The following is a 144,179-nucleotide window of genomic DNA, read 5'->3' as shown; positions in this document are numbered from 1 at the left end:
GGGTGGGGGGGTCTTACACAAGTTCCGGTATGCGGCATCGGCTGAGGGCATCTGTGTTGGTGATACTTTTGCCTGAGTGGTGTATTAGCTTGTAGTTGTATCCTGTTAAGAATATGGACCACCTTGTCAGTCTGGGTGACATGAATGCTGGGGTTTGCTGGTCTCCTGTGATGAGGCCCAGGAGAGGTTTTTGATCAGTGATGAGTTTGAATCTCCAGCTGTAGAGATATTCGTGGAAGCATTTTATTCCCACCACAGCAGCTAAGGCTTCCTTATCGAGTTGGCTGTAATTCCTCTCTGATGGGGACAATATCTTTGAATAATAAGCTGTGGGAGCCTCTGCCCCATCTGGAAGTCTGTGACTTAGGACGGTTCCAACTCTGAAGGGGGAAGCATCACAGGTCAGCAATTGTGGCAGGGTTCCAGTTTATTGTATGAGGACGCTGTTGGATGTCAGGAGGTTTTTCACTGGGGTGAAGGCATCGTTCTCCTTCTGTCCCCATGTCCACACTGCTGTCTTCCCCAGGAGTCAATGGAGTGGTTCAGCAATGGTAGCCTTTTGTTTTAAAAAGATGCCATAAAAGTTCAATAGTCCCCAAAAGGCTTGCAATTCAGCTTTATTCCTAGGGGTTGGGGCCTCTTTGATGGCTTTTATTTTCGAATTGGTAGGATGAATTCCTGACCCGTCAATGTGGTATCCCAGGAATTCCACTTGTGTGACCTCAATTTTACATTTTTCTTTTTTAACCTTGAGGCCTCTCTTTTGGAACCTCCCCAGTATTTCTCTTAATCTGGCCATTAGTTGTGCCATTGATTCTCCAGATATAAGGACGTTATCTAAATAAGGGATGACTCCTGGAATGCCCTGCAGCAGTCTTTCCATCATGCTTTGGAATAGACCCGGGGGCACACTCACTTCAAATTGCAGCCATTTGCATTTGGGTTACATGGTGGGTTACAATTGTTTGGGCCTCTGCGGTGGCCTCATCCATTGGCAATTGTTGGTATGCTTGTGCCAGGTCCAATTTGGGAATATCTTGCCCTTCCCTAGGAAATGCAGCAGATGCTGTACTACTGGCACTGGATATGCATGTTGTTGAAGGGCCTTATTAATTGTGCATTTATCGTTTGCACACACTCTGATTGACCCATCCGGCTTCATTGGGGTGACTATTGGGGTCTCCCACGTGGCGTGGTCAATTGGTTTCAAGATCTCCTAAGCAATTAGCTTGTCTAATTGCTCATTAACTTTGGGCTGCAGAGCAAATGGAATCCTGTGAGGCTTGAGTCTTATTGGGGTAATTTGGGGGTCTAGGTTAAATGATATGGATTTCCCCGTATATTTACCTAGGCTTCCATTGAATACATCGCCAAATTTGGCCAGCAGCTGGTCCAATCCAGTCCCTCAGACCTGGTGCAATGCCTAGCCCCAGCGGTTTGAACCCCTCCACCCCTAGCAATGTGGGGCGATTGCTGGAAATGACTGTTAAGGGTAGATGGCCATTGAATTCTTTGAACTGGACTCTGACTTCTGTTCTGCCCAGCACGCTGATGGGATTGCCTTGGAAATCATTCAATCTTATTTTCTGTGGTTTCAGTTGTGTCTTTGATAGTCTTAGGTTTAGTCGCTGTAGAATTTTCCAGGAAGCGATGGTGAAGAATGACCCAGTGTCTAATTTCATTTGGCAAGGGCTCCCCTCAAAAGAGATAGTTAATTGGAATTTATCCCCATCACAGGCATTGGAGTGCCCCACGGTCGTTCGATATATTTCTCAGTGGTACGGGTAGGAGTCTTCTCAGCATCAGCCTGGCTGGCCCCTGTCTTCTGGGCACTGCTGGTGGTCTGCTAGTGGGTGGGATGGGTTGAGTTGCCCAGCAAGCCTCGACAATGTGGCCTTTTCACTGGCAGCGGCAGCAAATCGCCTCTTTAAACCAGCAAGCCGATCTTGTGTGGAATCCCAGGCATCCCGAGCAACAGGGTTGTTGGGTGTCCCCGTTTCTATGGCTTCCTTTTCTGTCTGGGTACACATGATGTACGGTGTTGTTGTCGACCCTCTCGTCCTCTTTCTCTGAAACTTTGAGCAGGGCTTCGGGCTCTCGGTAGCTCCAGGGGACTCCGCTGGCCCTTTTGGTGTCCACCAGCCGAGGCATCTGAGGTTTTGGCTACTTTTGCCTCCTCTACAGCATCCTTGAAGGAGACCCCTCGTCTCACCATCAGCTTCTTTTGGAGGGTTAGGTCTCTCATGCCCAGGAGGATGCAGTCTTTCATCATCTCTTCTGGGTTTATGAATTCGCACTTCAAAGTGATTTCATGCAGGTCTGCCACGAAGTCATTGATTGTTTCCCCCTCTCATTGGCATCACTGGTAAAACTCACGTTTGCTGACTATGGGGGTCTCAGCTGGTGTTTAGTGGTTCTGCAACTTGCCCTGCAGCATTGACCACAAGATGGATTCAATGTCGACGGGTGAGACTAAGGTCTGTGCCATCTTATAGAGTTTCGGACCGCAGTAGGTTAGGAAAATGGCTCATTTGCGGTCATCGGGTAGATCTTGGTAGTTGTTTGCTTGCAGGAACATCCTGAAGCAGCTCATGTAGGTGTGCCATTCTTTTGTCCATGGATTGTAGGTTGCCAGGGTGGGTGCAGTCTGGGCAGCCATTGTACGTTGGCCAATTGAGGTTTTTCCAAGCAATAAGATGGCCGTGGCTGCCATGAGGTGTTGGTCAATTCCTTTGTCCTTCCTGAGATCCCACTTTTGTCCCCAGTGTTAGATTGAGGCAAGGAAGAGACGACAGGAACCTTCAACTCTTTATTAGCTCTGCAAAATACCAATACGAACTGTGCAGCAGCCACTGAGCCTCACTCTTTAAAGAGTTCCGGCATGCAAGCTGGCCACTGACAGCACTTTAAATTTCCTGCCGCTGAATCGACCAATCAGCGGCAGCTATGTAAATTACTCAAGTATGTTTGCATGTAACACATAAAGATATGTTTTATTTTATTTTATTACTGGACAAAATTTAATGAGGTTTTTTTTTTAAATCTCTCTTCCATTTCTCTTCCTTTTTTCTCACCCTTATGACATTGACATGAATTCCATTCTAAATTTTATTTATTATTCAACAATTTCTGTCTCATCCATTAGTTTTGGTATTTAAACATGTTAACATGATTAATTTTTTAAAAAAATTTAAAAAAAGGGTATTCTTATGTTGGTATGTGATTGTTTTTTCCTTTCCTCTCCAGTCAGATTATATTTTCACTAGAAATACAATGAATATTATGCTTCGACTGTTATTTTGGAGTTCAGCCCTAAAAACAGGCAGAATCTAGATACTATATTTCGCTCTATCTGCCTGCATCACCTCATTTGGATAATTTCTTTGAGAATTTCCAGCAATTTTCAATGATCTTTTCCTTCCCAGCCATCCTGCAATGTTGGCCTGAAATGCAATTTACTTCTACATAATTGCAGATATTTCAAAATAAATTTCAAAGCTGCTTGGTTTTGAACTTGGAAATGTTTTAGTTATTCTGAGTTATAAACCTGTGTTCTGGTAGTTATATTCTAGTGCAGAAGAAAACTTAATTATTTTGAAAAGTATGTTAAATGTTCCATGCTGTTCTAAGAAATGTGATTAGATTTTTGCTTTCTGCTTAAGTGGTGTTTTTTTTTAAATTACAGTTAAAAATGTTGTAATCTGTTTGACTAACGGTGTTTGAACTAAAGAGTTTCTGCTGCTGAAGCTTTGCTGATACTTTGTTTTTGTTTGCTGGGTGAGTTTTCGGTATGTATTTATGCACTCTGAATGTATCCTTCATTCCTTCATAGAATAGAATAGAATAGAATAGAATAGAATAGAATAGAATAGAATAGAATAGAATAGATTTTTTTATTGGCCAAGTGTGATTGGACACAAAAGGAATTTTTCTTGGTGCATATGCTCTCAGTGTACATAAAAGAAAAGATACGTTCATCAAGGTATAACATTTACAACACAACAGATGGTCAATATATCAATATAAATCATAAGGATTGCCAGCAACAAAGTTATAGTCATACAGTCATAAGTGGAAAGAGATTGGTGATGGGAACGATGAGAAGATTGATAGTAGTGCAGATTCAGTAAATAGTCTGACAGTGTTGAGGGAATTATTTGTTTAGCAGAGTGATGGCCTTCAGTAAAAAACTGTTCTTGTGTCTTGTTGTTCTGATGTGCAGTGCTCTACATGCATGCATGTATTTATTTATTTATTGCCAAGTGTGATTAGACACACAAGGAATTTGTCTCCGGAGCATACATTTTGTTCAACTTGAGCTTCAGAGTGTATTTACATATAGGAAGATTTCTATGTAGGTTTGCTTCAGTTAAACGTTCACTCTAGTATGCACTTAAATTTTTAAAGATATTGAAATTTTACTGTAAATTTCTGAATGAAAATTATATAGTTGAAATTGAGAATGTTGAGATTTCATAGTGCATTTTTGTTTTAAAATATGGTGATTAAAATGCAATAATAATGATTATGTTACAATATTATTCATATCGTGTCAAATGGTCAGGCAGACTGCTAAATGGCATTCCATGCTTAACTGCTATTTTCCATCAAGATATAGAATGATTAGACAAAAGGATGAATGCCCTGATTTATGTATCCAGTTACTGAACCCTTATTTATCAGAAGGCAAGCAAGTTCCTAGAAATTTTTCTTGTCCTTCAGGATGCTACACCAACCCAACTTAGTTTTTTCTTGCTTCTCATGAAACAGGACAAATATTTCTACTGTGAATTTTAAGCAATGAGTCTTACATATGAGAGATGAATCAAATTTTATTCTTTCTGCTTTTTATAAGCACTTAAGTTAGTAGAAGGCAAACAGTCTTCCAAGAAAGGAATCTTTTAAAAGTTCTTGTGTGTATCCGCATATATGTGTACTTTGATGTCCTAATTTTTTTCATATAAATGTAAAGTTCCTTCATATAAATATTCTCTTATACATACATACACACACACACACACACACACACACACACACACACACACACACATTACACACATATAAAAATGTGTATACTCCTGCTCACAGGAAGGAAAGTGCAAAACAATTATTTTCATGAGAAAGAAAACTGGGAAGCGATAGCCACAGGGTAACTGTCTATGGGGAAATGTGGTTGCTGGCAGTCCAGATTGAATAACTTGCAAGCTGTTACCAAAATGTCTCAATCTGAACGTAAGTGCATGTCAGAGTGAACACTTATTCAAGCAAATCTATATAGAAACCTTTGTGTTTGTGTCAGGGTGTACTTACAAACCTGTACTTCAGGTTTGTAAGTACACCCTGAAACTCTGGATGAACAAGATGTAAGGATACATTCAGAGTGCTCAGTCATTTCTTTTTATTCATTCTATTAGAAGAACTGGCAGAAAAAGTCTGAAATGAAAACAAATAGGTGGGAGATTGTAACTCCAGACTTGCAAGGTTTTGTTAATATAGCCTTATGATATAGGCTATATATAATATAGCCTTATCTTGTCATATGTAGCAAATTTCAAAAACCGCTACAGAAATATATGCAACCAAATAAAAACTGAATGCACAAATTACCACACTAAGCAGGAAGAGGACCTTCTGCACACAAATTCCAATTGTGCCTTTTATAATTTTTGAACAATAAACTTAAAGACTCAAGATCCATCCCACCATTAAAAGATTTTAATGGCAAAGAATGCAATGATGAAACAGTTAAAGCAAACCTCTTTAACACATTCTTTGGCTCAGTCTTTGTTAACAGTGATGACACATATGTGACATTCCCAAATCGTACCAGCAATGAGTATGACGACTTAATACATATAGATTTCACAGAAGATAATGTTTGAAAAGCTCTTCATAACATGAAACCATCTCTATCTATTGGACCTGGTGGACTATGTGCATACTTCTTAAAAAAACTTTCCACTAATATAGCAGAACCCCTAAGCATAATCTTTGATAAAGCTTTCACGACCAGTTCCCTTCCCAAACTTTGGTCACTAGCCACAGTCATCCCAATCTTCAAAAAAGGAGACCCCAGCTTAGTTGAAAATTACAGACCAATCTCTCTATGCTGCGTCACCTGCAAAGTAATGGAATCAATCATCCACCAATCCATTACTTTCCACTTAGAAATAAACAACCTACTCTCTAATAAACAATCTGGTTTCAGAAAAAAATTATCATGTAACTTACAACTTCTCCACTGCAAAAACATATGGACTACAAATCTTGATCAAGGCAAAGCAATAGATGCAATCTACATTGACTTCTGCAAAGCTTTTGACTCAGTAGTACATGATAAACTTCTCCTAAAACTAAAATCCTATGGCATTTCAGGACCCCTTCACAATTGGATAACTGCTTTTCTGTCTAACAAACAAGAAGTGGTCAAAATTGGCAATGCTCTATCAAATCCTGTTCCTGTCAAGGGTGGCGTTCCTCAAGGTAGCGTTCTTGGACCAACACTCTTCATACTATACATAAATGATCTTTGTGACCATATCCTAAGTAATTGTTTTCTTTTTGCTGATGATGTCAAATTATTTAACACCACCGACAATACATCTACCATTCAAAAAGACCTTGATCTTCTAACTGCTTGGTCTAAAATTTGGCAACTCCAAATCTCAACCAGCAAATGCTCAGTCTTACATATTGGAAAAAAGAACCTAAACACTAAATACATGCTTGATGGACGTTACCTTACAGATGACCCCCACCCAGTTAAAGACCTTGGAGTTTTCATATCAAATGATCTAAGTGCCAAAGCCCACTGCAACTACATAGCAAAAAAGGCTCTAAAAGTTGTAAATCTAATCTTGCATAGCTTCTTTTCCAGAAACACTACACTGCTAACCAGAGCATATAAAACATTTGCTAGGGCAATTCTTGAATACAGCTCACCTGTCTGGAACCCACACCACATTTCTGACATCAATACAATTGAACGTATCCAGAAATATTTTACAAGAAGAGTTCTCCACTCCTCTGAAAACAACAAAATACCTTATCCCACCAGACTTGAAATCCTAGGTTTAGAAAAATTAGAACTCTGCCGCCTTCGACAAGACCTAAGTTTAACTCATAGAATCATCTATTGTAATGTCCTTCCTGTTAAAGACTACTTCAGCTTCAATTGCAATAATACTAGAGCAACTAATAGATTTAAACTTAATGTTAACCGCTTCAATCTAGATTGCAGAAAATATGACTTCTGTAACAGATTTATCAGTGCTTGGAACACATTACCTGACTCTGTGGTCTCTTCTCATAATCCCAAAAGCTTTAACCAAAAACTACTATTGACCTCATCCCATTCCTAAGAGGACTATAAGGGGCATGCATAAGAGCACAAACGTGCCTACCGTTCCTGTCCTATTGTTTTTTTCATATATATATACTTATACTTCCTCATATTTCCTCATATATATGTTTATATGCTATATAATCATTTTGTGTGATGCTTGTGTATATTGTTGTGACAAAAATAAATAAATAAAATAAAATAAAAATAAATTAATATTTACTGCCTGGTCTACTTAGGAGGGTGACAATTTTGGATACAAAATCAATGTTCCATCAATAGACATTGATATGAATAGATATTGAGATTGTGAAAGATGGAGGAACATGTTATTTCGGTAGGACCAATTGTAATCCTAAAATGCATGTATTACCCAAAAAAACCTATTTATTCAAATAGTTCTAATCAGAATTTATGAGAGTGCAAGACACTATTAGTAAAAATTATAAGGTCAAACAAAAAAAATCCTATGAAGACTCCAAAGAGAGAAGTGGTTTTGCCTTTCCAAATTTTTAATTGTAATATGAAGGAAGTTGCCTGCCATAGATAACACAATGGATAATATTCCAGAATAGTAGAATTGCAATTTTGGAAATAACAGGCTTAGCCAATGAACTTCATAGACACTTCATGATATAACAAGGAAGATAACATCTAAAAGATTTTACATATTATTAGGCAAAGTTTGATAGAAACATGGGATTCTACAAAGGAACTAATAAGCTGAATAATTTTACCTTTAGTTTCTCCCTCAAATGCTTTTCATTATAGCCAATTACAGAAAGGAAAATGTAATTATATGCAGATATGGTTCATTCAGATTCTATGAACAGATTAAAAACACAGCATGAAGCCAGACTACATCAGTATTGATGTACTTACAAATCACTGAAAGAAAAATCAGACCTTAAAAGGGAAAGAAGAATATTAAGGAAAAATACACTGACATCATCTATAATTGTTCATATATAAACTTTTATTTAGATATGACACAAAGACAAAACAAATTCAGATTTTTAAGACACAGCCATAGAACAAGAATGGGAAGAATTATGAACTAAATATAGAATTTACATAAAGGAAAACTGTTACAATGTATTCTTCCAATACTGAATAATTCCTCCAATAATCTCCAGGATATATAAATCATAAAGTAATAAAAATTGGAAAAGCCACTAAGCACAAGGAATGTTCTATCATATACGGTGGTCATGTAACAATATATATATACGGTGGTCATGGAACAATATATATAGTACAATGCAGATATTTCTATAATTAAAATTTGAAATGAAAGCACATCCTTTTGTTAAGCATAATCTCGGGAAAAAAATTAACTAGAAACATTATAATTTAATGAGATACTTGCATATATATATAAAATCACAAAACACAGAAAGCCTAATCACGTTGCACTTCAGCGCTTACGAGGATTAATTGTCTACAATATGGTAAATTAACAGGTATTAAAAAGGAGTGAGTGAGTTAGAAACCTAATAATTTCTTTTCTTTTTCTTCCTTCTTTTTTCCCTTCCTTTTTTAAAAAATCATTTTGGTACTTTAACTCTCAATAAATTGATTTTGTTTTTTCTTATTCTTTTTTTTTGTTTATTAACAAGTACACACACACATACACTAATACTAATATTAAGCAATTATATAAATTATATTAATTATATAAAGCAATTATATAAATAACCAGCTTAGTACTAAACTTCTATTATACAAATATGCAGTTGTTTTTTCTTCTTAATATTATATTCAGTCTTGTATGAAAAAAACCCATATAATTTTATGATAGTAGTATATTCTAAACTGTAATTTAGAATACAGTTTAGAATACATTTAGAATATCTCTAAACTGAGATATTTTCTTTATTTTCAATACCTTGAATTATCCAATCAATAGAATGTCAAGAACATTAACTAATGCTGTATAAAGGTAACTACCATGTTTTCCCCAAAATAAGATCCCCTGATAATAAGACCAATTGGACTTTTGAGTGCATGGAAATAAATCCAAGCACTTATTTCAGGGTTCAAAAAAATATAAGACAGGGTCTTATTTTCGGGAAAAAATGGTATATTGAAACAATAGAATAAAATAGCATTAAAATTTATAATATAAGGAAAGAGATAAAATAGTTAGGAACATGCTGAATTTCTTTGAAATATTCTAACTTGAGTAGAAAATGAGAGAAAGCACTACAGAAATGTGTAAGACAGGAATGACTGTGCAGCTGTTGGAAGAAATAAGACTTAAATGGAGTATGTATATAAGCCATTTACAAAAATAGCCTGGCCCTTGGGATAACAAAATATTTTGCAACATTGTGTTCTTGAATAGAGCCCATCTGGTGTTTTTGTAATGTTCCATAATTAAAAATCATGTATAATTCAAAGAGTTTTGTACTGTTGTACAGTAATTAGTTTTCAGTATCAGCAAAATAATATTGTTATCCCCAACTATTTAGTTATATGAAAAGAATGTTAAAGCCTTTCTGAGTAATGAATGAAACTCTTTATTTTAGGAAGGGTTTTCTATTATTGTGTAAATCTTCTACATGAAGTTTCTGGAAAAAGTTATCTATTAAAAGCAGTGAAACTCCCACAGTGGAAAAGAAGCTAGCATACAGTGTATTAAATCATTCACAATCTTTATTATACCATTAAAAAAACATAGCTAGATGCATCTGTTTGAAAATGATACTCTTTTAGCCAAATCTGGAGTTGAACTGGGCCATGAGACCACATTTCACCCTATCATCTTATTTACAGCACTCTTTTTTCAAGTAAATTGAGAAATTATGTCTCAAGTTTTGGAAGGTAAATTGCATTACACCCAGAATTTCAAACTTTGCAACAGACTTTAGCCTGAGAGGGGGGGAAAAAAGGATTACAATATAATTGTGAGGGAAAAGATAAAGCAATCCTTCCCTAAAAAACACAATTCATACTTTGAAACTTAGGGATGTTTTTTTTTCTTTCCAACAGAAAGAAAAAGATTTTCTATAAAGTGACTCAGCATTCTGCTTGTATGTGTCAACATAATAATTTAAACAACTGAACAGAATGGGGACCAAATTTAAAATAAAAAGAAACTGTTGTAAGTCTAGATTCAGAATATTGCCTAACCTTTTCTAAAGCCATCTAAATCTCTGGTTATTAATGACTAAATAGAAAATTCACAATAGGTGATATCCAGAGGTGGGTTTCAGCAGGTTCTGACCAGTTCTGGAGAACCGGTAGCAGAAATTTTGAGTAGTTTGGAGAACCGGTAGTAAAAATTCTGACTGGCTCCACCTCCACCTATTCTCTGCCTCCCAGGTCCCAGCTGATTGGGAGGAAATGAGGATTTTGTAGTAATCTTCTTCTGAATTGGGGGGGGGGACTGGAGATTTTACAGTATCCTTCCCCTGCCATGCCCACCAAGCCACACCCAGGAAGCCATGTCATGCCCACTAAGCCACGCCCACAGAACTGGTAGTAAAAATTTTGAAACCCATCACTGGTGATATCAGAAAATATTGGGTATTTTTTTCCATGAAGAGACAAGCTTGGCAACAAAGATGGACTGGTATACAGATCGTTCCCCAAATTAATTTTAGGCAGTATTTCAATTGATATATCTGATTCAGGTCTTTGTTAATATGCAATTTAGCTGCTGACTCAAACTTGTATTTAGTATGCAGCAAGGGATTTGAAACTTTATTCTTAAGAACTAGGGCTGAATTATCTCCATATTTTTTACCTCTTTATATTCACAGATTTATGTACTATAAAATATTAAACTCAGCAATTTGAATTACAAATTACAAAATCTGTTTTGCAGCAAAACATATTTATTTCTACAATAGTTAGCAAATTTGGTTATACCCAGTGGTGGGTTTCAAATTTTTTTACTACCGGTTCTGTGGGTGTGGATTAGTGGGCATAGCATGGCTTGGTAGGTGTGGCAGGAGAAGGTTACTGCAAAATCCCCATTTCCTCCCTGTTGTCAGGCCTGGAACCCATACTAGGCCTTAGGGTTCCTGACGCTGCCACATTTTTCCCCTGAGGGGAAGAAGTGAGGTTGAGGGGTATGGTAACATTCTTCAAGCGGTCAAGGTCGGATGGTGTTCACATCTGCAGGAGGAATGGCGGGAAGATATTCAAATGAACTGGGAGAACGTGGGACCATGTGACCAGCAAAGGGGTTAGGGGGTGGGACTCTTGGGGTTTGTATAACTGGGAAAAGAATCCGGAAGTTCAGTTTTGGAATTTCACTCATCGTGTGCCAGTTTCCTTATGCTAGTAAAGAACTCTGAAAGACAATGGCTTCTGAGTTTTTTTTATGCAGAAGAGGTTTTTTTGGAACCTTGACACCTGTCAGCTGGTACTCGGGAGGCAGAGAATAGATGGGGGCAGTACCAGTCAGAATTTTTACTACCAGTTCGCCAAATTACTCAAAATTTCCACTACCAGTTTTCCAGAACTGGTCAGAACCTGCTGAAACCCACCTCTGGTTATACCACTGAAGAATTTTTTGAACAGAAAATGAAATACAGCAGGATTTCTTTTTTTCTTTTTTCTATAAAAGGAGCAAAGCAAGACCATTGTCAGAAAGTTCAGAACTTTTTCAGGACCCAACGAACATCCGGCCTACGTGGCAAGGCATTCAGCCCATTACAGACTGTCAGGTGGCTCCATCATGTTGTAAGGATGACACAGACTTTTAAAATGAGCTGAACACATTTTTGGGAAATTTGAGGCATCAAATAGCACTCCTGAGAGGGAAGCTGTGCCCCATTCTGATGAGCAAATACTTAGTTTGATGTTACCTCTGTTCAGAGGACACTACGGAAAGTTACCATTCAGAAAGCAGCAGGCCTGAATAATATCCCTGGGCATGTTCTTAGAGAATGTGCAGATTAGTTGGCTTGTGTTCTTACAGATATTTTCAATCTTTCATTGCAGCAGTCAGTGGTCCCATCATGTTTTAAGACTGCCATTATTTTGCCAGTGCCAAGAAAGTCTACAATTATGGGTCTAAATGATTACCATCCGGTTGCACTTACATCCATCATTATGAAATGTTTTGAGAGCCTGATAAAGGACATTATTGTATCCAGCCTCCCTCCAGCATTCAACTTGTTTCAGTTTGCTTACCATCTAAATTGCTGTACAGAGAATGCTATTTCTTCTGTTCTCCATCTGAGCTTGGCACACTTGAGGAAAAGAAATACTCATGTGCGAATGATGTTTGCTAAGTTCAGTTCAGCATTTAATGCAATCCTTCCTCAGCCTCTAGCAGACAAACAGGTCCTTTTAGACTTTAGACTTTAATACCTACCGTTCCTGTCCTATTGTTTCCTTTCATTATATCCAATTAATATAGTCATTACATACTTATACTCATATATATGCTTATATATTGTACAATTATTTCATGCTTATGCTTATATATACTGTGTGACTAAATAAATAAATAAATAAATAAATAAATAAGTAAATAAGTAAATAAATAAATAAATAAATAAATAAATATAAATGCCTGTGATGGGTAAGTTGCGGTGGGGTTCTGCGATGAAGTGTGTAGATCCATATACCTGTGATTAATTGTCCTAGACCCACTCTAAGTATAATTACATTCTGATATATTATTCCTGGTCAGAAAGCAATCAGGTATGTTTTTCTCTAAAACATGTATTTTTTTTTAGTTTATTATATGTTTATTGTGGATAAGAATTTTGATTTATGACTGTAAATAACGTTTGATTGATTGGCACACATACATAACCATCATGAGTTTTCCTAAGTAATATAATACATAGTGTAAGAAGTTAAAGGCATAAAGAAGTAAAATAAATCAGTAAATGTAATTTACCATGACAACATTCTTTATATGTTTTTTATATTTCTATATTTTAAACCTTGGTTATTTTTCACTACTTTCATATGCTTGCATCATATATTTCATTTGTTTTTTTTATACTTCTCACTTTATTTTGACAATCTCACCATTTGCAATAGGTCATATTTTGGAGTTCTACCATCTCTAACAAAAACACACTAATAAAAATAATCCTTCCTTTTAATGACTTCTCTAGATTTAAGCAAGATTTTGACTCAATTTGATTCAATTTTCAAAAATTGCCTCCTATTTCTGATACTGAAATTACATTCCCACAACACCTTAAAAATAGGGTAGTCCCCAAGAGTCCATCTCTGGACAGTTATGTGTTCAGAAACGAATGTAAAAGAGTGTTGCCCCTTCTATTTTTAATGTATATGCAAATTCAATAGAGTGCCTTCCTCATGACTTAGACTTCCATGCTCCTAAACTAACAATGTATCCTTATGCTCCTCTCTATGCTGCTACTTCCACCACAATTTCAGAAACCCTATACGGCTGAAAAGATCAATTTTCTACATGATTCCTAATTTCCTTAGGGTATTGTCAAAAAACTGGTCACCCAGATCAAAGTTAATAAGTTGCCTAACATGACAAAAATTGGATGAATAAGGATGCCTAGGAACCAACAAAATATTTATAAAAGCTAACTTCTTCCAGATGAGAATAACATTTTTCAAACCCATTTTACCATCTCCTCTGCAGATATTCCAAAGCCCTATTAACTGTCAAGGAGATTGAATCCATTGTTTTTATGTATTATTGCTCTGTAAATTCTACATGCATATTAGGTCTTCTTACATTCTGCTCTTAATATGTAAATTCCCAAAAAGGCCAGACAATTTCTATGTGAACCATGTTCTAAAAGATTCAAAACTCTTCATTACTTGGTGGCAGGTGGCACACTGGTTAGAATGCAATATTGCAGGCTAATTCTGCTGACTGCCAGTAGTTCGATTCTCACCAACTCAAAGTTGACTCTGCCTTCCATCCTTCTGAAGTGGGCAAAATGAGAACCCAGATTGTTGGGGGCAACATGCTGACTCTGTAAACTGCTTAGAGAGGAATGTAAAGCACTATGAAGCGGTATATAAGTCTAAGTGTTATTGCTACTTGCACAGTGACAACTTCTGTGTTGCTGCAATGAAAATGCTGTAAGACATAGGTTATTCACAAACACTTCTTATTCATGGTTTCAGGTTTATTATATATTCGTTTTTTTTGTTTTAGATTCATATTTTACTTCTTATACAATAGTATTTGACTTACAAACAAAATTGAGCCCAAAATTTCCATTGCTAAGCAAGATGGTTGTAAGTGCATTTTGACCCATTTTAGACCTTTCTTGCGACAGTTGTTGTTAGCAATGTGGGTACTAAGTGAATCTGGCCTCCCCATTGACTTTGCTTATCAGACCATTGCAAAAGGTGGTCACATGTCTCCAGGACATGGTAATCAACATAAATACACAGCAGTTGCCAAGCATCTGAATTTTGATCACATGATCATAGGAATACTGCAATAGTGAAAAATAGCAATAGCACTTAGACTTATATACCATTTCACAGTGCTTTACAGCCCTCTCTAAGCAGTTTACAGAGTCAGCATATTGCCTCCAAAAATCTGGGTCCTCATTTTACTAACCTCGGAAGGATGGAAGGCTGAGTCAGTCTTGAACTGGTGAGACTCGAACTGCCGGCAGTTGGCAGTCAACAGAATTAGCCTTCAATACTGCATTCTAACCACTGCGCCACCATGGCTCTTAAATAGATAAATAAAAAATCACTTTTTTCGGTGCAATTGTAACACCAAACAGTCACTAAACAATTGCTTATAAGTTGAGGACTACCTATATTGTAATACTTAGATTTATACCTCTACAGTTAATTAACATATGGTCATAGTAGACTATTTTAGTTTTATTATGTACTCTTTATTTATTTATTTTATTTGTCACAACAGTATATATAAGCATAAGCATGAAATAATTATACGATATATAAGAATATATATAAGCTTAAGTATAAAATAACCATACGAATTGGATACAATCAAAGGGGACATTGGGACAGGAATGGTAGGCATGTTGATGCTCTTATGCACACCCCTTACAGACCTTTTAGGAATGGGCTGAGGTCAATAGTAGATAGTTTTTGGTTAAAGCTTTGGGGATTTTGGGAAGAGACCAGGCATTAACAACTCTGTTACGGAAGTCATATTTTCTACAGTCAAGATTGGAGTGGTTCACATTAAGCTTAAATCTATTGTGTGCTCGTGTATTGTTGTGACTGAAGCTGAAGTAGTCATCAACAGGAAGGACATTGTAACATATGATTCTATGAGTTAAACTCAGGTCATGTCGAAGGCGGCGGAGTTCTAAATTTTCTAAACCCAAGATTTCAAGTCTGGTGGCATCAGGTATTTTGTTGTAATCAGAGGAGTGAATATTTCTGGAAACGCTCAATTGCATTAATGTCCAAAATGAGGTGCAGGGTCCAGACAGGTGAGCTGTATTCAAGAAGTGGTCTAGCAAATGTTTTGTATGCTCTGGTTAGTAGTGTAATGTTTCTGGAGAAGAAGCTACACAAGATTAAGTTTACAACTCTTAAAGCCTTTCTGGCGATGTAGTTGCAGTGGGCTTTGGCATTTAGATCATTTGATATGAAAACTCCAAGGTCTTTAACGGGGTGGGGGTCTACAAGGTAATGTCCATCTTGTTTGTATTTAGTGTTCTGATTCTTTTTTCCAATGTGTAAGACAAAGCATTTACTGCTTGAGATTTGGAGTTGCCAGATTTTTTGACCATTCTGACACAAAGTCAAGGTCTTTTTGAAGGGTAGCCGTATTGTTGGTAGTGTTAAATGGTTTAACATCGGCAGCGAAGAGGACACAATTACTTATAATATGGTCACAGAGGTCATGAATGTATAATATGAAGAGTGTTGGTTCTAGAACGCTGCCTTGGGGGACGCCGCTATTGACAGGAGCAGGATTTGATAGGGCATTGCCTATTTTGACCACTTGTCTGTTTCACAGGAACGCTGTTATCCAGTTATGGAGGGATCTGGAGATGCCGTAGGGTTTTAGTTTTAGGAGAAGTTTGCCATGTACCACTGAGTCAAAAGCTTTACAGTAAATTGCATCTAATGGTATGACTGGGGGATATTGGGTATGAGCCATTATTGTTAACAAAGACTGAACCGAAGAATGTGTTAAAGAGGTTTGCTTTAACTGTTTCATCATTATATTCTTTACCGTTAGATCCTTTTAGGGTTGGGATGGATCTTGAGTCTTTAAGTTTGTTGTTCACAAAATTATAAAAAGCCCAATTGGATTTTGTGCGCAGAAGGTCTTCTTCTTGTTTGATGTGGTATTTGGTTTATTCGATCTTTATTTGGTTGCATATATTTTTGTAGCGGTTTCTGTTACATAGCCAGTTTTGTTTTTTTCGCCAGAGGGATTTTTTTTGATTGGAGCTTTTTTATTGATATGGGTAATTTGTTTTTTCTGATTTTGGTGGTTGTCTTTGGTATGTATAGTTTAATGATTCTATTGACTTCAAGTAGGAAAACTCTATAGTGGTCTTCAGCAGTGATACAGTTTGAGAATAGATTTTGCCAGTCAATAGATGAGAAGTCGGTGTTTATAAGGTCATAGTTGGTTTTTTTGAAACTGTATTTTGGAATACCATTATTATGGAGATTATTGTAAAGGTGTATATTGAGACAAAAGTCTATCATGCTGTGGTCACTGTTGGAAAAAGGTTCTTTTATTTGTAGTCCATAAATTAAGTTTGCGTTGTTGCAGAAGATAAGATCAAGGCAGTTGTTGAGTCTTGTATTGTTGGTTACTAGTTGATCAAGACCTAGATTTGTAACAGCATTGTACAGGGTAGTATGGATAAGTTCAGTTGTACATTGTTTGTTATCCAGTTAATAAGAGGTAGGTTGAGGTCACCCAGGAAGATAATAGGATAAGGGCAAGAGGTAGCCCATGTTAGTAGTGTGGTTAACATGTTTGCATGTGCAACTTGAATATTTATTAGATTCAGTGACTTTTTTTAAAAGATAGCCACTCCACCTCCTCTGCAGGTTTTGCTATCGGACCAGTAAACATGATACTCTTTGTCGGAAATAATGGAGTCAGGGAGGGATGAGTCCAGCCATGTTTTGCATACAAATATAATGTACCAGTATTTAACAAGAGGAGAAATTCAGGCAATTTGTTTACAATGCTTCTTGCATTTATCAGTTTGCATTTAAGATCTGCAGTGGTTGGTGTAGAGGAAATAAGGGGCGTGCATACCTAGTTTTGGATGATGGTTGGTTGAAGGTTCTGTATGACAGATGGTTGGAAGTTCTGTACGACGGATGGTTGGATGTTTTGGGTGATGGGGGGTGGGGTTGGATGTTGGGCAACTGACTGTAGGTTTTTCTTTTTATGCAGTCAGCACGGTAGTCACTGTATAGGTTGGTTTCGCCTTCGTCTTGCCATCGTTTGAATTCTGTGCGGAGTTCATAGGAGCGAATCCGTTGCAGAAATGATAGATTAGGCCGTGCTTTAAGTTTGTTGTGGCTGGGGATAGTTTTGGCAATTGAGTTTATAGCATGAATGAACTTTCATTTGCTGGACTCATTTATGCAGATGACTCTACAGAATTTTTTAAAAAAATTCTTTTATTTAATATTGTTAACTAAATTAACAATTAACAAACGAAATTATTATTAACTAAATAATAATTTAGTTAAAAATTTTCTTATTTTTAACTGTTTATCTCACCCATTATATTTTATTTTTATGATGCATATTTTTAAATTTTGCTGATCTTTGACCAAATAAGCTTATACCACTATTTGCATCCAACAGAGATTTTCTTAAATTTCCCCTTTCCCTTTACCCTTACTATTCCTTTATGTATTTGCTTTGCAATCTAATACTCATTGTGTTTCTGTGACAAATCCAGCCCAACTTAATTTTTTTCACACAGATAATTTGTATTCACACAAATTCATTTAGCATTTAGCATACCTGAAACAGACATATGTTACCCAATATTTGTGTATTTTAAATTTTCCCATCTGTAGTAAACATTCAATACTGCATAAATATTCAGCTTTTATTATTCATGTATAACTTGTGATAATTTGTTTACTTTTCCTGAAAATTCATACTTCATGTATGAATTTTCAGGACAAATCATCAAATCAAATCTTTATTGCAGTTACAGATCAGCAAAAACAAAATTACACGCATATTTCCACCCCAGAACAACACATTTCAGTTACCACAAGCAGTCTTTATGCATTAATCTAACGAACAATCAAGTAAGTTCAGACATTAATTCACTGCTCCATATTTAACCATTCACAGAGCATTCAGTTTGAATGCTTTATATTTAAATTCAGTTGTTTACTTCTATCTATATTGCTATTATCTCATTCCACAACCAATATTCAATTCAATATTCACACAAAATCTTACACAATTCAAACTTCTTTAAATTTGAATTATTTGAATCAACAAACATACAATAAAATTTCTCATATTCAAACATCTCAGTAACCTGTAGGAGATCAAAAAGCTGGTGTATATAATGGCAATCCAGATCAAAAGCCACTTATACTTCCCAAATTTTGCTAATTGACACTTCATTTCTTGTATGGTTTTATTCAGAATTCTGGCAACAGCTTCTAAAATAGAAACAAATTCCCTGATAGATGTTGCATTTACTCTTGCTACTTTTTTCTTTTAATTAGAAAACAATGATGGCTTGTTTCCAATCATCAAGCATTAATGCTTTAACTACATGTGAAACAAATGGCATTTTCATTGCATTTATGACTTCCTTCCTTCCTTCTTGGACATTGACAGTTACAATATTCATCTTCTTAATTATATAAATGCTGAATACATTATAGCTTCATTTCACTCTGACATATCACTGATAATCTTCTGAAATTTTTTGAATTATTCCTTAACATTTTCACCTTCACAATTATTTTTAATTCTATAGGTTGTGCTATGACTTCTTAGTTTAATTATTTTCACCAACTTTCAAAATAAATTTTTATTTCTATATAAATCACTGTGCATTTTCTTTGCCTCTTTTAATCTCAATCTTTTAAAGTTAAGACTATAAGTCTTTGTAAATAAAATTTTATATGCACATTAATGCAATTTTTCTTATCCTTATCCATGCCCCTTATCCAGAAACTTTTTCTTTTTGCCATGCCACCAAGCATGATATTTGATTATATAAGGCAATCCCAATTTTAAATAGTTGACCACCAGTAATTTAAAATGAATGAATCTGTTCAGATATTGATCTAACTCTCTGCAGCTATTTGAATAATTTATAGTATGTTCTATCAATAGGTATCCATGGTAACCATCAATTGGAAACCAAGTAATTAGAATGTATCTCAAATCTAGAAAGCAAATCTATAAAATAAACAAAAATCAATCCTGATGGAAATGATCTAAACAATCTAAAAGTTGCCTCAGTTGGACATGGAAAGGATTGACAGATCAATAGCTCTTTCTCGATTCTGTGGATGGTGGTACGTGGCTGTTCATAGTTGGTGGAGTGATTTGTAATTCTGATAACGAACGAGACTTTGGCACGCTAACTAGTTATGCGACCCCTGAGTGGTTGGCATCCAACGTCTTAGAGGGACAAGTGGTGTTCAGCCATTCAAGATTGAACAATAACAGGTCTTTGATGCCCTCAGAAGTCCGGGGCTGCACGTGTGCTGCACTGACTGGCTCAGTGTGTGTCTGTCCTCCCTATTTCTGATGGGGATCAGTGATTGCAATTATTCCCCAAGAACGAGGAATTTCCAGTAAGTGCAGGTCATAAGCTTGCCTTTATTAATTTCCTGCCCTTTGTACACACCGCCTGTCGCTACTACTGTTTGGATGGTTTAATGAGGTCTCGGATCGGCCCTGCCGGGATTGGCCTCAGCCCTGGCAGAGCACCGAGAAGATGGTCGCATTTGACTATCTAGGGCAAGTAAAAGTCGTAACAAGGTTTCCGTAGGTGAACCTGCAGAAAGATCAATATGTAAAAAAAAAGTTGCCTCAGATAGCACAAAACTATCCTCACATTAAATTTGCTGTCATCATTAACTGATCCCTAACCAGTTCTGAAGTCTGTGAATTAACTCACTGCCATACATCATTATTCTGAATATCCTTGTTAGAGCAAATAATGATAGATTCTCTGTTGCTTTCATTACACTGAATGCACATCTTTTTATTTATTCTTTATTTTACAAGACCTCCACTACATAAGTTGCTACTTGTCATCTGCCCTCTTCCTTTACCCAACCTACCTTAGAACATATACAAAAAATGGCTAAATGTAGGCCCTTTATGAATAGAAGTGAATGATAATATCAGAGGGCTTCTGCTGCTGGCTTTTCTCACCCTCCATCCTCAGGCAAAACTTTCATCCTTTGAATCCCTGTGTCACTTCTTTGTGGACCAGAAGGACAATTTGAAGACTGGCATCTTCAAATTCAGTCATCATCAGATAAACAGCTCCTATTATACCCGTTAGAATGTCAAAGCTGGTAGAGAAAGGTGGGTCCTCTACAGTGGTGGGATTCAGCCAGTTCGCACCACTTCGGGAGAACCGGTTGTTAACTTTCTGAACAGTTTGGTAAACTGATTTTTGGAAGAAATCATTAGGGCAGAGAATCGGTTGTTAAATTACTTGAATCCCACCACTGGTCCTCTCTATATATACCAAGCCATCCTTTCTCTCCCAGATCTATAATTAGAGGATTGTTTTTAACAATGCATTTTTTTCTACAGAGAGGACAGTGGGCAGAAAGGTCCGTAGGAAAATGGAATAATTTTTCTTAGACTAGTAGTAGATGGAGGAGTGACAGTGGGAGCTACAGGCATGTTTTTTCCCCTTAGGTTCCTGAACTAATGATTAGTTTTACTGTATGTATACCCCATGTGTTCTATCTATATTGTTCTGTAAATTGTTCCCTAATATTTGACATTGCTGAACCTTTCAAAAAATGATTCAAATATGTTGTCTTCCGGTACTAGTTCTCTATATACCTGTTGTGCTTGAGACTATACAGTAGACATGGAATACTCACATTAGAGCTATAGTACACTTTCTCAGGGATGGTTCTATGGTTAGAAGACAGGTGTTTGAGCATCCCTAACAATTTCCGTCTTTGTTTTTAATATGAAAATACCTCTGCAGTGGATAATATCTCACCTGGAATGATTTATAATGTGAGGCCCAATGTTAGGGTGATAATTCAACAGACCATTCCATTGGCTATACAACCTTTTTTTGCAATGGGGTATTGAACAATATTATTCTTACTTCCTTTTGCTTCCTATATGTTTGCTTTGGAATGTAGAGCTGATGTTGGGAGACATGACACTGTGAACTGAAGAAGCAAAGATAAACTTTCATTGTCCCTGGGTAAATAGCACTGAATTTTAAATGTGTTAATAAATATTTTCTCATAGCATGCAGTGACATTTTCCTTCTCTTCTATTTCACTTAATTTATTGGTATTGCTTTTGAAAGTGGATTATACTGGGTAAGGCCAGGGAGGGAAAGAGGAGCAGACGATGAGAATCTGACCCTCTGAATGTTTTCCTTTTTTGGAATGTGCTAACAAATTTCAGTGATGAAAGTGCCCATCTCATAGCATTATACAAATTTATGTGTTGAATCATAGAATCATAGGGCTGAAAGGGACCTTGTAGGCATTCTAGTCCAACCCCCCCTGCTCAACGCAGAATACCTTATACCATCCTGGATGAACTGTTATGCAATCTTTTCTTGAAAATTTCCAATGATGGAGCACCTACAACACTGGGAGGAAAGCTGTTCCATTGATTAATTGTTCTCTCTGTCAGGAAATTTCTTCTTAGTTCCAGATAGGATTTCTTTTTTATGAACTTCCATTCATTACTTTTTGTCCTATTCTCAAGTTGTTTGGAGAATAGATCAACCCCCTCTTCTCTGTGACTGTGCTCAAGTATCTGAAGACAGCTATCATGTCATCTCTAATCTTTCTCTTCGTTAGACTAAACATACATAGATGATAGATCCTTAACTATTTGTCATACAATTTAGCCTCCAGATCCCTTATAATCTTTGTTACTCTTCTCTGCACTCTTTTTAGAATCTCAGAATCTTTTTATACCTTAGTGACCAGAATTATAAACAGGCTAAGGGGTACAGTTTCTGTGTTTTTCACACACAATTCCAGAGTGAAATTGAAGAGACTTCCACTTTGTCACTTGCAAGCATAAAAAAATCTTCCATTGTAGGAATGCAGCAATGATCCTGAACATAGAAATTGAAACTGAATCTGCAAAAGCTACAGTGGAGTAGATCCCACAGTATGATGAAGATGCCTGCTCCTTCACTGCCAAACCAGGAAGCACAGTAAAAGATAAAAGTTAATCCTGAATTTTAAATTAGTATTCATTCCTGGTATTCTTGATGTCTGCTCAAGGCAGACATTTTTAGAGAAAGAGCACTGCTTCAATGTTTGAGGTTGTAAGACCATTGTAGACAAGTAATTAGTTGAGAGAGCTGCATAGCAGAACTAAGTTTCTCCTAGAGCTATCCTATCACTTGTGCAATATAACAAGTGCACATAGGTACTCTGTATGATTGTATTCCTAAAGTATCCATCTTCCAGTTTCTCAAAGTGCTATGAGGGAAAGGAAAACCACAGCTGAAATGGCAATGGGTTACCCAAACTGACTAATTAGGAATGGGGTGTTGCCATTCTCCTGAACTAGCAGCCAATGACAACACAGTTCCTTCTGCACCCTAGATTCACAAGAATCAAAATAGGATGGAAAAACATATTCAATTGGTTATTAGCTATAGCTATCTTTCTCCAAAATTTTTATGGAGGACAAAATGGTGAAATAGGCGAAGGAGTTTAAAATTACACCATCTGTTGCCAGCACCTGATATTAAAAGGAACATTTCAATTATAATGGAATTATTCTTGAGCAATAACAAAATATGAAAATCATTGTATGCTGGTCACAGACTTCCAGATTGTTACCCAAGCAAGCCTGGACCAAAGAAATGGTACCATCATTGTTATTTTGAAGCAGCACCGTCTGTTCCGTAGGGCTTCAAAAAGCTAGGTTACATTTCAAATGTTTTTTCAGGAGGGGAATGAAATGAGACTAGTTTGGAGAAAAACTATTATATTATTAGACTGGGAGCTGTACTTGTGCCTTGGTTTTCAACACAACTGAATGTGTATCAATGGTAACTATGAGCTTTAGAAACTGCTATTTTCTTCAATATATTGATGTTCCAATGGCTCAGCTCCAGCTTTTGTTGAATCTTCATTTCACTCTAGATTTCAAGATGGGTAATAATCCTGCAACTTTCTATATGGTCCCTCTTTAGCACTTGGCTTACTGTTTCCTCTGCTGTTTCATTCCCCCCCCCCCCATATTTGCTCACACAGAGTACTGATGATAAAAAAATAAGGCAGTGCTGCTGGCAGGCAAATAATAAGAGTCACACCTGCGCAGAAGAATTACTCAGCCCAGAACATTCAAATAGGAGGCAGTACTGATGTAGTGCTGTGGCTCATGACTGGATACCACTGAGATAGACATTCTAAAAGTAATTGCTATATTAATAGTGGGTAGGTTAGCCTAGTGGTCTGGTATAACTCAGTTATACCAGAATTTAAATTTAGCAAACAGTGCTACATCAGGTGAATAGTCATTGTATGTACTACTGTATCTTAGGACAATGTGTTTGTTTTGAAGCAGGAATGAGCTAAACACTGCCTCAACATGATAGCATTTATTATTTATTTATTTATTATTTAGACTTTTATACCGCCCTTCTTCCGAAGGACTCAGGGCGGTGTACAGCCAAATTAAAATATACAATCTACAATATTAAAACAACAAATTAAAATAACATATTATATAACGGCCGAAAAATTTAAAAGTTTAAATGTAAAACCGTCCAATTGACCCCAATAAAACGCAGTACCCCAATTTAAAATTATTAAAATTCAGATTTCAGAGTTTAAAAATTAAAAGTTAAAAATTAAGCCAGTCCCGCTTGGATGAACAAATAGGTTTTCAATTCACGGCGAAAGGTCCGAAGGTTAGGTAGTTGACGCAAACCAGGGGGAAGTTCGTTCCAGAGGGTAGGTGCTCCTACAGAGAATGCCCTTCCCCTGGGGGCCGCCAGCCGACACTGCTTGGCGGACGGCACCCTGAGAAGACCCTCTCTGTGTGAGTGTACGGGCCGGTGGGAGGCATAGGGTAACAGCAGGCGGTCCCGTAAGTACCCGGGCCCTAAGCCATGGAGTGCTTTAAAGGTGGTAACCAACACCTTGAAGCGCACCCGAAAGACCACAGGTAGCCAGTGCAAACTGCGCAGGAGCGGTGTTACCCAGGAGCAACGTGTGGCTCCCTCGATCACCCGCGCAGCTGCATTCTGGACTAACTGAAGCCTCCGAGTGCACTTCAGGGGTAGCCCCATGTAGAGAGCATTACAATAACCCAGAAGGGAAGTGACTAAAGCGTGAGTGACCGTGCATAAGGCATCCCGGTCAAGAAAGGGGCGCAACTGGCGAACCAGGCGAACCTGGTAAAAAGCTCTCCTGGAGACGGCCGCCAATGATCTTCAAACGACAGCCGTCCATCCAGGAGAATGCCCAAGTTGCGCACCCTTTCTGTTGGGGCCAGTGACTCGCCCCCAACAGTCAGCTGCGGTTGCAGCTGACTGTACCGGGGTGCCGGCATCCACAGCCACTCCGTCTTGGATGGATTGAGCCTGAGTCTGTTTCTCCCCATCCAGACCCGTACGGCTTCCAGGCACCGGGACAGCACTTCAAGAGCTTCGCTGGGGTGGCCCGGGGTGGAAAAGTACAGCTGAGTGTCATCAGCGTACAGCTGGTAACTCACCCCAAAGCCACTGATGACCTCGCCCAACGGCTTCATATAGATGTTGAACAGGAGAGACGAGAGAATCGACCCCTGAGGCACCCCACAAGTGAGGGGCCTCGCAGTTGATCTCTGCCTTCCTGTCAACACCGTCTGCGACCGGTCAGAGAGATAGGAGGAGAACCACCGATAAACGGTGCCTCCCACTCCCAAACTCTCCAACTGGTGCAGCAGGATACCATGGTCGATGGTATCAAAAGCCGCTGAGAGATCTAACAGGACCAGGGCAGAGGAACAACCCCTATCCCTGGCCCTCCAGAGGTCATCCACCAACGCGACCAAAGCTGTCTCAGTGCTATATCCGGACCGGAAGCCGGACTGGAATGGGTCCAGATAGACAGCTTCATCCAGGTACCGGGGAAGCTGCCATGCCACCACACTCTCTACAACCTTCGCCAAAAAACGAAGGTTGGAGACTGGACGATAATTACCCAAAACAGCTGGGTCCAGGGAAGGCTTCTTGAGGAGGGTCTCACCACTGCCTCTTTCAAGGCGGCGGGGAAAACCGCTTCCAACAATGAAGCATTTATAATTTCCTGGAGCCAGCCTCGTGTCACCTCCTGCGTGGCCAGCACCAGCCAGGAGGTACACGGGTCCAGTAAACATGTAGTGGCATGTAATCTCCCCAGCAACCTGTCCACGTCCTCGGGAGCCACAGAATCAAACTCATCCCAAACAACATCAACAAGACGTGCCTCCGTCATCCCATCTGGATCATCGCAATTTTGGTCCAAACTATCTTGAAGCTGAGCGATTTTATCGTATAGATAACCACTAAACTCCTCGGCACATCCCTGCAAGAATCATCCCGCTCCTCCTGGTGTAGGAGAGAGCGGGTCACCCAAAACAGGGCGGCCGGGTGGTTATCTGCCGATGCAATGAGGGTGGAAATGTAAAAACGTTTTGCATCCCTCAGTGCCACTAGGTAGGTCTTCGAAAAAGACCTAACTAGTGTCCGAACAGCCTCGGAACGGCTGGACTTCCAGGTACTCTCTAGGCGTCTTCTCCGTGTTTCATCTCTCTCAGCTCCTCAGAAAACCAAGGAACCAATTGAGATCTGCGCCGGGTCAGAGGCTGCAAAGGCACGACACAGTCCAAAGCCCCAGCCGCAGCCTGTTCCCAGGCCGCAACTAGTTCTTCGGTCGTGCCGTGGGCAAGATCTTCAGGAAACGGCCCAAGCTCCATCAGGAACCTCGCGGGGTCCATCAGTTGCCTGGGACAGAACCAACGCATTGGTTCCATCTCCCTGCGGTGGTGAGCAGCGGTCTGAAAGTCTAGGCAAAGGAGAAAATGATCTGTCCATGACACAGGTACCGTCACTAACTCTCGTAATATCAGATCATTAAACCACTGTCCAGAGATATAAATCAAGTCCAGTGTGGACCCCCCTATGTGTGTAGGGCCATCAATTACTTGAATCAGGTCCAAGGCCGTCATGGAAGCCTGGAACTCCTGGACCACCATTGATGACAAGCCGGCCGATGGCAAGTTGAAATCCCCCATGACCAGAAGTCTGGGAATCTCAACCGCCACCCCAGCAAGCACCTCCAGTAGCTCAGGCAGGGCTGCAGTCACGTAGCAAGGAGCCAGGTACGCGATCAACAAACCCATCTGATTCCTATGGCCCCACTTCACAAGGAGGGATTCACAACCGGCTATCTGAGGCACAGTGGACTCTCTCGGCTCCAGACTTTCCCTCATCACAACCGCCACCCCTCCACCCATATCCTGGGCCCTCGGTTGATGGAATGCTCGGAAACCCGGAGGGCACAGTTCAACCAGGAGTACACCCCCTTCTGTGCCCAACCAGGTCTCCGTAATGCCCATGAAGTCCGTGCTCCCCCTGGATGTGATCGAAGATCAGGGGGGCCTTATTGGCCATGGACCGGGCATTGCACAACATCAACCAGAGGCCCAAGCTCTGAGGATCTTGACCTTCCGGGGAACGGGTAAGGACTAAGGGGCCGGAGCACATGATCGCTTTTAAACAGCGAGCACGTGCTCCCACAAACTGATACGGCCCCTTGCTTCCGCCATATCTGCCCCTCACACTTACCGTACAGATGGAACGACCCTCAACACCTGGAACACACCCCTCCCCCCTGCCCTCGGACCAAATAAAGAAACGCTGTCAACTGACCCCGGGACTAGACATTCCCTCTCCGACGGGTTTTTCCCCCCACCCGTCACATCCCTCCCCCCCTTCCCAACCCTTAAAATCGCCATTAAAACTCCCTTTAAAAAATCTATTAAAACAACTAATTAAAAAACCCCTAAGCCTCCTAATTTTAGCATGCCACCTCTCGGGGCTCCAAAGCCCGTCCTCAAGGTAGGCCCTCAATAATATGGAGGGCCAAACCCGCGAGAGAGGGGCATCTCTCAGGGCAAGAAGGTCAGCCGCTGTAAACGTTCGCATCGCAGAGAAAGTCCGGCAAGAAGGCCCATCCTGGGCTGGTCAAGATGATAAAAGATGATAAAGTGACCACGACCAGTCTGTCCTGATGGGGAACAATTAATGGTAATCCATGTGCGGTAGATGACCAAACCGCTAACTCAGTCAGTTCACCACCCCATATATACATTCAGGGGTGGACTATGGAAGAAGAAAGGGGGAGGAACGATGGTAGAGATGTTAAAATGTTAGATGATAAAAGGGGTGTCCGCTGGACCCGTGGGCATTCCTCAAGGCAACCAGCACGTATCCACCGGGCTAGTTGGCGACCGCTAGCCCAGCTGCCAGGCCGCCAAGCTACCCGGCCTCTAGACCGCGTGTTCGCCCACCAGACCAGGCTGCATAGAAGAACCACCATATAATTGTTGTTGTTTTAACCATTTAGTGTGTCTGACTCTTGGCAACTTTGTAGGCAAGTGCTATCCATGCTACCCTACTAATTACAGCTTCTTTCAATTGTTGGATGTTCAACTTTGTATCAGATTTGATGTTATCAAGCCAGCATGTTCTTTGCTTGGTATACGCAAAAAATTATGCCAACAGTACAGTTCAAAAGCATCAATTCTTCAATTAGCCATTCTTAGTGCTCAACTGTCAAACCATGGTGAAATGCTACTGGTTCGGACCAAACCAGTAAAAACTACCAGTTCCTCCAAACCGGTATTTTGGATGATCAGCTGTGCCGTGCGATTTAAAATAGCTAGAAAGCAGAAAATCTTGCTTTCTAGTGAATCTAAATTGCACGGCACAGCTGATCCCCCCCTCGCTGTTCTTCTGTTACCTTCCCAAGCCTCCTTTTCCCGCCGTTTGGCGCGCACCGTGCATGCGCGCACAGTGAAACTGATTCAGATTTCACCACTGTCTCAAACCCCTACATCATCATAGGGGAACCTTTTAGTCTAATTAGCCTGCTCTTTGTATTTATATCAGTATCTCTACATTTTCAGATCTTATTCATGTTAATCATTTCAGGGGTAGAATTGCCATCATGAACAATTTTGGATTCAAGGAAAAGAAATTCTTGAACTAATTCAATTTCTTATTTTAAATGTTTCATATCCATCTGCTGTTATTGTTAATAACTTTGTTTTTCTGATGTTAAGACTCAGTCCTATTTCATTATGTATACTTAAATTACTTATAATTTTACTCAGAATTACTGGCCATATGAAAACTATTACATGCATAGTTACATGCAATTATTTGGGGGGAAATAGTACAAACTGCCTCAAACAATTTGACTACAATTCATTGTATCAACAAATGTGATGTGAGAAATCCCCTCCCCCCACTTTGTGAAATACTTCCCAGCAGGATTCAGAAAGCAGAAAGCGGCTAGAATGGAGTTGGCTGCTAGAAAAAGGCCAATGATTCATTGTGACTGCAGCTGATAAAGAGGGCTGTGCCAAGGCTAGGGAACAATCTTGAACGGCAGGAAAGAAAGGGGTAGGTGGATGACAGTTCTGCGGATGTTAGAAAATAAAGTCATCCAACAAACAAAGGTTGCTGGAAAAAGAAATCATTTTGGATTGATTCACAAGATACACAACAGCTATTTGATAGAAGTGCTCTTAGCAAGGGCCCTCAACTTTATAATTCTTAAAAGCTTTTTGGTTGACTCTAGCACTCTTGAAATTTAGGAGAAGGACTCTCAGATAAACTGATTCATAACATGCTATTATCAGTATTTTTCTCTTTCCTGAATATGCCAGCCAATTAAACTCCAGCATTCCCATAAACTATTTATTAAACCTGATATAAGATTGAAAAGTATCTAAGATAGCAAATTGGTGTTTGGTGTGATAGCACATACACTAAAATTGAGATAGTAAATCAATAAATCCCAGTCCTACATCTCATGAAAGATGGATATCTCTCCTTGCCTAAGGGCATATTGTAAAAAGAAAAAAAGGAGGGTTATAAATGTATCCACCTTCTCTCTGATGCCATTTTGCAACTGACAATCAAACTATGGAACTACAGTATAATGATGAAATAAACTTATTGTATTTGGTAAAATCAGCTAATATCTAAAGGATCCACAAATGGATGCTCTGATGAGAAACAATGCAATACCGTTAAAGCACTGGGAAGAATTGCCAGAGTCATCTCAGTCACTTCCAATGGTAGTCATTCTGCAGCACGGTGGGTCATAATCTCAACTATTGGGAAACTGATTTTGATACAGATGGATAGATAAGTTCTTCTATGCCATCTCACCCTTCCATGCATAATAGATGTCTTATACAGACTATTATCTGGGTCAACATATCATTATGATCATCCCATAGAGCAGGGGCCTGCAACCTTAAGCACTCAAGAGCCATTTGGACCCATTTCCCACATAAAAAACCCACAGGGAGCCACAAAACCTGGGTGGGAATGGTCAACTTGATGTCACTCACTCCCACCCAGTGACATGACCCCCTAGCCATGTCTACCCAGCCACAAAACCATTCTACCTATGTTCTCTCTCTCCCATTCTCCTCCTCTGTATCTCTCTGCCCCCTCCCTCCCTCTCTCTCTATATCTGTTTCTCTCCCCTCTCTCTGTATCTCTCTCTCTGTGCATCTCTCTCCTCCTCTCCTCTCCTCTCCTCCTCTCTTCCCCTCTCCCTCTCTTCCCCCTCTTCCCCTCTCTCCCCTTTGTGTATTTCTCTGTATCTCTCTGTATCTCTCTGTTTGTCCCTCTCCCTATCTTCCCCTCTCTCTATCTCTCCCCCCCTCTCTGTGTGTTTCTCTCTCTCCCTCCTCCCTATCTTCCCTTCTCTTCACCTTTCTCTGTGTATCACTCTCACTCTCTGTCTCTGTCTCTGTCTCTCTCTCTGAAAGTGAAGGCTGACTTATGTGCAAATGTGGTTCGAAGGCAGGTACAGGGCTGCTTCATTCCTGTGCTAAGGCTCCAGCGATCCTTCTCCTTCTCCTTCTCTCACGACTCCCTGGTGGGGCCAGGAAGGTGTGCATGTGTGGGAAGACCCTCCTAAAGTGAGCACCAAGGCGGGATGGCCCTGCCACAGCCAGCCAGGGAGTCACGAGAAGAGAAGGAGGAGGCCCTGTACCTGCCTTTGTGCCACATTTGCGCATAACGCAGCCTTTGCTTCCTGCTGCTTTGGTCTGGAGCTCGCGCCCTCTGTGCTTTGCCGAAGAACTGCTGGGAGGTGGGGGGGATGACATGGCAAGGTGAAGGGCAAAGCCTTAGTGCAGCAGAGAAGCTGCATCTGTTGCAAGAGGAGAAGGAGGGGGGAGGAGGAGGAGAGTTACCCTATGGAGAAGCCTCTGCCACAGCTGGTTATTGTTTTATTTATTTATTTATTTATTTATTTATTTGTTTATTTATTTATTTATTTTTGTCATAAAAATATATGTAGGTATCGTACAAAAAGATTATATAATATATAAACACACATATGAGTAAATATAAGGAGGTATAAGCATATATATATACAGGAAGAAGAAAAGAAAAACAATAGGACAGGAACGGTAGGCACGTTTGTGCACTTATGCACGCCCCTTATGATCCTCTTAGGAATGGGGTGAGGTCAATAGTAGAAAGTTTTTGGTTAAAGCTGTTAGGATTATGGGAAGAGACCACAGAGTCAGGTAAAGTATTCCAAGCACTGATGATTCTGTTACAGAAGTCATATTTTCTGCAATCTAGATTAAAGCGGTTGACATTAAGTTTAAATCTATTGGTTGCTCTAGTATTATTAATACCATTATTAATAATAATATAATTATTAATTATAATAATTAATAATTATAATAATATAGTAATTAGTAATTAGTAATATATTATTGTTCATCTGCCAGCCCAAATTTCCAAAAAGAACAAATAAAAGGAGAGCTTGCTGGCTTGGTCCAGCCACAGCTTTCTGAGAGAGAGAGACAGAGAGAGACAGAGACAGAGACAGATACACACACAGAGAGGGAGGGAGATTGGCTGATGGGCGACCGTCTTTGGCAAGGGTTTTCTCCAAACCTGACCACCAGGATGGGTCGCATGCCCACCTTGAATGTGGTTTGGCTGGGCCAGTTCCCTTTTCCCACTGCCCTGAACCTCTTAAAGCCGTGGTTGAGTGCTGCTGGCCTGTTCCTTTTCTGATGCCCTATCCTCCCGGATCCCATTCCCACTCCACCAGCCCTCATGTTAGCAAGGCCGGCATCCATCATGGCTGGGCCTGCCCAGTGTCTTGGGCAGGAGAGCAGGTTGTGTGTCTCCCCAAGCGACCGAGGCATGTCCAGCACCAGCAAGAGCTGAAAGAAGCTCCACAAGAGTGAGGCGTCGGAGAATCAGTCCTGGCTTCTTCTCCATCCCCTGCCGTCACCCTTACCTTCACAGGCCAGGTGAGGAAGGGGAGGGCAAAGGGCAGGGCCAGCCAGTGATGAAACAGGGAGCTGCAGCAGGGGGCCCATGTCACTCCAGAGCTGCGGGTTGCCAATAGCCACCATAGAGACTCAGATAACTTTCATTTACAGGTAATCCTTGACTTAAGACCACACTTGAGCTTGGAATTTTGGTGGTAAATCATTACAGTTGTATATTGTGTCACCATTTGACTGGACTTGATTTTACAACCATTTTTATGACAATTGTTAACCAAGCCACCACAATCATTAGGTGAATCATGTTGTTATTTAATGAGTCAAATGGTTGTAAGCCTGAAACTTGATTGTCCAAGTTGCTGGAAAACAAAACAAAAAACAAATAGCAAAATACAACCATATGGTTGGGGGATGTTGCAATCAGTTATAAATTTAGCCAGCTACCAAGCACCAAAATGCAATCATATAAATATGGGGATGGTGCAGTTGTTATCAGTTTGAGTATAGGTAATAAACAACTTTTTTTCAACTAGGTTATAACTTCTACTGGTTATTAAACAACCAGTCATAAGTTGAGGGATCTTCATGCATTAAGAGGTACCAGTGCCTTTGTTAATTGAGTAACCTCTTAACACATGAACAATGTTAGTTCCTATATCTGAATATTGACTCCCCTGTTTCATGGAGTTTCTTGTACAGAGCAGCCCTCTACAAAGGATAAAACAACAAGTGAAATTATCAGATGCCTATCAACAAGAAAATGATCTCAAATTGCAGCCATACATACCATATTCCTCTTTAAAGTTTCCTCTCTTCTTTAAAGGTCAAGGTTTTCACTCTATTTTTCATTTATAAATTTTGACAAAACACATTGTCCAATTTTCTACTCCTTGATGAATAAGTTCCCAATGGATTGCCAAACTTTTTAAATAGAGTCTTCCGGTCATACTATCCAGCCTGCTCACAAACTACTGAAATCATTGGCAAAATTGATAAATGTCTTTTACCTTTGATAATTGTATTCTTGATAGGTGTTATATTAGCCAGAATGGGAGACAGTTATGTGTACCTACCTAATTTTTTCAAGACAAAGTGATTCTGTAATCAGATGTACTGTGCTTTCTCACAAAGGTCTTTGCAGAATTTTAAGAGGCCCAGTCTTTTAATCTTATACTCAGTTTTACTTCACTATTTTCATATGTAGATACAGTAAATTCACTGAATATATGGAGGATTCTGAAATTCTGTATTGATCATATGAAGCCAGATTGTTAGAAGTAGTCCTTGACTTACAATTGAGCCCAAAATTTCTGTTGTTAAGTGAGACATTTGTTAAGTGAGTTTTGCCCCATTTTACAATCTTTCTTGCCATAGTTGTTAAGTGAATCTCTGCAGTGGATGAGTTAGTAACATAGTTGTTAAATGAATCTGTCTTCCCCATTGATTTTGCTTGTCAAAAGGTGATCACATGACCTTGGGACACATCATCAGTCATAAGTACGAAACACTTTCCTAGCATCTGAATTTTGATCACATGACCATGGGGATGCTACAAAGGTTGTAAGTGGGAAAAATGGTCACAAGTCACTTTTTTCAGTGTCATTGTAACTTTGAACTGTATAAATGAACTGTTCTGGACAGCTGCAGATAGAAAAATATTACAGAGGATGGTGAGCACAGCACAAAACATTATGGGCTGTCCCCTGATACCACTAGATGAGATCGCTGGGGCTCGCTGCCTTAGAAGAGTGAGGAAAATCCTCAGGGATGACACTCACCCTGGTCATGACTTCTTTAATCTCCTACCATCGGGAAGGAGATATAGAAGCATAGCCAGCTGCACAAAGGAGGTTGAAGAACAGTTTTTATCCGTGGGCTGTCAGACTCCTGAATGCAAAATAACATCATAACTAGGTAGTATGATAGACTTGCGGGCCGGTGCAATGTGTAACGTGTTCACACTGGTGTAGTAGGACTGGGTGTTTGTTAATATGATTTATTGGGTTAGGGATTTTCCACTGTGAGTTGTATTGTGTTGGGGAATACACCAAGGAGGAAGCTCCACCAATCTCATTGTACATATGTTGTGCAGTGACAATAAAGGTTATTATAGTTATTATTATTATATTGTAAGTCAAGAACTACCTGAATGTTCATGGCTTTGTGGTTTGTTATGCAGCATCAAGAAAATGTATGTCTGTTTCTATTACAAGTTTAGTTAACTAAGTTAAGGAAATTATTAGATTGGCCAATTATTAGATTATTAGGTTGGTCATCTTTTTCCTCCAAATTCTAGCCAAGAAAAGAAATCTTTCCTTTAGCAGCATTGTTCAAAGGGTGGCTCTTTGGAAATTCTGCAAGACAGCTTCTTGACATAATCAATTAATATTTATGCAGAACTGGAAACTACATGCTTTGGATTGCTTCTTTTGACCAAATTTTTAATCTTCCTTTTTCAATTAATAATGTACCTGTCAGGGGTGAAATTCTCCTGGTTAGGACCAGATTGGTCAATCCAGTAGCGATGGCGGTGGGTGGTTCGGAGAACCAGTAGCAAAAATCCCTGGCCTCTCCACCCATTCCCAGCTTAGCCGCACGATCATTAGAGCCTTTTTTTTTACTTTAAAAAAAACATTTTTTTAAAAAAAACCTCTTAGGTTGTAAAAAAAATGCTTTTAAAAGTAAAAAAAAAAGATTGTGTGCCACAATTGATCCCCCCCACTGTGTGCTGTTCTATTTACCCCATGCCCCCTTTTGGCTTGCACCACGCACGCACAGCCAGCAAACTGGTAGTAAACCAGTTCAGATTTAACCACTGGTACCTGTCCATCACCAAATGATATAAGTTTACTATTCATCTTTAAATGTGATACGTAGACATTATGAGGAAATAATAACTTGCTTTCCTGTAACTACACTAACAAAACCCAACATTTATTTTATATTTAATGACATTTCAGTTTGTGCTGAAATGTATCTTGGTATAAAAATCTAATTATACATCATGTTTCAGATTTGGTCATTTTCAATATCAGTTTTGATTTCAGAGGTTAAGAAGCTAATTTTCACTAAATATTGATTTTCAAATTTACATCATGTGAAGTTGGATTCCTCTTAAAGTCAAAGGCCGACAAAAAGTATCCAATTATGTTTGGGTAGTGAACAATTATAAAACAATTACAAATAATTATGTTAGAGTATAACATTAAATATATAAAGCAGTTGACAAAAATGCTCATAATAGATTTCAGTACAGCCATTAAATTAAATAAATTTAATTTATGAATCTTTTATGAATAGCCAACAGCGATAGAGCCATCCTCAACTCTGGAGGAAGAATGTCCAGAGATACTATAGGAAAGAAAGTGTGTCTCCTGCCAGCCAATATTCCTTCAATTATCAGAGATATACAGTAGTTATCAAAATGCAGTTTTACAATGGCCAAAAGCCATGGATATTATTTTAATCTAGACTGGTGCTTTGTGAGGAGTGTTTCCTAAGGGCTAGAGAAGCATTTTCCTTAATGTACCACTTACATTTCATAAAAATGTAAGTGGTACATTACTTGGTACCAAGTAATGGTACATTGGAGGATTGGAAGAACTTTTTGAGGACTAGAATGAGGATTTGAGGGAAACAGATAATTTTTCTCAGCAGCCTCTTTCTTTTAGCAGAAAACCTATGCTTGGTCCCAGTTCTTTCTATAGGAAGTCTTCCATTTTTGCTTGTACTGCTGGTAATGTAAGATTTGGTTTTAGAATGGAATGCCCTGAGCATTTTACATTTCAACTAGAAAATATTCACTGTTTTAAAAAGTGACCTACACACTGAGCAGGTGTTGTGAGAAAGATCTGCAGCTGAATAATCAGATTTAATGTATTTCAACTATGGATATAAATTTAGAGGCTACAGCTACATTATCTGTAGTTTTAGCATCTATATTGTCATATATTTATGTTCTGATAAATACAGATACAGGGTAGACTTTAAACTCATCATTTTGTAAGCATGAAAATCATTTGGGATTTTTCAAAGTAAACCAAAGGTTTATTTTAGCAACTGTAAATCACTAGTATTTACGGCAGATTATTGAGACAAATTGAAATTGCTACATGTGTTGAGCCTGAAAAGAGTAGGGATTTGATGTGAAATAAATTGAAATATGAAAGACTTATTCCTTCGAGCACCAATATAGAATTTTTTTTTTTATTGGCCAAGTGTGATTGGACACACAAGGAATTTGTCTTGGTGCATATGCTCTCTGTGTACATAAAAGAAAAGATACATTCATCAAGAATCATAAGGTACAACACTTAATGATAGTCATAGCATACAAATAAGCAATCAGGAAACAATATCAATATAAATCGTAAGGATACAAGCAACAAGGTTACACTCATACAGTTGTAAGTGGAAGGAGATGGGTGACGGGAACGATCAGAAGATTAATAGTAGTGCAGATTTAGTAAATAGTTTGACAGTGTTGAGGGAATTATTTGTTTAGCAGAGGGATGGCGTTCAGGAAAAAAACTGTTCTTGTGTCTAGTTCTGGTGTGCAGTGCTCTAAAACACTGTAATTTAATATTGAACAAATATGAAAAAGTGTGATTACAAGATCAATAATTTAAAATTACACAAAAGTAATAGACATCTCTCTGAAATTAAGGGCAGCAATTTTTTTTTATTTGCATTTATATCCCGCCCTTCTCCGAAGACTCAGGGCGGCTTACACTATGTTAAGCAATAGTCTTCATCCATCTGTATATTACATACAAAGTCAACTTATTGCCCACAACAATCTGGGTCCTCATTTTACCTACCTTATAAAGGATGGAAGGCTGAGTCAACCTTGGGCCTGGTGGGACATGAATTTGCAGTAATTTCAAGCAGCTGTGTTAATAACAGACTGTCTTAGTCTGTTGAGCCACCAGAGGCCCAATTTAGCTTACATGAAACAGTCTTGAAACAGTTTTCTGCAGCATTTGATGAGACCATATTGCAGAATCACTCACCTAGGTTACCAGAAAACCAAAGTCCTTTGGGAAAAACAGGAAAGATTCCTAGGAAAAGCTGTTTGCAGAACTCCATGGGATAAGATTATTTCCATTGTTTAGACAGTGTCTGAAAATAGGAATTGCTTGGAATTATTTGATGTTTACATTTTCACATCTATATTCTTTTATCTTACATTTAATAAGGTATTTTAGCTTTCAATGTTTAAATTTGAAACCCCAAATATACATTTTCCATTAAAAATAGAAATGTGTGATTTAAGAAAATTCTTGTAATTAAGATATACCTCCGAAAATAAATGATACTTTATCAAATAAATAAACCACGGTTATAAATTAAAAACATTTATCCAACACCCTAACGTTTATCCCCAAACTGACACTCTTTATTTTTGCCTTGTAACCATTATAGCAAAATTATAACTTTACCCCTTCAAATATAATTATGTACTCATTTGTTTTATTAAGCAATTCAAATGCTAAATTATTATTTTATAAAAAATAAAAGACAATAATGTGTAAGAAAGTTAGCACCCACCCATCTCCTAGAAGAATGAAATATTCTAGGAAATATTAGAAAGGCAGAATATTATACCTCCCTGGATGAGAAGAGGAGAAACATACTCTTGGAAAGCAGCCCCCACCTTTGTTAATAGCCCCAGAAAGACTGCTGCCAGTCTTTTATCTACAAGACAAAAGACTGGGCCTCTTATCTACAAAAGACCTTCACCTCCAGTTCCCACTTGGAACAGAATCTTCAATTCCTACTTGGAACTTGGAATTAGGGGCTGTAATAGCTCAGGCTGTAAGAAGCCTGTTATTAGAACACAGCAGCCTGCAATTACTGCAGGTTCAAGCCCGGCCCAAGGTTGACTCAGCCTTCCATCCTTTATAAGGTAGGTAAAATGAGGACCCAGATTGTTGGGGGGGCAATAAGTTGACTTTGTAAATATACAAATAGAATGAGACTATTGCCTTATACACTGTAAGCCGCCCTGAGTCTTCGGAGAAGGGCGGGATATAAATATAAATTAAAAAAAAAACTGAACACAGATGGACATTTCTTCCAACACATGCAAATAATTAAAATTTCAAAGGCAACAAAATAATAAACATTTTGTACCCATTACCTAAAATGAGTTAGAAGAGCAAGCAAGCTTTTAAGACCCTTCCAACCTATTAAGTAATTTATGACTTGGTCTACTTTATAATGTGTGATTTGCTCTCACAATTAACTAACAACCATGCAATATCTTAAAACCTTTCAAATTACCTTTATGGACAAATAGTCAACTCAAATAAACTTGTAGAACTTCTTTCTACATTTATTAGGTTACTTAGGGAACCAACAAATCAGAAATGAGAGATTCTACTTTGTGGTTGTTCAATTATTTCTTCCCAAGCCATTATTACTTTTTATTTGAAGGAATACATTAGTTTACAAAAAATACTGGTTGGATAAGTAGCTGTTTGGGTTTTTTTTTGTTTTTTTTTACTTTTGTATGTTATTAAAGAAAGATAATTGAAGGAGGCTCCAGTGACGTCACCCTCCTGCTGGGTGCTCTAACAGAGCACTCCGTGTTAGAAGATTGTAAAAGTCAGTGAAACAGAAAATAAATCACTGTTCACTGAGCTTAGCATAATCTCTGGGTGAAAGAGGTTATCAGAGTTGTGGAAGAGTGGCAGGTCTGACAGGGGGTTTGCTCTCAAGAGCGAATTTTCCTGGATTTATGACCCCACCGAATTCCACTCCCTCCAACTTCAGCACGCTCCTGTTTTTATCAGGAAAAAGGAGAGGAATGTCGCTTCTGCTCTAGAGGACTTATTAAATTGATTGATATTCCAAGCAGACGGGAATTTCACAAGCGTTCGATCTTTGATGCAGAATCAGCACGGCAAGTACCGACTCCCTTTTTGAAACTTGAAAGCTTTCTTTGTCTTTGATTAATTGACTTTTAAAATGGCGTCTAAAAGTGAAAGTAAAATTTTTTTAGTACGATGAAGCAGCGTTACTTGTGGATTGTTACAAACGGAGTTTTTTTATACTGAAAGGAGGGAAGGAGAGTTATTAAGTTTGAATTCCTGATTCTTTTGAAGACAGAATGGCAGCTAAACCTTTAAAGCCTTCTGGAAGAAGGGATCTGAACCAAGTCTTGAGGAAATATTGAAAGAACAATTAAAACTTTCTGAAGATAGGCAAAAGAGATGATGGAGAATTTTAATGCAAAAATAAGAAGATATTCTTATGGCAGTTCAAGGACTGAGTAAAAAAATTGAAGGATTGGAAGTGGAAATGCAACAGATCTCTCAGTCAAATAAGCATTTAGAAGACGAAATGAAAGGTGTTCAGAAAAAAGTGGATCAAAATGAAGATCAGGTTGTGATATTACAATATAAACTTATGGAAGGAGCTCTTAGAATTCGTGGTATGCAAGAAGAGCGTGGAAGACTTAAGAAAAATTATATCAGAAGCATTGGCTGAATTTATTGAAGTGGACCCCAAGAGGTAGCTTACCAAATTGATAAAATATATAGAGTTAATTCTTGGATTGCAAGACAGAGAAAGCTTCCTCGGGACATTGTGGTTTATTTTGTGAAAAGGACTATGAGAAATCAAATTCTGCAAGTTTCATATCAGACAACTTTAAAAATTGGAGAACAGGAGTTGAAGGTGTTGAAGAGATTCCTTCAAAGATGTTAAGAGACAGGAAGGAATTTGCTTTTTACACAAGAACTTAAAAAACATCAGATTCAATTCAGATGGGAGGTGCCAGTTGGACTGACACTATTCTATCAAGGAAGGAGATATAGAATTGACACTGTTTTAAAGGCAAAGGATTTTCTTTCTACAGTTTTGAAAGTCGAAATAGAAGTGATAGAAAAACTTCAAGAGACTCAAGAAGGCGTGGTGATCCAAGAGCCTTTATTGCTGCCAGTATTAGAGGAACCACAAGAGCAAAGGGTGACAAGAGGAGCCCTTAAGCGTAAAGAAGAGCAACAGTCTCAAAGTAAAAGTCAGGATCCCATTATGGAAGCTGTGGGAGGAGCTAGACGGAAGATACCGGAGGAGGAGCTTCCGTTGTCTGCTTCAAAGCTTCAGGAGGCCAATAATGGCAAATAGAATCTTGTCATGGAATGTTAATGGCTTGAATTCAGCTCAGAAAAGAAGGAAAATATTTCACTACTTGAAACAATTAAAGAATGATGTGATTTGTTTGCAAGAGACACATATAAAATTATCAGACCAAAAATATAAAATTAATTCAAAATTGGGTAACCATTTTGTTGCATCAGGTTTGGAAAAGAAGCATGGAATTGTTGTATATATCAGGAAGGATATACCAGCTAAGCTAATTGAGGCAGATATTCAAGGAAGATTTATTGCTATTGAACTGGTGATAGATGCAAAAAAGACTTTGTTGATAGGTATTTATGCACCTAATCAGCAACAAGAAAAGTTTTACAAAATGTTACATGAGAGGTTGACCCTCTGGGATTATAGTTCGTTTATTTTATTAGGAGACTGGAATGGAGTAATTGATACAAGAAGGATAAGAGAACCTCCTCCAAGAAGATACCTATACATGCAAAATTACCAAAATCCTTTTTGAAATGATGGAAGACTTTGAGTTTAGAGATATATGGAGGTTCGGAATCCAGATGAGAGAGATTTTACTTTTTTTCTGATAGGCATCAATCTTTTCACGCATTGATTTTATTTTAATTTCTAATGACTTGCTTTCTAGGGTGAAGAAAACGAAGATATTTCGAGGTGTTTAACTGACCATAGCCCAGTATGGATGGAATTATTACAAGGGAAAAAGGTGGTAGAACATGGAGGTTGAATGAAAATCTGTTTAGATATGAGGATAATGTAACTTATTGTAAGAAACAGTTAAAAGAATTTTTGATTTTAATATGTACAAAGGGACACCTATAGGAACTGTGTGGGAGGCGAGCAAAGCGTTTATTAGAGGATATTGATTTACTTGGACAACAGGCAAAGGAATTATAAACAAAGGCAGCGTAGATATTTGGAAGAAGAAATTCAAAGGAAGCAACAGTTATTAATTCAAAACCCACAAGATCACAAACTTAAAGAGGCTATAAAAATATTACAGAGTCAATTTAATATGTTAATGGCAGACCAGGTGGCAACGAATATACAATATGCTAAACATAATACCTTTTGTAATGCAAATAAACCTGGGAGATGGTTGGCATATAATTTAAGGAAGAAACAGAAAGCACGTGTTATACAAAAATAGAATATAAAGGTAAAGAGATATACCAACAGGATAAAATTAAAAGGCATTCTCAGAATTTTATACTGCACTATATGCAAAAGACAAAATATTGGATAGGGACATTTATGATTATTTGAAAGATTATAAGGTTAATATTCTAACATTAGAACAGAGGGAGGAGCTGAATTGGCCGATAGCTACTGGAGAAATAGTGGAGACAATTAAACAATTAAAAATGGGGAAAACCCCTGGTACAGATGGTCTTACAGCAACTTATTATAAAAAAACACAGCATGAAATATTAGGCCCACTTAAAGAATTATTTAATCAGATACAATTAGAGTGGAATACCCCGTCATGGAAAACATCTTTTATTTCACTGATACCGAAAGAGGAGCAAGACTGCTCTAAACCTGGTAACTACAGGCCGATTTCACTTTTAAATAATGATTATAAGATTTTTGTAAAAATAATAGCAAATAGATTAATGTTAGTTTTACAACAAAGAATTCATACTGATCAATCTGGTTTTATAAAAGGGAGGCAGATGAGGAATAATGTTAGACAGATTATTAATATATTGGAATATTTGGAAAAGAAGAATACTTCAGCGGCATTTATTTTTTGGATGCAGAAAGCCTTTGATCGATTGCATTGGGATTTTTATTTAAATTAATAGAGAAAATGCAATTTGGAGACTGTTTTATTAGAATAATTAAAGCGATTTATGGAGAGCAAACAGCACAGATTATAGTAAATGGTAGTTTGACAGAAGTTATTAAGATTATGAAGGAACGAGACAGGATGTCCCTTATCACCATTATTGTTTGTTTTGACTCTGGAACCATTATTAGATAAAATACGAGAATTAATGAAAATAGAGAATTAAGATTAGACAATATGAGTATAAAGTTAGAGCTTTCGCAGATGATGTAGTGATTACGTTAACGAATCCTATAAATTCAAGTAGATTTTTGTTGGAAGTAATTGATAAATATGGAAAGGTATCAGGATTTAAAATAAATCAGAATAAAACAAAAGTGATAATTAAAAATATGTCTATACAACAGAAACAAAAACTAGAGGAAATGACAGGATTTGAGGTAGTAAAAGGTTAATATTTAGGGGTCTATATTAGCTCATCGAACAAGAAACTTTATAAGAATAATTATGACTTGCTATGGCAAAAAGTTCAGAATGATATGAGTGGCTGGAAGAAATTGCAGTTATCCCTATTGGGAAGGATTGCGGCTATTAAAATGAATGTGTTACCTAGATTTTTGTTTCTGTTCCAGATGATACCAATAATTAAAAAGGATAAAAATTTGGAAGATTGGCAGATTGGGATTAATAAATTTATATGGCAGGGTAAAAGGCGAGGTTAAAATGAAAATAATACAGGACTCACGGGAAAGAGGTGGTTTAAGAATGCCTAACTTTAAATTATATTATGAAGCAGTAGCCCTTTCAGTAATAAGTGACTGGTTTAACTTAACAGAGGAAAGAATTTTGAATATAGAAGGTTATGACTTGTTATATGGATGGCATGCGTACTTATTTTATGAAAAAAGTGGATAGGGCTTTTAAGAATCATGTGTTGAGAAGTGCTCTTTTGGTCTGGAAAAATATTCCTATAAATTAGAATACAAGATTCCTATATGGGCGAGCCCTAGACATGCAATAGAGAATATAAATATAGAACAGAAACAGGAAATGATTACTTATAAAGAACTTTTGTATGCTGAAGGAGGTAGATTGCAATTAAAATCATTACAGGTATTAAATGAAGAAGGGAGGAATTATACTTGGTTTCAATATGGGCAAATAAGTGCTAGATGGAAAGAAGATCAAAAAATTGGTATAATGCAAAGGGAGGAAAATTTAATAAAGCAAATTAGAAATCAGACCCAGGAGCATATAAAGAGATTGTATAATGTGTTGCTTGAAATAGATTCGGAAAAGGATTTGGTAAAGGATTGTATGATAAAATGGGCACAGAATATTCAGGAACCAATAATGTTGGAAACATGGGAGAAAATTTGGGTTAGAAATGTTAAGTTTACACAAGCACAGAATTTAAGGGAAAATTTTTATAAGATGTTTTATAGATGGCACTTAGATCCCAAAAAATTATCATGTATGTATCCTAATATCCAAGCGAAATGTTAGAGGTGTGATTGTGATGATGCTACATATTTTCATATTTGGTGGACTTGCAAGAAAATTAAGGTCTTTTGGATAAGAATTTGGCGGATTATTCAAAATGTACTGAAGAAGAAGATAAAGTTCCTGCCACAATTTTTCCTTTTGGGAATTATAATGGATTGTACAGGGATTGAGATTAAATTGATTCTGAACTTAATAACAGCAGCAAGACTGTTGATTGGACAATACTGGAAGAAAGAAGAGATACCTACAATAGAAGAATGGATATTGAAAGTTATTAATTTGGCTGAGATGGCTAAAATCTCAGCCTTTCTGAAAGACAATATGCAGGAAAGATATTTAATTGAATGGAAAAAATGGATTGATTATCTACAAAACAGATATCAGATTAAGAAATATCAGATTGCCTTTGAATAATTAGAAAGTTATTTTATGTAATGGGGAGGGGGTTGGGAGACGAAAAGCTTTGGATGTGGTTATTTGGATTGGAAGGGAAAATTTTATTCTATGTTTGGTTTATGTATAACTTTACCTTGTGATTGACCCGGGAAGCCGGGGGGTGGGGGAGGGAGGGGGTTTTTTTTTTTTTTTTGGGAGGGAGGGGGGGAAAAAGGGGGAAAAATGTTTTTGTTTTTTTAAAACTCTTTCAATAAAAAATAAAAATAAAAAATTGAACAAGGTAACTATGACATAAATTAATGCTATAGAGGTTTAAATGACCCAATATAATTAGGATTATTTTTCAAAGTTAACTGAGACTAACTTTTTCAGGTAAAATTTCTGAAAAAAATATGTTAGGATCTAAAACTAAATTTGCTGGTACATAGAAGTTGCTTCCTGAAATAACTAGCCAATACTCCCAATCAGTTGGACTGTTGGAAATGACTTCAAAAAACTGAAATTACTAATATTGCCTTGTATTTGAGATGTATGTGCCACACAGCCTTGATATCATTTGGGGACATCCTCATCAGGGGTGAAATTAACTTACCTTCCCTATTGGTTTGCAAATGTGTATGCGCCATCGTCCGCACATGTGCAAAGCCTTCTGCGAAAAGACTGAAAATGTTGCAAAAAAAGGACATCATGACATCTGTGTAAGTGGGTGGCGCTTCGCACAGTTGATCCTACCATTTCGCACAATCTGGTAGGAACTGGATGAATTTCACTCCTGATCCTCATAATTGCAAGTAGGAATTATGAGTTTGAAAAATTAATTTAGAATGCACATTAAATTCAGGGAGAAAAACCATCAAAGACACAGACTTTTATATTTGATTCAGCAGAACTTTGACAAATAATCAGAGATTAACTGACTCAGCTGAGTTTTTAAAAATGTTTTCAGTATTTCAGATTACACTTGATGAAGTATGATGGAGAAGGAGGATGAAAGGGCCTCTGGTGACTCAGACTGCTAAGACAGTCTGTTATTAACACAGCTGCTTGCAATTACTGCAGGTTCAAGTCCCACCAGGCCCAAGGTTGACTCAGCCTTCCATCCTTTATAAGGTAGGTAAAATGAGGATCCAGATTGTTGGGGGGCAATAAATTGACTTTGTATATAATTTACAAATGGATGAAGACTATTGCTTGACATAGTGTAAGCCGCCCTGAGTCCTCGGAGAAGGGCGGGATATAAATGCAAATAAAAAAAAACACATGAGAAATACCTTTCTTTCCATACTACACAATTACAATCATTGAATTCAGGATGTGCAGCTTCTATTGTGTTCCTGAACTTTGGTGAGGGATGAGGGGGGAAATTTAAGCACTGCTCATAGCCAGAATAAATTCTTAGAATGAATCTTGTTTTCTCCCCTGTACTAGCTTTACATCATAACATGCCATATTGCAAGAGCATAAGGCCAAAATTCTGTTTAACATTTATTCCTAGTAATAATTTAAAAGATGTCAATAGATCAGCAAATGGGCAAAAAAAATGATTTTAAAAAACAAGTTGTCTCTATTCAATTAAAAACATTTAGTTTTCATACCTTTGATGTCATTTCATTGGCGTCTAAATCCAATAAAGAATCTAGATCTAGAGTCTGCTTAGAATCTAAGTTAGTATCTAGAGCATTAGGATTTATATTTCTTGCTATTTATTCTGCAAATATGTTAATTATTTACTCAAGTTAACTAGAAACACCGGAATGAAGCTTCACCTGACATGATAAAACAATCTGGGGGAAAAAGTATGTTAACCCTAGTGTAATTTAGAAATAATTTCTGAACTATCTTGCATCTATATCTTCTGTATAATACCATAGAATGCATACATCAGAGAAAAGAGAACAGTTTGGTTAGATCTGTAAGGACACATGGATATTTTAAATGAAAAGTGTACTTAGTTAATGGAATCTTGGTTGTGGGTTCTGTCCTATCTACTGTGATAGGACTATCTACTGTGAGCAAAAAGATAATGTAAACATGGAAACATTCTGCAAATGCAGGACAATCCTATACAACAAAGATTTTTTTTGTCTTGGGGAGACTTTATAAAACTACTTTGTCTGCTGTAACTTGTTAAGCCCTTTCTCTTTTGCTCTGTTCAATTTTGAAGCACCATTTTTATATGAAATTGATTTTTGCTTTTGACCTGGAATGAACAAACTTCTTTGCTACAATTTCTGAATTACCAATGTAATTCCAGATATGTTCCCACTACTTAATAGCAGAGAGCCCTGTGTCAGCAATCACAGTTCCATTTCAGAAAAGCAAATGCAGTTCATTGACATAAATTGTGTGAACCGAGAAATGACAGTACATTAAGGAAAAGCTTTTTTGATATTATATAAATCACATAGAAAATAGGCATTCCAGAAGCAGTAGAGGTAAGGGTCTCAGAGATTTTTTGGAAGTTTCACAATCCTCATATTTTGAGTATTGTACAGGTTTTCCTGGGATTTGCCTTTATGTTTTCCCAGTAAAAAATTGCATTTAAGATAAAAAAACAATTAAGCAATTGTTTTCATAATAATAGGGGGAGGGGGGGAAGGAGGGGGGATATTTGTTAAAATTTTGTAAAACTTTTTCAATTAAAAAAAAAAATACTTTCCCCCAATTAAAATGAAAAAGGTTGAGCCAGTATCTAAAATGATAGCAACATTGGGTACAAAAGAAGATGGGCTTTCATCTCCTTTTTAATGTGAAAAATAAAACTCAGTATTTATTGGGAATAAATATTAATGTTAAAATAATTTTTGCATAAATGGAATGGTAATTTTTTAAACAAATGAGTATTCAAATTAATAAGTAATTGTTAAAATTTAGCATGCCAAAAACTCAGTCTGAAAGTGTAGTCTAAAACTTTACTAGACATAGCTTCACATCTGTTCAGGAAGGAAATTCAGCTTCTCTTTGCCTATTCATAGCAGATAAATTCAACTGCAGGCATAAAATATTCAATGTCTGTGGGAGAAAATGTCTCTGGTCAATTCACCAGCTACAGTTCATAAGAGTCTCTTATGAACGCCATTTGTTCATGCCATTGTAAAACCTGGCTTTTTTCCTGTTATTTCTTTCAATTATTCACAGATCCAGTGGATTGTGATGTGGCAGAACATAAAGGATTCATATGCATTGTGCTTTGTCCCAGTTTCTTCCTACAGGAATAGCAAGCTTTTATGCAATACTTGTCATTACGAGGTGTGAGAAGCCCCCCACCCCAAGAATGAAATATTTTGGGAAATATTAAAAAGGCAGAATATTATATTTCCGTAAAGGAGAAAGGGAGAAAAAAGACAGAAAGCATCCCCCGAATCTTTCCTAATAGCCCACAATAGATGCCAGCACTTAAGAGCTTATTGAAAGAGGAAGACAAGTATCTATATAGCTCTATTCATAAGCAAAGCAAATACTGCAAGAAGAAATCCATTCAAGACAGGATATTTTGAAACTCCTTGGCGGAATGGTAGGATTAGAAAGCAGCCCCTCACCCAAGATCCAATACAGGATGAAAGCCATTAACCACAATAGGAGTTGCCCCAAACTCTTTCAGAACACAAGCCAGTTCATTGCACTACTCCCAGAGCAGTCCAAACTTCAAAGTCAAAGAAACCTGGAAGCTCAGATAAACAATAAGCCAGAGGTTGACCAGATCAGCTCAGATAAGTGCCTAGGATTTACGTTTTCTCTTTTGCCTATAGAACCAGTTATGACCTCTACATAACCCCTACATGACCTCATAGGAGGTCATGTAGGAATCTGACAACGGCCAGCAGAATATTAAAGGACATGTTCTTGCACAGGAACAGGAAGCTCAAATACAAAGCCCAAAGAAGGTATAGAAACCCACCCACTCTCACCTCCATTTTGTCAGCTGCCTGGAATCACATGTGGTTGGGGGTTCTGCTTCATCAATAAACCTCTCTTTCCAATCAGCCTCCATGTTGTTTCCAGCATCTTTCTGCCAGCTTGGAACTGAGCCAGATGGATTTTCTTTCCAAGAAAGGGAAGCCAGTTCATGCCGTAATGAGAAGTTCTCAGCTATTATTTAACTGCTCACTAGATGACTCAATTGTTTCTCAGGTGGATCTGAACTTTACCTACACTGAATCAGGACAAGTAAAACAAAAAAAAAAAAGATGGTGGCATTTATGAGACTTTCTACAGCCTTCCATGTCTTTACTATCTTAGCAATAAGCAAAACAAGAAAATTTGGTTTCAGTCCATCATGATCTGAGTTTTCTGTGCTGCAGTCCCTTCATTTTTGAAGATAGCCAGATTCCGATACATTAGGTAACCATAGTTGTGTATGAGATCCACCATAACAGTAATTCTAAATTGTATTTGGTGACTTATAAAACAAAAGAAATTTTTAAGTGGCAAGGAAGCTGAATAAATTCTGTGTACCACAGCCATCATTTTTATCATGTGCTTTGTCCTGTCATTTTTCCTCGATGGATGTGACGTCAGTAATGATGAATTATTCCTGATGGGATAAGTTAATTTATAATCTTGATAGAATCCTGTGAGTTCAAATGATATATATTCTTTCATCCTTGCTATGCAGTATTTTTTAATCAGTTTCCAAATGGCTATCATGCAACCAAAGAGAATTATTGTGTTTTTATTATGCATAGATTATTTTCCTCCAGGTAAACATTTTTATTATTATCTTTTAAATTTATTTTAACATAATCTATCAGAGATAAGCCATGTGTCATAATAAGTGAACAAATATCTGAATTAATACAACCTCTCTGATTTTCTAAAAAGTGGTCTAAATCTTTGAATAAAAACTCAGAAGCTTTCACAAATTGCTTTTTCAATTTATTTTTGGGCTTCTCCATTAGATGCAGTAACATTATTATATTGATGATTTTTCAATTTATTACATTAGGGGACAGCAGAGAATGAGGTGACTGGATGGAGTCACTGAAGCAGTTGGCATGATCTTAAATTGTTTCCGGGGGATGGTAGAGGACAGGAAGGCCTGGAGGAAAGTTATCCATGGGGTTGCGATGGATCGGACACGACTTCGCAACGAACAACAACAACACAACTGTACTTACAACTGTAAGTATAAGTTAGAATGTTGGTGGCTACTGACCCTATAACTATTTGGAGAATTCCAGAAGAACATGCCTACCGTTCCTGTCCTAATGTTCCCTTTGATTGTATCCAATTCCTTATAGTTATTACATACTTACGCTTACATACTTATCGTATAGCTATTTCATGCTTATGTTTATATATACTGTTGTGACAAATAAATAAATGCTAGGTCTTTTGCTATAGTATTAGGCAATCCTTACTTTAAGATTACTTAGAGGGGAGTCTCTGTGATTCCATCTATGGAAATAGCTCAAAGTATATAGATATGCAATATTGGCTTCTTGATGGTAATGCGTAAATTCCTTCCATAGGAAGTATAGTTTGCTCCATGCTCTTGAATTTAAACAATACATAAAATTTTATTTAAATATAATGGTTTTGTCTCAATAATATTCATGTGGTTTGAATGGCTCATATTTGCAGATGCTTTCTCTGTCCAATATCAATGTTTTATTGATTGGGAAGTTAATCTACTCTGTTAATCAGGAGCTGCTCTTGAAGAATTTGGATATTTCATCTGGTCCAGAATTCAGCAACTCATGCATTAGTGAGTGCACCCTGCTATGCCCACATAAAACTTGCTATGTTTGGTGTACTGTCTTCTAATAGGTTTCCATTCAAGAAGCTGATTGTCATCATTAAAGCATGGTGCCAGGTTACTTTTGGGACTCCCTATTCCCAATTGTTTCTGCCTGACTTAACAGATCTGGGAGAGTGGGCATGCTTCAGGCCCTTTTGGTTGCAGTAGGGTCACCTGGCACAAACTCCACAGCCTGTTTTATGGCACCTGTCTTATGGAGTAGCCTCCTCATGGAGATATGGATGATCTTGACTCTCTAGCCTTCCAAAGGCTAAGAAGTTCTGTTTTCCCCAAAATTACTGGAGCCATATATGAATGGAATTGTGGTGTGTTGTGTGGATATTGCTGTAATGTAAAACTTTCCTTTATTTTTTTAAAAAAGTATTTTAACTAGCTTTCTACTAGTTGAATGGGCAACCACATACATTTGTGAATGAATGAACAAATGAACAAACAAAGAAACAAATGAATATCATCTTGAGGCAACAGATTGTAGAATTTGATTTACCTCAATCATAATGTCTAATAAATAATCAGGTTTCTGTGATCCTTCTGTGAATCAAATTTGATTCCAATCATGTTCATTTGATAGTCTCAGGAAAATTGCAGTTACAGTACTATTATCACAGCAATATATAATGATTTCTTATTTGTGCATACACTCTGTGACAGTGTGTCTTTTTATGGGAGTGTTGGATTTTTAAAATCTATCTAAAACACCATATTCCTAAGCAGTTCATGACAGCAGCAGGTAAATGCAGAAGAATACCCAGCAATCAAACAGAAAGAAACTGCAAAATCCATTATAGTTTTGCATATGCTTAAAGCCTCTGCCCCCCATCCCCAGTTCAAAAGGTAAATCTGCAGTTTTGAAGCTAAGATGTAAGATACCCATAGAATCAACATGCACTGATAATTTTAAAAATCCAAGCATATGTATCTTATAACTCTAATCTTACCAGTCCTTGCAAAAAAACCCATAATCATTTGTAAACTATGTGGAAAAAACTGTTGGAAGAAATATCCTTCCAGGTTCAGTTCCAAGTGGGAAAAAGACTCTGGATTTATGGAATTTGCTTGGAAAGAAGGTTTATTGATGAACAGGATCACATGGCTTGAGTTCCTGAGCAGAAAAGGGATGCTGAGAGTGCCTGGGTTTTATACCCTCTGTTGGGCTTTGAATTTGAGCTTGTGTTCTGATTGGTTGTCAGACTCCCATGGGGCCATGCAGGGGTTACTTTGTGGGTTGTCTTTTGAGTCCCAGGCTTGGTTGACTCTTGCTGGGTGATGATGTAATGAAAGGGGAATTCCTTTGGGGAATTCCTACTATGGCTCTGCCTGAAGGAGGTAGATCTTTGTTATGTAGAATAGATGGCCCAGGCCTTAATGGCCCATTGACAAAGGTGGGGGGCTCAGTTTCTGCCCCCCTTTTAGGGGAAATATTCTGTCCTTTTAACATTTCCTAAAATATCTCATTTTCCTAGCAGAGTGGTGGGTGCTAATTTCCTACAAAATATTGGAATAAATATTTTTAGTCTTTATCTATATACTGCTGTATATTCTTACTTGGAAAATGTTGCATTGTATTCAGTGGGACTTAATTTCTTAGAATTATGAGGCTAGACATGGATCATGTGATTGGCTATAGATTATTACCTGTAGGCAGATATTTGTGCATTTTCAATACAGAAATGGAACTCACGGAAGGGCTATGGCATCTGAATTAGAAATAAAAGACATACATATTGAAGATATGTATCTTCAATTAGAATTTAAGAATTAAATTTATATAGCCACCCATCTCACAAAAAATGACTCTGGGCCCATACAACTATCAAATAAAACAAAAATGTAAAAATCATTATTATAAAAATGTCGACAAATATTGACATATATTTAAAAAAATCTAAAATTAGAGTATACAAACCACAAAAGGAGAGAGTAAATATATCAATCGCATATCAATCACAATAGGGGAGCCACTTCAAAATGCTAGTTCTCTGCGATCCTCAAACCTGGTGGGATAACCAAGTCTTGAGGGTCTTCCTGAACATTAATAGAGAGACTATAGAACCCAGATTACAATTACTGTAGATGGCATCAAAGAAAAGAGATACAGAAATCTCAACTATTTCCTGCCATTTGTGGCTATCTGGATTTTTTCAGCACTTAGTGAAAGCTCTACCTAATGAAAGGAGACACTATATCCATGATGGCGAACCTATGGCATGTGTGCCACAGGTGGCATGCAGAGCCCGCTTTGTGGGCACATGTGCCATTGCCAGCTGTTCTTCCGGGTTCTGTCATGTGCATGTGCACTGGCCACCTGGTCTCTTCCAGGTTCGGGTGCTCTAATGCACACATGTGTGCACATGCGCACACTGCAGTTTCAGCACTTGATGCTGAAAAGGTTAGCCACCACTGCAGTATATAATGCATAAACTTTTCTTTTCTTTTTTTTTTTGAACAAGTTTTTATTGGTTTTTTAGTTCCCCCCCTACACACATACATGATGTATGAAAAGAGTATTGGCCATATCGTATCTTATACAATTCAATATATTCAAATATATTTTATTTAGTTGCAGTTTTTGCTGAAATATTCTTTTTTCATAGTTTTTATTAATTTCCCAACATTTCCTTGCTCATTTTATTAAGTCACATCTTCTTTCTCCATTTTTATTCGTATTTATTCCCATTCATTCTTTTTTTTTTTAACTATTTCGATTTTTATCCTAATATATTCAAATATATTCGAGGTTGTCTTTCTTCCATTTCATCTTTTCCTTTTCACAGCAGTCCTTTCTTCTCCTCTCGCTTCTTTCCCTCCCTCCTTTCTTCTTACCTCCTTTCTTCTCTCCTCTCCTCCTCCTTCTCTATTTCCCCTTCCTTTCTCCCCCTCCATCCTACTTCCTCCCTATCTAACCTTCTCTCCTACTCTTATTTCCCTGCCATTCCTCCTTTCCTTTTCCCTTTCTTCTTTCTCTCTCCCTCCTTCTCCCTTTCCGTCACCCTCCTTCTTATCTCTCTCCATTGCTGTATTTATTTTCAATATTTCTGGTGTCCAGACAACCCCGATTTTCTCATTTATTATGCATATTTCTCAAACCTCCCCTCCTATATTTTAGTTATTAACATTGTCTTATTAACATTTTAGTTATTAACATTGTATCACACAATCAATTAATGCAACTTGCCACCTCTTATTTTCTTAATGTTTTTGTTCACAATTCAATACTTATTATTTTCTTCCAATAATGTACATCATTTACTAACATTTCAATTTTATTCAGTTTTACATCTTATATTTCAATCATTTTCACTTATAAACCATGCTATCTTTCACATTTCATCTAGTGGATTTTCCATTATTTTATATATTTAAAATTTATTTCCTTACCATCAACTTTAATTCTCTCTCATTCCAAGTATTCTCAGACACAAATAGAAAAAGAAAACATATATCCCATTATATGTTCCACATTTAATTTACTTCTCCTTCTCTTTTTTTTAATTTCCTTCATTCATTTCAACCTTTTTTTACTACCTTTTTACAATAATCCATATATTTCTTCTAATTTCCATTATTTCAGAAAGAAAAAAAAGAAAGTTTCTACCACTATTTTAGTTTCTTTTCTACTATTCATTTTTCTCCTTCTTTTAACCATTTTTTTTTCAAATTCTCCCAGATCTCATCTCTTGATATTTTTCTCCCTTTCTCCCATTTTTTCATCTTCTTCTTTCTCCCTTTCTTGCATCCTCTTTTCCACCTTTCTCTGACTTTTACTCTTTTAATTTTCTCCCTCAATTTTTCTCTATTTCCTCCTCTGCTCTTTATTGTGTCACTGTTAATCCCAGTGTAATCACCTATTTTTTTCACTCTTTTAATTTCCCCCCTCAATCTTTTTTTTTTCCCTTTCTTTTTTAAAATATTTTTCCCTCTCTCCATTTTTATTTTTTCACTATCAATCCCAATATCATGGATGTGCACCGACCACCTGCTCTCTTCCAGGTCCCAGTGCTCTAGCGCACGCATGTGCGCACATGCTCACACAGCAGTTTCAGCACTCGATGCTGAAAAGGTTAGCCATCACTGCAGTATATAATGCATAAACTTTTCTTTATGCCATTTTATAGTTCATGTTTATCCTAGTAGTTACAGCAACTACTTCCGTTACAGCCTAAGCTTGAAGTTAAAATCTTCTTCACTAACAGTTCTACATACAATTGGCACATTAATGAGACGGGGAAGCCAAAGCACTAGTTGTACTTCTTTGACTACAGGGAATCATTATTTAACTTTTCTTGGCACAATTTCAAAATTACTTCTAATGCCATCAACCAGGCAGCTGGTTGATGGTATTAGATAATGCACTTTGCAATACATGTTATTCAATAAATTCCTTGCTGACAGACTTATATGAATTTACTTTATAGGAAGAAACATTTAAACAATTTCTTGAGTTGGATACTCTTTAGCAAATCCACTGCAAAATATTACAGGTTGAACTAAACTAAATGCTCAGATTCATACAACTTTCTAAGCCTAGCATAGTGCGAGTTTTTTAAAAAATTTTTTGACAGTATTACACAAGCTTAAGACTGGCGAACCAATGTTTCACAGCTATAAGGGCATGCGGGAAGAATCTTGTAAAATGGATGGAGTGAGGTGGATGGGAAGCAATGCTACCTTGGGAATGATCATAGGGGGCGTGTACAGAATAATGTGCAGATAAAGAAACTCAGGAAGAATTCTAATTTATCAAACTAAAAAGAAGTAGCAGGAGATTTGTATTTTCAGACTTGCAAAATTTTGTTAATATAGTCTTAGAATAAAAATCATCTGGTCTGTTTCCTGCCGGGCCTACCTGGAAAGGCAGACAATAGCTCAACGTAATTTTGTACATATAATCCTATGGTTTAATCAATAAATATGGGCTAGGCAAAGTATGTTTTAGCATAATTTATATTCTGGCAATTTGGGATAATTATAACTTCACTAGGAACTGAAACAGGATCTATTTGAAGAGACACATGGGGATAAATATTCCTATTCCATTTCCTGCATTTTGTTTTTGCTATTCTCATGAATATATTTTACAATGGAAAAGCTCACTTTAAAATTACTTGCAGAGATGGTATCACTCCTTATCTAGGGAGAAGGATATTGACAAACCTGTATACTTTTTTTTTATCCAGGAAGATGTTTTTGGGAATTAGAATTGTTGGAAATAAAATCCAGTTCGGTTCCAAGCTGGTAGAAAGATGCAGGAGCCAATGAATTTGGAAGCAGGCTAGAGGAAAGGAAATCTCCATTTATTTTGGAATCAGAAGCAAAGTGACTCAGCATCCATTCTGGGACAGCTGAACAGCCTGGCATGGGGAACAGAGTGATTTTAATACCTTTTTGGACTTTTGAGATTGAAATACCTGGTGGGGGTTATTTGATTAGATCAATAATGTGCCTTTCTGTATTCTAATGGTCTCTATTTGGTGTCCAGGATGGTGGTCAAGGTCAAGGCTAGCCTTGAGAAAGTTGGGGAAAGTGAATTCTGTGTGGTTTATTGTTTTCTGACTTAATCCTTAATCCTGTCAATTCGGCCTGCCACAGTCTTCTAACGGGATTCTTTGAGACCATTCTGGCTGGGAGAAGGGCAGGGATTGCTTTAGCCTCTATGGATAGTTCTTTGTCTTTCCTGGGGGCATTGAAATAAAAGTGGGGGGAGCATCTTATGATTTTTCCCAGAGAGTATAATGGAGAATAGGATTGCATCAAAATGGTTACAATAAAAACCATATCTGATCTTAACAGCATACAAACAATTTTGCTTATTTTATTGGGCAGTTCATAACATAAAATCCATCCAAATGTGCTTGTGGTATTGATGATAAGATATGTGCACACATAGGAGTGTTAGAAATGTTCTCCAGTTCTGGGTAAAATCAAAGGCATTTTGAGACAATTCAAAATGTACTTTTAGGTATTTGAAGTATGGCAAGCATCCAATTCTGATTCTAAAACTTAACTAAAGCACAGATCCTGAACTATCTTTCTGGAGCTCTGTAAATGGTATCACCATTCAGCTGCCTCCCAAGGAAAAAGTAAATATGGTGATAGCTTAAAATGCCATGTTGGGAAAGAAAGAAAGAAACTGAATTCCGTGAGCAACAGATCTAACTTCAGATCAGAATAATCTTTGCAATCAATTTTTATTGATTCCCATTCATAGCATCTTGGATAAGATGAGATAATGGATAGAATGGTTTGTTCTGTATATAGATCCCACCCAGGGCAGACTGCAGATTTGGAGCACACAACTAAGCCCCAAGGACCTAATTCTACCATTATGAACTAATAACTGTGATTAGCTGCAAGAACAGCAATCCAATCTTGGATTGATTTGTTCAAAGATCCATTTATTTCTTTTCTTAGATGTACATGGTGTTCTCAGGACTCTTTTCCAATGCCAGACTTCAAAAGCTTGAATAAGATTTCTATCCTGAGATGAAGGAAAAAAGGGAAGATAGAAAGAAGGAAGGAAGGAGAAAGAAAAAAGGAAAAGAAATCTAAAAAGTCAGCTGAACAGAGAACCAAGGCAGCTATCAGAAAGCAAACTGGTACCTCAAATCATCACATTATCTATATATGATTTAATATTATTATATGATTTAATCAATTTCAATATTTTCTTTTGAAAAATAAATGACTCATTTTCAATCTTTTCTTCTAACACTTGGGTCATTTTATTTAATTACTTCTCAGTGACTGTAAAGTGTTTGAATTGATAATATTTGTCTTTAGATAATATTTATCTTTCTTTATTTTGAGGATATAAAAAACAACAAAGTAAAAATATATGTAGAAAACACCAGAGCTGAAGAAGCTTCTTGGATGAGAAGCGAAATGTCTTCAAAGAAAAACAAGAAAGTCTAGTTGCCTCTTGAAAAAGCACCTTTGGGACAATTATTACTTGGATGACTGAGAATCTCCATAGACATAAAAAAAATTTAAACAAAGAAGCTGGAAGGGATCTTGGAGGTCTTCTAATCCAACCCCCTGCTCAAGCAGAAAACCCTATACCATTTCAGTTAGGTGGCTGTCAAGTCTTTTCTTAAAGACATCTAGTGATGAAACACCTACAACTTCTGAAGGCAAGCTGCCTCACCGATTAATTGTCCTCACTGTTAGGAAATTGGGCTACAGTTTCTTTTTGTGTGAAGACTGATGCAAAGAATGAGTTAAGTAACTCTGCTTTCTCTCTACTGCCTGTTACTTTTTCATTATCTTTGACTTTTGTTGCAAGTCTTTGTTCATTCTGAGCCTTTGCTTTCCTGACTTCTTTGCTGATTTGGGCTATCTGCTGATATTCTGCCTTAGTTATGTGTCCCTATTTTCATTTTTTTTACTTTTTGTACTTATCCTTTTTGTTTTTCAGTTTATCAGACAGATTTTTGTGGAACCATGTTGGTTTCTTCCTGGGTTTCTTGTTATTCTTTTTCAGTGGTATTATGTTGAACTGGGCTTTGATTATCATATTTTTCAGTATTTCCTATGCTTCTTCAGTTATTTTCCCCTTTAGAATTTTTATCCATTTTCTTAGGCTGTTAAAATCAGCTCTTTTAAAGTTCAAGACACTGGCTGGATTATGTTCTATTGCCTGTGTTTGCATTATATTGAATTCCAATATGATGTAGTCATTCTCACTCAAGGTTCTAGCATCTTCAACTACCTCTATCATTTCTTTTCTAATAGAAGAATTAGGTCCAGTGTAACTTTTCTTGTAGTTCCCTCCTCTACCTTTTGGATGATAAAGCCCAGTTCCTGCAACTGTTCTTCATATGTTTTGCCTCTAGTCCCCTAATCATCTTCGTTGCTCTTCTCTGTGGTCTTTCTAGAGTCTCAACATCTTTTTTATAATGTGGTTGCCAAAACTAAAATCACCTATAAAAAAAAATCTATTTTTTTCCTGAAAAGAATAACATATACTGACATGTAATCAAGACAGGAAGAGACTGAAAATAATACAAGCAAATTTGGACTGTTTAATATAACATGGTTTTGAAGGTTCAGTTCCTTTCCCTAGAGAATTTAAGCAGAGTAGTCTCTGAGAAGGTCTAAACTGGACTGTATAATGTTTAGTTTAATGTAGTAGAAGATCTCAGACATTACAAACGTTACAATTTTCTTACAAAGAAAACTGCTCTTAGCTTAGATACAGTATATGGTTTCACTATTATAACATTGTAAGTAAGCAACAGAAATTAAGAATATGTGATTAACTTTGCTAGAACTTCTTTATGTCTTACCTTTTTATTGTAAGTAAAATCGAACAATTTCAATGCTAATTCTTAATTTTTCATAATTCAGAGTGAGTCACTTCACTGCAATGATAAGTGGTATTGACAAAGCTTAAAGAAATAAAATAATTACATAAAATCATGGGAACTAAACATGGCAATCTAATTTTCTCAGTTTTCCCTCTCAAGGCCAGCCAAGTGTCAAGACATTCAAACATGTTTAAATGTCAAATTCTTCTAAACAAGCATAAGTATACAGGATAAGTTTTCTTTAAATAGCGCAGTTATATTTAATATAGAATAAAACAGACAATTAATTATTTCTTATTATTTCTGAAAACACTTTTTTCTGAATTTGTATTATAAATTTAGGCTTTAAATCTTCTATAATAGCGAAAGTTCAGATAACTACAGTGACTTGCAGTCTAAGTCAAATAAAATAATAACTTTGGTCTAAATAATGATTATAAAGAATTCTAATGAAATTAAAATCCCAAAATGATATCTTAGTAGGCTTTATCTAAACATGTTTGTTTTTAGCATGAGTCTGCTTGGCTGCTAGAGAGATAGACTATTTGAAAGCTATCTTTTCTCTTGCTTTTTTCTTTCACTTTATGTTCGTTTAAGGATGACAGTAGCTAATAGAAACACTAGCACATTTTAATTTCAATATTTAGACTAGATGATAGGCTTTCATTCCTTATCGTATAAGGCTTTGAAAGAATTAAACCACATTTTTAATTAGATAAACATATCTTTTAAAAATTATATCAAAGGCATGGTAAATAAGCATGGGAGTTAAGATTGAGGATGAAGCACAGAAAATTTCAAAACTGAAGACTGAAGGCAGTCATTAGTTCGGCACACACACACATTGTTAGCAACACTATTCCCACTTCCATTTTGTCTTATATATGAACTCAAAGAAAACAAAATACAAATTGATTGAAACCAGGAAAGAAAAATAGGCAAGTTTTCAGATCATGGAAATAGTGTGTATAAATAGATCTGTTGTGTCTTGCCCGCTCTCACAGCAGCCGGGGCCTTCTTATCTGCTCCCAAACACGGAGGAATGTATGCCTCCCGGCCCCAGTCCTGGCTCCATGCCCAGACAAGCTGAAGAGGAGGGGGCACCTCCCGGTCCCAGCCCTGGCTCCATGCCCAAGCAGGCTGCAGAGGAGGGAGCACCCCCCAGCCCCAGCCCTGGCTCCATGCCCAGGCAAATGGAGCAGCTAGACCCCTCCCCCTCCTCCACAGCATGTGAGCCTGAGGAAAGTTTATTTCCAACAGCTGCTGATTGGAGTGACCCTCACATCAGAAGACTGGATAGGCGGAGGCAACAGAAGGAAGGGAGGGGCAGGCCTTAATGAGTGCTGAGTCATGGAGCCACACCCCATGGCCTATATAAAGGATCTGCTTTCTGGCAGTCTCTGAGTCAGGCAAAGTCGAACTTAACTTGCTGAAGTCACTTTCTGGTCTCCTGCCTGCTCTGAGGACTTTGCTAGGACTTTGGGCAGAGCTGCAGAGGCAAGCCTGATTCGGATTTCCCTGACCCGGCCGTCAGCGGAGGAGTGGGACACGACAAGATCTATATATAGCAGTCATTTTTCCAAAATATACATGGGAATAAAGGACACCCATGTACTTACTTGGAGCAAAGCCTTCAAGCATAGGGCACTTTTATTATATTTCAACTTTCATGGAGTTGTATTTTTAACAATGGATACGACGGAAATGTCTACTTTGCTGATCTGATTCAAGGATGTTAAATAACTCCTTGAAAATTCAGGCTTGCATTTTACGTTTACTTAGCTATCTATTTTAATCCACCAAGAAGTTCTTATAAACTGTAATAATAAAACAAACCCTGAATTACAAGTTCCAGAGCTTCTAAACAAATATGTAAGAATAGCATGTTAAAACATTAAAATTAGATCAGTTTATATGTGAACTGTAAAAAAAATACTATTTGTGAGCTTCATGAAATAATAATTTTGTTCCATGTAGGGGCAAGTTCTTTTGCTTCTAGCTTTGCAGTTACAAGCCTCCTTTTGCGCCATAGAAGAGTTAGACAACTTTGCAATTTCTAACTTAGTTTAATTTTCATCACAGTTCTGATGATTATACCATCTGAAAAACCTAGCAAAACTAGATTTATGTTCCAAAATGCCAATGATTTACATTGAATTCTGAAGCTTTTACAAGTTTAAGATTTACTACTTGGAATATAGATGTGCTGAAGGGAGACATGGCTTAAAATGGCCAGGGAATAAAGTGATCTAATTTTATTTGATTCCATTTCAGGCATATTTCATGGTGATATACAGATTATCCAGAAATATATATCTGAAATCTGGACAGCTACAATTTATACAATCTGTATAATCCCATGGAATTATAGAAACAGAAGTGAACACCAGTGTGGAATTCAAATGTATTCTTAATTTTTCACAAATGTATTGCTATTTGTTTTTTTAGGTTAGACTTTAGGTAAATGCATTAAATTCTGGAGGGAAGAAGGGGGCCATTTGATTCTTGCTTTCTCACAGTTTCTCCAGATTCTGGGTAAATCTGGATTTTTCAGATGAATCAATTTTCCAATTGCTATAGATGATACACTGCACCGTTCTATTAGACTCTCTAGACTGGAGAAATCTGCAAAACATGGAACCTATGGAATTAAACAAGTCACTGCTATTTTGTGGTTAGAGTCAAGATTAAAGTTAAGGAGCACAGCAAACAGAAAACAAGGGAGGGAAGAGACTTTGGAGATCTTCTAGTCCAAACCTCTGCCCAAGCATAAAACCCCTATAACATTCCTGACAAATGTCTGTCCAATTGTTTCTTAAAAACCCTCCAGTGATGTAGCATACACAACTTCTGAAGGCAAGCCATTCCACTAATAAATTGTTCTCACTGTCAGGTAATTTCTAATTAGTTCTATGTTACTTTTCTTCTTGATTAATTTCCATCTATTGCTTCTTGTTCTGCCTTATTGGAGAATAAGTAGATTCCCTCTTCTTTGTGGCAGCCCATAAAATATGGAACATTGTTATCATGTCACCCCTAGTTTTCATTAAATTAGATATACCCAATTCCTGAAACCATTCTTCATATGTTTTAGCTTCTACCCCTCTAATCTTCTTTGTTGCTTTTCTGTACATTCTTTCTAGAATCTCAGCATCTTTTTTACATTGTGATTACCAAAACTGGATGCAATATTCCACATGCGATCTTACTAAGTCATTATAAAGCAATACTAATACTTCACATGATCTTGATTCTAACCCTCTGTTAATTTAGCCTAGGGATTCTGTTGGCTTTTTTCGCAATTCCAGCACATTGCTGCCTCATACTTAAGTAATTATCCACTAGGACTCCAAGATCCTTCTCAATTACTACTATTGAGTTAGGTGTCATCTATTAGGTTTTATTGTCCTTAAAATATAGCTTGAACCTAAAATATTAATCTATTTCTTAAAAATAATTTGACTCCTGCAGCAAAGGGCTCTGCTTTTTTTTTCTTGCCTTTCTGATGGCTTCTTAGGGTAAACCCACCATTTATCCCAGCTGTTGTGAAAATGATGCAGCCAATTCAGTTCCTTCTGCAATTTATTGGAGTTCAGTCCCTGATTTTAATAGAACAAAGCTTTTTCTATCTAGTGAAGGATGAACTGAGGCTTTCCCCTCTGCTGTATATTATGGAAGTCATCTCTTCCCCATAGTTGATCTTGTTTGAGATAAAGGCATGTATATTTCTAGTATTTTAGGCTAGCTGTTGTTCTGGATGATAAAATGCAGAATACTGTATATGTGCATCAAATGAATGAGTGTAAAAGTGACAATTCTGAATGTGTTTTTATTGTATTCTATCTTAAAAATTTATGCTATATGGTGATTAATACATTTGCAAAGAAATATTTGCAAATAATTTTAATAGGAAGAAAAATCCCAGATAATGTTTACTATAAAGAGGAATCCTGAAAACAACAAAACAAAATAATTTAATTTTCACAGTATATTGTGGGTAAAATAAGGAAAGGGAAAGGAAAGGAGTTCATGCAAATTTTACTTTGCTAGTCATTGCTGACTATAGGGAACAGCACGGCCATGAAATATAGGTAAAGGTTGCTTTTACTCTATAGTTGCTTTTACATTCATTCATTGATAAGCACTTCTCATAGCAATGCCATTTTAATATTGAGATGTTTCCAACAACTGTACAACTAAATCGGATTTTGTGGAGTCCTGAAGTCTTTATTTGTCACATTCCAAGTCCCGTGCCATATATGAGTGACACTATCTATAGTTTTTGTCTGTATCACCTTCTCTCCATCCTCAAGACTTGGATGTAGCATTCAAAGCTCATTGAAAAATTGACACTGAACTTTGGTTTTCATGTGTCAGAATGAAATAACCATAGCTCTCCAGTTTTAATGGCCTCTGATGTCTTTTGGCATAAGGTATTACTTTAGTAATTGAAAGTTGCTTCAAATCTAATTGCATGCATATCTGCAAAGCTATTTGCCCATCAAAATATGACTTAGTGTTTTTACCTAAATAGACTTTTCAGAGTTTTTATGTACACCCTTTTTGTTCTTTTTATTAATAAATATTCTTCCAAATTTATATTTCCTTTGAGATTAAAGGACTTAATTTTTATTAAAAGAGAAGAAGTGATAGAAGGAGTTGAAATTACAGGAACTTTGGATGAGAAGGACCATGTCATCTTGGAATTTAACATAACGTAAACACAAGCAGTAAAACATAATTATACCAGACTTTTAAAAGAGCTGATTTTAGTAAACTCAGAGAGAGCTTGGGAAAGGTTCCTGGATGAAAATCCTAAACAGGAAACAACCCAAGAAGCTTGGGAAACTTTGAAAATATGATCATAAAAGTCCAGTCCAGCACAATACCACTGAAAAAGAAAAGCACATGACAAACTTCTTCTAAAACTAAAATCCTACGGCATCTCCAGACCCCCCATAATTGGATAACAGCATTCCTGTCAAACAGACAACAAGTGGTCAAAATAGGCAGTGCCCTATCAAATCCTGCTCCTGTCAATAGCAGTGTCCCCCAAGGCAGTGTTCTAGGACCAACACTCCTCATATTATACATTAACGACCTCTGTGACCATATTATAAGTAATTGTGTTCTCTTTGCTGATAATATTAAACTATTTAACACTACCAACAATGTGGCTACCCTTCAAAAAGACCTTGACTTTGTATCGGAATGATCAAAAATTTGGCGACTCCAAATCTCAACCAGCAAATGCTCTGTCTTACACATTGGAAAAAAGAATCAGAACACTAAATACAAGCTTGATGGACATTACCTTGTAAATGACCCTCACTCTGTCAAAGATCTTGGAGTTTTCATATCAAATGATCGAAGTGCCAAAGCCCACTGCAACTACATCGCCAAAAAGGCTTTAAGAGTTGTAAACTTAATCTTGCGTAGCTTCTTGTCCAGAAAGATTACACTACTAACCAGAGTATACAAAACATATCCTAGACCAATTCTCGAATACAGCTCGCCTGTCTGGAACCCACACCTCATTTCGGAAATTAATACAATTGAGCGTGTCCAGAAATATTTTACAAGAAAAGTTCTCCACTCCTCTGATCGCAACAAAATACTTTATTCCACCATTTCTAAACCCAGGACTTGAAACCCTGGGTTTAGAAAATTTAGAATTCCGCTGCCTTCAGCATGACCTGAGTATAACTCATAAAAATCATCTGCTACAATGTCCTTCCTATTGAAGACTACTTCAGCTTCAATCGTAACAATACATGAGCGCACAATAAATTTAAACTTAATGTGAACCGCTGCAATCTTGATTGTAGAAAATATGACTTCAGTAACAGAGTTGTTAATGCCTGGAATACACTACCTGACTCTGTGGTCTCTTCCCCAAATCCCCAAACTTTAACCAAAGACTATGTATTATTGACCTCACCCCATTCCTAAGAGGTCTGTAAGGGGCATGCATAAGAACACCAGCGTGCCTATGGTTCCTGTCCTAATGTTCCGTTTGATTGTATCCAATTCGTATATATACTTATACTTATATATACTGTTGTGTTTGACAAATAAATAAATAAATAAAATAAAATAAAATCCTATTTACTAATATTATGGCTGTACTTTGATTTGACAAAGCTCTGAGCAATTTGAAATGTTATTTGTTTTATGGATGGAAGTATATCCTAATCCAGATTCAAAATCCATCCTGAAGCTTTTCCTCTATTATGATGGTTATGAATTTACCTTGAAGGCTGAAAAGAATAGCACTGTGTGTCAAAAAGGATATGGTGTGTGTGAGAGAAGTTTCTGTTTTATGCTAGCATATTAGCTTAATGAGGAGCAGATGGAAAAGGTGAATATATTGGATTCACTTGACTGAGAAGTTTGTATCAAAGTGGCTCTTCAAACAGACCTTAGATTGCTTGAATCCTTACATCTTGCATCTCATATTTTTCTCCTTTTTAAAACTTTCCATAAATTGTACTAATCCTTTCTTCTTCACATCAAATTTTGTTAATTTTTATCATAAGATACAAAGGAAAATAAAAAGCAATTGAAAAAGGGAAAGAAAAAGGAAAAATGTGAGGTGGAAAGGGAAAAAGACAAAAAGGTGTTGACTTTCAACTTTCTTCGATACAGTAGAAGGCAATAACATTACAACCTCAACTTTTTACTTTGTACTAATCCTTTCTCAAAGGTGATGATTGTTCTTTGCCACTACTCTTTATTTTGCATTTTAACTAGTCTATGTTTTGCTATAGGGGATAATACTATTTCAAGTCTCACTGAAGTCTTCCACAAAAAATAAAAATCTATAGTCACTTTTTAAAAATATTAAATAAAAATATAATGTTGGAATGTTGTATGTTTCTTATGGATATCCCTTCTCTGTGTGTAATGTTCTAACAAACTTGTAAAGTTCATTCTGTTCTGTTTGAAACACAGCAAAAATGTATTACCAATTTATTTAAGTTTCTCTCATGCTAGAACTGCCTGTCCGCCAAGTAGTTCAAAAGCATGCAAATGCAAATAGAAAAACAGGTATCACTTCAGTGGGAAGATAAAAGCATTCTGTGTGCCTTTTATTGGCCAGATGATCATAAAAATGTCTTTGGACAATGCTACTCCTTTGGCCAAGAAACCAAGATGAGCACCTTGCTCTAGAGTCAGACATGATTGGACAAGAAAATCTTTACCTTTAAATGCAGAGAATGGAAAAACAAATATCTGACCTTCTTAAATAATGTTCAAGAATTAGAATGAACTGGGACAAGCTACTCTAGGGTCAACACCCTAAGTCAGACCCATGAGACAAGCCAATCAGTCAGGTTTTCTTTTGTTGTCACAACTTATGAATCTACAACTTCTCTGTCAAAATGCAGACATTACCTGGATGCTGCACTGGATTGAGCAAGATGGTGTTCATCAATCTGACTGTGATCCTGCAGGAAAAATGCTGGGAAGATGTTGATGTTGATAATGATAATGATGACTCTAGGATCAAATCAAGATAAAAGCTATTCAGTCCTAGCTGAGCAGTAGGTCAGATGGTCCTTGTACAGCTGTAATAAAAAAAATGTTTGCATTGTTTAATCCTTGTTTAGACCCATATGGTATTCACAAATGATATACTGGTTTTTATCTTCACAAAATCAACATAAAAGTATCCTCATAATATTTACACTTTATGCCAAGTTTTAAAACTTTTGAAAAAGAAATTGAAATATGATTAGTGTAAAATGTATTTTAATAAATATAAATAGTGTAAAAATGGTAAAAGAGGATTTGGACATGTTGTTTAACAAGTACAGAATAGCCAATAGTCATCAATTTCCATTCAATTTACCAGGATTAAAAAATGATTTGTTCACTTTACTTAGTAGGCTGATGATTTCTGGGTCCTTAATTTTAGAAATGACCTTGCATATATCAGGCTGTTTATTTTTATTTTGTTAAAATGAAGAAAAACAGTTAAAATGTTCTTTTGAGAGGTTTTTGTTCGAATGAAGGAGACTTTATTTACGTTTTTAAAAACTGTATATGGGAAAAGGAAGTTCAACAGAATGTAAAATGATCCACACATAACTTTGGGGTTTTTAAGTCAGCTGGGGCCAATGCTTTGCAAAATTTTGATGACTTCCTGCATCTGTATAAATAAAATACTATTTCTGCAGTGCAGAAACTTAATGGAACTGAACTTTATATTGGGCAGATCATAAGATCTGCACCAGTAGTTATCATCTGCATTCAGCATTCAGCAAAATCAAACCCAAGACAATGGAGAGATGATAGCCAGCCAGGGAGTGTTGCCCTAAATAGATCTGCCATTTCATTATATTATTTTCTAAGGTAACAGTTCAAAAGGAAATCAACTTTAAATACACTGTTGACAACCTGAAAAATTATTTTATACATTTGACAACAAGTATACATCAAACAACAAGTATTATACATCAAACAACAAGTATTTTCATAGCATAATAAAGAGGGCTTGCTTGCAAAATAATTTGTTATGCTATTTGAAAAATAGTTATAATCATATTGGTTCTATTCTAAAATAATATGTACTTTCCAATATTTTGCAATTCACACATCTTTTTACATAAGGATCAAAGCTTCAAGTTTTTATTTCTTTGTTCAGGTAAAACAATCTTGAACTTACTTGTCTATATCAAAAAATAACACATTAGTAAGGTAAAAGCAAACCTGAAAGAAGTCATAAGTACATAGGATTCCTTTCGGAAAAATAGTTTTTATTATTAATAGTTTATATAGTTATATATAGTTTATAGAAAAAATAATTCATTTTTATTATTGCCAGTAATAAATAAGATTCAGAAAAAGAGTATACTTTAATTATGTGAAAAGTGCTAATGAGACCTTTATATGCTAAAGATTTGTCATAGTTATTTATCTTTGCTATTAAATTAACATTATTCGGATTAGTACAGTTAATAATAAAAGCCCGCAAATTTAAGAAATGTTAATCTTTCCTTGTATCCTGAAAAAAATCTTTCTTATAAAATTAGAATTTGCTTTGGACTACTATGTACTGTACCAGAACAAAATGTATAAAGGCAAGTTTAGCAGGAGAATAAGATGAGATAATGGTTTAAATCATAGTGAAGTTCAGTTACCTTCATGAATCAGGAAAAGGAGATTAAAAAATCCTGAGGACTTTTGAAAAATGCATAAGAGATAGGTTTCCAACATTTCAGAAACTAAATCAAAAGAAAACTTAAGGATATACTCTAGATATTTTAAAATAATATTTTAATTATTTTGTGTGGAAAGAAATGAAGTGAAAACAGTACAGAATCCAAACTTAACACAGTAAAATGCAGTTATAAATGTAGGGAAATGCAAGGATTTTCATTCTTTCAAAGGAGAAGCTTCCCTGGATTGAATTTCAGTGAAATGTGTGCCACTATGGGGAAAAAAGTATACTATATCCCATGGAGCTAATATATGAAAAAAAAGAAAAAGAAATATAGAGGTAGGAAACATCAAAGATCATAAAGATAATTAACAAACAGAAAGGGCAATTGTTAAAATATGAATATATCTGCAATTTCTTATTTTTTTCTACTGCTTGTTTGTTATACTGGTATAGAGCAGGAAATTCTCTTACTGTCTTTCTAATCTGTTAATGATTGAGATCACTGATCACTTGTTTGATCCCAAAATTGGAGAAATAAGCAAATTTACTTTGGACATTACAACTATTTTTAATTAATATTTTTCTATTTTCCCTGTCTTTTCTTGAGCATGTAATGTTCATACGGAAGTGTCATTAATTACCAAGTCACATAAATGTTCTGCATAAATACTTATTCAATTTTTGTAGCAGTTATGTTGGCGTTAGTGCTGCCTTGAGATACCATATCTTTGCTGTAAATGGCTTTTCAGAAGCACAGAAATAAAAAGGAAAAATGAAAGAAAATATGGTATATTCAGAAAGATTACACTGGGTTGTATGACTCACTATTCTTTCTTGAGTTAATTGTTCTATGTTGGATTTCAATTGTTGGTTCTCATAAATGGATGTGACAAAAAGGGTACATAGTGTGGTTTCACAAAATACTAATAAATTTAGATTAATTACTATTATATTCTGTGGGTTCTGTAATAATTGAGGCTCCACAGATGTTCACACATAGCGTTTATTTTTAACTCACAGAGACCAGCAACAACACAAGAACAGTGCACCTGCTTTGGCAGCCCTTTTATACTCGGCTGTCAAAGCGGGAGCCAATCAGAACAGAACAAGAAACCATCTCCACCACTAGGGGCCGCCACTGCCGGTGCAGGACATAACACTTCTTTCCCCCTAGCTTGCGCAATCGTAATCCTGGAGATACGCTGGGCGCCGCTTGATTCGGCTGGACCTTCGTGGCTCCGTTGTAGCCATGGTCACTGGCTGGCCCAACTCCTCAGCCTCTTCTGTGGGGGACTTCTCTGGCCCAGGGACCCCTAGCCCCTCCACTGGCAGAGAAGACAGGGCTTCCTCTCGGTTATCAGGTACAAGGGCTGGGCGTCTTATTCCCTTGTAGCTTAGCTCCTCTGCCCAGGATGATTGGGTTGGGCTACCTCCTGGCTCTTCCTGAATGCCCCACTCTGGCAGCTGCCAGTCCCCGACCTGATGCCGGGCCCTGAGCTGGTCACAATGTCTGCGCCACTCTCTACTCGACCTGTATGAGCACGGGCCGGTGATTCCCACAATCTTTCCTGGGAACCATAGGGGGTGGCCGCTGTAATTCCAGGCATACACCGCCTCCCCCAAATCAAATCTCCTGTTTGCCCCCATGGAGTCCAATGGTTGACTAGGTGAGTATTGGGGGTGCAATCTATCAAGTGTGGTCCTCAAACGCCTGCCCATGAGTAACTCTGCTGGGCTCTTATTCGTAAGAGGGCACGGCATGGAATGCTGCCCCAGGAGGTACTCATCCAACCTCTCCTGCCAGCCCCCTGGGCCCGACCTGGCCAATGCCTCTTTCACTGACTGGACTGCTCGTTCTGCCCGACCATTACTGGCCGGATGAAATGGGGAAATGAGAGCATGGCATATTCCTAGGCCCGCTAAGAATGACTCAAACTGGGCGGACGTTAGCTGTGGCCCGTTGTCCAAGACCACAAGGTTGGGCAACCCATGGGTTACAAACAACCGTCGCAAATTTCTAATGACGGCTTCTGAAGTGGTGGAATGCATTAGTGCGATTTCCACCCACTTCGAGAAAGCATCAATGACCACTAAGAATACTTGCCCCTGGTATGGCCCCGCAAAATCTATATGGACTCCTAGGCTCCTCCCACTCTTAGGCGGCAGCGGTCTTGTCTCCTGACACTGGTGACAGGCCAACACACAGGCCTCTATGTCTTTATCTAGTCCTGGATAAAGTCCTGGATAGCTCCTACCAAGGGCCTTCATCCTAACAATACCCGGGTGACCCCGGTGAAGTGTCCCTAGAATGGACTGTCGGAGGGGGGGGGGCGGAACTATAACCCTATGCCCCCAGAGGAGGCAACCCTGTTGGGTAGAGAGCTCGTGCTGCCTTCGCTTATAAGGCTACAATTCAGGGCTGACAGGACCCTGGGGCCATCCACAGAGAACCCAATCAAGAACTTTTGAGAGGACTCTGTCCAAGCCAGACATTCTAGCAATGTCACAAGCAGTAATGGGAAAGGAGGAACCGTCAATCAGAAAAACATGGGACGCTGGAGCCGGGTCTTCCACCTTGGTCATCAAAGGGCAACGGCTCAGCGCGTCAGCATGGCCCAAATGTTTCCCAGGCCTATAGACCAGGGAATAGGAATAAGCCGCCAGGAACACCGACCATCTGGTTATTCTTGGTGATAGTACTTGCGGAGTCTGTCTGTCCCCGGCCAAAAGCCCCAACAGCGGCTTGTGATCGGTAACAAGTTCAAACGGGTGACCGTAGAAATAGTCATGGAACCGCTTGACCCCCGCGACCAACGCCAATGCTTCTTTATCCAACTGCGAGTAGTTGCGTTCCACGGCGGCCAAGGTTCGAGAAAAGAATGCAATCAGGGCTTCCGACCTGTTGGGCAGCCGATGACTCAACACAGCGCCGACCCCATACTGAGATGCATCGCAGGAGAGGACAAGTGGCAGGTTTTCGTTGAACTGTGTAAGAACTGCGTTAGACACCAAGAGTTGCTTGACAGCCTGGAAAGCAGCAGCAGCATTCGCACTCCAAACCCAAGGGGACCTGCTATCCAACAGGCGGTGGAGAGGCTCTGCAACCGAAGCCTTGTGTGGCAGAAAGATTGCGTAAAAGTTTAAGAGCCCCAGGAATGCCTGTAACTCTGACTTGCTGCGGGGTGTCGGCGCATCAAGGATTGCCTTGGTCTTGGCCGTAGTGGGGTGTAAACCCGACCTATCCACTAGGAACCCTAGGAATCCTACCTGGGGCACAGCAACTACACACTTGCTTTTCTTAACTTTGAGCCCCACATCCCTGAACTTAACTAGCACCTGGCGTAGTCTGGACATCAGTTACGGAGTGCTTGCTGCCGAAACCAACACATCGTCGAAATACGGCACTACCCTGGGTATTCCGTGGAGTAGGCGTTCCATGAGGCATTGGAACAACCCCGGGGCCACACTGACGCCAAATTGGAGGAGGCGGCACCTGAACGCCCCTCGGTGAGTGACAATCGTCTGTGCTGCCACTGTGGGCTCATCCACAGGCAATTGTTGGTATGCCTGTGCTAAGTCAAGCCTCACGAAGATGGATCCTTGCCCCAAGGAGTGCAGCAGATGCTGCACCACTGGCACTGGATATGCATGGGCTTGTAATGCTCGATTAATGGTTGCCCTATAGTCCGCGCAGATGCAGATTGAACCATCCGCCTTAATGGGAGTCACAATGGGGGTCTCCCATTGGGCATAATCTACTGGTTCTAAAACGCCCTGGGCAATGAGTTTGTCCAATTCTGCATCCACCCTAGGCTTCAGGGCAAATGGCACCCGGCGCGGTTTTAATCTGCGCGGCACCACCCTAGGGTCTAAGTTAAATGAAACAGGCATTCCGGTATATTTTCCCAACTGTCCATCGAACACAGTGGGAAATTCCCTGACCAGTGTATCCAGCTGACTAGCTCCAATCGAGTTAACACCCTGAATAGTCAAACCCAGGGCTTCGAACCAATTAAGCCCCAGAAGACTAGGCAATGAGCCATCTACAACTACCAGTGATAGGCGGCCTACAAATTTCTTGAATTGTACCCTGAATTTCCCACTACCCACAATGGGAATTGGCCATCCCTGATAGTCTTTTAATAACAGCACACAAGGCTTCAGATGCTTCTTAGCGATAGTAGGCACCAGACACTTTATCGTGCTCCAGGAGACAATGGAAGTTGCAGATCCGGTATCAACTTCCATCAGGCATGGCCGCCCTTCGATCAGGACGGAAATTCGGATTTTCTGCTGGACCGGTTCCTCAGATCGCCACCTGATCCCTGTTCCTCCCATCTCATCACGGAAAATGGCATAGCAGTCATCCTGCGGCCTCCTGGATCTCAGGTGAGGTTGTCTTCTAAGAGAAGGGCTGGCTGACGGACCCTTTTGTGGAACCCTCTCAGGCTGGACCGATTGGCAAACCCGGGCAATATGGCCCCGTCGGCCGCAACGGTGGCAAATTGCGTCTTTGAAATTACAGGCGGCTCGCATATGATTTCCCCCACACTCAAAACAGCCAGTCAGAGGGAGGCTATCTCCCGCATGAGTATTTGGTTTCTTAACCTCTTTAAGACGATGGACAGCGTCTTCCTCCTCCTCCTCCTCATATAGTGGATCAGCTTCGCTGAAATGAATTGTTGCTCCTTTTGCTATCTGCGGGCTCTGCCCTCGAGGCATATCAGCTAATGAGAGGGTGGCCAGCTCTGAGGCACATGCCTCATCTAATGCCATCTGAAATGTGAGGTCCTGCTTAGCGATGAGACGCCGCTTGAGGCGTTCATCCCAGACACCGCTGACGAGCCGGTCCAAAAGGTAATCATCCAGATCAACAAATTTGCAATGTCGCGCCACTTTCCGTAAAGCAGCTACATACTGGTTTATCGATTCCCCCTCAGCCTGATCCCTATGGTAAAACAGCTGCCGCGGGGCGATTCTGGAGGGTGTCGGGGCGTAATGTCTTTTTAATTTAGCCATGAAATCATCCCAAGTCCCTGCATGAATTGACTGGGGGGGCCATCAATGTCATGGCTGTCTCGAACATTTCTGCCCCACAGAAACCCAAGAAATAAGCACGCTTCCTTTCACTAGATAGGTTTGTATACTCATTGTCAATAAGAAAGCATTCAAAATGGGCTACAAACGCCTCCCACGATTCGGTCACTGGGTTAAAAGGCACAAAGTTCTGAGGCAATGCCATGGTTTGCTCTGTAGGACAGGGATCTGAATAGCTCTGAGGAGAAATTCACACTTTGGCTCGCTCAGCAACCCAGCAACTCACGTACTTTCCTCAGTCCTCGTCGCCAGTATTATATTCTGTGGGTTCCGTAATAATTGAGGTTCCACAGATGTTCACACATAGCGTTTATTTTTAACTCACAGAGACCAGCAACAACACAAGAACAGTGCGCCTGCTTTGACAGCCCTTTTATACTCGGCTGTCAAAGCGGGAGCCAATCAGAACAGAACAAGAAGCCATCTCCACCACTAGGGGCCGCCACTGCCGGTGCAGGACATAACAATTACATTTAAAAATATTTGTGAAATTACTTTCCTAAATTAGCAACTTTTTGAAACATTGACATCCACAGTTCTACTACTTTGGCATTATATAATAAATACTATTTATACATAAAACTATTAAAATGATACAAGAATTTACAAAGAAAATAGTTATATTAAACATAAGTGAATAATAAATAAAATTATATTTAATATCTATATCAAGAATAAATTCTTTGAGCAAGATGATAAATAAAATTTAGAAATATAAAAAATGGAAGTTGAAGATCATGTATTCAGCTATCTAAAATGATTAACATTAAAAATAGGCTTGAAAATAAACATTCAGAACTTTACATCAAAAGTTTCCATTTTTCCTCCATTTACTTTGTTATTGAAAGCTTTTGAGGTGCAACTGATAAAGGCAAAAAGTTACTGAGATACACTGGAACTAAGAAGTCTATAGAATGCGAACACCAGATTCCAATTTGGGGCATTTTTTACTTATAATTGGCAAGTATGATCAATGATTCTTATAATAAAAATTATGTTTTGTACAATCTTTGGAGAAGATACTGATGCCTACTTAATAAAAATGACTAATCATTTCATCTAGTATGTCTGCACTACAACTAAAGTAATGTAATGGTTTGCATTTCAGATTAGTCTTTGAGAGATTCAAACTTCCATAATATAGGAAGGTCACTCTGTAACCTTATGCCATTTAAATCTTTCAATTTAACTTCACCAAATTGTTAAAAGGGTAACATAAACAGGCACTGTCAAGTGCTCAGGTGAGAGATGACAAAGGTAGCAAATAACACCCATCTCTCTTTCTGATTAAGATTTTTAATGGAGGCCAGGATATTCACTGGACTGTGCATTCATTTACAATATTAATTATTCTAAAACATGGGCAAGGAAAATGTCACATTTCTCTGAATTATTTAAATGTTAAATATTTTCCTCAAATAAAAAGAGAGCAGTATTATGCTAGAGTAAATACATGGGCAACATGTATTACATAGTTCATCTGTTGTACAATTCACAAAGATTTCCATCTTTCAATCATAATTACATGATTTGGGTTTCCTATTAAGTGGTCTGTAGCATTTTCCCTCTTGACTATTATACATGAAATAAAAAAGAATAGAGTTATTCAGCTTTCTTATGCATTCTAAATTTGTATTTTAGGTCCCAGTAATATTTCTCCGTTTCACTAATTTCTTCAGTTATAGATTTTCTCAGAGAATATCATAGGGAGAAACTTGATGAACACACTTCATCCCTCTCATCAAACATTTGGCATGGGGTAGGGGTAGGTTATAGATGCATAATCAGGGGTGAAATCTACTTACCTTCCTTACTGGTTCGGAAGTCCACACACTGGCTCAGAAGTTACATGCACGTACAGACCTTCTGCACATGCGCAAAACCTTCTGCGCATGTGCAGAAGGTAAAAAACACAGGAAGTATTGATACCCGGGTGGCGGGTGGTGCCGGTGGTTCAGCGATTGCTACCGGATCACCGAACCACCAGCCACAATCGCTACTGGATCACAAGATCCGGTCAGAACCGGGAGCATTTCATCCCTGTGCATAATGCTTAATCAGCGTGACTCATTGCTTTAGATATGGATGCAATTCTACAAAGACAGGTAAAAGGTATGAAGTCTTTGTTCTTCCAAAAGCTATGACCTTATCAGACTATCATAACTTAATCAAACAAACAAACATAAGTCACCTACATTTAGTTAGAGTTCCTTGGGATAGGTATAGTATATCTATAGTATATCTATCCCAAGATATATATCTTATTGCTATCCTATGCAATGACAAATAAATAATGGTATTTTTATAGAAATTCATATGTTTTCCCAAAAAAATCATTGTACGATGTGAGATGAAATTGTGTAGCGTGCACAGAATTTTCTTTTAAGACCAAGATGTCCCAACTAAGAGTGTGCTATTAGTTGACAGGTTAACAGCTCCAATATTTTGAATTAAGGTTTCTTGTACATCTGAGTTTATTCAAGTTTTCCTTTTCCTTTCCTTTTCATCCAGCAAGATATTTTGAACTCACTTCTGCATTTTGGAATATAAACCAGAAGAAAAGGAATGATTTTTATTTTATATTATTTTCCTATCATTACTGGGATCCAAATCATTTATATGATTAATTCCTCTAGAACAGGGGTGTCAAACTTGTGGCGCATGGGCCGGATGTGTCACATGCTGGCCGCACCCACCCCTTAGCGAAGGGGAAAAAAAATTGCGATATGTTACGTGATGACAACGTATCATCGCGAGTTTGACACCCCTGCTCTAGAAGATACATAAAAAAAATTATAAAATGTTCCAATAAATGGTCACAATAAATGAAATATTTGTCGCACTCATAAATGAAACAATAAACTAGCAAGTTATATTTGTAGCTGTCAAGCTCTGGCCTAAAACAGATCTTTTCCTTTCAGTGTGATTTACTTGAGCAAAGAAAAAAATAAATACAAACAAAAGGCTCCATCTATTGATTTATGTATGGATTCCTATAGTTATTGAACCCATATGCAGGTGTCATAAGTGAGTCAGAATTTGGAAGCCCACTTAAAAAGCATAAAGGTATTCATACTGATCGTATCCCAATATTGGCTTGCATATGCTAATTGCAGAACAATTGTGTAAGCAATTACATATGATTTGAAAACAGTAGACATCCAATAGTTTTTCTCATCCACATTAAAGGTAAAGGTTTCCCTGTCAGTTGTGTCTGCTGCTCATCTCCGTTTCTTGACCAAGAGAGCCGGCACTGTCCAAAGACAATTTCTTTGGTCATATGGACAGCATAGGCCAAAGGTATATGGTTCACATTGCCGTACACTAAATAAATAAAATAAATCTCATCTATATCCTAAAATATGTTTTCCTGATAGATGAAAAAACTTTAGTAAACTTGAAATCAGCTTAAAGTATTGGATAAAGATTCCGTTGATTTAGATCAAACAAATCACTTGCCTAATAAAACAAATCTGATCATTATCCGCAATAATTATAATTACTATAAACCCCAGTAATTATGTTTGCTAGATCTTCCTTAGATCTGAACAACATAAGCTGCCAAATCTCATTCACTCCTAATGATGAAATCTAATATGCACTTTTTTTCACACTGCTGCAAAGTCTTTTGGACTCAAGATATATTGACTTTTCACTTTCTAGAATTTCAAGACAATATTGCTGGAAAGTCTAAAAATTACCACTCCACTATTACCACTCCAATATTCTTTGACTTGGCAGGACAAGGAAACAACAGCTATTGATTTAATGGCTGGCCATCAATACCCCAGTGGAAATCTAGGGAGCCACACAAAACTAGGCACCATATAAATGCTTTGCATAGAGTAGCCCAAATCACATTTTCTGGTAAAGAGAAGTTCCCAGAGGATGGGCTCCAGCATGAGTCTGAAAGCTTAGCAGACTGAACCTCTCATTCTGGTGACCGACCCAGATTGGATCCATTCCAATATTGCTGGAAGTCTGACATAAAATAATAAAAATGTTGATTTTCTGAAATAGGCTAAAAGACAAGATGGAAGTGAAAGACAAGAGACAAGATGTCCTTTTGAGAGTCTAAAGTGAAAGGAACGTTAGTCTTACTTGATATGATCCTTCTTGTTGAGTGGAGGCAGCATCCAGAATGGTTTGTCCTCGTCAGCTGGCCAATAAGACTGAGACTATCAAATCTGAAAGGACATGCCTACACCAACGGTCCCCAGCTTTTGGCGAATGAATAGCAACAGCCTCGACATGTTTTGTTCATGAAAAACAAACATTTATTTATTTATTTATTAGATTTTTATACCGCCCTTTTCCCGAAGGACTCAGGGCGGTGTACAGCCAAGGATAAAAACTCAATATATATACAATTAAAACCAAAATTTAAAACAGAGCAAATTACAAAAAAGGCCGACATTAAAATTTGAAAATTTAAAAACCCTAAAACAATCAAAACCCAATTAAAATTTAATAAAACTATTAAGCCAGTCCCGCTTTAATAAATAAGTGAGTTTTTAGCTCACGGTGAAAGGTCCGAAGATCAAGCACTTGACGTAGGCCAGGGGGAAGTTCGTTCCAGAGCGACGGAGCTCCGACAGAGAAGGCCCTGCTCCTGGGGGCCGCCAGCCGACATTGTTTGGCGGACGGCACCCTAAGAAGACCCTCTCTGTGAGAGCGTATGGGTTGGTGGGAGGAATAAGGTAACAGCAGGCGGTCTCGTAAGTACCCGGGTCCTAAGCCATGGAGCGCTTTAAAGGTGGTAACCAAAATCTTGAAGCGCACCCAAAAGACCACAGGAAGCCAGTGCAGACTGCGTAGCAGTGATGTTACGTGGGAGCCACGGGTGGCTCCCGTTACTACTCGCGCAGCCGCATTCTGGACTAGCTGCAGCCTCCGAGTGCACCTCAAGGGCAGCCCCATGTAGAGAGCATTGCAATAATCCAACCGAGAAGTGACCAGAGCGTGAGTGACCATGCATAAGGCATCCCGGTCAAGGAAGGGACGCAACTGGCGAACCAAGCGAACTTGGTAAAAGGCCCTCCTGGAGACGGCCGCCAGGTGTTCATCAAAGGACAGCCGTCCATCCAGGAGGACACCCAAGTTGCGTACCACCTCCTTTGGGGCCAATAACTCGCCTCCAACAGTCAGCTGTGGGTGCAGCTGACTGTACTGGGGTGCCGGCATCCACAGCCACTCCATCTTGGAGGGATTGAGCTTGAGTCTGTTTCTCCCCATCCAGACCCATACGGCTTCCAGGCACCGGGACAGTACTTCGACAGCTTCCTTGGGGTGGTCTGGGGTGGAAAAGTATAGTTGAGTATCGTCAGCATACAGATGATAACTCACCCCGAAACCACTGATTACCTCCCCCAGTGGCTTCATATAGATGTTGAACAGGAGAGGCGAGGGAATTGACCCCTGAGGCACCCCACAAGTAAGGTGCCTCGCGGACAACCTCTGCCCCCCTGTCAACACTGTCTGCGACCGGTCAGAGAGATAGGAGGAAAACCACCGATAAACGGTGCCTCCCACTCCCAATCCCTCCAACCGGCGCAGCAGGATACCATGGTCAATGGTATCAAAAGCCGCTGAGAGATCTAATAGGACCAAGGCAGAGGAGCAACCCCTATCCCTGGCCCTCCAGAGGTCATCCACCAATGCGACCAAAGCTGTCTCCGTACTATAACCGGGTCGGAAGCCGGACTGGAACGGGTCTAGATAGACAGCTTCATCCAGGTACTGGGGAAGCTGCCATGCAACCACACTCTCTACAACCTTCACCACAAAGCGAAGGTTGGAGACTGGACGGTAATTCCCCAAAATAGCTGGGTCCAGGGAAGGCTTCTTGAGGAGAGGTCTCACCACCGCCTCTTTCAAGGCGGTGGGGAAAACCCCTTCCAACAGAGAAGTATTTATAATCCCCTGGAGCCAGCCTCGTGTCACTTTCTGAGTAGCCAGCACTAACCAGGAGGGACACGGGTCCAGTAAACATGTAGTTGCATGTAACCTCCCCAGCAACCTGTCCACGTCCTCTAGAGCCACAGAATCAAACTCATCCCAAACAACCTCAACAAGACGCGTCTCCGTCATCTCGGTTGGATCATCGCAATTTTGGTCCAAACTATCCCGAAGCTGAACGATTTTATCGTATAGATAACCGTTAAACTCCTCAGCTCATCCTTGTAAAGGGTCATCCCGTCCCTCCTGATGAAGGAGGGAATGGGTCACCCGAAACAAGGCGGCCGGGCGGTTATCTGCCGATGCAATGAGGGTAGAAACGTAAGAATGTTTCGCCTCCCTTATTGCCACTAGGTAGGTCTTAGTAAAAGACCTCACTAGTGTCCGATCAGCCTCGGAATGGCTAGACCTCCAAGTGCTCTCTAGGCATCTTCTTCGGCGTTTCATCTCTTTCAGCTCCTCGGAAAACCAGGGAGCCAATTGATATCTACGCCGGGTCAGAGGCCGCAAAGGCACAACACGGTCCATACAGGCCCAACCACCCTGCCAATGGACCAAGGGCCAGCCCTCAGCTAGGGTGGGGCTGCATGCTGCCTCCAATCAATGAGAAGGATTGTATCAGGTAAGACCAACTTTCTTTCTTTATTGTAGTGGAGGGAGCATTCAGAATGGGACATACCAAAGCAGTTCTGTCCTTGTGGGGTGGGTTGCAGCCTGGTCCTAGGTCCCTTCATCAGTATGCACCCGCCTCCCAAATGCTGCCTCAGCTGAGGCATAAGCATCCAGTTTGTAGTGCCTGATAAATGGGAAAGGGGAGGACCAGGTAGCTGCATGACAAACCTCTTCCAGTGAGGCCTGCGTAGCCCACGTCACACTTGTGGCCGCACTCCTCGTGGAGTGTGCCGTAATACTCTTGGGTGGTGGAATGGCCTGCATCTCGTAAGATTTGGCGATACACGCTCTAATCAACACCCCAGGCTCAATGGAGTGACCTTGGCCCCCAAGGAGGCTGGCTGGAACAATACAAAGAGAGACTTCGTCCTCCTGAAAGAAGTTTGTTTAATATAAATCCAGAGTGCTCTCTGCACATCTAATGTGTACCATTTCCTTTCCAGTGCATGCGCTGGGGTGAGAGAAAAATTCGGGAGCACCAGCTCCTGGGTCCTGTGAAACCATGAATTAACCTTTGGTATAAAGGAAGGGGCCAATCGTAACATCACCCTGTTGGCATGAAAAACACAAAGGTTCGGCCGCACAGAAAGGGCTGCCAACTCTGAAATCCTCCTGGCTGAAGTTATGGCAATCAGGAATGCCACCTTGCAGAACAGGAAATACAAAGAGGTCTCTCTCAGTGGCTCAAAAGGCTCCCATAAGAGCCTGCAGAACTTTGATGAGGTCCCAAGTTGGAAAACGGTGAACCACCGGAGGCCTTAGGTTTGTGGCGCTCTTGATAAATCTGCGAATGGTAGGATGTCGTGCCAGCGAATCCAGACCCCCACAGCAGAAAACCGACGACAGAGCTGTTACCTGGTGATGGATCATGTTGGGTGAGAACCCCTTGCCCAGACCCACCTGCAGAAATTTAAGTATCTGGGGCACCGACAGTCTGGGTCCAGGCCCGACTGAGAACACCAGGAGCAAAATGTCACCAGGTGACATCATATATTCTGTTAGTAGAAGCCCTCCTGGAGGCTTGGATGGTGTCAATGACCTTAGAGGAATAGTTGTCCTGGCTCAGAGCCTGCTGCTCAAATGCCAGGTGGTCAATTGGAACCACTGCCCCCTGGCCAATGCCCCCTGGCTGAGAGAGACTCTGTCTGGCGGTATCCTCCAAGGCCTGGCTACCAAGAGAGCATCAAGTCAGCAAACCAAGGACGTCTTGGCCAGTAGAGCCAGCAGGATCATGTCCGCTTTTTCTGCAGCTCATTTTGACGGCATCAAGAGAAGGGTAGAAAGAAGATCACATGAAGGGCCTTGGTAAGACCCCACTTGCAATATTGCATCAGTTTTGGTGCCAAAATATAAAAAAGATGTTAGGAATCTGGAAAGAGTGTCAAGAAGAGCAACAAGGATGATTAGGAGGCTAAAACACATGAAGAATGGTTGCAGTCTAGTGAATGGATATGTCTGGTATAGTGAAAAGAAGGATTAGGGGTGATAGCAGTATTCCAATATTTGAGGGACTGCCACAAACCTATTTTTCAGGTTTTCTTTGATGGAATGGGTGGAATGGAAACTAATGGATGGAAACTAATCAAGGAGATAACCAACCTACAACTAAGGAGAAATTTCCTGACAGTGACAGCAATTAATGTGTGGAACAACTGGCCTTCAGAAATTGTAGGTGCTCTGTCACTGGAGGTTTTAAAGAAGAGATTGGGGAGTTGGCTTACTGATATGCCCCTTCTTGGAGAGTGGGAAACGGCAGTCAGATGTGGGTAATCTTCCTGACTGCCTATTGACCGAGTCTGCTGATTTTTTTCTCTGTAAGACCCACCTTTGCTCTCCTCTTTCCAGCTTTTCGGCGAGGACATTGATGCAGACTGATGTGTCATGCTGCAATAAGAAAGAGTTACCCCCACTCCGATACACCAAGGTCAGCCAGTCACCAAGGGTGGGGCTGACTGCTGTTTCCCCCTCTCCAATAAGGGGCGTATCAGGTAAGCCAACACCCCATTCTCCAGGTCGGGGGAAATTGCAGTCAGACATGGGACATACCAAAGCTTGATGTCCTAATGGGAGGGAGAAAGGCGACGTGTCATTGTTGGCTCAAGATGCACCACCTGCAGAACCTGCCATCCAAAGGAAGCGTCAGCCGACGCATATGAGTCCACTTGGTAATGGCGGATAAACGGAATAGGACTGGATCATGTCGCCGCCCTACATACCTCTTCAAGAGAAGCTTGAGTAGACCAAGCAGCCGACGAGACTGTGTTCCTGGTGGAATGGGTGGTGATGTGACGAGGCACTGCCAGTGCTTGTTTTTCATAGGCCATAGCAATGGTGGCTCTGATCCATCTGGCCAAAACTATCTTGGAAACCCGCAGGCCGATGGAAGTCGGCTGAAAGGATACAAAGAGGACTTCCGTCTTTCGAAAGGAAGAGGTACGGTCAATGTATATTTTCAGAGCTCTCCAAACATCTAGCATGTGCCAAACTCGCTCCAGATGGTGTTTGGGTTCCGGGCAGAAGTTTGGGAGGACAAGCTCCTGTGCCCTGTGGAACAGCATGTTGACTTTCGGGATAAATGTAGGTTGAGACGAAGGACTCTCTGTCCTTATAAGACACGCACAGATCCTGATGTATTGAGAGGGCCGAGAGTTCCGAGACTCAATGGGCTGAGGTGATGGCTACGAGAAATGATACTTTGAGTGAGAGAAAGTGGAGTGAAGCCTCCTGAAGGGGCTCAAAGGGAGCCTTGATTAAAGCATTTAGCACCATATTTAATCTCCAAGTCGGAAATCGATGAACGACTGGAGGTCTGATGTTGGTGGTGCCATGCAGAAAATTACAAATGAGAGGATCCCTGGAGAGTGAAGTTGCTGATCCACAGGTCAAGATGGAGGAGAGGGTTGCAACCTGCTGCCTGAGAGTTTTGGGAGCAAGTCCAGAATCCAGGCCATCCTGCAGAAATGACAGTATGTGCACAATAGACGCCAAAGTGGCTTCCAGGCCCTGTGTGGCACACCAGGAGATAAATGTACGCCAAGTGGCCTCATAAATCCGGTTGATGGAGTCCTGCTGTGCTGCCTGGATGGTCAAGATGACCTTGTCCAGGACATTGCTGTGCTTTAGGATGCGCTACTCGACTACCAGACAGCAAGATGCAGCCACTGGGGATCCGGATGCAGTACAGGACCTTGGCACAAGGCGATCTGATCATCCAGAATCCTCGGCGGGTTGTGTACCAAGAGCCAGGAGGTCCATGAACCAAGGCCACCTTGGCCAGTAGGGAGCCACCAGAATTAGTTCCGCCCATTCGTCTAAGAGCTTCCGTACGACCCTGGGTATCAATGGAAGCGGCGGGAACACATAGAGGAGACCCGAGGGCCACCTGCTGCAAAGTGCATCCACCACCTCCACTCCGTATGATGGAAAGTGGGTAAAAAAGCGCAGGACCTGATGGTTGGTCCTGGAGGAAAAGAGGTCCACCAACAGGCAACCGAAGCAGAATGATAATTTGCGGAGCAGCTCTGGCGTCAGGGACCATTCTGCCTGGTCCACTGTGTGTCAACTGAGAGAGTCCACTGTGGAGTTGGCGGTCCCCAAAATGTAAGCCGCTTTCAGCGACTGAAGATGGGACTCTGCCCAATGTCCCAGATGAAGTGCTTCCTGCACTAGGGGCTGGGAATGAGTGCCACCCATGCGGTTCACATGGACCTTTGCGGTCATGTTGTCTATGAGCACTAGAACATCCCGGCCCAAGACATGAGACTCAAGAGCTTGGAGAGCCAGAAAAATAGCATGGAGTTCCAGTAGGTTGATGCCCTGTTGGTTTTCAGGATGTGGCCACCGACCCTGGAATAGTTCCCAGGTGGGCTCCCAAGCTGAAGAGGCTGGCATTCATGGTAAGCACTACCCTGGTACCCTACCTAAAGTGGTAGACATCCACCATTCCAATGATGCTTGCACCTCCAGGGAGAGAGTTACCCTCAAGGACAATGAGCTGATGAGGTTCTGTTGATGTGGAAGGAGGAACCATTGTAGAAGACGGCTGTGGAGGCAATACCAGGGAACTATATCGAAGGTGGAAACCATTTTCCCTAATAGCTGAGAGAGCCATGCTAAGGGAACCGATGCCCTCCTGTGACAACGGGAAGCGAGGACCTGTAGACTATCTCGCCGGTCCTCTGACAGGTAAACCATAAACTCCTGTGTGTCAATCACTGCCCCCAGATGAAGAATACATGTAGAAGGGACAAGGTGACTCTTGACCCAATTTACTGAGAACCCATGATCCTGGAGAATTTGGATAGTGGTGGCAAGGTCCATTATCGCCTCTGCCTCAGAAGATGACAGAATGAGGATGTCATCGAGGTAGGCCTGAAGCCTGATGGGAAGCTTGTGTATGTGTACAAGAAGGACGGACATGAGCTTAGGGGTCAATGACAGACCAAACGGTAAAGCCCAGTCTTGATAATGGGACCCATTATAGCAAAAATGAAGGAACCTACGGTGGTTTGGTAAGATGGGGATGGGGAGGTATGCCTCCATCAGGTCAATGGACGAGAGGAAATCTCCAGGCTGGATGCACTCCAGAATGGTACGAAGGGAGTGCATTTTGAACCGGTGGTAAACTATGTACCGCTTCAATACCTTCAGGTCTAGAATTGCCCTCCAGCCCCCCAGAGGTGGGAGTAAAACCCCTGCCCATGCTGGTCAGCCGGAACCCACTGAATAGCCCAGATAGCGAGAAGATGGAGGACTGCCGAATCCACTAGTGAGTGGCTGGGGCAACTTTTAGACACCGGGCATCGAAGGAAAACCATCGGGGGAGTGGAGAGGAATTCAAGGGAGAGGCCACAACGGACCATCTCCCATACCCAAAGGTCAGTGGTAGAAGTCTCCCATTGAGAAGAATAGGCCAGCCGGTCCCCAATGGGAAAGTCTGAGCGGGGATCAGAACGATTGCCCTCGTCCCTCTCGAAAGGACCCACAGGTTGAAAAACTTGGCACCTTTCTAACCTGTCCATCCCGTGGTGGGCCCCCTTTGGAAGAAAAATATTGTTGGGTTTGTGGAACAAATCCACCAGATTCTGGACCTCGAAACGATGGGGGACAAAAATAAGGCTGATGACGGACTTCGCCTTGCTGCAACAGGGAAGGTAGAATTTTCCACTTGTCCTTGGTTTCGACCAAGATGGGGTCCAGAGAGGATCTGAAGAGATGGAACCCAGAGTAGGGGGAGAACGCAAGTCGCCCCTTGTTTCTGGCATCTGCTTGCCAGTGGCGCAACCATAGAAGTCTTCAGGAGGCCACCAAAGATCCAATAGATTTTGCAGAGATACAGGCAGCGTTAAATGTGGCATCGGCAGAGAATTCAAGAGCTGCCATGATCTTATTCAGGTCTTGGTGCGATCAAAGATCAGTGGGAGGAAGCCTGCTTTGGAGCTGTCTGAGCCACAGCAGAGATGCACGATTGAAAAACGCCACTGCCATTGATGCCCGGACCACCTAAGCAGAGGCCTGGTGGCCCTTGATGAGAGTACGGTCCGCTCATTTGTCTTCAGGATGGAGAAACTTGTTTGTTGGACCTGCGATATGGGAAGACATCATGAGGGCAATGACGGGAGCATCTACCAATGGAATCTGCAATAGGTTCTCCAATTTGGGAGAAGAGTTGTAAAAACACTTATCAAGGCTGTTGGGATTTGGCCCTGAGCCCGGGAACTGCCACTGACGCTGGACCACATCAAGGAATAGTTTGGGAGATGGAATGGTTTTGGACACCACCATTGGCTCTGCAAACAAACCGTCGGTGGGATCAGTGCCAGACTGGTCACTGGCTTGAGTAGAAGGAGAGACGCCCAGTCTAGTTGACATCTGGGCTTTAAACAACAGGGACCGGAAGACCTGGGGGTTGAAAAGACTCATGAAGGAAGGCTGGTCCGGAGCAAAACCCTCGTCATCTGACAGCAACATTTCCCTGGAATATTCGTCATCTGACAGCGATTCTTGACTCTGGCGAGCGTGCCCAATGCTGGTGCACCCTGGTATCCTGGGAGATTGCTAGATTCGACCTGGAGGCATGCATCCTGCCAGAGAAGAATTCAGCACCACCGGAGGAAGAGCCTTGCTGGAGGCATTGCGCCACCTGCTGGCGAATAGCTTCCAAAATTAAGAGACCAAAGGAGTCAGGAAGCTGAAAATAGGTTGTTGAGGCAATCTACTATCCAGTTGAAGCCCAGCTGCAGGCCTATCATGCCCTGGGTCAGGGGGGAGCTCCCGTTTGGTGGTCTCAAGCTCAGTCTCCGATAAGGTCCGGAAAAGGGGAGACGTATCCAGATGAGAGGAAGCCTCCCACAGCCCAATCCAATCAGGGGACCAAGATCCCGTCTCCTGAGGCAAGGGCATGCTTCACTCTGGACTCATGTGTGCTGGTACAGCCTGAGGCCCTCTGCGAGACAGGCTGTCCGGGACTGGAGTGGTTGCTTTATCAGCCTGTTGGACAGCCCTATGTATGGCCTTTTCCAATGCCTTATGATGACGTTCTTCAATCTGGGAACCACCAGTTGCGTTGGGTTTAACCAAGGGGGGACGATCCCTGGCCCTTATGGGCACCCCTGAGGGTCCCTCCTCCAGATCACTAAGATGGCGTTCCCTTTGGTGCCCCCTTTCCTTGGCTGAGGCACTCCGGGCAGCTTTAGGACGAGAAGTGTCCACCATTTTGAAATATTTTCCCGCTGAAACAGTCACATTGGAAAAGCAGGGTGGAATAAATGAACTCACTGTGAAGCAATGTCCATGATCGGTGAAATACGGGCTCCTGTGAGATGCAGGGTAAAAAGGATCACTAGCCCGAAGGTTACAAATGCGATCCATGGGAAGAATAGACCTCCGTGAGGGCTGTCAATCAATGGAGCTGTCAAATTCCCTGATGCTGGCTCCTGCGATCACTCGCTGACTCAGCTGCAAGTGTGATCAAAGAAGGTGCTCGGAAGCCTCCGAGCGCCGACAATCAATCAGTAGAGCTGATGATCACTAGCCAGTAAGGCATCAAGCACAATATTTAAAGGGCGCAGAAGCCTCCGATCGCCCAGGGCAAGCTGAAAACTATGTTTCCCTGAAGAAGCAGCCACCTGCTCGTTGAGGTGACAAACAACGGGCCTTCTGGGAGCGCATCAGGCACAAGCCTGTGATCGCTTCCCAGGGATAACTGCCGTCCAGCAGACCAATGCCAATCGGCCTTCAGCAGAACCGGGATCCAAGTCCTTTCACGCTGGCACTAATTGTCCTGTTAAAATAGCCTGCAAAGATCGCAACTGGAAAAAAATAGATCAAATCCAAATTTCCAAGCAAAACGACATGTCCGGCCCAGGCAGGACCTAGTCAAAAAGCTGGAAAGAGGAGAGCGAAGGCGGGGCTTACAGCGAATAAATCAGCAGACTTGGTCCAATAGGCAGCCAGGAAGATTACCCACGTCTGACTGCCGTTTCCCCCGATCTAAAGATTTATCCATTTATGCAGCCATTTATCCAGAATGATGTATGTCATTGTGCAGGGAGTTGGACTAGAAAAGCTCCAAGGTCCCTTTCAACTCTATTATTCTGTTATTTTCACCTTCTTGGAATGTATTTTTTAAAACAATATCTCTTGTGCACTTTTTTTGTGCACTGCTAAAAGAATAAATATCTTTAGCTCATTTTGCTTTTTTTTAAAAGAGGTAATTATGTTTATTTTGGGCTTTTACAATCAATATGACTTTACAAAGCAAGATATATATAACTGCTATGATAATAATTAAATCTTTTAGTTTCAGTATTTTTTTGTAGCTATTGGTGACTAATTGCTCTCAATAAATGAAGACATATGAACTTTAAACAATGTACAGTTCGAAATGAATTATGCCAAGGAATAAATTAGAGAATAGAAACATGCTATGAGACAGCATAAGATACTTCTTCAGTTTCTGCTTGGCCCATCACCAGTGGTGGGATTCAGCCAGTTCGCACCACTTCGGGAGAAACAGTTGCTAATTTTCTGAGCAGTTTGGCAAACTGGTTGTTGGAAGAAATCATCAGGGCAGAGAACTGGTTGTTAAATTTACTTTTATCCCACCACTGCCCATCACCAATATAGGCTACCCACTCCTTCCTGAATACAGAGGATAAGTAATAAGTCAAGCCCATTGCAAATTAGTCCTTGTGCCTGTTTTACAGCTCCAGTTCAAAACTGCTGTTTTCTAGCCTGAGCTAGAAGGCACTTCTGATTTTCAGCTCAACTCAGCCCATCCCAGTCACAGCTTTGGTTGCTTCCTCCTCTCCAGTTGCTCATTACCAGCTGATTCATCCTTATCTACTGGCCTACTTTGTATTCTTTTATAAAATTGCAGTTTTATAATGGACTATCCTTAATCTTAAAGTTTCTGCTCCATTCAGCTATTTCCCACCTTTTTTCTTTCTGCTCAGGCTGGATAAAGTACACTTCCCTTACTTTCTCCCCTATTTATAGTAGTATAAAGCTTCCCTTCCCCATTCCATTTCCTTCCTTCTAAAGCTGATTTAAGAAACAGGTGGAGCAGCAAAGGAGACAAGCAATTCAGTGTGAAATTATCCAAAATGATATATTAGTGTAAATCAGCTGGTGGAGTGGAGAGAGAGGGTAGCATATAGGAAATCTGGGTAAAGTGGTCTGATGCAGAGACCTTTTATTTCTTTGACATTAGGATATGGGTAAGAATGGAGTTTCCTTTTATGGTGAGCATAGAAATATATGGAATATATAGAGGGACCTAAAGGGGCAGAATAAGACGCTCAGTTAATAGGTGACAGGTAAACATGGTTGATGGACAGATCATTGCCACAAATGGCAAGCTTATTGGCCTCTGTTATCCCTGAGTATCTGGAAACATAAACATCCTGCAGCTTAAAATATCTTGATTTATCAGTAGGATGAAAAAAATAAAAATTACCTAGATCAATCTCAGGCATATTTCAAATGGACTTCTGAAAAAAGGAGATATAAGAGCTGGTTGTCAAATACAAATTCAGATTCATGCAAGACCAGAGACCTAAAACTTTATGCTTCCCACTGACAGTCAACATATGGTTACTTTTTAATTTTTTATTCTGATAGAAGTCGTTGAAGCTAATAAATGTAGAAGCCCTTATTTGAATGAAATTTGAATTTTAGGGATACTGGCTTTAGAGTTAAATTCTTTTATTTTTTCATGTTATTATTTTCAGTTTCCCGGTAAAGTCTGATAAAATTTGCAGACATATTTATCCCTTTTGGAAGGATTAATATATATAGTACAATCTTTCACTTTCTTATTTCTTTTCCTTATTGCTCTCTCTTCTTTTCTCTTTTCTCCTCCCCCCCCAATCTGTCATATTTTCAGAATGGCAGATGGGAAATAACTCATAAGCCAAGACTGCTGTTCAATTTTAGCTCACTACCTTCTTTTTACATACCTTGAGAAAGGCTCTTCCTCTTCTTAATGGTCTACTCCTAGGAGAATGCCTTATTGTTCCCTGAGTAGGAAGGCTGATTAGTTTCCATGCTGATACTTTAAAAGAATGGAAATGCTGCAATCTTTCTATAGAATTGCAGCGGTGAGATTTCACCCATGAACAGTTTCTACACTGACAAGCTTCCTTTTCTCAATGTTCAGCTCAGCATTCAACTATAGAAAATAAAGTATTTTCTCCCTTCATGAATTTTCAATGGATAGTTTTTGGAGGATGAGCACAAAATATTTCTCTGTGACGAGAGATATAAATTGCATATCCTCAATGAAGAGAGTGAACAGAATGTGGAAAGAGAACATCTCTTTATTATCTTGCTCCATATGTGAACTTTGAAATAGTGGGCTTTGAAAAAAGCAGGAAAGTGTTGATGCTTTTGAACTTTGTTGTTGGAAAGTCTCCTGACAATAATGCAGGACAGCCAAGAAAATATCAAACCATCAAACAAATCAGACCAAAGTTCTCACCTGCACAAATTACCAAATTCAAATTATCATACTTAAACCAGATAATGCAAAGACTTGTAAGAAAAGCTGTAAAAATAAGAAACATCAAACAAGAGATAAGACTATATAAATAAGTGAATAACTGGTAGGCCTTAAAAACCAGATTATGGACAGACTGCCATGGGAAAAAAATCAATTTATGTGGTTGCTAGTATCTGAAAGAACTTGATAGCATAATATTGGCACATAATCAATCAACCAACCAACCAATGACCTGTAGGCTTTTTGTTTTGCTCAGTTTGTTTGTTTCAAGATATTAGAAACAAAATAGGTCTGAGCCAAAACAAGTTGAGATTGTGCCTGGGGTAGCTTTTCTTTTTTGCTTTCTGCTCTCTCTTCTGACTTATTTAGAAAATTCATTCATGTTTTTTATTGTTTGCTTTGACCTGGCACTGAACTCCTTCAATATTAGCATTATATTAACATGTTTTATAATTTATTGTATTAACTGTCATCTATAAATTCTATAGAACTTTCATTATTGCTTCTTATTTTCTATGTTGTAACAAATCCTTGCTATTTTCAATTAAGATGTTTAGGCAAGTTGCTTCACTTTGTCCAACCACTTTTTGGTAGTATCTTCTGTGAATGAAGCAAAGAATAGAAGTATCCCTCAAACTGTCAAATATCCTTTAACTATCATCACTGCATCACTTTCAGAGCAACATCAAAGTGGCACTTGGATAAAAAAATTGTTCTAAACAAAGTACTCTTTGAAGTGATTATACAGTTCTATTGTAAAGAAGGATGACTTTCATGATTGCAAAAATAAAAATCCTTCTTTTGCTAATAAATAGTAGATAGGTGCAGATCTTAGAAACCATGGAAAATATTCTATCTGACCAAAGGAGTTTCTTTGGAATTGTGTTCCTCAAATAATAGCACCCCTCTTGTTGCTATATAATGAGTTGACATTGAAATTAAGGGGCAAAATAAAATAAAAATAGCAACAAGAAAAAAGGATTCTATTGTTCAGAGGGGAAAAAAAAGATTCTGAAACCTCTATGGGAAGGTATAGTTTGGGTCCCATTTCTGGTATATTTTTAACAAAATTACTCAATTTTAATTTCCAAGAGAGAGTATTTAGATCAGATGTGTCAAACTGGCAGCTTGTGGGCCGGATGTGTCACACGCAAGCCATGCCACCTCAGCTCCCAGGAAACAACGTTGCTAAACATTATTTGACAGCAATGTGACACTGCGAGTTTGATACCTGTGATTTAGATGGTTTGAGAAGCAGAGAGGGAGGGAGGGAGGGAGGGAGGGAGGGAAGGAAGGAAGGAAGGAAGGAAGGAAGGGAAGAAAGAAAGAAAGAAAGAAAGAAAGAAATCCTTAAAATGCAATGCTACAATTTGTGCCTATCAAAAACCAAAAAATTACAGCTTTGATAATGCATATGAAAATGTAAGTTCAAAGAAGCAAACTCTTCACTGGGGTTAATGGGCATAGCTCCTTCGAAATCTATGTTGATTAATACCAGATGAGTTTGAGTGTGCTCTAAGTATTGCAGAGCTTTAACTGTTAAATAAAAATGCTTACATTCCAGAGAAAGACATACCTGCTCAATCATTCCCACCAACCTAACATTGCAACACAGTACACAGTATATTTGTAATCCCACTGCATTTAGTAGCATTTACAGTGCAGTAAATATTCATAATGAAACTTCAATTTATTTGTGCAGCAAGACTATTTTCAACAAACTCCATGTCTGTTTCAAAAACAACAGAAATGAAGAAGATAACCAATGTCGCATCCTGTTAATATTTTTTATTTTCAATTGCTGCAATTTCTGTGCTGAGAGATGAGTTCCCCATGTATCCCCTCGTCCTGGTCATTGATGAAGATGTTGAAGAGTACTGGGCCTAAAACAAAGCCTTGGGATACCCCATTGCATACTTCCCTCCATGTAGATGCAATTCCATTGAGGACTACACGTTGAGTGCAGTTGGTCAGCCAGTTAAGAATCCACCTGGGGGTGATGCTGTCTAATCCACATTTTTCTAACTTATCAAGTAGTAGGTTATGGTCTACTTTATCAAATGTCTTACTGAAGTCCAAGTAAATTATATCAGCAGTATTCCTTTGGTCCATTAATTTCGTTACTTTCTCAAAGAATGCAATAAGATTAGTGTGGCATGATCTATTTTTGACAAATCCATGTTGGCTTTTGGTTATTATTTTGTTTGTTTCTAGGTGTTCGTTGATTTGTTGCTTGATTATCTTTTCCAGAATCTTCCCTAGTATTAAGGTCAGGTTGATAGGTCTGTAGTTTCCTGGATCTATTTCCCCCCCTTTTTTGAATATGGGAACTATATCAGCTATATTCCAGTCCTCTGGCAGTTCTCTGTGGTTCCAGTATCTTTGAAAGATATTGTTCAGTGGTTCTGAGACCTTGTCTGCCAGTTCCTTCAGAACAGTCCTGGTAATTTCATCTAGGATAGACAAATGCTCACTTACCATTTTCTTCCCTATTTTAACTTGTGTTCCTAATCTGTTTTTTGTGGTGCTGTTTTTAATAGGTTCAACTGTTTTTTCCCTTTGTGTAAAGACAGTTGCAAAAAATGAGTTAAGTAGTTCTGCTTTCTCCTTGTTCTTGTCACCTTCTTGCCACTTTCTCCCAGCAACAGACCAATTGTTTCCTTGACATTTTTCTTGTTTTTAACATGTTGGAAGAAGCTTTTTTTGTTATTTTTTTACTTTTGTCACAAGCTTTTGTTCGTTGTGAGCCTTAGCTTTTCTCACTTCATTTTTGCAGGCTTGGGCTATTTGCTGACATTTACATTTACCATGTTTCTCCCAAAATAAGACTGGATCTTATATTAATTTTTGCTCCAAAAGACACATTATGGCTTATTTTCCACTTAGGTCTTATTTTGGGAAAATATAGTACTAAATGCCTTCGTCTGCTGATGATCTTAACTGGAGCTTATTTTTGGGTTAGGGCTTATATTACGAGCATCCTGAAAAATCATGCTAGGCCTCATTTTCCAGTTGGGTCTCATTTTCAGGGAAACAGAGTATTCTGGCTTAGTTATGTGCCCCTCTTTCCACTTTTTATACTTGTCCTTTTTATTTTTCAATTTGGCAGAGAATTTTTATGCAGGTTTCTTTTGAAAGCTTCTTCATTGCTATTGTACTACATTGTGCTATACAAGTTGTTTTCCCCTTGAGGATTCTCATCCATGGAATCCTTCCCAAACTCTAAGTTTATTGAAATTAGCTCTCTTAAAGTCCAAGACACTAGTTTGATTTTGTTCTATTGTTTGTGCTTGCATAATGTTGAATTCCAATACTCCATGATCACGGTTCTTGTAGCCTCAACACCTTCTATCGCTTCATCTCTGTTAGTGAGAATTAAGTCCAATATGGCTGAAATTTCATGCTGAGGAAAGACTTTGCAATAAGCACTATTGTTCTTAGCAGATCAATACATTATAATTCTTGGAGAAATGTTCATTTTTATAAATAATTATATAATGACATAATTTTTCAGATATGGCCTCTCAGCCATGACCGTTGTATTTTCATTTCCTGAATGGAAAATGTAACTTAAACTTGGACTTAATATGAACGTCAGACCATCCTCCAGTTTCTTCCTTATTCTTTTTCTTGAGGAAGAGTTCAGAAAAACTTAAAAGCTGGCAGTTTGGTATCACTTTGATTTGTAATAATAAAAATATTAGTCAGATACAGATTTGGACTTCCCTGTAATTGTGTTCTTAATAAGCACAGCTTTTATAATAAATAGTATTTAAAATACAATAATAAAATGTAATAACAAAAACAATACTGAGCCTTATCAACTATGTGAAGTTTATTTTTATAACCTGCACATACTTTGATGAGAGATACCATACACTGAAATTGTATTGTTTTCTGTTCTGTGGTAGAGCCAATGGGCACCAGACTGAAGTTGTATGATCTGTCACAATCACCCTGCTCATATAGGCTAACATGAAACTATTATAAATGTTCGCCTGTCAAACATATAACTTTAGCTGATCACACTAATGGCCTTAGTTTCCTGGTTCCTCCTTCGTGGCTTGCCCCTTTTAAATTACCCAGTTTGAAATTTCCCAATTGCCATCAGCCTAGCCATGTCTTTCACACTAAAGAATATCATTTGCTTATCATAATGCTGTGGTGCACCTCATATAGAATACTTATATGGACTCTATTCCCACCATATTCAACTTACCCTATGTTTCTGTAGAAGAAGGAGTGACAGAACCTGGGGGTGGAGTTAAAAGAGGGTTCAGCCTTGAATCCCTACATAGCCACAAACATACACTTCTTGAATTCTGTTGATTCTTATCTAACTCTAAGCAAGTCCTCACCATTTTTTGAGAAGGTTTTTGTGCATAGACTTTTTAGTAATAAATAACCTTTAGCACATTCTTATGTTGACCTAGTCTTTTGTACCTGATAGTTTCTCTTGACAGAGCCTACTCATATTTCCATATAACAAAGTGACCAGAAGCACAATTTATGGGTAGCAATTTTCATTTATCTTGAATTCATACGCAAACAATTATTTTTTAATATTCTCCCGGTTACCCTGTGTACAGTGTATTAATTAATACAGTGTATTACAATACAATACAATACAATACAATACAATACAATACAATACAATACAATACAATAATAAAGTGTATTAATCTTCTCATCGTTCCTATCACCTATCTCCTTCCACTAATGACTATATTAGCTTTGTATGTAACTTTGTTGCTTGTATCCTTACGATTTATATTGACTGTTTCCTAATATGATTTGATTGCTTATTTGTACCCTATGACTATCATTAAGTGCTGTACCTTATGATTCTTGATGAACATATCTTTTCTTTTATGTACACTGAGAGCATATGCACCAAGACAAATTCCTTGTGCGTCCAATCAAACTTGGTCAATAAAAATTCTATTTTATTCTATTCCATTTTACAGATTCAATCACATCATTTTTATAATAGTTACAGGTTTATGAATTAATTTATATAACATCATAACTATGATGTTAACTACATAACATCATAACTATGTAGTACAATGGACTTGCAGGGCTGGCACAACATGTAATATGTTCACACTGGTGTATTAGGACTGGGTGTTTGTTAATATGATTTATTGGGTTAGGAATTTTCTGTTTCCACTGTGAGTTGTATGTGTTGAGGGGGTGCACTGAGGGAGCTCCACCAATCTCATTGTACATATGTTGTGCAGTGATAACAAAGGTTGTTGTTGTTGTTGTTGTTGTTGTTGTTGTTATTATTATTATTATTATTATTATTATTATTAATCTTCCTCATTAATACTGACATGTGCAGTAGGCATTACATTCCCACGATTGTTCTGATGCACATTTTTCTGACATTCCTTCACTTTAGTTTCATCCCAAATAATTCCATTACTTTTATTCTTAATTCCCTTCATTTTGCTGGAAGCTCTTTATTTACACTTTTTATCTATTTTCCAAACTAGTTTTGAAAAACAATTCTTGACTTCTATTAAGGTCAACTGTTCTGTGCTATGTCTGACTATATTATTTGCAATCTATTCTCTTTTAGAATAAACTATTGACTAAATCTGCACTACTATTAATCTTATCATCGTTCCACTTATGACTGTATGACTGTAACTTTGTTGCTTATATCCTTATGATTTATATTGATATTGTTTCCTGATTGCTTATTTGTACCCTAAGACTATCATTAAGTGTACTTTAGAATTCTTGATGAATGTATCTTTTCTTTTATGTACACTGAGAACATATGCACCAAGACAAATTCCTTGTGTGTCCAATTACACTTGGCCAATAAAATTCTATTCTATTCTATTCTATTCTATTCTATTCTATTCTATTCTATTCTATTCTATTCTATTCTATTCTATTCTATTCTATTCTTCTCTTTGTACACATATAATATATAGTACGACCGCCTCCCTTTTTTGTAATAATTATTCTCTCAATTTTTTTTAATTCATGGGTTTGTGTACCTTTAAATCAGTGCATATTTCTGATGACTGCCTGGATAAGTCATCCCACTTTTCTTGGCAAGGTTTTTGGGAATTGGTTGGCCTTTTCCTCCTTCTCAGTGCTGTGACAGAATGAGTGGCCCAAGGATATTCAGTTGGCTTCATGCCTAAGATGGGGCTAGAACTCACAATATCCCTAAGTTTAGCCTGATGCCTTAATCACTACACCAAACTAGTTCTCTTCTCATACATAGCCTCTTTCATGTCATTCTCTTATCAAATATCCTTTTTTTGTATTTCCCATTGATTTAATTCTTCAATTTTCTGTGGCATTTGCAACATATTCCTTTCATTCTGCTCTGAGCATCTTCCATGAAATTCTTTTTTTAGGTATACTTTTCATTTATTCTGCTAGCAGATGAATCTAGTCTCATTTTCTTGCCGTGGTTCCACTTTAATACTGGTTTCTTTCCCTTCCATGTCTTTGTTTCCCCAAGATCTATACCTCCTCTATCAAATAATGATCTGTCTCTCATTCAGATTCTCATATCACTTTGCACTATTCACTAATTCTTTCAAACTTTTATCATAAACAGTTACATCAATTATCTAATTAGATCAATCTCTCTTTCCTTGAACCATATATTCAGAATAAGTGGAACTTTTTATAAAGCAGATATTTATTAAAAAATATCCCATACCCATTTGTATTCCTTCTTGGGCCTTGAAATGACTTAACTGCTTTTGCTTCAGAGTAGCTATCTGAAACATTATTTGGGCAGCTAAAAATAAATAAATTCAAAATAATAACCTTAAACAGATTCAGTTTGGTTAAGAGCATGTATTGCTTATTTGAAAAAAGCATATCTATAGAAAAAAGAGATCCTTAACTTTATCAAACTTTTTACCCTGGTTTTGCAGGGTACCGAGACACACAACACTAAAGCTGCAAAAACACAACTTTCTCCCACTTGTTAAGTTTAATTCTTGATCATTCCTTTAATAGGCTCGGGGTTCTTTTCTCAGCAATACTAGAAAAGCAGTTCACCGGTGCTGCTTTCCAGGACTTTCAATTTCTCAATATTTATTCTGGGATATTTCTCTAAAATATTATGTCAGTTATCCGGTCATATTCTCACCCAAGACCAGTTTGGAGATGACATAAGTTCTTAAAATGGCTGACCAACTACTCCTTCAGTCTAAAAAAAATGCCACTATTCCCACAAAGCTCCCTAGGTTCTGCTGTTGTACATGTGACTTGGCAGCAGTAATCCCACACTGGATCCTTCATTCATTTTATTTATTTATTTATTTATTTATTTATCAAACTTATATACCGCACCATCTCCCGTAGGACTCAGGGCGGTTCACAGGCATATTAAAACAATATAAAACAATGTAATAAATAAACATTTAAAACCCAGATTAAAACTAAATATTATCAAAGCCTGATCACTAAAACAGTAAGAACCAATAAAACCCCCATTAAAATTTGGTTAAAACATTGTTCTTAGGCTAGTCCCGCACGCTGAAATAATAGAGTCTTCAGTTCACGTCTGAAGGTCCGGAGGTCAGGGAGTTGTCGTAATCCTGGAGGAAGCTCATTCCACAGGGCTGGTGCCGCCACAGAGAAGGCCCTCCCCCTGGGGGTCGCCAACCTACATTGTCGCCAACTTACATTCATAAACAATTGCTACATTATCATCAGAAATTATATCCTTGGGCTGGAAGAATGCAATTTTAAGAGCACTGGTGTCAATGCTGCTGCCTGTTGCATGCTGTACAGTCTTAAGAAATTCTGTTTTCTCTCTCCCATTTGAAAACAGGATTTATTTCTCTCTCTTACCTCAGATATTCATGACAATTTACTTTCCCAATGGACAGATTGCCTGCCATACCCCTTATCTTTATGTCTTTTAAATTTATGTTTTGATCAGGATAAATGGAAGGAAAAAAATAAATCTAGTTTTGCTGATTTTTTTTGAGGGGCGGTAATTTATTTCATTGGACTTCTTAAAATAACACTCCAATGAATTAAATACCTTTTTACTTCTTCATAGTTAATCTGTGCAATGTAACACCTTGTCAGCATGGAATCTACCCATCTAGTCCATTCATTGAGATTGAATGAAAATTGTTGAAATTTTCAATCTGTTGAAAATTGCCTTTCCTTTTGTTAGATGTGATAGACCCTCTCTAAATACTTTTCACTTCTTTATAGAATTACATTAAATGAGGGCTGTACATCCTTCTTGGGAAATAGTATCTCATTGCATTGGGTCATGAGATACTCTTTCCCAAAAAGGATGTACAGCCCCCATTTAATGTTATTCTATAAAGAAGTGAAAGGTATTTAGAGAGGGTTTGTCACATCTAACAAAGAAAGGCAATTTTCAACAATTCGAAAAGTTCAACAATTTTCATTCATTCTCAGTGAAGAACAATGTACAGCCCCATTTAATATAATCCTATAAAGAAGTGAAAGGTATTTTATTTCATTTTAGTCTCACCTGATTGACTTAGAACATCTGTCTTGGGTTTTATTTGGGGCTTTATATTTGTTTTTCATTGTGGGTTTTAAAATAGTGATATAAATTTTGTGATGGTGATGTTGACGATGATGATGATGTAAATCATCCTGGGTCCTTTGGGAATAAAGTAAATTAACTAACTATCTATCTAACTAACTGATTGACCAACTAATAATTCAGTCATGTTAGAGTACACTCAGTGATTTCCAGGAGCAAAGAAGAGAGAGCGAGAGCACTGATGATCTGGTATTCTCAGAGCTCGGCAACTGGTGCCAGTTTCAGATGTAGCTAAAATCAGTGAAGGCAAAATGGGCAAATCTTGGGTTGGACGCAGTCATTAGAAATTATCTGCAAACATCTGTTTTCTTAGTTTATATGCCAACTGTCACTTTGGTTTATTTGCATGTTAAAAAAAAGCATTGTTTTGTATATTAGTTTCTGTTCAATATATGAAATAGTCAACAAATAAATTTGTTGTTGCAATAATTTTAGTTCATTAAGTATGTTAGAATCTTCTGTTGAATTCTGGAATTCTCCTTCAATTTAATTTCTTGTAACGTATTTTGGATTTTTTCATCCATCTTCATCTTGATTAGTGTATTGTATAGAATATCCATGCATCACAGCTTTACAAGCATCTCAGACTGTTGTCAAATTGATTCCTTTACCTAAATTATTTTTGCAATAATCTTAGAGTACCTATTTAGATTCTTTAACAATCTGTGATCAGTGAAAACAGACTCATTTAATCTCCACTTAAAAGAATGAAGATCAAATTTAAAGTGTAAAGACACTGGATTGTTATCAGAAAAGGTTTTCAGAAGAATAGTAACTTTGGTTGTTTTGTGAAGTAGATTTTTTGCAATTCAAATCATATCAATTATAGAGAAAGATTTATTTCTCTCTGAAAAAAAGGCAGTCTTTTGTTAGTTTATTTTTTAATACCTCCAAACATCAGTCAAACCTAATCAGACAGGAAAAAAAAGATGATAATTAAATTTTAAGAGGGGAATAAGATTTACATGGATAATAAAAATATTCCAAGACTTTTTTGAAATTACTATATCAATCTATATAAAGGAACAAGAAATCTCTTTGTACAGTATGGAGGATTACTTATCAACCAAAAATCTTCCTAAACTATTAAAAAACTGCAAGCAAATTTCAAACAGTCTAATAACAACCTTTGAAATAATAGAAACAATTATAAGAGCTAAAACAGGCAAAGGTCCAGGACCAGATGGTCTACTGAGTGGGTTTTACAAAATATTTGAAGATCAACTACTTCTTCCAGTGAAGGTCTTAATAAATTCTATCCTATAGGGAAATCTTGTGCGGGACTCATGGAAGGATGCCTACATTGCTTTGATATCCAAAGATGAATTGGATTTAACTTCTGTGAAGAATTGCAGGTTAATTTCCTTAACAATGTTTACAAAATCTTTACATCTATTTTAGCTGAAAGACTTAAAAAAAAGTTTTACAAGATTATACACATGAAGACCAGTGAGGTTTCTTATCTAAAAGACAACTAAAAGTTAATGTAAGAATAATTTTGAATACAAGTGGATATTTACAACAACAGAATGACAAATAGGTTGTATTAATTTTTCTAGATGCAGAAAAAGTATTTGACAATTTGAACTGGGCCTTTTTATGTTTAAAGTGGCAGAAAAGATGGACTTTATATAGGGTCTGAAGTCCATTAGAGATGATATCAGAATGCAAATGGATGACATTTGAGATATTGATATTTAAAAAATAATGATTTAGGTTAAAGACAAGAGATTAATTAATAAGTGAAAGATATGCTTGTGATTGGTTTTATTATTATAGAATTTTTGAAATATTTAAATGATTAAAAAAAGTTTTGTTTTCACAGGAACCTGAACTAGATGTTAATTTATGTTTTGAAGATGACCACTTGATTGCTAAAGTATATAAAATGTTACTCAAGATGAATCTGGAAGATGAATATGTTAAAGGTTGTATAGTAAAATGGGCAAAAAAATGGGTACAGCAAAATGGCAGAATCTATGGACTAATAAACTAAAATTTATAATAAATTATAGCTTGAAAGAAAATTTTTATAAAGTGATGTATCATTGGTTTTTGATCCCAGATAGGCTAGTGAAAATGTAGAAAGTGACTTCTAATATAGACCACTGCACACCAGAACAACTAGGAACAAGAACAGTTTTTTCCCAAACGCCATCACTCTCCTAAACAAATAATTCCCTTAACACTGTCAAACTATTTACTAAATCTGAATACTATTAATCTTCTCATCATTCCCATCACCCATCTCCTTCCACTTATGACTGTAACTTTGTTGCTTATATCCTTACAATTTATACTGTAATTGATTGTTTCCTGATAGCTTAATTGTAGCTTATGACTATCATTAAGTGTATCATTAAGGGTTAAATTGTACCCTATGACTATCATTAAGTGTTGTAAGTGTTGTACCTTGATGAAGGTATCTTTTCTTTTATGTACACTGAGAGCATATGCACTAAGACAAATTCCTTGTGTGTCCAATCACACTTGGCCAATAAAAAAATTCTATTTTATTCTAGTAAGTGCTGGAAATGTAGTCAAAATTCAGGTTCATTTTATCATGTGGTGGTCTTGCAAATATGAAAACATTACTGGATAACAATGAAATGCAGAAAATATTAAAATACATGTATTAATGAAATGTGAAGCTTTTCTTTTAGGTATTATGGACAAGCCAGTTGAAAAACAATTTGAGGTGCTATTCCTTCACATAGTGACACCTGCAAGAATTGTACTTGTCAAACACTGGAAACAAAAAGGGATATGCCCACAGTTGAACAATGGATTTTGAAACTGAGTGAATTAACAAAGATTGTGAAATTAACTGCTTTGATCAGTCATAATGTACTAGGCAGCTTTATAAGAGACTGGAAACTGTTTTGTTTTTGTATGGTCAAATATATAATGGATGGTTAACATTTGAAGATATCTGAGGTTTTCGCGGGTGCTTGTATGTAGGTCTTTGGTTATTCGGGTTTTCTCCCGTGTAAAATTGGAAGTTTCTTGGCGACGTTTCGACGAAGTCTCATTCGTCATCTTCAGGCTTCAGCTTCGTGCTTCTGGGAGCAATGTGTGATTGCAGCTGTTTCTTCCTTTTTAACTGCTAGTGGGGGTTTGAACTGATTGGGTGGGAACTTGGCTGTGCTCTGATTGGATGGGGTTTTTTTTGGTGTCTGATTGGCTGGGGGTGTGTCCTGTTTGGGTGGGGGCTTGGTTGTGCTCAGATTAGTCTGAGTTGCAGGGGGATTTGAGCTGGTGAGCTGCATTGCTGTTGTTTGGCTTCGTGTTTGTGGTCGTGCTACATCTTCATAGTGGGTGTCTGTCTGCTGTATGTATGGATTGGAGGGGTTTGAAATGGCTAATGTTGCAGCTGCGGTCTGGCTTCTGGTCCTTGGTCGTGCTTCCTGATCAGTGTGGGTTTGGGTCTGCTTTCTGGGTGGATGTGTGGTGGTGACATCCTGTGTGTACCTCGTGAGTGTGGTTCTGGTGTCATTCCTCGTGTTAGGGACTCGTTTGTCAATAAGGGCGGGTTTCCAAATGGCTGGTAGGCGGGAGGTATCATCTCGTTTGTTCATGCTGTGTGGGCGTTTTTCTATCTCGATGGCTTCTCTGATTATTCTGTTGTTAAAGTGTTAAGTTTTGGCGATAGTTCTGGTCTTTTTAAAGTCAATATCATGTCCTGTGGCTTTAAGATGTTGGACCAGGGAAGAAGTTGGTTCCTCTTTTTTGACTGAGTCTTGTGTTCTTCAATGCGTGCACTTATTCTTCTGTTGGTTTGTCCGATGTATGTGGTGGGGCAGGCGGTGCATAGGATTTCATATACTCCTTGATTTTCTAACTCAATTTTGTCTTTGGGGTTTCTTAGGATGGTGGATATTTTTTGGTTTGTGTAGAATGCTGTCTTGATGTTATGTTTGTGGAGGATCTTGCTGATTCTGTCTGTGGTGCCTTTTATATATGGGAGGAGGGCTGTGCCGTTTTATTGTTCTCTGTCTTGGGTTTTAGTGGGGGGTTCTTTTTGGATTAGTTTGGTAATCTTATTTCTCTGGAATCCATTGGATGTTAGTACGTTTGTGACAGTGTATAGTTCGGTTTTTAGGTGTTGTTCGTCAGCTAAGCGTTTTGTTCTAGAGATGAGTGTCTTGGCTACGGAGTTGATCTGTGCTGGATGGTGGTGTGAGAGTGCGTGCAGATAGCGGTTTGTGTGTGTTTTCTTCTGGTAGATGGTGTGTCCTAGGGAGCCATTGGGTTTCTTGTAGACTAAGACATCTAGGAAGGGAAGTTGGTTGTTAACTTCTGCTTCCATGGTGAACTGTATTTTGGGGTGTAGGCTATTGAGGTATGTGAGGAAGTTGTCAAGTTTTTCTTTCCCGTGTGGCCAGATTATGAAGGTGTCGTCTACATATCTGAGCCAGAGTTTGGGTTTGTGATCAGATTTTTCTAGTGCTTGGGTTTCAAAGTGTTCCATGTAGAGGTTGGCAATGACAGGTGAGAGGGGTGATCCCATGGGTGCTCCTTCTATTTGTTTGTATTTTTGTCCATTATAGATGAAGTATGTGTTGGATAGGCAGTGGTTGGTCAGATCTAGGATGTGCTTGGGGGGGTTATATTTGTTTTGGATAGCTGTCAAGGCTTCTTTGATTGACACTTGGGTGAAGAGGGATATGACATCAAAGCTCACGAGTAGGTTGCTGGGCTGTAAGTTTTGTTTCTTTATGATATCTATGAACTGGAATGAGTTTTCTACGCGGGAGAAAACCCGAACAACCAAAGACCTACATACAAACACCCGCGAAAACCTCAGAAAACATATATATGAAGATTAGTGTAATGTTTAGCTTAACCTTAACCCCCAGGACTTCGTCAACTTCCGGACCTCCGAACCTTTCGCCGCGAGCTTAAAACCTACTTATTCATCTGCGCTGGACTGGGTTAGTGTTTTAATGGGTTTTAAATGGGTTTTTAGCTCCAAATTTTAATCCTGGCCAATTTTAATAAGTTTTTTAATTGTATTTTAATTTGTATTTATTGTATTGTATTTTTACCTGGCTGTGAACCGCCCTGAGTCCTTCGGGAGAAGGGCGGTATACAAATTTAAATAATAAATAAATAAATAAATAAATAAATAAACCTGTTGATATGCTTGTTTTGTATTTTACCTTTTATGATAAAACAAAATAAATATATTAAAAAGAAGAAATTATTTGCAAATTGAATGGAGAGTGGTATGATGTGTATAATATTAGACAAATATGGATGAAGTTTTTACAAAACACCTGTTCACAATACTCTTATGCATTACGGTTTTACTTATTCTTTTGTTTATTTTTGTTCAAAAATTACTATTATAATAATTTACATATCATTTGGCTGACTGTAATCTCATTAGTAATCTGAATTTAAATTTACCAGAATAGAACCATAGCATTTAAGAAAAGAATGCAGTATGAAGATTCTTTATCAAATTAAAAAGCTGTCTAGTAAAGCTGTGGAGAACTTCAGTTTCAATTTCTTAAACAGATTAATGAGCAAAAGAAAGCTCAGAATTATTCTTATGAAGTATAAGACTGGAGGCCACATCTGAGAGCATCTGAATATTTTTTCAAGATCATGCAATTATAGGGAAACAAGAGTCTTCTTTAGTATGTTGTAGAAAGATTTATACGATCTGAAGAGAAACCAGAGTAACCAGAAACCAGACCTAAATAATATGCTTGGAAATAAATGACCAGAATATTGGACAAGTTTGTCAAATATTAGGTGGTGAAGCTGTTTTCAACAAAGGTACATGTACAACTACTCTTCGGTGACCAGCTTTCCTCTTTTGCCCTTCTTGAAAAGATCCAGTCTAAATTACTAAAAACTACATTGAAGGGAGGCAGGACTGTTAAAGATCAAAACTGGTGCATGGATCTGCATTATAACACATTGGCTGAAACTACTGTTCAGAGGACATTAACTTTAACCGTTTATAACTCTTATAACATGTTATAACAATTCTGGAGAAGTAATATAAAAGTTTCACATGAACTATGCCACTGTGGACAAGTGGCCATTGAAACCACAGCTCATGTCCTGTTGAATTGCTTCCTCTGTAGGGATTCACAGACTCATAACACCTTACTTGATTAAATATCCTAGAAACTCTCATCATTTTTATGTAAAACTTTTATTGTTGTATTATTATTATTATTATTATTTATTTGATTTTTATACCGCCCTTTTCCCGAAGGACTCAGGGCGGTGTACAGGCAACAATAAAATACAGACACTACAGTATACAATTTAAAATGCAAGTTAAAAAACTTATTATAATTAGCCTAGAACTTTAAAAAATTATAAAAACCAAAACCCTATTTAAAATTAGTAAAAAATTTAAAATCGATAAAATTTATGTAATTTAAAATTTAAAATTTAAAATTTAAGCCAGCCCCGCGCGAATGAAAAGATGTGTCTTCAGTTCACGGCGGAAGGTCCGAAGGTCAGGTATTTGGCGTAAGCCCGGGGGAAGTTCGTTCCAAAGTGTGGGAGCCCCCACAGAGAAGGACCTTCCCCTGGGGGCCGCCAGCCGACATTGCTTGGCGGACGGCACCCTGAGAAGTCCCTCTCTGTGAGAGCGTACGGGTCGGTGGGAGGCATACGGTAACAGCAGGCGGTCCCGTAAGTACCCAGGCCCTAAGCCATGGAGTGCTTTAAAGGTCGTAACCAACACCTTAAAGTGCATTTGAAAGGCCACAGGTAGCCAGTGCAGTCTGCGCAGGAGCGGTGTTACGTGGGAGCTACGTGAAGCTCCCTCTATCACCCGTGCAGCTGCATTCTGGACTAACTGAAGCCTCCGAGTGCACTTCAAGGGGAGCCCCATATAGAGAGCATTACAATAATCCAAGCGAGAGGTAACGAGCGCGTGAGTGACTGTGCACAAGGCATCCCGATCAAGGAAGGGGCGCAACTGCCGAACCAGGCGAACCTGGTGGAAGGCCCTCCTGGCGACGGCCGTCAAATGATCTTCAAACGACAGCCGTTCATCCAGGAGGACACCTAAGTTGCGCACCCTATCCTTTGGGGCCAATAACTCGCCTCCAACAGTCAGCTGCGGCTGCAGCTGACTGAATCGGGATGCCGGCATCCACAGCCACTCCGTCTTGGAGGGATTAAGCTTGAGCCTGTTTCTCCCCATCCAGACCTGTACGGCTTCCAAACACCGGGACAGCACTTCAACAACTTCATTGGGGTGGCCCGGGGTGGAAAAGTACAGCTGAATGTCGTCAGCGTACAGCTGGTAACTCACCCCGAAGCCACTGATGATCTCACCCAAAATCGTATCAGTACGATTCAATTTCTCTGAACATAGCTAAGTTTTGGTATACTGCCAAATTAGGCTGTCATCTGTTGATTTTACCATCAAATGTAATATATTACTACACTTTGTTCTGTTTGGTTCTGTTCTGTTTTATTTTAATGTTTAATTTTTTTTGTTCTAGTCTGTGACCATAATAAAGACTGTATTAAATGTGTTCTAGACAGATGGTATATTTATGCTTTTACAACTCTGAAGCACGAGAGGTGGGAGGGAGGGAGGGAGGGAGGGAGGGGGAGAGGAATTTAAACCTTTACTTTTCAAATGTATGCTGATAATGTCAGGAGTTCTAGCTATTACTAACCTGAAACTGATCCCAAGAGGATCAGTTTAGTGGCTAAAGGCACCAGGCTAGAAAATAGGAAAGTCTGAGTTTCAGTTCTCCCTGAGACACAAAACCACTGGATTGATTTTGGGCCAATTACTCTCACTCAGCCGGGTAGTTGTCAAGATTCAAAACTGATTTGGAGGTACAACTACAATCCTGAACTTTGTTTAATATACTCCTATTTTTAAAGCTATTTAAAATCCCATTGTTTAACTGTGTTCTATGATGAAGTACTTTATTGTCCTAGATCCAGGGGTGAAATTCAGTAGATTCTGGAGAACTGCTAGCAGAAATTTTGAGTAGGTATTTGAGTAGCAAATACCACCTCTGGCTGGCCCCAGAGTGGGGTGGGAATGAGATTTTGAAATATCCAGGATTGGGGTGGGAATGGAGATTTTGCAGTAACCTTCCCCTGCCACGCCCACCAAGCCATGGCCACCAAGCTACACACGCCCACAGAACCGGTAGTAAAAAAAATTGAATTTCACCACTGCCTAGATCTCACCCAATTCATCTTTATTTAATGAACTCATGACCTAATATTACAAGAAAAGGTGACATTTTATTCTATCCACTTTTTCACAATATGCAAACATTTATAAGTAGATTTTACATTTGATCCTCACTAAGAATCACTAAATGAATTCCTCATAATCATGGACGTGTTTTCATATTAATTTTTATGAACTCTATTAGCAGATCATGATTTATCTTTTGCCTCATTGTTAGACCTGGAACCCAGAAACAGATGACACCATTCAAGGATAAGGATTCTTTTTGTAGTACATGTATCTTTGTAGTACATTTACCTTATTCCCAGATTAATTGGAGATTTTGCTAAGAGCAAAAGGTTGAAGAGAAAAAAAAATAGCCTGGGAGTAATAAGAACAAAAGTGAATCAAAGTGCAGAAAAGATAATACTTTGTCTTACTTATCCTCACTATTGGCAAATATTATAAAGTATATTGCATAGGTTGCCTGGGGACAAGATACATTTTTTCATGCTTACTCCAATGAAAAAAAACTACAGCTTTGGTAGCTTTGAATGGCAACTTTGTCCTTTGGAAATTAGACATGTGGATTGCTAACGTTATTTGGCTGATGGTAATTTTTTTCCCAAGCCTCTACTTTTATTTTATTATTCTGTTCATTCTTCTTGGATGTGATATAAACATATTATCCTTATGCCCTAGTGTTATTATTTTTTTTGTAAAAGCCTTAGACTGTGCTGAAAAATCAATAAAATAAAATTAAGAATAAAATGGCAAACATCTTGGCTTTTTATTAACAACAATTGGATGATGGTTTCAGGCTTCAGTTAAGATATATTGAAAAATTGTTAACACAAGTAAAAAAAAATCCAGCAAATAGGTCTTTCCAATTTGATTGCCACTTATCTGATATAAAGCTTTGGTGGAATTCTGGCTCACATTAGCAGATGTTCTTCTCTATTTTCCCAGATGGACCTCTATACATTCTCAATATATGCTTAATTGGAACCTTTAATGAATGGATGAATCATTTGTGGGATGAATCATTGTATTGCTCTAGAGCTAAAACCCTTCTAATAATAAATCCAGTTAAATTCTACCTCCCTCTAATACTAGTAATATAATGCTGTATCTATCTTTGGTGGATTTCAAAAAATAGCCACATTACCCATTATTACAATTTGTATTTTTTTTTTCAAGATTATAACAAGCTCTGGCAATATTATTATATCTCTCCAAAGTGGTTCCCCCCCCCCAATTTTTATGCTAATGGTAATCCCTCTCAAGATCCACAAGTACAGTCTGGTAGAGGTACATTGTTCCATAAATGATTTGTGGAATCACTGTAATTTTAGTTATCTAGTTATTTCAGAGAATAAGTTGATTGCTGAGTCCAATATAATTGTCATTTCCAAACGTAGCTTCAGAGAGGAATTCAGATCCACATGCACCTTTAAAATTGTGTATCTGTGGTTTCTAGATTAAGAACTGAAATATCAACCATCATCCCAGTGGTGTCTCACAATGTAGTAATAACAATAACACTTAGATTTACTGTATATGTGCCCCACTGTACTTTGTAGCACTCTCTGGATGGTTTACAACATCAGTCTATTGCCCACAACCATCTGGGTTCTTATTTTACCGATTTTGGAAGGATGGAAGGCTGCCCCATTAGGACCAAATCCCAGGCTGTGGGCATTCTAACCACTGCACCAGTAGTGCCCCTTTTATCTCATATCCATCACAATTTAAGAATAGCATTTAGGGGAACCATACTCTTACCTTTCATAGGTTACAAAGAAATAGATTTGGGTATCTTCAGCCTAGTGGCATAATTTGGTTCCTGATTTCCCTGTCTGAAACATTTTGTTTAATAACACAAATAGGAACACAGTGTCTTTTGTAAAATATTTACAAAACTTCCTATTTCAGGGCATGCAGTAAAGTTATCAATTTCCAAATTATAATCTAGCAATTTTTCCTACCATTTATGACTTTGAAAATAGAATTGCAATTTTACAGAATTGAAGGCCATTGCTGTGGAAAGTTTTATGTTATTAAATCACTTTTAGAAACTTCATTTGACAGCGATTTATCAGAGTCAAACAAGCTCCCCAAACTAATCCTGAATATGGCATTTATTTTTAGTTGTTTCAAGATTCACTTTGATTGTGGGTTATGGGGAGGGAGAGAAACAAAAATGGAACTTTATCTAAATGGAGTATCTTCTAATCTTCCTTTTATATTTCTGCTATTTGATTTGAATATCAAATCTCTCTTTGAGGCTTTGTACTAGAAATATTGTGCTTTTAATAGACAAAGTACAATTTCATTATATAGATTAAAAAAATGTAAATTCTTATTTGGAGGGAAATATTGTTTGGAAGTTCACTCACAATAATACCATTCTAAACTCTTTCTTTCAGCATTTCCTGATAAAAGTCAGATTTTCCCGAGGACATGGACAGGTTGCTGGGTAGATTGAATGCCACCACGTGTTTACTGGACCCGTGCCCCTCCTGGCTGGTGCTGGCCACTCAGGAGGTGACACGAGGCTGGCTCCAGGTGATTACGAGCGCTTCCTTGTTGGAGGGGTCTTTCCGGCCGCCTTGAAAGAGGCGGTGGTGAGGCCCCTCCTCAAGAAGCCTTCCCTGGACCCGGCTGTTTTAGGTAATTATCGTCCGGTCTCCAACCTCCGCTTCGCGGCGAAGGTTGTAGAGAGTATGGTGGCATATCAGTTTCCCCTCCACCTGGAGGAAACTGTCTATCTAGACCCGTTCCAGTCCGGCTTCCGGCCCGGTTACAGCACTGAGACGGCTTTGGTCGCGTTGGTGGATGATCTCTGGAGGGCCAGGGATAGGGGTTGTTCCTCTGCCCTGGTCCTATTAGACCTCTCAGCGGCTTTTGATACCAGCGACCATGGTACCCGGCTGCGCCGGTTGGAGGGAGGGGGAGTGGGAGGCACCGTTTATCGGTGGTTCTCCTCCTATCTCTCCGACCGGACGCAGACGGTGTTGATGGGGGGGCAGAGGTCACCCCGCGCGCCTCACTTGTGGGTGCCGCGGGGTCGATTCTCTCGCCTTCTGTTCAACATCTATATGAAGCCGCTGGGTGAGATCATCAGTGGCTTCGGTGTGAGGTACCAGCTGTACGCTGATGACACCCAGCTGTACTTTTCCACACCGGGCCACCCCAATGAAGCTATCGAAGTGCTGTCCCGGTGCTTGGAAGCCGTACGGGTCTGGATGGGGAGAAACAGGCTCAAGCTCAATCCCTCCAAGACGGAGTGGCTGTGGATGCCGGCATCCCGGTACAGTCAGCTGAGTCCACGGCTGACTGTTGGGAGCGAGTCATTGGCCCCGATGGAGAGGGTGCGCAACTTGGGTGTTCTCCTGGATGAACGGCTGTCTCTTGAAGACCACTTGACGGCCGTCTCCAGGAGAGCTTTCCACCAGGTTCGCCTGGTGCGCCAGTTGCGCCCCTTTCTAGACCGGGATGCCTTGTGCACAGTCACTCACGCCCTCGTGACGTCTCGTCTGGATTACTGCAATGCTCTCTACATGGGGCTCCCCTTGAGGGGCATCCGGAGGCTTCAGTTAGTCCAGAATGCGGCTGCGTGGGTGATAGAGGGAGCCCCTCGTGGCTCCCGCGTGACACCTATCCTGCGCAGACTGCACTGGCTACCTGTGGCCTTCCGGGTGCGCTTCAAGGTTTTGGTGAACGTCTTTAAAGCGCTCCATGGCATAGGGCCGGGTTATCTACGGGACCGCCTACTGCTACCGAATACCTCTCACCGACCCGTGCGCTCTCACAGAGAGGGACTCCTCAGGGTGCCGTCGGCGCGACAGTGTCGTCTGGCGACGCCCAGGGGAAGGGCCTTCTCTGTGGGGGCTCCCGCCCTCTGGAATGAACTCCCCCCAGGACCCCGTCAACTTCCAGACCTCCGAACCTTTCGTCGCGAGCTTAAAACTCACTTATTCATCTGCGCAGGACTGGGTTAGTTTTTTAATTAATGGGTTTTTAATGAGTTTTTATTATTTATTCTAAATTTTAATCTCGGCCAATTGAATAAGTTTTTTAATTGTATTTTAATTGTATTTATTATTGTATTTTTATCTGGCTGTGAACCGCCCTGAGTCCTTCGGGAGAAGGGCGGTATAAAAATTTAAATAATAATAATAAAATTTAAATAATAATAATATTCATGGAGGACTATTTTCTATTCAAGCTTCCTATCAGACTGTATTAAGTACACAAATATATTTTATATACTTTGATTCTTTTGAACATTAAGTGTTACCAGGTCTATGTAGCAGTTGGAGCTATAAGTGGCAAGTTCAGCTACTACTAATACCTTTGTGAAAAGCATCACAAAATTATATTCACAAAAATGGAGGTTTTGTAAGACCTGAATTTCATGCCTAATTGCTATGTTAAATTTAAACAAGATGCTAGCAAGTCTATTTTTATTTCAGCTTTCTCTAAGGGACCCCTATCAATCTTTTTTGACAGTTTATGGGATCACAACATATTCTTTGGCCATAAATGTAGCATACTTTGGTAAAAGACAGTTTTATAAAGTTAAAATAATCAATGAATTTGAAATCTAATAAATGTATGTCAAAATATTTTATGGAGCAAGAGAAGCAGATTCATGGGAACGTTGTATAACTTCAATTAGCTTTAAATGGCTAATTACGTAATTATATTTATGCCTATATCACCAGATCTGATATATTTCCTTCAGAAAAGTAATTTATACCAGGATCTTTTTCATCAATTACTTATTTTTAATAACAAAGGTAACAAAGTAATGCATTTCCAGAAGTCTTTAGCAAACATAATGGTAGGAAAAGAGGGCAGTGATGGTTCATACTGGAGCTATGTAATATTAATTTAATTATAGGCTTAAGATAAAATGTGAGAGAAAAGGTTTTATGTGTTCAAATTATAAAATCTAGCTGGTACTTACACTTTTCTTATTAAGTAAACAAAACACTTTTAAAATCTCCTCATTGAAAGTTGGCAGATAATTATTAGTCTGCAGTTTTTCACTGAGTCCCTTCTTATGCTATAAACTAGCTCTAAGAATATGTTGCTTCCCTAAGAAAGCAAAAATGAAGATATTTGCTATAATTTGCGGGCCAGAAACTTAAGACCACCATGCTTTAGATTGATGTGATCACAGAACCATTGAACCATATCTTTCAAACTTCTTGGAACACTGGGGAGCTACCAGAAGACTGAAAAAGAGCTGATGTTCCCATCTTCCCAAAAAAAAAAAAGGGGGGGGGAGAATCCAAATCGAAAATCAGCCTGACATCAATACCTGAGAGGATCCTGGAAAAGATAAACAAGCTGTTGTGTCTGCGCCCCCCGAGCCGGGGGCCCTGCCAGAAAGTGACTTGGAAAGTGAGGGGGAAAGGCCATCAGGACTTATCTCTGGAGCACTGGCTTTCCTGGCTCAGATCCAGGAGCCAGAGGCAGGCCAGGTGGAGGAGATAACAAGGCCTCTGTCCCCTGACTCTTTCCCCCCCAGGCCACGCCTCCAGACCCAGCTGATGGCAGTCAGACCTGGCTGGAGCCTAGGTTTCGTAGGCAGGAGAGGCGGGAACAACAGAAGCAAGGGTGGGGCAGGCCTAGGAAGTGCTGAGCCACACCCCACAAGATATAAAAGCAGCAAGGGCTGCTATACCCTTCGTGGCAAGCAAATCAACTGCTTAACTAGAGCTGAAGTACTGTTTGTTCTTGGTTGATTCATTGGCAGCAAGAGAGATAACAGAGACACTTGGCATACGCTTGCTAGTTTGCTGCCAGAAGCTGATAGTTGCCGGCTAATTAAGTCATCACTTGGACTGAGGCGAGGGGGACAGAACACAAACAATAGATCTGCAATCACCTAGAACCAAGCAAATTTATAACCAAAAGCCAGCATGGGTTTGTCAAAAACAGATCATGCCAAACAAATCTTATTTCATTCTTTGACAAAGTAACTATATTAGTGGACCAGCAAAATGCTGTGGACATAGTATACTTAGATTTCAGTAAGGCATTTCACAAAGTAGACCATAACCTACTACTTGGTAAGCTAGAAAAGAGAGGGATAGAGAGCATTACCAGATGGATTTGTAACTGACTGAAAAATCACACTCAATGTGTAATCCTTAATGGAACTACATCTACATTTCCACATAGCAAAATAAGCAAGGTTCTGTTTTAGGCCCAGTGCTTTTCTATATCTTCATCAATGATTTAGAATAGATGAAGGAATAGAAAGGGAACTCATCAAATTCACTGATGACACCAAGCTGGCAGGAATTGCCAACATGCCAGAAGATAGGCTCAAGGTCCAGGAGGAACTTGACAGACTTAAACAATGGGCCCTATCTAAAAAATGAAATTCATTGTAGAGAAAAGGAAAATTTTACACTTAGGGGGGAAAAACTCAAATGTATAGTTACAGATTGGTAAAACATGTCTCAATAGCAGTAACTGAGAGTTGGATCTGGGAGTTCTAGCAGTCACTTAAATATGAGCCAGCAATGTGCTGCAGCCACCAAAAAAGCCAGTGCAATCCTAGGCTGTGTCAATAGAATCAAGATCATGTGAGATATTAGTACTGCTTTATAAGGCTTTGGTAAGGCCACACTTGGAATACTGCATCCAGTTTTGGTCATCATGAGATTAAAAAGATATTTGAGACTCTAGAAAGGGTTAAAAGAAGTACAGTAAAGATGATTAGGGGGATGGAGGTTAAAATATATGAAGAACGGTTGCAGGAACTGGGTATATCGTACCTACTGAAAATAAGAACTAAGAGTGACATGAAAGCAGTGTTCCAATATTTAAGGGCTTGCCACTTATTTCTAATGCACCAGAAGGCAAAACAAGAAACAATGGATGGAAACTAACCAAGGAGAGAAGCAACATAGAATTAAGGAGAAATTTCCAAGAGATTCAACTGGAAGTATCGCGGTGAGACAGTCGGGGAATAGTGAGCTCAGATGAGCTTTGCAAAATCCCAGGCTGACAAACCGCCGTCGAGGGGTCTTCAGACCAGAACTGTGCTGAAGGGATAGTGAAGAAGGAGAGGCACCTTGGATGACCAAGAGGAACTGGCAAGTTCCTCGGAGGTCAGAGGAAACTCTTCAACACAGCTGCGGTGGCGGTGCCCCATTTAGCTGGGGCAACCAGACCAGGTTTTTGAGAAGTGATTTGGATGGAGTATTGAAGCCAGGTGAGTGATTGCTAACTCACAAGAAAAACAAAGAATACTTTTAATTTGGTAAAAGGTGTCGTGGCGTAGAAACATCAGCTAATTGGAGGGGGAATATGAATATCGGAAGAAAAATAAAACTGAAGTTTAAAACCTTAAAGCCCGAAATAGAACTTTGACTTTTGGATTATAAATTTGTGCAGACATTTAAAATATTGAAAGAAAAAAAACCATAATTGATGTGGAGAGGACTGGAAAAAACTTTAAAATGCTTTTTTGACCTCTCAAGGAAGAATAAAGGGAACTATAAACACAAAGCCTCGTGAAGCTTTTCTTATGTATCTTTTCTTTCCCTTTTTAAATTGGATTTGACTTGGACTTTAAATGGAACTTTGGGGAATTAAAAATGAAGAAGTAAAAAAAAAGGGGTAAATATTGGCAATGTGGATTTAACAAATAAAATGGACACCTTCGTAGTTTGTTGCTTGGAACTGTGGATTGGAGAGAGACAGCTACTGGTGGAGAAAAAACTGCAACACTTAAATTGTATTTTGGAAAAAAAGGCTTTCAAAGAGATAAGAGCGATGGGAACTTTTAAGGAGGATTTTGCAGCTGTTTGATTTTGTCAACCAAAGACAACTCAGAGAACAAAAAATGGTGCAGGAATTAATTGAAATGATTAAAAGGATGCATACATCTTTAGAAATGGAAACAAAGGAAATGATTACAATGTTACATGGTAAATTTAAATCGGATGAACTAGGAATTGTGTTGGAATACACCCAAGAAGATGCAGAAACTATGAAGAAGAAGCAAGAGAGCAATATTGAAGATAAAGATAAAATATTGATTATGAAAAATAAAGGATTGGGGGAAAAGAGAAAAAATATGAAAAATTCAAATGATCACACTGGGATTAACAGTGGAAAAATAAGAAAGATGGAAAGGGAAATAAAGGAGAGCAGATGGAAATATAGGGGAAATCAGGAGAGTAGAGAAAAATAGAGAAGGTAGAAAGAGACAAGAAGAAAAAGAAGAGGGAAAGATAAAAAATATTAAAAACTTAAATGATTATACTGGGATTAACAGCGGAAAAACAAGACAGGGAAAGGGGAAAGAGGAGAGTAGATAGAAATAAGGGCAAAGATAGAGAGTGAAGGATTTCAGGAGAAAGAAAAAAAGAGGAGAAAGATTGAAAATACAACAAATGGCTTTAATGGTAATAATGGAATTTAGCTAAACTATCTGAAACAAAAGAATATTTTAAATGGTAATTATGGAATTTACTTAAAATATTTGAAATGATATTATGTTATAAAGATTAATTAAGTCTTTTTTTGACTATGGTTTATTATGAAGAGATATAAATATATATATTTGAATATTATATGAAATGTTTTAGTTGCAAATATGAGATCTAGTTTAAAATATTTGAAATTATATTATAATGTGAAGATTAACAGTTCAAAAAGCAATGGAAATGAATGATCTAAATGTTGGATAAGTTGAATAAATAAAATTGTATGAATATCAATATTTGTGATTGGAATAAGGGAATTTAGGGAAAATACTTCAAACTATATTCTGAGATGGAGTAATGGGAAATTAGTTGAATAGGATGATCTAGAGTTAGGGTCAAATATTAGAAAAATGATTGATTTGAAATTAAAGGGTTTAATTTGGAGGAAGTAATGACAGAAGGAAAAAAGGAAAAAAGAAACTGATTAAGGATTAGAATATAGGGCGAAGGGTAAGACTAGTTATAAAATAGAAATAAAGAAAATAAAATAAGAATTAGAAAGAATATTATAGCAAAAAGTGAAACATATAAAGTGTGTTGGAAGATAACCAAAAGTTGTATAAATTTGGAACCTGGCAAACACTCTGTTCAGAAAAAAATGCATTGTATGTTTGTTTGTGTATGTTTGTTAAAAAATAAAAAACTTTGTAAAAAAAGAATTAAGGAGAAATTTCCTGACAGTGAGAACCATCAACCAGTGGAACAGCTTGCCTTCAGGGATTTTGGGTACTCTATCATTGGACTCTTATAAGAAGAAACTGGACATCCATTTGTCCAAAATAGTATATAAGGTCTCCTGCTTACGCAGTGGATTGGATTAGAAAACCTCTAAGATACCTTCCAATTCTCAGGATAATGATGATGATCAGTATAAATTGAGAATCTAAGCATAGAAGCATAAACAGAAGTAGAATACTCTAATCCTCACAACAGCTTCAGACATAGAGCATGGATGGAGTTATTTTACATTAACATATTATACGTTTGTTTTCATTTTATCTGGGATTAAAAAGGGCTTCAGGAATTACTTGTCTATAAAATGAATTCTATCTAAAAATCCATCTGTTTAGCATTTATTCTCTCACATTTCTATGCCAATTTTCATGAACTCTAATTCCCAATATGAATATTATCATTAAAAAAATGGAAATAACATCTGGACAAATAAATCTAAAACAATACACTAATTCCATTATTTCTTACAACTATTTGACTAAACATTTAAAATGTAATTGCATCCGTAATCATATGGTAAATCTGCCTAATGTGTTTGACATTAAGTAACCCCCCAAAAATTATTTATTGCATTCATCTGTGCAGGAGAGGAGCGTAATAATATCTGCTAAAAATTAAATGTCATCCCAAATTGAATATTTATCGAGGAGATTGATCAAGAATACTAAATGCCAACTTCATTCTCAGGGTTCATTATTCCTCATGTCTTTTGATTATTTCCACTACAGCTTTTTCCCCTATAGACTGGATTTGCATGTTTAAATTGGGACAGTTGCCAAACCCGTACGATTCATTTGATTATCTGATTATTTCAATAAACACTTTATAGAATAGAATAGAATAGAATTTTATTGGCCAAGTGTGATTGGACACACAAGGAATTTGTCTTGGTGCATATGCTCTCAGTGTACATAAAAGAAAAGATACGTTCATCAAGGTACAACATTTACAACACAATTGATATTGTGTTATATTATTTATATTGTTTTTATATTATACAAAAAGAATTTCATTTTCTTACCTTGTAACATGAAATATTTTGGTATTTCTGAGTGGGAAAGTATAGTCTGAGTTTAGAATGAATTATATAATATAATATAATTTTCTACCTTTCTACCAAAAAGATATAAGGGCTGATAACTAAGACTTTAGACACTTTATTATACAATATGTGGGATTAACCTTTCTACTCATATATTTGGATGAATATTATCTTGGCTCACAACTTTGTTTAGCTAAAAGACCTTTCTTGTGCCCCCATATGAACTTGGTGTAACTGGTAAAACACTAAAATATGCAGCATACCTGAAATGCTTGGAACATCTGAAGTATGTTCAATAATAGGTCTGTATAATCTCTGAAAGAGTGTTCTTATTCAATAGTGCCTTGAATGAAGCACCCTTGCAAAGTTGTTTCATATTTCCTCTGCACCTATTGTCTCTGCTGGCATGTTGCCACAAAGAGACTTTAACACATGACCTATGCAGCACAGTCATCAATCAGTTGAACAGCTTGCCTCCAGAAATTATATGCTCCTTGACTGGAGATATTTAGACATTTGTGGTGAGTCAGTGGTTAGAATATAATATTGCAGGCAAACTCTGCCCACAGCCAAGAGTTCGATCCTGACCAGCTCAAGGTTGAATCAGCCTTTCATTCTTCTGAGGTCAATAAAATGAGGACCCAGATTGTTGGGGGCAATATGCTGACATTTGTAAACCACTCAGGGACTGTTGAAAAGACTGGACAAGCATTTGTCTGGAATAATATAGGGTCTCCTGCTTGAGCAAGGAACTGGACCAAAAGACTTCCAAGGTCCCTTCCAACCCTATGTATTTTTATGTACTTCTAAATCTTTCTGTTACTAGATGAACTAGAGGACACTGTCAAAGTCTGGCAAAGTACATTGATAGAGTGAACTGATAAAGTACAAGTAATGTTTGACTTACAAGTAGTCATTTTACAACCGTTTGAAATTATAACAGCCATACAACAAGTATCATACTAGTCATACTGCCTCCCTATGGTCACACAATCATATATTAGATGGGTCAGCTTGGGGCCCCACATAGCATTTCTTTACAAGATGGACTGAATACTTGTTACATCTGTAGTCTCAAAGCACAGGTTGTGGAAGGACTAATTACTTATATAAAACATAAAGCTAAAAATATAGGCTTTCAGTGGAAGGGCTTTGCAGTCCTAGATTCCACACTTTTTTAACCCTCTTTTGTTGTTTGCAGTTCTTTATTCTGGAGTTTCTCTCTCTTTTTTGCTGTGTATTTTTCCCCCTGTATTTTGGAATCTGATTAATGTATTTCCCACTTAGCAGAAGGATTAAGCCTCTAAGACATAAAATTTCTGTATCTCCTGGTTTTTTAAATTAGTCTTACTCCATGAAAGATTACAACAATTTCTAAGAACTTTTATAATGGTAATTAGACCTTCTATAAAGTGTTATTTCTTAGACAAGGCTAAATCATTCATTTCCTCATAAAGACTTTAAGGATGCTCTCTAATCATCCAACCATTGTCATGCCATAATTACAATAATGAGGGCAGGCTTTATTTTATCTATGCCAGAGTTCTGTTTTATATTGGACAATCAAATGCCTCTAGAAGGCCCAAAAGCAACTATTGAACACAATACAACTACGTATTTCCATTATTTTTATTCTAATCTCCCACTATTCAACTCTGTCAACAATGTTGTGTATTTTACATATTGCATCTCTTTCCCTCTACATTCCTTCTTCATGAGTGTTAGATCCTTTAGATTCTAAACCTGACAGTAGTGTCACACATTTGAAAAAGATTCCTGGGGAATCTTTTAATATCTACCCCCATCAAATTGATATTTTGAAATCAAACTTGTCTTTATTTTCTGATACTATGCAGAATAGACAAATCCATATAGATGAAAATTATTTTGTCCAATAAAAAAGAAATTGTTTCTTTCACATCTACTCTTCCTTGAAAACCATGAATTTTTGGAGGAACAGTAGATGTAAAAGTAATAATAGATGGTTGCTCCTTTTTTCTTCAGTAATAACTCTTAGGATAGGTTGGGCTAAGAAACCTAGTCAGTTTCCTGGTTAAGATTGAATGTGAACTTATTCTAGTGCAGAGCTGTCAAACTGGATTTCTTCAAAGGGCAGATCAGCATTGTAGCTCTTTTCCGTGGGCCAGCGGGGGATGGGGAAAATGGGATGGACGACTCCTGCAGTACCCTGCTAGGCAAAAAGGACACGGTGGGGCTGCGTGCAGCCCCCTCTGCCCCAATTTTGGCCTGAATGGCCTCCAGCAGCACTGTGCCGGCCAAACATGGGCTGCGCAAAGGCCCCGTGAGGCCTCTGCGCAGCCCATTTTTGGCTGGCAGAGTGCTGCTGGAAGCCAGGGAGGCTGAAAACAGGCCATGGGGCATGCAGCCTGTTTTGGCCAGAAGAGGTACCATATCCCAGTCTTTTCAGGCCGCATTTAAGCTCCTTGTGGGCCTGATTCGGCCTGCGGGCCTTGAGCTTCACACCCCTGTCCTAGTGGAATACCTCAAGTATTATTTGCTGGGAAGGTTTATATCTGTCTCTTAATTCTAATGGAAATAATTTTTTTTTTGCCTTTCTTTGCTTTTTCTCCATCTTTAAAAAAAGTACTAAGGTAGCATATTATATTAATCTTCAGTGCCAGGCAATTGTGTTGTTTCACTAAAGTGGACATGTCTTTTCTAAAGCTGCTAAGAAAGGACAAATGAGGCTATTGGAAGGGCCCATTCCTTTTATTATTTATTATTTAAATTTATTTTATTATTTAAATTTTTATACCGCCCTTCTCCCGAAGGACTCAGGGCGGTTTACAGCCAGATAAAATAAACATTCCTATTACAAAATAAATACTATTAAAATACCACTAAAAAACTTATTCAATTTGGCCGCAATTAAAATTTAGCAAATAATAAAACCCATTAAAAACCCATTAAAAACCCATCGATAAAACCCAATTAAAAACCCATAAAAAGCTAACCCAGTCCAGCGCAAATAAATAAGTGAGTTTTGAGCTCGCGGCGAAAGGTTCGGAGGTCCGGAAGTTGACGAAGTCCTGGGGGGAGTTCGTTCCAGAGGGCGGGAGCCCCCACAGAGAAAGCCCTTCCTGGGTGCCGCCAGCCGACACTGTCGCGCCGACGGCACCCTGAGGAGTCCCTCTCTGTGAGAGCGCACGGGTCGGTGAGAGGTATTCGGTAGCAGCAGGCGGTCCCGTAAGTAACCCGGCCCTATGCCATGGAGCGCTTTAAAGACGTTCACCAATACCTTGAAGCGCACCCGGAAGGCCACAGGTAGCCAGTGCAGCCTGCGCAGGATAGGTGTCACTCGGGAGCCACGAGGGGCTCCCTCTATCACCCGCGCAGCTGCATTCTGGACTAACTGCAGCCTCCGGATGCCCCTCAAGGGGAGCCCCATGTAGAGAGCATTGCAGTAGTCCAGACGAGACGTCACAAGGGCGTGAGTGACTGTGCACAAGGCATCCCGGTCTAGAAAGGGGCGCAACTGGCGCACCAGGCGAACCTGGTGGAAAGCTCTCCTGGAGACGGCCGTCAAGTGATCTTCAAAAGACAGCCGTTCATCCAGGAGAACGCCCAAATTGCGTACCCTCTCCATCGGGGCCAATGACTCGCTCCCGACAGTCAGCCGCGGACTCAGCTGACTGTACCGGGATGCCGGCATCCACAGCCACTCCGTCTTGGAGGGATTGAGCTTGAGCCTGTTTCTCCCCATCCAGACCCTTTGAGTTTGAACCAACGTTAAAAATGTTCCATTCTCTTGAAGAATCAGTGCAGCCATTTCAAGAGCTTTATCACGTTGCCTGACATACTGTCTTCAAGCCAGTCTTGATTCTTATGAGTGCCTGAAGTTTTCTTGGCAAGATTTCTGAAAATATGATAGATTTCCACTCAGTGATGGGATTCAAATAATTTAATAACCAGTTCTCTGCCCTAATGCAGGGTACCTTTCTGCTTCCCTTTATGTTGTTCTAAATAGACAAATTATTAAGAAAAATCTTAATGGATGGACATAAATGATTTAGTTGAAATGGGGGACATTTTTAAGATATAGTTCTTTTATATTGTTAAACATAACCTTAATAGGTTACATTCATGTGAACTTAATTACCTTTACTTCCCACTGAAAATAATGGAAATGTTAATCACGCCATTTACTTTATTACTTATTTTTTGAAGATCTTACTTTTTTGAAGATCTCCAGAGGTCCAGAATAGGCTGACCCACTAGTAGAGAAGCAAAAGTGTTTTATTCTGGTGATGGTGAAGCTGTAAGAATGTGAAATCTAAGGAAAACATTTTCACTAGCTTCTGAGTAAAAGACATTGGCTGGGGCCATGTGGCAGTCTCCTGCTTCAGGGATTGAGGCAGTAGCAGCCGCCAATCGAAGGGGAGTTTGTTTCCTTTGTTTCATCGGGCTGAACTGCAAGGCCCTTGTTGTGTGGCTGCCATGCCCCAAAACCTGAAGCTGCTCATTCAAATTAGCCAGTCAGCAGAAAGCAGACTGGGCCAAACTAAGCCTGACTAGACTGGGTAAAAAGTAAGCCTGCAGGCCCTCATGGCAGAGAAGCCGAAGTTTTTTATTCAGATAGGGAAAGCTGTTTTCCTTACATCTCACATTCTTACAGCTTCATCGGCTTCTGAATAAAAGACTTTTTATTGCAGTGTGTGGGGGGTTGATGCAGTGCCGATCAGCTGTTCTAGGTAGCAGGGATCGCCACCACCTATCATTGCCTATTGCTGCTGCCATCACAGGTGAATGGGCCATGGCGGCGGTGAATGGGCCATGGCAGCAAATGGGTGATGGCGAATGGGCTGTGGTGGTGGCAAATGGGCCACAGCAAATGGGCTGCGGCAAATAGGCTGTGGTGAATGGGTTGCGGTGGCAGCGAATGGGCCGCAGAGGCAGAGGCAGAGGCAGATTTTTTTTTCTTGTTTTCCTCCTCTAAAGCTACTGTGCGTCTTATAGTCTGGAGCGTCTTATAGTCTGAAAAGGATGGTATAATAATAATAATACAATGGAAACTGTGAGATAGCATTATACAAAACTTTCTCTCTCTCTTTTTTAATTTTTAAAATTTTTTTTAATATAAACATTTTATCTTCCCTTAAACAGTGTGTCGTCTGGATACAAATATCTCTGTGCAATACCCATCAAGATTTACAACAGCATTCATTACACTGATATTAATTAACAGGGTGAATTAGAAATTCAAGTAAATGAGGGCAGATATGATATTGTTGCCATTACGGAAACTTGGTGGGATGAAACTGACAAATGGAACATACAGCTAGAGGGATATAAATTATTTAAAAGAAATAGACCAAATAAAAGAGGAGGTGGAGTTGCACTATATATAAGAAATAATTACATCTCTACAGAAATAGAGCACAACAATGATGAAAATCATCTTGAATGTATTTGGGTCAATATAAAAGGGGTGAAAAACGATATTGCCATAGGTCTATACTATAGGCCACCCAACCAAACAGAGGAAGTAGATGAACTTTTTGCTAGTCAGCTAACTAAGGTATGTAGGAAGCACATCACAGTAGTAATGGGGGATTTTAACTACCCTGACATCAACTGGGAAACAAACTCTGCACCAAGTGGAAGATCCAACAGGTTCCTAACAAACCTAGCAGACAACTTTGTTTCCCAAAAAATAGAGAAGGCGACAAGGGGATCAGCCATACTGGACTTAATTCTCACTAACAGAGATGAAATGATAGAAGGTGTTGAAGCTACAGGAACCTTGGGGGCAAGTGACCACGCAATATTGGAATTCGACATTAAGCAAATACAAGTAGTAGAACAAAGTCAAACTAGAGTCTTGGACTTTAAGAGAGCTAATTTCAATAAACTTAGAGAGAGCTTGAGAAGGATTCAATGGATGAGAATCCTCAGGGGAAAACAACTCAAGAAGCTTGGGAAATTTTGAAAAGTGAGATTATAAAAGCGCAGTCTAGCACAATACCAATGAAGAAGAAAAATAATAGATCTCAAAAGAAACCAGCATGGATGCATAAAGAACTATCTGACAAATTGAAAGACAAAAAGGACAAATATAAAAAGTGGAAAGAGGGGCAAATAACTAAGGCAGAATATCAGCAACAGCCCGAGCCAGTAAAGATGAAGTGAGGAAAGCTAAGGCTCACAATGAACAAAGGCTAGCGACAAAAGTAAAAAATAACAAAAAAAGCTTCTTCCAACATGTTAAAAACAAGAAAAAAGTCAAGGAAACAATTGGCCCATTGCTGGGAGAAAGTGGCAAGAAGATGACAAGCAACAGGGAGAAAGCAGATCTACTTAACTCATATTTTGCATCTGTCTTTACACAAAAGGAAAAAACAATCCAACCTATCAAAAACAGCACTACAAAAAACAGATTAGAAACACAAGTTAAAATAGGGAAGAAAATGGTAAGTGAACACCTGTCTACCCTAGACGAGTTCAAATCACCAGGACCGGATGGATTACACCCCAAGGTTCTGAAGGAACTGGCAGACGTGATCTCAGAACCACTGAACTATATCTTTCAAAGATCCTGGAGCACAGGGGAGCTGCCAGAGGACTGGAAAAGAGCTGATGTAGTTCCCATCTTCAAAAAAGGAAAAAAAACAGACCCAGGAAACTACAGACCTATCAGCCTGACCTCAATATCGGGGAAGATTCTAGAAAAGATAATCAAGCAACGAATCACCAAACACCTAGAAGCAAACAAAGTAATAACCAAAAGCCAACATGGGTTTGTCAAAAACAGATCATGCCAGACTAATCTTATCGCATTCTTTGACAAAATGACAAAATTAGTAGACCAGAGGAATGCTGTCGATTTATTTTATTATTTTATTTATTTATTTTATTTGATTTTTATACCGCCCTTCTCCCGAAGGACTCAGGGCGGTGTACAGGCAAGATAAAACCAGCAATACAAATCTACAAGTTAAAATATCATTTAAAAAACTTATTTAAAATTAGCCTGAAATTAAATTACCATAAACTAAAAACCCCGTTTAAAAATTAATAAAATTTCCCATTAAAAATCCAATTTAGGCCAGCCCCGCGCGAATAAAGAGATGTGTCTTTAGTTCGCGACGGAATATCGAAGGTCAGGTATTTGGCGTAGACCTGGGGAAGCTCGTTCCAGAGTGTAGGAGCCCCAGAGAAGGCCCTTCCCCTGGGGGCCGCCAGCCGACATTGTTTGGCGGACGGCACCCTGAGAAGTCCCTCTCTATGGGAGCGTACGGGTCGGTGGGAGGCATGTGGTAACAGCAGGCGGTCCCGTAAGTACCCAGGTCCTAAGCCATGGAGCGCTTTAAAGGTCGTAACCAACACCTTAAAGTGCACTCGGAAGGCCACAGGCAGCCAGTGCAGTCAGCGCAGGAGGCGGTGTTACATGGGAGCTACGAGTAGCTCCTCTATCACCAGCGCAGCTGCATTCTGGACTAACTGGAGCCTCCGAGTGCACTTCAAGAGCCCCATGTAGAGAGCATTACAGTAATCCAAGCGAGAGGTAACGAGCGCATGAGTGACTGTGCATAAGGCATCCCGATCAAGGAAGGCGCAACTGCGAACCAGGCGAACCTGGTGGAAGGCCCTCCTGGAGCGGCCGTCAGATGATCTTCAAGCGACAGCCGATCATCCAGGAGGACACCTAAGTTGCGCACCCTATCCTTTGGGGCCAATAATTCGCCTCCAACAGCCAGCTGCGGCTGCAGCTGACTGAATCGGGATGCCGGCATCCACAGCCACTCCGTCTTGGAGGATTAAGCTTGAGCCTGTTTCTCCCCATCCAGACCCGTCGGCTTCCAAACACCGGGACAGCACTTCAACAACTTCATTGGGGTGGCCGGGGTGGAAAAATACAGCTGGGTATCATCAGCGTACTGCTGGTATCTCACCCGAAACCACTGATGATCTCACCCAGCGGCTTCATGTAGATGTTGAACAGCAGGCGAGAGAATCGACCCTGAGGACCCCACAAGTGAGGCCCTCGCGGTCGACCTCTGCCCCCTGTCAACACCGTCTGCGACCGGTCGGAGAGATAGGAGGAGAACCACCGATATCGGTGCCTCCACTCCCAATCCCCCAACCGGCGCAGCAGGATACCATGGTCGATGGTATCGAGCGCGCTGAGAGGTCTAATAGGACCAGGGCAGAGGAATAACCCTGTCCCTAGCCCTCCAGAGATCATCAACCAATGCGACCAAAGCTGTCTCCGTGCTGTATCCGGGTCGGAAGCGGACTGGAGCAGGTCTAGATAGACGTCTTCATCCAGGTATTGGGGTAGCTGTCGCGCCACGGCACTCTCTACAACCTTCGCAACAAAGCGAAGGTTGGAGACTGGACGATAATTACCTAAAATAGCTGGGTCAGGAGGGCTTCTTAAGGAGGGTCTCACCACCGCCTCTTTCAAGGCGGCAGGAAAACCCTTCCAACAAAGCGTTGATAATCCTCTGGAGCCAGCCTCGTGTCACCGCCTGAGTGGCCAGTACCAGCCAGGAAGGACACGGGTCCAGTAAACATGTCGTGCCGTGCAGCCTCCCCAACAACCTGTCGGCGTCCTCGGGAGCCACAGGGTCAAACTCATCCCAAATGGGCTCAACAAGGCGTGCCTCCTCTCCCTCGCTTGGATCATCCCAAATTCGGTCCAGACCGTCCCTCAGCTGGCGATTTTATCGTATAGATAACCACTAAACTCCTCGGCTCGTCCCTGCAGAGGTCATCCCGCACCTCCTGATGTAGGAGAGGCGGGTCACCCAGCTGGGGCGGCGGGCGGTTATCTGCCGGCGCAATGAGGGTGGAGGCATAGGCGCCTCGCTTCCCTCATTGCCACTAGGTAGGTCCTAGAGTAGGATCTAACTAGTGTCCGATCAACCGGGCGACTGGACCTCCAGGTGCTCTCCAGGCGTCTTCTCCGGCGTTTCATCTCCCTCAGCCCCTCGGAGAACCAAGGGGCGGACGAGACCTCGCGGGTCAGAGGCCGCAAAGGCGCGACACGGTCAAGGCCCCGGCCGCGGCCTGTTCCCAGGCCACGACCAGTTCCTCAGCCGTGCCGTGGGCCAGTTCCTCAGGGAATGGCCCAAGCTCCGTCAGGAACCTCTCAGGGTCCATCAGGCGCCTGGGGCGGAACCACCGTATAGGTTCCGTCTCCCTGCGGTGGTGAATGGCGGTTCGAAGGTCTAGGCGAAGGAGAAAATGATCCGACCATGACATTGGTTCCGTTACTAAATCATCTAACACCAGATCATTTAACCACTGTCCAGAGATATAAATCAGATCCAGTGTGCCTCCCCCCGTGTGCGTAGGGCCATCATTTACTCGAATCAGGTCCAAGGCCGTCATGGAAGCCAAGAACTCCCGAGCTGCCGTCGATGACAAGCCAACTGATGGCAGGTTAAAGTCCCCCATGACTATAAGTCTGGGGGTCTCAACCGCCACAGCAGCGAGTACCTCCAACAGCTCGGGCAGGGCTGTGGTCACGCAGCAAGGAGCCAGTGCGATCACCAAGCCCAACTGATTCCTATAGCCCCACCGCACATAGAGGATTCACAGCCGGCAATCTGAGGAACAGTGGTCTCCTCGGCTCTAGATCCTCCTGATAACAACCGCCACCCCCACCCCTACCTTGGGCCTCGGCTGATGAAATGCTCGGAAACCTGGAGGCACATCTCAACAAGGGGACCCCCTCTGGGCCCAACCAGGTTTCCGTAATGCCCATAAGGTCCGCGGACTCCCCTGAATAAGATCGCAGATCAGGGAGCCTTATTAACCACGGACCGGCATTACATAACATCAACCGAAGATCCAAGCTCTGAGGATCATGGCCACCGAGGCAGGTAGGGACTGAGGCCGGAGCACGCGATCGCTCTCAAACATCGAACGCGTGCTCCCTCAACTCAATCAGCCCCTCCCCGCCATATCTGCCTCTCCCACTTACCGTATAGATCGAGCAACCCTCTAAACCTGGAGCGTCCTCCCCTGCCTTCAGACAAGATGGAATAGTGTCGCGAACTAGCACAGGGGCTGGGTCCCCCCCCGACGGGTTCTCACCCCACCACAAATCCGCCCCTTAAAAACCCTTGTTTAAAAACTATTTAAAAACCCCACAACTTCTTCTTGGCGCATACCACCTCTCTGGGTCCCAAGACCCTTCGTTAAAATAAGCCCTCGATAATTTGGAGGCCATTCCTGCAGGCGGGGAACCTCGCAGTCGTAGTAGTTCGGCAAACGAGTATCTCATGGGAAATAGTCAATATACAGCGAAAGGATGTCCATCCCTAACCGGCGGAGATGTTCCGGTCGTACCGATAGTTAGTCATATTACTGGCCACTCGGGCAATGATATTGGTTATAGTCCGTAGAAAATCCAAAGGGTCCAGAAACAACCAAGGGGCCGAAAGTCCGATCCCGATCTAATGACCTCCACCTCGGAGGTTGGCATAATAGCCTTCCCTTGGTTGTTTCCTCGGCTACAAAGATGGAAAAAGTCAATAGCCGGGATAAAAATCTCCCTCGGGTTCCCGGCAACGTACCATCACGGGACAAAACCCCGTGTGGTACGATAATCGGGACGAGATCATGCCGCCAGTGCCGTCAGTGCTGTCCATACCGCTGTCCGTACCACCGCCAACCAGCCGCCAGATTTTCCCGCTGGGCCCAACACGGCCCCAGCACGCCGCTGTGCCGCTGTTGTAAGTGACCAGGCCCCGCCACCTCTGTCGCCGATGGAAAAGCAACCCGGAAAGATGTAAGCCGTTGGTGAAATAACGGCATTTTTGGCAGGCCTTGGCAAAAAGTCAGCAGTGGGGGGAAGAACGATGTTCCGGGCCATGAAGGGAGGAAGGAAGGAAAGGGGAGGGGCAATAATCATGCCCGTACAGGCCCCACTCCAACCACCGGTGTTACCTGCGGTCCAACACCCAGAACCCAGCATACCGCCGTCGATGTCGATGTCCTCCATCCTTCGCCGATGTTTGTACGCTCCACAGCCGTTGATGACATCCGCGTCGAAAACCGCCGCCAAACAGCTGGGTCAGGCGGGTGTCTCATCGCGCCCCCAGCATGGCCGCCGCCATCCGCCGCTGTTCGAGGACTTGACTCCGCACTCAGCAGCCGGAGCTCAATGAGGTCCAAAGACCTCGCCTCGGCTGCCGGAGAATCACACAACGGGCGGGACCAAGCAGCCAGGCGGCCGGCGGAACTGCATTGCGGCCGCCAAACAGCTGATTCGGGCCGGGCGTCTCCTCGCGCCCCCCCCAACATGGCCGCCGCCATCCGCCGCTGCCCAGGGACTCCGGCTCCAAACTCAGCAGCCGAGAGCTCAATAAGGACCAAAGACCTCGCTCTCGGCTGCCGGGAGGATCATACAACTGGAGCCGGAGACCAAGCGGCCAGGCGGCCGGCAGAGCAGCATTGCAGCCCGAAGGACTCACAGCCGCCGTCTCCACGAACCTCAGAACGCCGCCATAACGCGCATGCGCAGAAGAAGAAAAAAATATAATTTACTTGGACTTCAGTAAAGCATTTGATAAAGTAGACCATAACCTACTACTAGATAAAGTAGAAAAATGTGGGTTAGACAGCACCACCACCAGATGGATTCGTAACTGGCTGACCAACCGCACTCAACGTGTAGTCCTCAACGGAACTACATCCACATGGAGGGAAGTATGCAGTGGAGTACCCCAAGGCTCTGTTTTAGGCCCAGTACTCTTCAACATCTTCATCAATGACTTGGACGAGGGGATAGATGGGGAACTCATCAAATTTGCAGATGACACCAAGCTGGCAGGAATAGCCAACACTCCAGAAGATAGGCTCAAGTTACAGAAAGATCTTGACAGACTTGAACATTGGGCGCTATCTAACAAAATGAAATTCAACAGTGAAAAAAGTAAGGTTCTACATTTAGGCAAAAAAAACAAAATGCACCAGTACCGTATATGTGGTACCTTGCTCAATAGTAGTACCTGTGAGAGGGATCTTGGAGTCCTAGTGGATAACCATTTAGATATGAGCCAGCAGTGTGCAGCAGCTGCCAAAAAAGCCAACACAGTTCTGGGCTGCATAAACAGAGGGATAGAATCAAGATCACGTGAAGTGTTAGTGCCACTTTATAATGCCTTGGTAAGGCCACACTTGGAATATTGCATCCAGTTTTGGTCTCCACGATGTAAAAAAGATGTTGAGACTCTAGAAAGAGTGCAGAGAAGAGCAACAAAGATGATTAGAGGACTGGAGGCTAAAACATATGAAGAACGGTTGCAGGAACTGGGTATGTCTAGTTTAATAAAAAGAAGGACTAGGGGAGACATGATAGCTGTGTTCCAATATCTCAGGGGTTGCCACAAAGAAGAGGGAGTCGGGCTGTTCTCCAAAGCACCTGAGGGTAGAACAAGAAGCAATGGGTGGAAACTGATCAAAGAAAGAAGCAACTTAGAACTAAGGAGAAATTTCCTGACAGTTAGAACAATTAATAAGTGGAACGACTTGCCTGCAGAAGTTGTGAATGCTCCAACACTGGAAATTTTTAAGAAAATGTTGGATAACCATCTGACTGAGATGGTGTAGGGTTCCTGCCTAGGCAGGGGGTTGGACTAGAAGGCCTCCAAGGTCCCTTCCAACTCTGTTGTTATGTTATGTTATGTTATGTTAATTATCTGCTCTTACAATTGTAGTATTGAACATAGTAAACCTATTCATTTTTCCCTCTTAACATATTTTTAATAAGAATATAATAATAATATTAAGCATAATAATCCTCTGTGAGATGGTGATAACTCACCCAACTTCAATAATCTGTTTCTTTTGTGCTTCTTCCTCCTGCCCAATCTTGTGGCCACTGCGGCTTTGTTGCAGCTGATGGCGGCTGCATTCCTCCCTGCTGGGTCGAGGGAAAGGAATCCGGAGCTGCAGGGAGTTTGCAGTCTCCCTGTTCACTCCGGCAGCTCCCCCATTCTTCGCTGCCCCTTTGAGGCAGCTATGGTCTGAACAAGGAGATGGACGAACCCCATAGCAGGGGGGGGGGATTTTGGTGCATACCCTGGAGGTACCGGGGTGTGCGACCGTCTAGCCTGCGACATTGGCCATGCCTCTCAAGCATAATAATCCTATTTTAACATATTTTTACTCTTCTTTAATCTCCTTTTATTTCCAATTTCCATTTTTATTCTGTAACCATTGATAAAGTAATTCCCATATCATATAATATTTAGTTTGTTCTTTCTCCTTAATTGCAAGCGTTAATCTGTTCATTTCTGCACATTCTAATATTTTCCTAATCACATTCTCATTAGTAGGGATCTCTTCACTTTTCCAATGTTATGCAAATACAATTCTAGCTGCAGTTAATACATGGATAATTAATTACTATATGAAACTTGAGGAATACAATACTAGTAAGATATTGCTAAGTACTGGTAATCAGTCCACAGGAGTGGGATGCAATGTGCCAGAAATGATTCACATTGTCTGGTGGAGTTGAACATCAACCGTTTAGATGTGGGCATTGTTAAGCCACATGCTGGCACAATATTCAGCTGTGAAATAAAGCTGTTGTTTGTTGGGTTTTAGCATCAGCACCCCAGGCTGTCCTAACCAGTCTGTTCAGTAAATTGTTGTGGCTTTTCAATTTTTCAGCTGTTTTATCCAGAAGGTTAGAGATCTGTCCAGCGTCTCAGGTTTTTCAGATGCAATATATTGGCTCTACTCAGGGGTGAAATCTAAAAATTTTCCCTATTGGTTCTGTGGGCATGGCTTAATTGGTGGGCATGGCTTGGTGGTCAGATGACTGGGTAAGCATGGCCAATAATAAATAATAAAAATAATAAGCCAAGTATACAAAACAATAAGAGGTACCAAAAACCAACCTTCACACTTTACATATACATAACACAACACAACTGACTCACACACAATGTAAAAGCAGCTGCATTTCACCCAAAATGGCCCTTGTAACAAACAGGAACCTTACCACAGCCACAAAAAGCTCAAAAACCAACTTTCACATTTTACACACACACACAACACAACTGACTCACACACACAAAATGCCACATAAGCTTTGTGAGATTTTGTGTGTTTGTGTAGTTAGAGTGAATCACTACAGAAACACACCAAATCTCAGAAAGCTGCACAAATATTTTATTTTATTTATTTATATTTTTAGATAAAAGCAGTTAAATTTAAAACTTCATTTTAAATTTAGACGTAGCAATTTAAAGTTAATTGCTATGTTTTAAAAAAATAAAACTCTTTTAAAAAACTCCAATTATTTTTTTAAAGCTCCCCCCCATTACTTACCTAATTCAAGGGACAAGGCAGGCAGATTGAGTTGCTCACCGATGAGATGGATTGTAGGCAGGCAGATTCAGTTGCTGATGCAATTGATTGCAGCAGCCGAAGCAAAGCTTAGCGAGGCTGAAAGAAGCAGCAAGTAGGTAAGTGGGGACCAGGGGATTGGGTGGCCATGGGCAGGGGAGGGTGGGCAGGCAGTTTTGCTACTGGTTCTCCGAACTACCCATCCCCATCGTTACCAGATCACGTGATCCAGTCCAAACTGGGAGCATTTCACCTCTGGCTCTACTGATGGAATTGTGGTTTAAGGTTCATTTTTAAAAAGGCAGTAGGATTGACCCTTGCTGGTTGCTGAGAACGAAGCAGATAGGGCCTCTGTGGCTCAGGCTGCTAATGCAGTCTGTTATTAACAGCAGCTGCCTGCAATTGCTGCAGGTAGTAGTCCCACCAGGCCCAAGGTTGAGTCAGCCTTCCATCCTTTATAAGGTAGGTAAAATGAGGACCCAGATTGTTGGGGGCAATAAATTGACTTTGTATATAAATATACAAATAGAATGAAGACTATTGCTAGTCTTGAGCTGTCCTGAGCTGTCCTGAGTCTTCGGAAAAGGGCGGGATATAAATGTAAAAAAAAACAAAAAAACAGAGCAGATTATAGTCTTTGCTATCCAAATTCCTTTTTTTATTGGTAAGAGTTACAAGCAGTAAATTTTTTTTTATGAAATAGAACGCTGTGGAATCACTTCTTGTGGTACAAGATAAGGTACCTACCATTATCATGTTGTGTGCTAAGCACATTGCACTACAAGCATAGACCACAATTTTGAGGAGGCAGCTATAGTCTCTGCATCTTTCCATCTAGGGCTGATGTTTTTCAGATCTTCCTGAAATGTTTGGCACCACATTTCCTTTGGCCTTCCTCATTTTCTCCAATCATCTGGTAGTATCCAATTGATTGCACTTTTTGCTGGACGTTGCTCACTCATGTGGAGTACGTGTTCAACAAAGCATATTCTTTGTTCTACCACTATCTCAAGAATCTTTGGGAATTACTTTTTTGTAGAATTTCTTTGTTTTGACATGCTCTCAATAAGAGATACGAAGATATATCCTTTTGAGACAACTTTGTTGGAAGACATTGATCTTATGAATAATTCTTGTAGATTATGAGGCCTCACTGGCATAGCTGGCAATTGGTATGACAATGACATTAAATAATCTGATTTTGGCTTATACTGAGCACATTTGTTGGAAGACAGCAATTGCTTTACCTACTTGGCATTTTATTTCTGCTTCTGTTCCCCCATCTGTATCCATGATGCTAGCAAGGTAGTTAAATTGTTTCACAAATTTTAAGGCCTGTCCTCCTAAGATACCTACCAATTGGCTCATATTTCCTTAGCAACAATAATGCTCATTTTTGACTAACAGTATCCACCTTTTGAGTATGTTTTAATTGTGAAACTGTAGTTGTTAAATTATATGATTTTCTGATTGTAACCCTTTAAAGTGCACCGTTTTAAGAACAAATGCCAGTGTTTGTCTTGGAAACTCCAATTCCAAGTGGGTTTTATTTTACAAACTAAAGCTTTTTAGCAAATGTATCCATCTTTCTGGGCTGCTTTTTATTCAATAGACAGCTTGCTTTGACTGCTGCCTCTTGCTCTTGACTATTACCAGTAATTTGTGCTGAACGATGATTAGCTGAGGCTACTGTTTGCAAGTTGTGCACTTACAAGCTTATAGACCTATGATGAACATGTTTCTTTATTTGAATGGTGATGGAAGTAATTGAGGAACATGTAAGTTGATTTTAAATTGTGTTGGGAATAATTTGCAAATGGAACAATTGGTGGTATGGCAGATTTCTGGATGCTTATAGATGAATAACTTCTAGTATTACAGATTAAACATATTGTTATTAGCTCATCCATAACTATTTAATTTTTGGAGAAAAAAGAAAAAGTAGGAGAAAAACAAAGACTACATGCCTCTTTCCCCCCCCCTCAAATTCTATGCATAAAATTGGTATCATAAAAGTATTACTTAAAAGCAAGATAATTCCTGAATTCTCTTTGCAATGGTTCTGCTGTTTTGAGTGAATAGAATACTGCTTAATCTGTTCTAGCACTGCTTTTGTTTAATTTGTGTAAGTATTAGAAAAATTGGACATCGTCTAAAAATCAGCATGGGGATTTATTTTTTCAGAGTATAAGACGCACCTTTTTCCTCCAAAAAGAGGGTGAAAATCTGGGTGCATCTTATACTCTGAATGAAGTGCTGCCCAGCTTCTCAAATGTTGGTTTCAGAGGCTGAAAAAAGTATCAGAACAGCTTTTTTTCTGAAGCTGTTTCGCAAGCTTTCAGAGGCAGGGAAAAAAAAGAAGAAGCAAGGCACAAAGCTTACAACCAAGTAACCTGTTGCTAAAATTCACCTATGAGAACAGCTGATTGGAGGTATTCCGGAAGGCCAATCCACCTGCCAATCAGCTTTTTTTTTATTTTCCTCCCCAAAACCTAAGTGCGTATACTCCAGTGCGTTTTATGCTCCGAAAAATACAGTATGCAAAAATGATTATTCTTCTCTAAATCTTCTTAGAATACAACTCAGGATTACTTTCAGCCATTTATATTGGAAGTCTCAATCACCATTGCTCCAGCTTTTCACAGTAGGCAACACTGCATTAGTTTATATGATGGATTAATTCAGTAGGAGAATTCAACACTCTTGCCTCAGTTGAAAACACCTGAATCTTTTTGCAAACTTTGTAATGTTGGTCTTTGTTTCACAAGTTTGAAATGTTGGTCTTCGTTTTCACATGCCTCCTAAATATTTACTTTGGAAAACTGATAACAAACTTTATTCCAAAGTAAATATTTAGGAGGCATGTCAAACGAAGACCAACATTTCAAACTTTGATAAATATTTTCCCAATGAGATAAATCCTAAGTTGGCACACCCATACATAAATCTAATAAATCACAGGGTTAAATTAAGTTTATATTGTATTCTGTCTACTTTCCGCTATGTGAATCTCTGCAAGTAATTGTCAGGCAATTTTACTGGGATAATTCAATGTAGTAGTTAATGTAACAGGCTAGAAACTTAAAGTAATCTAGAATAAATATGAGCAATCCAAAATAGCTAAATCATGTCTTGTTTCTATTAGCTTTCCCAAATATAAATCTATAAAAGCCATAAATTTAGGCCTACCCTGCAGTTACATCTAAAATCTTTGTAATGTTTTACTTACTTCAATGATACTATAAGCTTCTCTTCTCAGTCTCTCAAGCAATCTGTAACTAAAATATATCTAGTTTTGAATATATCTTCTTTCCCATTCTATAAAATCAGCCATGGCCTTCCACACTGTGCAGTTTTTCTACTGCTTTTATGCAGAACTTGGAATTTGTAACATTTTATTGTATTTCTAGTCCTTTTCCCATCAATTTTTCCCACTGCAAGAATATTGGAACAGTAGCATCATTTCTCTTTTTTATGAGACAAAAGATAAGAAAATGTATTATAATTACTGATAATATATTATTATTATCATTATTAGTTTGTGTGTTAAGATTTACTATTAATTTTTCTTTGGTTTTGCACTATTGACAAGGCACTGTTTTTCAAAAGAAAAAAGAAAAAGAAAAAGAAAAGAAAAAAAGCAAGAAGAATGTAAATGTCTTCCACTGAGACTAAGTGGCAGTGGGATTTATCCTTGGAAAAAGGTTTTTTTCCCTATTAACATGAAAACAAACAAGCCTAATGAAAGAAATGAATACATTTTAATGAGTGTATTATATTCTGCATGTGGGGAAGGTATTCTGAGTCTTTCTACTTAATTATATTTTTGAACCTACTTCTCATAAGTTAAAAAAAAACACCTGAAACTGAGCAAGAAGGAAATAACACATTTCTAGTGGTTTCTTAAAGATGTGAATGAAGATAAAAACCAGTTGATCAGCACAGAGTTTCAAGCAAGAAGGAATTATTGCATCTGGATGCTTTTTTGATCTTTTGTCTATTGCCTTACACAATGTAAGCCGCCTTGAGTCTTCGGAGAAGGGCGGGATATAAATGTAAATTAAAAAAAAAAATAGACCTCACACATCTTTTTTTAAGGGTCACCAGAGGTGAGGGGCCCAAAGGGATAGAGGTAAGTGTAGGAGATTTGACTATTATTGGTGTATCTGAGATGGGGAGGATAGCGATAGTTCACAGTAATCTCCTCTCACACCTACAGAGGGACACATGCAGTCATCTGCCAGTTGCCTATTCTCTTCAGTAAAGGAGGGAGATCTGCTGTAGCCAATTATATTCTTCAGGCTTTTCCACACATTTGCTAAGAACTGATTCCTTAGTTTTTCAGAGAAGCTTTACTTTGCTGGTGTGATCTCCCTTGTTAATACATTCTTGGTTTGAATGTGCAGTATCTTATCTCTATTACTGTAGTCTACCTCTTTAGCATGATATCTTTATTTTAGATCTCACTATAATGTTTTGTTGAATCTGGTAGTGAATTTTGATGGATTATCTTTTTTGTTTGTATTAAAACAAACCATATTGTATTTTTAAGAGACCCTATTATTTGAAGTTCTAATAATATTTAAAAAAAAAAAGAGGTTGGAGAAAAAATGCTTTTAAAGGGTTCTTATGATCCCAGCTGAGCTGTTAACTATCACTATAGTCAGAGGTTGTTTTTTTTACTTTTAAAAGCATTTTTTTTTGGCTGAAGAAAAATTGCTTTTAAAAGTAAAAAAAACAACCTCTGATGATCGCGCAACTCAACTGGGCATGCTGGGAGGAGGGGCAGGGATTTTTGCTACCGGTTCTCCGAACCACCCGCTGCCATTGCTACTGGATCAGGCAATCCGGTCCGAACCGGGAGCATTTCACCCCTGATTAAAAGGAACTTTTAAAAATCCTTTTTAGTTTTTGTTGCAGGTCTTATTCATTCTGAACTTTAGCTTTCCTGACTTCATCCTTGCAGATTTGGGATATTTGCTGCTTTCTATTTTAATTATGCATCTCTCTTTCCCTTTTTTAATGCATGTCTATTTTGTTTCTCAGTTTATTTTTATGCAGCCATGGTGGTTTTATTTGGGTTTTGTTTGGGGTGTCTTGTTTTTCTTTCTCAGTAGTATTGTGTTAGAGTGGGCTTTTATAAATAATCTGTCTATCTAGACCCGTTCCAGTCCGGCTTCCGACCCGGTTACAGCACGGAGACGGCTTTGGTCGCGTTGGTGGATGACCTCTGGAGGGCCAGGGACAGGGGTTGTTCCTCTGCCTTGGTCCTACTAGATCTCTCAGCGGCTTTCGATACCATCGACCATGGTATCCTGCTGCGCCGGTTGGAGGGATTGGGAGTGGGAGGCACCGTTTATCGGTGGTTCTCCTCCTATCTCTCCGATCGGTCGCAGTCGGTGTTGACGGGGGGGCAGAGGTCGTCCTCGAGGTGCCTCACTTGTGGGGTGCCTCAGGGGTCGATTCTCTCGCCTACCCTGTTCAACATCTATATGAAGCCGCTGGGTGAGGTCATCAGTGGTTTCGGGGTGAGTTACCATCTGTACGCTGATGATACTCAGCTGTACTTTTCCACCCCGGGCCACCCCAACGAAGCGGTCGAAGTGCTGTCCCGGTGTTTGGAAGCTGTACGGGTCTGGATGGGGAGAAACAGACTCAAGCTCAATCCCTCCAAGACGGAGTGGCTGTGGATGCCGGCATCCCGGTACAGCCAGCTGCAACCGCAGCTGACTGTTGGGGGCGAGTTAGTGGCCCCAAAGGAGGTGGTTCGCAACTTGGGTGTCCTCCTGGATGGACGGCTGTCTTTTGATGAACATCTAGCGGCCGTCTCCAGGAGGGCCTTCCACCAGGTTTGCTTGGTGCGCCAGTTGCGTCCCTTCCTTGACCGGGATGCTGCGCGAGTAGTAATGGGAGCCACCCGAGGCTCCCGTGTAACACCTCTGCTCCGCAGTCTGCACTGGCTTCCTGTGGTCTTTCGGGTGCGCTTCAAGATTTTGGTTACCACCTTTAAAGCGCTTCATGGCTTAGGACCCGGGTACTTACGAGACCGCCTGCTGTTACCTTATGCCTCCCACCGACCCATACGCTCTCACAGAGAGGGTCTCCTCAGGGTGCCGTCCGCCAAACAATGTCGGCTGGCGACCCCCAGGAGTAGGGCCTTCTCTGTGGGAGCTCCGACGCTCTGGAATGAACTTCCCCCTGGCATACGTCAGGTGCCTGATCTTCGGACCTTCCGTTGTGAACTAAAAACATATCTATTTACTCAAGCGGGACTGGCATGAATTGGTTGATTTTATTGGGGGTTTTAATCTATATTTGAAATTTGAAATTTGAAATTTGAAATTTATTTTAATTTGTCAGCCGTCTACTAATTTGGTCCATTTTAAATATGTTTTAATTGTATATATTTTGTATTTTACTTTGGCTGTACACCGCCCTGAGTCCTTCGGGAGAAGGGTGGTATAAAAATTCAATAAATGAAATGAAATGAAATGAAATAATATTTTTCAGAGTTTCTCATCTTGTTTTATTTTCATCTTGAGGATTTCCTTCATGGAATACTTCCTAACCTTTTTCTAAGTGTGTTGAAGTCAACCACTTTTTAAATCTAAGACATTAGTTTGACTTTGTTCAATTAGTGTTCTTCTGTCTGTATATGTCGAATTCCAATAGGATAGGATAGGATAGGATAGGATAGGATAGGATAGGATAGGATAGGATAGGATAGGATAGGATAGGACAGGACAGGATAGGATAGGACAGGATAGGATCATTCTCCCCTAAGATTTCCATAACTTCAGCCCATCATTTCATTTATTATTTCACCATCATTTCATCCCTGTTAGTAAGAATTAAATCTAGTCTGGCTGACCATCTAGTTCCCTCCTCTATGTTTTGCCTGACAAAGCTCTCTGATAGGTTTGTCAGGAATCTCTCTGATATCCCACTTGGTGCAAAGTTTGCTCCCAGTTGCTACATGTCTTCATTTTTTGTGGAATATTACAGATCATGTTTCTAATCAACGAGCACTGTAGTACTTTAAGTGAGTCTATTCCTTCTTCCATCCCCTTCTCTAATAGCTATTTAGTTAATTCCCTTTCTTACCAATATATAATACTTCCTGTCACATGGCTACTGAACATTTCAGTCCTGTTAGTTTGATTTATTTCAGCAAGTCTCAAAGTTTTCCTGAGTGTCTTCAGTGAAATTATTTCGCTATTAACCTGTCAACACCTAACACATTTGTTTTTAAATGAAATGGGAAACCTTTTGGAATAATAAGCCTCAACTGTATTTTGTATCTCCTCATTTAGACAATGTATTTAAAGAATGAAATTTATGCTTTGAGCTATATGCTGAGTGATTTTCCCAACTGTGTGTTGAAATATGACCTTTTCTATCTGTTTTCCTTGTGAGCCTTACTGATTACTTTCTATGTAATTTTATTCATCAATTTAAGTAAATTGTTTCAGTCTAGTGGGCAGATAATTAGTTTTTATTACACGGTGATCACCATCACCATCACCATCCAAACATAGACACTGTTATTTAAATGCTGCTGATATGCACATTTGAAATATAATCAAAATGCAGTTCATACTGAGAAATATATGTCAACCCAGAAAATGTTTCCCATTATACAAATATCAAGATTACTTAGCAATTTCCAAATTTCTCCTTTGATAAATCTCTTCATTTGTGATATTTCCAACTTTTGTGCTTCAAATGCTGGACATTATTAAATCCCATTTATTTCAATGTTGTATGACAATATTACATGAGTGTGTTAATTGTCACAACATTAAAACTGAGAGAAGTTCCCTAACATTTTTAGGGTTTTCTACATACTAGAGAAGGTGGCTCAGTGGCTAAGATGCTGAGTTTATCGATCAAAAGATTGGCAGTTCAGCGGTTTGAATCCCTAGTGCCGTGTAGCAGAGTGAGCTCCCATTACTTGTCCCACTTCTACCAACCTAACAGTTTGAAAGTATGTAAAAATGCAAGTAGAAAAATAGGGACCACCTTTGGTGGAAAGGTAACAGCGTTCTGTGCGACTTTGGCATTTAGTCATGCCGGCCACATGACCAAAGAGATGTCTTCGGAGAGCACTGGCTCTTCGGCTTTGAAACAGAGATGAGCACCACCCCCTAGAGTCGGGAACAACTAGCACATATGTGCAAGGGGAATCTTTACCTTTACTTTGATATATTATAGACATGTTGTTTTAAACACAATCACCACTTTTAGCAAAGGAAAAAAACCGAGTAAATCTGTAATGGCCTCACATTTTAAAAGAAACTATCATTTGGGTCAGGCAAGCCCATATCTTATTGACAAGGGCTTCATACTATATTTGTTTATTACGCCTTTAAATTTTAAATCTATTTTAAAACAATTAACATTTTATTTTAATATTGATTTAAGATAGATAGTAATGGGATTCCTGTTGCTTTGATTTTAACTTTGTAATTGCTTTGAGCGGTTGTATGGACTGCAGGTCCATTTTTCCCATTAAATTGGTTTGAACAAGAAAGGAAGATAGACCATAGTAACTGAATGAATAATCTAATCCTGAATTGACTACATGCTGATATCAGGATGTGTCCTCAACCACTAATCAATTGAAAATTCAAGTCTATTAAGTGCTCCTTAATTATACGTCAGCCTTACATTCCCATTGCAGTCTAGGTTCACTGCAGTTAGTTCATCCTTAGAGAATTTAGATCATCAGTTTTATGATTATGCATAGAAGATGCATTTTATGATTATGCATAGAAGATGCATTTTACTTATTGTAACAAGCCAGAAAGAGGAAATCTTATCCACTTGATTTGAACAATTACAAGCCCATAATTTAAATAACATAAAATGAGGTAAATTTTATTCTATGTCAGCCCTTACTTTGTAACTGACAATGGAGAACAGGTTACTTGACAACTGTATGAGCAGGACTGTATGGCTATGGCATTCTCTTTTGGAATCAATAGTTGAGCTTCAGTGCGATATGTATTTGATCAGGGTTTTATTAAATATAATAAGACTACCATACTTCATTTATAGCTACCATTTACAAGGTAGAATAGAATAGAATAGAATAGAATTTTTTATTGGCCAAGTGTAATTGGACACACAAGGAATTTGTCTTGGTGCATGTCTCTCAGTGTACATAAAAGAAAAGATACGTTTATCAAGAATTCTAATGTACAACACTTAATGATAGTCATAGGGTACAAATAAGGAATCAGGAAACAATCAATATCAATATAAATCATGAGGATAAAAGCAACAGTTACAATCATACAGTCATAAATGGAAGGAGATGGTGATGGGAACGATGAGAACATTAATAGTGCAGATTTAGTAATAGTTTGACAGTGTTGAGGGAATTATTTGTTCAGCAGAGTGATGGTATTTGGGAAGAAACTGTTCTTGTGCCTAGTTGTTCTGGTGTGCAGTGCTCTATAGCAGGGGTCCCCAACCTTTCGGACCTCAGGGACCACTACATTCATATTTTTAAATCCCACCAACCACTAATACAATCTGCCTAATGACCAGCTGGGTGGGCGTGGCTAGATGGTCATGTGACTGGGTGGGCCTGGCCAACTCGATGGCCAGCTTGATGTCACTCACATCGAGGGGCACCTTGTCGGCCTCTACTCATCCCTCCCCTGCCAGCCACTCCTCACCTCCCTGCCCGGGCTCCTTAGGGCCCCAAAAGGAAGCAGCTGTTTGAGCTAAGCAGCCACCACGAGAAAGAGTTGGCAAAACAGCTGGCTCAGATTGGATCTGGCTGAGAAGGAGGCTCAGCAGAAGCACCTCATTGAGGATTAGGAGCATAGGCTTTCCAAGCAGAGGGAAGATCTGTGGGAGTGCAAGGCCAGGTGCTTGGAGGCTCAGCGGGCTGAGATGGTCATCCAGTTCCAGGCCATGAGGCAGTCCCACTGGCACAAGGTCCTCAGGCTCCTTACCATCAGCAACACTTCCCTTCAGCCTTCTCCCAAAGCCCTGCACCAGGAGGCTGAAGCAGACCCCAAGTTGGAATTTCTGCCGCCCTCCAACCCACACAAAAAGACCCCAAAGGGTGAGACTCTTTGTAGCAACACAAACATTCATTGAATGTATCTGGCCCATTGAATGTATCAGGGGCCATAGTTTGAGGACCCCTGATTTAGTGCAATATTAAAAAATGCAGATAATTTTTCTGTGGACACCAAAATTTTCTTGTGGGCCACCAGTGGTCCATGGACCACCAGTTGGTGACCGCTGCTCTATAGTGTCGTTCTGAGGGTAGTTGGAGGAGTTGAAACAGTTTATGTCCAGGATGTGAGGGATCTGTAAATATTTTCACAGCCTTCTTTTTGACTTGTGCAGTCTACAGGTCCTCAATGGAAAGCAGGTTGGTAGCAATTGTTTTTTCTGCAGTTCTAATTCTGAAGTCTGTGTTTGTCTTGTTGGGTTGCAGAACCAAACCAGACAGTTACAGAGGTACAGATGACAGACTCAATAATTCCTCTGTAGAACTGTATCGGCAGCTCCTTGGGCAGTTTGAGCTTTCTGAGTTGGAGCAGAAAGAACATTCTTTGTTGTCCTTTTTTGATGACGTTTTTGATGTTAGTTGTTCATTTTAGATCTTGTGATATGGTAGAACCTAGAAATTTGAAGGTGTCTACTGTTGATACTGTGTTGTCTAGTATTGTAAGAGGTGGAAGTATGGAAGGGTTTCTCCTGAAGTCTACCACCATTTCTATGGTTTTGAGTGTGTTCGGTTCCAGATTGTTCCAGTCACACCATGAGACTAGTTGTTCAATCTCCCATCTGTATGCAGATTCATCATTGTCTCGAATAAGACTGATCACTGTTGTGTCATCTGTGAACTTTGTTAGTGATGCAGTCATTGGTATACAGAAAGAAGAGAAGTGGTGAGGGCGCACAGCCTTGGGGGGCCCCTGTGTTAATTGTACAGGTATCTAAGGTGATTCTGCTTGGCGTCACCTGCTGCTTCCTGTTTGTTAGGAAGATATGCTTATTTTATGATGTTTATTCATTATTTTTGCTAAAGATGTTGGAATGTCCTGTATCTGTTGCCTCAGAATTTTTCCTTTCCTTTCCCCATTAGAGATTTAGGTTGACTGCTAAGTGAATTTTACTTCCCGATGACACAATCACAATTACTAGCTGATTTTTCCAGGACAGTGTTTGGCTTCAATTCCATATGCCTTTAAAATTATTATAAAATTAAACTAAATAGTGTAATGCTGAGAAACGTGATTATGAAATCATTGATATCTAAATCTATACAGTTGTAATCCATGAGGATAAGATAATGCACATTCTACCTTATCAGACAGAATACTAAAAAAAAAGAGATTCACCATATATTTGTCATCTTCAGTAAAAGTAACTTACTTAAAACTTCTCCCTGAATCTTCTGCAGGGGTACTTATGAATATGCGTTTGCAAGTCCTAAAAGAAAAATTAATATATAGCTGGAGAAATGTTAAAATATGAACATTTTTTATTTCAAATATTTTTTTAATTATTAATCTGATTTAAACTGGGTGGTTAGCATAGAATTAAAATACAAAATAAGCATTTTCATAAAATAATGACACATATAATCACAACTGAGGACATAATCAATGAATATGTCAAGACTAATTTGTACTTTCATCTACATTCTGTCCTTTGCTTGCAGCTTCACTATAACAGCTTCAGGTGTGGCTTGGTATGAAGAAAGGTAAAAGGTAAACGTTCCCCTTGCACATATGTGCTAGTCGTTCCTGACTCTAAGGGGTTGTGCTCATCTCCATTTCAAATCCAAAGAGTGTCCGAAGACGTCTCTGTGGTCATGTGGCCGGCATGACTAAATGCCAAAGGTGCATGGAACGCTGTTACCTTCCCACCAAAGGTGGTCCCTGTTTTTCTATTTGCATTTTTAGGTGCTTTCAAACTGCTAGGTTGGCAGAAGCTAGAACAAGTAATGGGAGCTCACTCTGTTACATGGCACTAGGGGATTCGAACTGCTGAACTGCCAATCTTTTGATCGACAAGCTCAGCATCCTAGCCACTGAGCCACCGCGTCCCTATATGTTTTGCAAATTATCTGATACTGAGAGGCACTGGACAATCTGGGAGAAGGAGGCTTATGAGAGCTGATGAGTCCTTCTGACATGGAGGTAGTTTTTAGAAGGTAGTAAGATCCTATTTGAGGACAGACCACAAGAACTTAGAGACATTAAAGACCCCAAAGAAGCTACCCCCTAAGCAGGTCCCCTGGGCTCAGTATTTTAACTGCTTCAATTTCACCCTTTTGCTACTTGAGGGGGGAGGTGATTTCTTAGCAGATGCTTTCTCTTATATGCCCCAGTATAGAAGTGCCCAAGAGGAAGTAGTTAACTCCATCATCCCGTTCAGGCAGCTTGCAGCGAAAGCAAAGAACAGTCTCTTTGTAGCTGGCTCCCTCTCTCTTCAGTAAATCACTTGCATTTTGCTATGAATTTCTCTCCCATGTCTACAGACATTTTTCTTCTCTGAACTTTTCTCAACACCCCCACCTACCCCAATTGTAAACACTTGCTTTTTCCCTTCCAGTTCACAATAAAAAAAATCTGCAACTTACTGTTTCTTTGTAAGAAAGGGAATCAAAATAACTAGCCCCTTTCATAATCTGGAGTGGGGATCAAGCACACAAGCATTCATACTGTTTGTTGTGTCTTGCCCGCTCTCACCGCAGCCGGGGTCTGCTTATCTGCTTCCGAACGCTGAAGAATGTCCTCCTGGCCCCAGCCCTGGCTCCATGCCCAGACAGGCTGAGGAGGGGGCATCTCCCGGCCCCAGCCCTGGCTCCATGCCCAGACAGGCTGAAGAAGAGCAAGTATCTCCAGCCCCCAGCTCTGGCTCCATGCCCAGGCAAACGGAGCAACTAGACCCCTCCCCCTCCTCCACAGCATGTGAGCCTGAGGAAGGTCAATTACCAACAGCTGCCAATTGGAGTGACCCTCGCGTCAGAAGACTTGATAGGCGGAGGCAACAGAAGGAAGGGAGGGGCAGGCCTGGATAAGTGCTGAGTCATGGAGCCACACCCCATGGCCTATATAAAGGATCTGCTTTCTGACATTCTCTGAGTCAGGCAAAGTCTAAACATATCTTGCTGAAGTCACTTTCTGGTCTCCTGCCTGCCCTGAAGACTTTGCAAGGACTTTGGCAGAGCTGCAGAGGCACGCCTGATTCGGATTTCCCTGACCCGGCCGTCAGCGGAGGAGTGGGACATGACACTGTTTAACATCATACCCACACATTTGTCCTTCAACATACCACAGACTTTAAACCCATTTTTCCTTCTAATATAATGTTATACTGTTTCTGGTGAATTACTTCACCAGGGTTCATTAAAGTCACCTTTAAAGGATCCAGTGTGTATCTCTCCTCTATTGCAGCGGCAGCGGTCCGGCCTTCTCCAGGCCGGGCGGCAGCGGCCTGGCTGGGCGGCAGCGGCCCGGCTTTTCCAGCGGCGGCGGTGGCGGCGGCGGTGGCGGCCGGTTTTTTCCGGCGGTTCTCCGGCGGCGGTGGTCGGCGGCCTGGCTTGGCCCTGCTTCGGGAGGGGCCTAGAGCCTCTCTCCCCTTTGTCCCCCCTCGTCTGCGGTGCCGGTGGTGTGAGCAGCCTGGCCTTTTCCAACAGTGGCGGCGGCGGCCGAGTTCTTCGGTGGCGGCGGCGGCCTGGCCTGGAGGCTCTTTCCCCCCGGCAGCGGTAGTGTCGGTGTCGGTGGCGGCGGTGGCGGCGGCCTGGCTGGACCGGCTTGGCCAGGGCCTAGCCTGTTGGTGGTTGACTGGGTCCGGCGAACTGTGGCATGACCCAGCAAACCCGGCGGGTGAGTGGCCTATTCCAGCTGGAGGCCTGGCTTAGCGGCCACGAAGAGGCCCGATGGTCGCCTTCTTTGTCATCTTGAAGGTTGTCCACGGGTCCAGGGGACGCCCTCGCTACCATCTAGAGGACGTC

This window comes from Ahaetulla prasina, chromosome 4 (assembly GCF_028640845.1).
Source record: "Ahaetulla prasina isolate Xishuangbanna chromosome 4, ASM2864084v1, whole genome shotgun sequence".
NCBI classification, from domain to species: Eukaryota; Metazoa; Chordata; class Lepidosauria; order Squamata; family Colubridae; genus Ahaetulla; species Ahaetulla prasina.
Note: the sequence above shows the minus strand (reverse complement) of the source record.